Source organism: Pezoporus flaviventris, unplaced genomic scaffold, assembly GCF_033815535.1.
Source record: "Pezoporus flaviventris isolate CSIRO_AGI_PZ_B2104156 unplaced genomic scaffold, CSIRO_AGI_Pfla_v1 ptg000023l, whole genome shotgun sequence".
In the NCBI taxonomy this organism is placed as follows: Eukaryota; Metazoa; Chordata; class Aves; order Psittaciformes; family Psittacidae; genus Pezoporus; species Pezoporus flaviventris.
Genome location: NW_026892571.1, coordinates 7,404,883 through 7,549,061, shown reverse-complemented (window position 1 = coordinate 7,549,061; position 144,179 = coordinate 7,404,883). Strand labels below are relative to the sequence as shown.

Sequence of the window (144,179 nt, the reverse complement as noted above, 5' to 3'; positions counted from 1 at the left end):
ACCAACTTGAGAAAGTTTGTATGAGAATTCAACATGGTTTAAGCAGTCACTTCAGTGTCCTGCTAAACAAAAGGCTTGATCTACATATGTACATAAAACTACACACACCATAGAGCTATTAACTACCTTGTTTCTTATTTCTAATGTATTATGCACTTGAATTTTATACTTCTTTCAAGCACTAAAGCAGTTTCAGTTTGTTAACTGTGATGTTATTCTAATGAAAGGAATGCCTCTGGTCCTGTCATTTGTGACCTTTAGGAGCTATCAGATGGTAATGACTTCTGCCGGCTTGCCTTGGCTAAATTTGCTTTCAGTTGTGTAATAGGAAGTCAGAACTGCGATAATGCTTCATTATGCCACAGAGCATGTGCAATTTTTTTATGCTGTGCAAAACAGAAACTGATTTTGAAATGGAATTTGCCAAGAGAAATAACAAGAATTTAAAAGTCAACAGACAGCAGAAAAGGGCACTTGGTTTTTTGGCGGTGGGATGGAATATGACCTTTGAATTTATTCACATTTGAAAGCTCTCTTTCCTTTATTTTAATGGCAAATATGTAAAATATTCTAAGAAAAATGACAGTGGTACTTTCTCAAAGTTTCATTATTGTTAGCATAATTCCAGACTCTAGTATGATTTATGTTCCCATCCTGTAATAAGGCTATATATGAGTCTGAAGCTGAAAAATCCCTCTAAGAAATGGAGAGCAAACCCCATAGTTCCAACCACAGCAACCACCCAATTTTGATTATTAACTGCACTTTACAAGATTTACCTGATTAATTCATGTTTCTACAGAGGGTAAATCTAGACCTTACAAGAGACACTCTTTTCTGAAACCTTCCAGAACCAATATCACTGTTTTGAAAACCATCTCAGAATTTTTTTTTTGTTAGATGCTTTCAAGGATTCTTCAAAGTTCAGAAACTTCCCCAAACACGTGAATAAAGCCTGCAGTTCTTTCTTGGATTTCTGATAAGAGCATAACAATGAGAGTATACAGGATAAGTAATTTCCTACCTATTACAGCATTACTTTGTTCACTACTTTTTCGCTGCGTCAAGTGCTGCACAAGGCAAAAAGGAAAACGAGAAGCAGGATACCCTTGGAGAGTATCCAGCTAAGCTGCAATTCATCTTATGTACAGCTTTGAGAAACACCATCAATATGGATGTAGGTTCCTTTTACCTGCCCCTCCTCCTTTCAGTGAAAAAATCTCCACATGCACATTGTGGACCTCAGATTCTTACTCCAGAGGAAATACACATTCACCAATTCTAATAAATTACTTCACTTCTCTTTTGCTTAAAATATATTCCCCAAAGACTGTAATGAATATATTGAGAGTACCTGAGCATGACATGATATTTTCACCTGTTTTGAGAACTAAATCGAACCACTTTGGGGGGAGAGCAAAAAAGTAATTTAAAGTTTTGTTAATGATTTTGATCTAATTTGTAGATTCTGCAACAGCCTAACACACAAAACCTCTGTAAAGTACATGATCCCAAGAAAATGCAGATAAAAATTCATCTACGCTATATATCAGAAAATTTCCACCATGTTAATTAAAATTAACCTCATTTGACTTTTTTCTGTCTGCTGGATGCCTATTTTGAAGTTTGCTATACTGAAACATTCAGTTTCTTCCATCAGAGTAATTTATTCTTTATAGCTGGTAGTTTGAAGGTTGCCAGAAAGCTAACAATGACAGATGACATTCTTTAAAGATAAATTATTTTATGTTATAACAATAGATGTTAAACCTTCTAAATGAAAACTGACTTTCTGATGAATAAAAGAATTTAACCTTAACAACCTCCTGTATATCACCATGATTTGTAGAAAAGAAATGGGACTGGTCAGAGGTAATGGGCACGCATGAGCAAGGTATGGGTATGACTATAATAGAGGTATTGAAAGAGGTTACTATTTAGCAATGGCTTTATGACCCAGGTAATGAGTCCTGGTGTAATAAACGCAGTAAAATAAAGCAGTATATCAGCACAGACTTTTTTAAGACCATACAGCTGAATTCTCTTCTCTCTGGAAGAAAGCACAAAGGAAGAAAAATAGTGTCCCTTTACCAAAACCAGAACCAAAGAAACCCAGTGCTAATCATTTGTGTAACTGTGAGCAAACTGGGATCATTTTGTTCCATTTAGCCACAGTGGATCATTCATCATTTTCTCACTGAATCTTACTACGCTTCATATGCCAGAGTTTTCCAAGCTCCAAAACCAGTAGTGCAAATTGTGGTTTGTGGACAGCTTTCTTGTCCCAAAGATATGCGAGCTTAGTCTTTTCCCACTTTAGTTGTTAACCTTCTGTCATCTGAAACTGAAATTTTTAAAAACACCAGGTTTCCTATTGAAAGGAAGGCACTGAAGACATGTCTCAGATTTAACATATTTTCCTTCCCTAGTCAATGCCGCCAAATTGGTCAATTCGTTTCAAAACCATTACCGCATTCTGTGTTATTTTAACTATTAAATAGTGGAAAGCAGCACACATCCATTTTGCTCTTTGAAACTTCCGACTGAACATGCCCACATGTCTACTAACGTTAGCTGCTCTTTACAATAACCATTTGATGAAGTTCCTTTTTTCTTTACTCTTTTAACATAGAATGAAAGAGCACCAGCTCCTTCTCTTTAGTAAGAAAACTACCAAAACTTTAATTACAACAGTAATGCCTCACCACTGCTGTAGCCCTAGTCCCATCCAGCAATAGAACTAATACACTGGCATCCTCAAATCAACTAGTGTGTTAATGCCACTAGAACCTGCAAATATTTTGCATGCATAATCCTCAATTATAGGTTGTAACAATAAAACAGAAAGTCAACCTTTTTCTAAATCACATTTGCACATAAACCCCCATACACCCAGATGAAAAGAAAATGGTATCCAAATCAACCTTTTCAAGCAAAGGCATGTTTTCACAGTATAAGTAGTTTTGTTTATAATCAAATATTAAACCAAGTCCCCTTGGCTTAGTGAGGAATTCCAGCAGGATCTATGTGGGACAGTGGGGAAGCTGTACCAGACAGAACTCAATAGGCAGGAGATAAATTCAGGGTGCCATTGAATTAGTTACAATCAGCAGGGACAGGAGTTTGCACTAAAGAGAAACACAGCTAAGAACAAGGAATGTAAAAAGGATGCTTTCATCTCAAGTTTGTATCTATTTTGGAGACAACAAGCCTAAGATTGGGGCTTTAGAAATAAATGGATCCCAGCCCAGAAGAGCTTGTGAAGTATTTTTATAGTCTGCTTAATTTGACAATCTAGTAATGGAAGAGTACTGTGGAAATATCTTACAGTAAAAGCTACAAGCTGCCATAAAGCTGTAAGTATTCGCTTATTCCTCTGCATCACGGTCTCTAAACATAACTGCTTTAGTAAGTTTTTCACTGGAGTAAAATAAATTCATTTTTGCTTTTAAGGCTGTCTTGACTTAAATGTTATTCCTAGCAGTTAACTGTAGTCATTCTGTCCTCTAGAGAGCAATCCTAAGCAGAGGTATTGGCTCATCTTCAGGGGGTTTCAAACATCAGCTCCAGGACTGAGGATCTTGTGAGAAAGTCCCACATGGAATTACTTTGACTTTTTGAGGAACTGCTAATGTGGAGGACAGGTTTGAAGTACACATCACTCCATGGGCAGATTATGTTTGGTCTGTAGCATGACATTAGTAAGTTGTTCCTGAACCTCTGGAGACCCCTCAAAGTTGTCCCAGTTTATCTGAATTATTCAATTGTGAGACCATTCCATTGTCTCATTCTACACTATTACTGCATTACAATAAAATACAGTTGGGCTTGACATGGCACAGTTACACATCATCTTTTTAGACTGTTTAACCAGCAGCCTGTAACCAAGGAAAGGAGAAAAGCAACATTCATGTTGCAGAGAAAGGCAAAATTAAGAACTCATCTCCACACCCAGCCCATTGGCCAGACAAATTCTGTTAGATCATGCTTCATCTCTAAAATATGGATTATAATTTTCCTCCATTAATCTTTCTAAGGCTTGTTAATAAGTTATCAATCTCAACCTGAATCATGGTTTTGGTTAAGTTTGCTCTAAAGGATTTCAGTCCATTTCATAATTCTACCCAGTTAGGCTATTTTCTAAGCAAGGAGTGTTCTTTATTCTGTACTAAAATCCCCAGTGAATGTGAAGAGTGGCTTTTCATGCAGATGCTCCAACTTAATTGGCTAGTTTGAAAACCCTTTGCTTAACCTTCACACCCCACTAGTTACATTTTCATTTCTCATTCTAGTAAATTTAAATACAGAAGAGCAAAACCCAAATTAGAATTATTTGTATTCAATGGGCTTCAGTAAAATTTCTTTGCATTTTCCATGTGAGTTGTTCCCTAATCTCTATCAAACAGTACACAGAATAAATAGCAGACAGTAATGTGCCTTTTGCATATAATAAAATACATGGAGACTGAAATGTCTTTGGGAAATCAAGAATCAAAGTTACAAAAACCCTCCTAAACACTCTAGAAGAAAATTCAATAGGAATAACAGGCATTTATAGAGTTACAAAGGATATCACAATCATTTAGCCTAACCTCATTGAAAAATAGGCTGTTACAGTTTCCTGAAGTAATTTTTATGTAAACTAGAGGAACTTTAAGGGAACTAAGTCCTCAGCTGAACATATCTGTCAATGAATATCCACTATAACAATTCTTCCTTTGGCGAGTTTCATTTACTGTTAAAAATATACCTTTTTCTACTCCTAGTTTCATAGGATCAGGTTGGAAGAGATCTCGGGAGGTCTGTAGTCCAACTGCCTGCTCAAAGCAGAGGCAAGCTCTGAGGTCAGACTAGGTTGCCCAGCACTTTATCCAGTCCAATCTTGCAAAGATTGAGTGCGCAAAGCCTTGCACTCTGCAAGGCTGGAGCATGCAAAAGTCATCAACCTGTTCCATTACTTGACTGCCCTAATGAGGAAAAATTTCTTCCTTATATCCAGTCAGAACTTTGTCCCACACATCACTACATGGGGAAATTCCATTAGTGAAATTCAGATTCATTGAAAGACAACATCTCCACCCCACCAGCCCTAAAATTATCACTGCTTTAAACCCATTTTTTGGACTTCCACCACACTAAATATCCTGCTCTGTGGGTAAGATACTCTGAGCGTTTTGGCTTTAGAAGAACTTTAGTGGACAGAAAAGCAAACCAGTAGTGTGGAAAAACTACTAGTCCATAACCTAAATGCCTTGACATCTTAGCATCTTCCTGTAAAGCAGAACAAGCGCATGCTATGATCCATCAGTACTTTCACTGTATTTTATGCTCTCTCACTTTGCTTATGAATTTCACAAGTCTTAAATGTCTCCTGCCCTTGACCCAACCTCCCAGACCAAAACAGGCTTCCTCCCCCCAACTCTGCATTCTCTGTCCACCCCAGATAAACAAAATATTTGTTTCAATCTTTTCCTTTTCTCATGCTCATTTTCCTTATCTGGAAATATCTGGAGGGTTTCTGTTTGCAAACCCTCCAGTACCTGTTTCACAGGACTACCACAATTTCTTTTTTGATGACCATAAGAAGCTACTTTTGGTTATTTCCTAGATGTAGGCTACAAAATCATAAGGAGAGAGCTCAGGCCACTGTCAAGGGCCTATATAACAATTTGTAATAACTTGTCATTTCCCCAGTATGATAGCAATGCAGTCAGCACCACCTCATAGTGTCTGTAGCCAGAACTGACCCAGCTGAGGAACAAGAAGAAATCCTGTTTACTGTCAAATATCTCTCATTTTTCTCACATGAAATCTCAGTAGTCAGTCAAATACTGAATCACGTGGAGTGATACCACTTATCATTCCATTCAAGTGGGTTTTGACCACAATCTCCACCACTGTATTCATTATATGACTTTTCTAGCAGGTATTATGTGCATTTTTTTAAGATGCTTTCTAAAGCGTTTCAGGCACTGAGTAACTGTGCTTGTTCTATTACTTTGTCTATCCTTATCTTAGGTTACCAGTAAGTACAGAATAATCTCTCAGACTAATTTGCTGTAAATATTCTTGATATAGAAATTGCTGAAAGCACTTCAGTTGCATAAGGACACACCTTCCCCAGGGACACCTAAAGACCTTAAAGTCTAGCACTTCTTTTAATTATTTGCTTAAAGAATATTTTCTATTTTCTTAGATACTTAGCACAGGAATCCGTGGATCATGTTGTTTTCTTTCCATCAACATTGCTATATAATTGGAAACAAGAGATGTGCCTTCTGCGTTCTGTTCCTCTACTAACCAGTCAACAGGATCTAAAATGAGATTGGCCCTTCTCTAATCCTTTTCCACCTTAATAGAAGCAAGGTTTTCTTTGATACGTGACATGTAGCTTGCTATCTCAGCACATTTCTTACACAATTACTCAGATGCACTGGTTTATGTTCCCAGACTAAATACTGAAGTTAATACCAAACATGAATACCAAAACTGTGAGAGCATTTCCTTGAAAAAAATACCAATTCTGCTTCACTTCCCCAAACAGCTAAAACTTCCCAATTATCCAATTTGGTTTAGCGTATGGTCAAAGTATGGATACAGAGTGACTTAAACAGTCTACTGATCAGTAAATATATTCTAAGAAATGTCATTCAAATCTTCATGCCTTTCAAAGTCCCACACAAATAATTGTGATGGCACTTAATGCTGTGACATTATCTTCAACGGTACATTTATATACAGAATAAAACCATTCCTTTTATTTATTTGTATTGCTTAGGAGATTCAGCTATGGATCAAGATCCAATTGTTTAAGGGCTGACTAAATGAATACTCACAAGCAGCAAACTGCAAATACACGGTAGCAAATCTGTGGTCAGAAGACTTTTCACATGAAGCAAACAGTTAATGGAAGTTTCATAACCAAAAGGGAGTCAGTCACCTGTTAGGAAAAGCCTGTGAAAGATCTTTCCATACAAAATCCGTGTACTACAAACTCATACAATGAAACCACGGCTGGGAATTAGCGAGATGCAAGAGCTATCCACAAATTTAGAAACACGTTCACAGGAGTTAAGTCAGACTCTCTTTCATCCTACCTAAAATCCATTTAGGCTTTGATGTAGCCTTCTGGAAGACCATAAATTATTCTGAGGTTTTTGTTATCTAACCAATAATTTGAATTTTCCTACCATTCCCGAAGTACTCTAATGCTTAAAAGTGGACATTAAGCAGTGTAAAGAAGCATTTATTTGCATTTAGCCAGAGGTACTTATTAATGGCTTTCTTTTGACAGCCTGAATTGTTGAAGGAGGTGGTTGCAGAGGAGTAAACTAAACTATGTGGCCACTAATTGTAAGTCATAAAGGAAGAAATTAATGGATGTTCCAGGTACAAAGCCAACACATTATGAATTTAAGCATTTTTCTAAGTCTTTGTGTTCCCCTTTATCATTAAGGGCCATTACTTTTACTCACACTGTAACTTCACAACTTATCCATTAACTTTTCCGTGACATACCCACTATGAACAACATTTTTTGCCTTTCGGCAAATTCTTCACCTTTTAGAACAAAAGAAAAAGTGTTGGAACTAGATGACCTTTAAGGTCCCTTCCAACCCAAACCATTTTATGATTCTGCCGTCTAAACTGCAGTTTTCTATTATTAAAACTGTACATAACACCCTTTTCAAAAAATATTTTATGTAACTCCTTACACTCACTGTTTTGTTGGTGATGGTTTGTTTTCAAATCAAGGTAAATATGAACCTAAGAGGGATTTAAGATTCCTGGAGCAGACATATTAAATAATTGTTTCCAAAAGTATTGTAACAGTTTCATTGCCTATTACCTGAGGGCTTTTTTTTTTTTCCCATTCTAAAAGCTGCCTCAGCTGTATTTTTCTACCTTGTCAAAGTAATTTCCATAATTAATGAAAGATTTTCCAATCCTTTTCACAGACTGATTCACTTCATACATCAGGACCAAATGTACATCCCTTTTCAGTTTATTTTAGAGCAGAGCAAACCAGAATTTCACACCATACAGGATACAGCCATGGATCTTACTGGAATGCTAATCAGTTCTCATTTTTTCCATAGCTTTAAATTTCCATATTAGAACTTTTTCTAAACTCACACCGTATAATTTATAGTTGCCTATTTCATCGGGAAGTCTTGTGAATTCTTTTTATTTTAAGAGGCAATCTAAATGGAAAATATTCAAAAGCGTCAGAATTCTGTTTCCAAACATTTTTAAATGGCTCTGATCACTCCTGTGCAAGATTTAACATTTCCATCACTGGTGGTTTATCTGCAAACTTCAAAATTTAACTTGCAGGTGTTCCCATATCCCAATTTCCAGCTGAAATTTTTTATTAAATTAAAGCATGGAGAGAGCCTTTTTTTCCAAAGCTTTATCACAAATAAAACCTTTCCATAAAAAGATGGAATTCCAAGTTCCTTAAGTTTGATACCAGTTTGGGAGCTGTTCTGGTTTTGCTTTGGGTGGTTTTTTTGGGGTTGTTTGTTCTTCGGGTTTTGTTTGGGGTTTTTTTTGTGTATATGTGTTTGATTTTGGTAGTTTTTTGGGGGTTGGGGTTTTTTGTTTGGTTTGGTTTTGTGTGGGTTTTTTTGGGGGGTTACACTTTTTTATTATTGTGTTTTGGTTCTGTTTGGTTGTTTTTTGTTGTTGTTGGGGTTTGGGTTTGGTTTTGTTTTTTTGTTTGTTTTTTTTTTACCTTTAATGGCAATATTTCAACTGAATTATTTCTATTCTTCAGCTAGAAACAACATTACAAATGAAGATCAGCTTTAATTGAAAAATGTTCTAAACACAAAAGCAGATGAAAGAGGATGAACTTGATATCTACATGAAATTTCACATTTCTGAATTTATTTTCACATTTATAATTTATATTGGCCACTTGTGCCAAAGAGCAATTTATAAAAATTCCCAATAGTTCTTGTTTTCATGGAGAGTCTCAGCACTAAACAAAAGATCTGGTTTAATGTGCTAGTCAGGTGGTCTGTATTTTTCATATTACTTCCGGGGATTTATTTATGCACTAAATGCACCCTAACAGCTCAGTACAAACTCTGAGTTAGAATTGTTTATCTAGAACATACAAAGTAGCAAGACCAGTGGAAGTGCTGGAAGAGAAAGAGGTAAGTGGGCCTGTAGGTGTATTTAGGATACAAGTATTGACACGGCCACATGAAAGGAAGGAGAAAGGCTGACAGAAGCTGAATCATGAGGAAAACACAAGTTGACATCTTTTCAGCAAAGTGCTTGAGACCAGGAAGATCAGTCCTCCCAAACCTACTGAAGTTGTAGTCTACCCTTCACAAAATCAATACCTCTGAAGAGTACTTCAGTCATAGCAGTGCTAATTTGTCTTTATTTCAATATGTACCTGCACCTGAACAAATTATCGATATTTTATGCATGCTTCCTATCACAAACAACTTTCTTCAAAGTATGACAGATCTACGGTGTCTACTCCATCCTTAGTTGCTGATGATCTCAAACAATTGCACCACTGGATGAAAACATGCCATTGCTTAGAGTAAAGCCATCATATTCAGCTGCAAAGCAGATGGAACTTAAGTAGTCAGTACTTTACTCAATAAGATGGAAATTATCTCATTTAATCTTCTTTTATGGACCTATGACAGATGCATTCAACCTCTTAACCAAACTAGTGGTACAGGCTCCAAAGGAGCTAAAAGCCTGAGCAATGACACGACCAAAAACTAGTTTCAAGCTGTTCTCTGAAAACTCGCAAAGGACAGATGGAACGCCAGTGCACGTGAGCAGAGAACACCCATCACACAATTGACACATGAATAGTGGGTGTCTTTTCCAGGACTCATTTATCAAGGAACAAAGAAAATTGTGTGCATAAGGAGTCTCATGCATATTTTTCCCATCACATGGAACATGGAATAAAGTAGCTAGCTTCTAATAACAAGTAGGACAGCCTAAGTTAGCCGCCTTTGAGCAGCTGGGCTGCCTGACAGTGATCTCCCTTTGAGCTGGAACACCTCTCAAGGTTGCTCCTCAAGGCAGAAAGAACTTTATCAACAGCAGGTCTCTGGTAAGCAACCAGTATCACACATAACCTTGTAGTATGGTAACTGCAATTTTGGTTAAGTTTTGACTTGGTAATTTTCATTTGGGTCTTGACAGTTTTGGATTATTGTTCAAATGATTGTAACTAACAGAATGAACATTGCCATCCAGCTTTGTTATGCTGCACTTTTACAGTACCATATTAAAACCACTGTTGCTAATACCTTCAACAGAGTTTAAGTGATCTAAATTACCCATTCACAACAAAGTAGCACAGGTGGCAGGATCCTAAATCAGGGTTTGCAAAGGGAAGTTGCTTTCCTGTGAAGTGTTTTGCCAATAAATACAGTGCGAGTGTGTTAATGACATCTACTTTTCTACTCTACGCTGCTAAATGGAAAAAGACAAATGTTTTTATATCATATAGCAATCTAATGCATATATTTCAAACCATCTGTGGAGATAAGCAGTTCATTCATTATCTGGAACACTTTTGACAAATTCTATCACATTTTATGGATCAAAGTTGCCTTGACAGAGTAGAGCTTTCAGGGAATAAGGTGTTAATGTACTGCATCAGAGAATAGTCTATGATGAGGAAATACTCAGCAGCTTAACTCCAGACTGACACACAGTTTCACTTTCAGTATTTATTCATACAAAATACCAAATGCTGACACAGTATCAGTAAAAGGTTCAAATGATATTAGTTTTACTAACAAGAACAAACCATTACCTGTTACCTAATCCTATGCAGCTATACAGTATATACACAATACAAAATGATTTTCACAAAACACGGAAACAATTAGATGTATCTAATCAAATATAAACTGTTAACATGTATTTTTCTATTTTGATACAAAAAATGTTGTATCCTGAGCAGTATTGCATTTTTTTTTCCCAATCCAGAATGTAATCTGGTTCAAGCAGAACCTCTATGTCTCATAGGCAATCACACAGATGATTTTCATCTAAATGGCGACATCCTCCTCTCTAGCAAGCAACTAGTATAAATATATTGTAAAGGACTGCAGCTTAAGTTATATCCTTTCATCATCAAAAAACCAATCATTTTGGCACATGAAAGAAGACAGAAAAGATAGGGAAAACAAAAGATAATAAAAGGGAACATAGTCAGGATCTTCCAAGTCCATGAATCTAGGTTCTGTGGACTCATCATTTCCAGTTCCTCTGACAATCTGGTTACTGCATATAGCATTGCAGATGGAATTACACCATATGCACAAAGTGACTACTCATGACCTGAGAAAGCTGTGTTTTGCTTTGACAAGTCTTATAATTAGAAACCCGTTAACAAAAATTTCAAGATACTCTACTAAATTAGGTAGACACCATCAGCAGGAAATTTTAAGACTGACCCAAGAATGAGCCTCACAGATCAGCTGATCTCAATGACAGGCTTTGATTACTACATGAACTTCAAGACTCACTATGCCTTTGTTCCCGAGGTCTGCCCTCCTGCAGGAAGTCTTTACCTCTCCCTCAGTAAACCCCCTTTTTTTGTTTTTGTTCAGAAATGCAAATCAGATTCCAGTAATGACTCATGAAAGAGACTATGTATCTTTGCAGAAGGAGTAACCTTTAGAGCTTAGCTGCCATGCAGCTAGAAATGGCTTTACCCAAAGCTTCCTTTGTCTGTCACCTACATCACAATTTCTAAATATGCATGTTCATCATCTGTTCAAATGCATCCACCAGCATCTCCCCACATTTATTTTGAACCAAGTTATTTGCAATATGACTACCTGCAAGTACCACCTGGCTTAGCTTTGGAGTTAGTGATAATTACCAAACCAGCTACAGGAATAACTGTAATCTATCATTTTCCTTTCAGCTTTCACAGTGAAACTTAAGGATCAGGTTATCCAAAACCTAAACAACTGATACACAGAGTTAGGGGCACCATGAGTACCATGAAGAAAATGGAAATTCTTAAACAAAAAAAAAACAGTATTGAAGGATGAAGTAATAAAAATACAATTATATTCAATGAAAATATGATCTGAAATTTCTTCTACCAGTTAGAAACAGAGAAACTGATGACTAGGAACTATAGGCTAGCAGCTCAGTACAGCTCTTAAATGGAACCATGATAAGGGAAATGAAAAGCATGTGTAAAAGATAGAAGATCCTCCAAGATAAATGAAAAAGATTTGTTATGACAGCACTAGAAGTTTTCTAAGCAATCAAAAGAAAGTGGCATTTTGGAATACCCTTCACTGACAAAATAAGGATAAAACTCCATTCATATTACTATACAGGAACTGATAGAAATCAGCTAGGAGATCCTTTCTGCTCTAAAATGGATGAAATACATGGAGTAAAAACAGAAACTGCTGCCTACTACAGATTCAAGTTCAAGTGAAAAGGTACTGGCAAACTGTAATTTGCTACAATCAATAACTCTTCCTGGTTCTGATTAAGTAAAGTCAAATAGCTTTAACAATATTTGTTTTTATATCTTAGGACCCTGAATTTCTTACAGGTTCTTTAAATATATGCAAACTAAATTCAGTGCCTTTTTTCGCTTTTTTGGTTGTAAGCGGATTTGTGTATAGAAGCATTGCTGAGCTTCACAATCTCTTTTTGCCCAGCCAGAATCCAATATGCTGCTATTCCCTTTCCTGTTAAACAAACAGGATCTAAAACATTTTAATATTCAAAGTTCTTACTCTAGCCTTGAACTTTACAAGCATCTTCTAAAGCTTTGCCTTTCCTTAGGCCCTCAGCTCATAATAGTCTCTCTACAATATGGGGTTTGTTCACTTTCTGGGGGTGGGGATCACAGCAATAAATTTTTTTGTGGGTTTTTTGTTTTGTTTTTTTTTTGGTCTGTTTTTGTTTGTTTGGTTTGGGTTTTTTTGTGGGTTTTTTTTTGTTTGTTTGTTTTTATTCATACTAATTGACATCTGCTTTTATTTTCCATGTATCTCAGTGTGTCACACTATTCTTAGTCATAAACTTAGTCAAAAAAAGTTAACAAATTTGATTACAGAGAAAAAGCTTGAAGAACAGAAATTACATTAATGGAAAAACATAGTATTCATAATAAGGTCATAATACTTCAGATTAAATACTGAATCAAATCTGTTTCACTACGTAGTATTACAGAAGTGACAGAACAGTTTAGCTGAAGAAAGAATTAGACCAAAACTTCTGAACTGTTTTCAAATTTTTAGTTCAGTTTATATGAACTTGGAAAGGTTGAAATCAGATTTACATTTCTCAATCAGTGACTAATTAAAAAAATCAAATAAACCCAACTTATTTTTGTGCTTCCAACTGACTGTATATGATCTAGTCACTCTGAGCCACGTCATAATGGAACAAAAGAACAATGTTAGGATATCATCTTAGATTCTTTGCCATTAATCATTACGTCAATATTCTTATCTTGGTATAACTGATCAATCCTCCCACGTGATTATGACCTGCATGAGGGATCCTGCACTAAAAGCAAGTGGAGGTTTTACCACAATCTGATTATCACAAAGTAACTGTTTATTGGTGTTCCTGATTGTAGCCCTGATCACAGCTCTTCTAAATTTATGCTTTCTAAAGTTTACTCAACATACTGACATGAATATGACTGTTAATACTCCAGACTATTGCTATATGAAAGAAATGACAAAAAAATAAGGCTATGATTATTTTTCCAGACTAGAGCTCTTCTCAATAATTTGTGACGAGAAGATTTTGCAAGGCACCCGTAAGTTCAGGAAGTCCTTCACAAGGATATTAAAATAACCTCTCTTCTTGCTCAAGATTTTTCTTGCCCCATAAGGAGACAGTTTCAGACTTGTAAGAAAAAGCTATTCACTTAGGAACAGCTGACCTTACCAGCCCCACTAAAATTTTATTCTGGAGATTAAGCAGTCAATGTCAACCAAAATACAGAAATACAATAGCACAACTACTGCTGAGTCACGGGATCATAATACGATTAAGCAGAGTGAATTTCTTTGCCAATGGCAAAGGGGAAAACGTCTGTTCTCTAACAGGCGTGGATGAGAAAATCTGCAGAGGAGAAAATCCTTTCCACAGCCTTAGTATGAAAGTCTGCTTTGACCCCTAGTTTATACACAAAGCCTTTACTTTTACTTGGTAAACTGAAGAGTTTTGATATGTTCTGAATCAAAAACAGGCAGAAAGCAAGCTAGCATCTAAATTTGCCTTTAAGGATTTTTCTCTGCTGCTCTGCATACCTCTCACACGCAATGCAGCAAGGCCGCAGCAAGACTGGTTTGCGTTGCTGATGTGCATGTTAATCAAATAGCACTGTTCAACAGCAATTATCTTGGTCAAGCAGCCTGCATTTTATAGGGTTCAAAGGGACAAGGGTAGTAACAGGGGAATAACCTCATAATGAGGTGACTAGATTTGAAATGATTCTGTGTGTCGGAAACTTAATGTCTGCACTTGTAAATTGGTGGTTCATCACACTACTTTAAAGCAAGAGCTCAAGACAGTCAAATTTTGCATACTGAATACTAATTTTTAATGGTGGTGAAGAAGTCAGGCATTCAAATTTGGCAGCATGGCTAATTTGCCTGAAGCACGTTATGAATGTTAATCCTGACACATATAGAGGCTCTTCACAATTAAACAACAATCCATACAGTGTGCATAAAGGATAGATAAAACCAAACTCAGAGACAAGAGGTCTGGGCCATTGAGGTGGAACTTCATTTGTGTTATAACCATTGCTTGGCTGGAATGTGAGCACCTGTGTTCCCCACTGCCTGAATTTTATGGTAAAGCCCCATTGTTTGGCCTCAAACTATGACTAAACTAATCAGACTTGCTACTGTACGATGAGCTGAAGTTAGAGAAGTCTGTAACAGGCCCCAAAGCACATGAGAGAGAACTGATACAGTTTAACTTTCCTTGTTTCTACTTCTTGCTTTTTTTTTTTGCCCCTTTTTTTTTTCTTCCCTAATGTACTGTGGATCTTGATTTAAATTACGGCATTTGTCAAGTAAAACTGATGAATGACCCTGCACACACCTCCCCCAAATTCTCAGCCGCGTATGGAGCCCTGTTTCTACTAGCCACACCACCACAGCAAACCTATGAAAGTTAATTTTCACAATCTCTTTCTTAATCTGAATTTTTATAAGATAAGGAATGCTTAAAAGCTCCCTAACACAGGAATGTCTCTTCTGGCAACCCTGGGAGCCCAGCAGGCCTCTTTATAGGGGACTGACCTCGCCAAGGCACAGCACAACAGAGTGTATTACTTTTGGTATGTCCTGCTGCCACCTACTTGCCATTCCAGTGCAGTGTGACCAAGTCTGCTCCACATTGTCTTTTTTGGCCTAGTTTAATTTGACAAATTAATGAGTAACAGTCAGCCCATGCGCTGCTTTACTTGACTTCTAAGTACTCCTTCAAAGTCAGCTGCTAGTCCTGGAAATATCTGCAAAACAAATTCCCTATACCCAACGCTTAGAAAGTGCTGTTTCCAGCTGTGGCCCTTTCTGCACCCGGCATTTCAGCTCCCTCACTTCCTCTGCTTTGTCTGTTAAGGAGCCTGTTTTAGTGAGAAGCAGTAATCATAACAGGGCTGCTGCAGTTCCACCTGGAGACAGTACCAACCAGCATTAAGAACACTAAGAACCACTTTTTACTACAGTATTATCACATGAATCCTGCGTATTGCTCTGTCTTTCAGGCCGGTAACAGCCCAGCAGTACACCATTAGGCTCCTGTCCATGCAGCACACTTGCTGCCATCCCTCTCTGGGAGCAGGTCCTGCACACTGGGGTATAAAGGCACATCCTTCCCTACTCCACACCCCAATCACATCTCTGCTTATCGAGCACAGAGCACATCTGACATGCAGTGAACGTGTCTGGGGCTGTAAGTGTCGGGGCCTTGAGTCCCCAGCACGCTCCACAGCCAATCCCCCCAGTAAAACTCTGTGGCCCCCAGCTCAGGCTGGCTCCAGTATGGCTTCACCTGTAGCCTCAGCACAGGCTGCTGAGAGAAGAACAAAGAGGCCTCGGCGAGGGCATCTCCCGGTTTCTGCTCTGTACTGGCCCTGCCCTCAGCCCAGCACACAGCTCACTGCCAAGAGTCGAAGCTGTCCCCAGGGTATGCGAACAGGGCCGGACTCCGGATCGGAAGCACCCTGGTCCCTGGCAGGTGCAAGGCACAGAGCGCTGCTTGGCCGGGCTGCTTGGGTTTTTCGTGCGTGGCTGCAGCACCAGAGGCTCCAAGGAACACTCCGGCTTCTGTCGTTAAGAAACTGCAGCCTTCCCTGCTTCAGCTTCCTCGGCTACACAAGTGCCTTCCCCCCCACATTCTCGTATGTTGTGGAAAAGATAAAAATAGATGAAAATTAAATGTCAACACCTCTCTAGGGCAAGAGCATAAATAAAGAGTTCATTAATGGTGTCTCACAGGGGGTGAGATAAGAGGATATCTGAAGACCTAACTCAGACCTTAATTACGCCTACGTTGCTGTAGGAATGCATCTTCATTGCCTGAGGAAAAAAAAAAAAGTCACCCTTTTCCTGCTCTTCTAGAAAAGTCATTTGCTATTTATAAAGAGATAAAAAAATATATAAAAATGGAGATTAGAGTCCAAGCAGATACAGCAAAAATGCCTGTTACTTGTTCAGCATTAGGACACAATAATAATATGCGCCAACTCCTAAGGCTGCACTGAAAGACAAATTAAGAGATGGTGGTTGGGAAGCTGCAAGGCTGGACACAGTGCGATCAAAAGCTCTTCAGAAGCGGCAGGTTTATCTCAGCCCTGTAAGCACAATGCAGCCCTGCAGGAGCATCTCCCTGAAAGCCTTGTGCAGATTCACAGTGTTAATAACCAGACACCGCTGCCAGGGATGCCTCGTGCTGCAGTTTAATTTGACATGTACCTGTCAATGGTTCTACTGCAGAAAGATAAGGTTAATATTTAGTGTTTAATGCCAGCTGGAAGAAAAGGAAGCTTGCAAAAGCAGGCCTAACCTGTTAAATGCAGAAAATGCTAAAAACGTAAGTGCATTTTTTGACTGCCACTGCATCTCCCTCCAACTTCTACCCTAACACAAACACTTCTGTATTTGTTAGTCACAGCATTTTACAATAAATCAGCGCAACCACTCTGAATCTTTCAGTGAATGATAAATGCACCCACACATACCCTTATAAATGATATGCTGATTAGGAAACACATGTATGCAGGTTTACTGTTGTGGTAATCACTGCAGTATAGTGTTACCAGCAACATCAACCAGGGCAAATATTCACTTACTACAGCAGCATCTTTCCCTTCCCACAAGGAAGTTCACCTGTACCGCTTAACTTTGATCATCTTAGTTTGGAACATCAAGAGAGAGGTTATTTGTTAAAAGCCAAATAGAATTTGAGAGAAAAACATTATTCTTCTATCCTGGAAAGTAGGTGCTTTGTCAGATTTACAAAGCTTGCTAGGATTTTAGTTGCAATAATGCATCAAACCGGAGCATGCCAGATGAGCTGCTCTTATATCTCAGATAGAAGCAAATATGGGTATTTATATGTAAACACTGGGGGAAATAACAATTTCATTTCCCAGGCAGAAATAGCTATTTCATTTCCTCTGTAAGTTAGGATTGCTGGGTTTTTTAGTCTTCAGTTTAGCAAGTCCAAAGCATTCTCCATCTTAAATACATCTTTGTCTACAGACGACTCTAAGTATTACATCATAGACAGAATAAGGAAAAAGTTTATGTAATACTGCTAGGAGAACCAGTTTAAGAAGTGTTTACTAATTTCCTCATCAGTTAGTTCTTTGTGGTGGCTGTGGTGATGCATAGCTCACTTTCTTTCACCCTCAGTAACTATTTACCAGATTAAATTCAAGAATATAGCAGCCATTTCTAAATTATGGCAGCCAGTTCTCTGTAGTGAGGATGATCTGTAATCCCTCTAAGTCATTCAAAAGCTGGTTTGTACTTCCTGCAACCTAATTTTATAAAGCTTAAATACCATCCCTGATTTGCTGGCACACAAATGTTTATTTTCAGCGTTAAAAAGAAGCATGTCTGATAGCAGACATTTTATCACCTACTGAAAGAATGCATGTTGAACAGCAGTATGATCCAAAAAAAGGTGTTGGGGTTTAACTGGAATTCAAGAGTTACTGAGAGCTTGGGTGGTTCTCAAGCTTGAGGAAAGTGGCCTCTGAAGCTATAATAATCAGTTTAGCTGAAAATTACATTAAAAGGAGTTGTCTTCTCTCCCTATAAAACATGTTACCTGAAACCGTCTGTGTAATTTATTAATAGCATTTATGTAGGAGTAGGCACAGAGGAAGAAAGTATTTGGATTTATTTAGAAGTTTGGGAGGAAAATAGAAGGCTATTTACAGTCCTTTATAAATGCATTCGACAACCTCCTCATCCTTAACTGCACCAGTGTGATTTCCATAAGAACCACCTTCTTTTAGAAGTGGACATTGATAGTGAACTCTGTGCACTGGTAGGGTGCTCTAAAAGGTGTATTTGATGTAACTAGTAAAGGGCATAAACCACAGGGAATGTATTAGACTTCAGTAATAGTTTCTGCATAAAATTCCTAATGCAAAACTTACAGATCATCCTTTCCATCTTCTGAGTTACATAAAGCTCATGCTGTTACTTAAGCAATCACATATTCTACATCTAAGTTGTGCAGCACAAACATTACTAAAATCATCTTCTATATTCCATTTGATTTTATGATACAAGTTCCAGTAACTCAGCTGTGCAAAAGTTAAACTGAAAAGATGGAAAAAAACGCTTTGAATTTGTTCTAAATCTTCTACCTGCAAAGCACTTCAGGAAGGGGTATAAAAATGCCATGCTCAGACAGTCACTCATAGAAAAGCTATTGTCCCAAGCAGCTTGCAGAATTAAATACTTGATAAATAAAAAAGGAGAAGGCACATGTTTACAGATAAAACTTGGAGAATAGATGAGGAAAGGAGAGATAACAGGAAGCTATTCCATTATATAAAAGATAGCTCAGGCATGAAGTTCATATGGAAGAAATCAGAAACCACCAGATAGCAGGTTTACAAAATGTACTTGTTAAATTTGGAGATGCTTTGTCATATTTACATACAAGTTTATTCCTCTATAAGAGCAGATATATCCTTTCAAAAAGCAGAGCTTTGCTCGGAATTTAGCCAAGGGCCATGAATAGATGAAGTGAAAAGCAAAAGACCTGAGCAAGTACAGAGCTACACCTGGCCTAGTGTACCATTCCAGCTCCTGTAAACCAGTGCTTTAAGGACATCTAAAACCAGGAGTATCATTTTCCATCCTACCTTTAATAGCTGTTGAGAAATATATACTTCATGAACTTGCTACAACCTTTCCTAGAACATCTCAGAAGCCCAGTGTTCTCTAGCAAGGAATTTTACAGTGGTATTGTACTTTCTGTGAAATAATATCTCCTTGTTAATATAAGTCTTATGCTTGTTATTATTACTGTGTCATTTAGCTTTAATCATAAGAAATGGATAATAATTATTTTCTTTACATGATTTGTAACTTTTCAGAACTTCAGCATTTCTCTTTCAGTTCTTTCATCTTGCAAAAAAAAAAATAAATCATGATATAATGAATCTTATTTTAGAAGCTGATAAAAAGCTCTAGATAGAAAGACTTTGTCAGCTTTCTCTGTACCTTTTCCAGTTCCATTAGATCTTTTTCATATGAGAGGAAGAGCAGAGAAGGCAACAAGAACTGTATGAAGTATTCAGGATGGTTACTGTGGGTTTAACAGTGACATAAATAATCTTTACTTCTAACTACTTGGTTGGTAATTTCTAACATTCTTGTATCTTCAGTACTGGTCTAGCATGTTACAGACCCTGTGCCACAACAATCTTTGTTCCAAGTGGTAACCAGGAATTTATAGCACATCTTGATTCATACTGAAGGATTTTTCTGTTTACCACCCAACTACTGCTGACTAAAGCTTATTGTTCAGTGCCTGAAGGTCTCTCTGAAACTTTTTGCAATGTGTTTTTATTTCAACTTTGCTGAATAATTTAGGTAAAATACATAACTTTGTCATTCACTCTGTGTTCAAATGATTCAGGGATCTAATAAAACAGCACAGACTTTGCAGGGCTTCAGAAGTTTCTTCTCCCTCAAAACCTGACTATTCCTACTTATTTTTATTACTTTTAACTGGATATGAATCACTCTTTTCCTCATTCTGCCAAGAAATACTAGCTGGCACATGTAGCAGTAACATGTCTCCAGCAACTGGAGACATAAAGTTGACAAAATTCCTTCTCAGAAAGACTCTATGAACTGTCTTACAATCATAAGATGCAAATGCAGGTGGAATGCTGTCCAAAGGAACAAGTAATTTTGGACTAACAGCCAGGGGAAAGGAATGCAGTGCTAATAAAAAGCTTGGCATGAGCAATAGGTTATCATGACCCGTTTTATAAAGCCCTATACACATACTATAGCTGTCCTTGTTACAAGGAACTACCTTTGGAGATAATGGAAGTGAAGCAGTTTAGCCTGCGAAACAAGAAATGTGAGCACAGTCTCCTATATAGTCTTGTCTGATGTTAGTCAACTAACCTGTGACAAAAAAAGTTAATCTGTAAAATAAGATTTCAAGAGCCTACCCATTTTAAAAGAGAAAGAGTAAAGGATTGAGACACTCAGATGCAAGACAGCAATCTGTGGTTACGTATCACATCGTGACAATACTCTATCCCCAGCCAATCTGCAAACACTCCATATCTATAGCATGCAGTACAATGACATCACCAAGAACTCAGAATGTGTCTATGAAAATGATTTGTACATTACTCTACCAGTATATATTAAATCAGTTGAAGAAAGAAAGGGTTCATTTCATTTTCAGGCACTTGTTTTTACTACAACAAAATTGTAATTTTACAATTACAACTGGAGTAATTATGTGTACAGAATGATATATGCAAAGGAAAGCAGTATGGAGAATAACAGGAAAGCAATCTTCACTATATAAAAATTATTAAATACTACAACTATACTAAGATTAAAAAAAAAAAAACAGTTGGCAAGGCAGACATTTCCTTATTACTAATGATACAGTGCAATTCTTTATAGTACTTTTGCTTCAAAGAAAATATCTAGTCTGGTTTTAATTAGTCTCAGAAGGGCATTTTTATTGAATAGGAAATTCTCAAATTACAACAGAAAATAAGAGGACTCAGCATAAGTGAAGTGAACTAGAACCAGAGGAAGACAAGCTGAGTGTCTACTGGACAGGTTTGCCAATATCCCAGCAATTCAATGTCACTTAAAGCAGAAGCATGCAGCAAGTGTCTCATTATATTAAGGTGCCTGCCGCCTCTAGAAAACTTGCTGACATTGGATTTGTGTGTGAAGCAACAAAGTTTTAGCAATTGCTGAAGGGCTGTTGATTCACACCATGGTGGGTAAAGTTAAAATAGATATGACAATCCATTAAGGAAAGAATGGGAGCCAGCAGCAGTAGTTCCTTGAGCTTTTGGTATTTTAAAGCAAGGAGCAGGTGAAAGGTAACTGTAAAGGGAAATAGTTTTCCTAGTGCTTGAATCAATATAACTAGAGTGGTTCTGACCCTTGCAGATACGGTTTGTGACACTTTGAAACAAATACACAGGTCAACTAAGGTCTTTTACACAGAGGAAAAGCTAAAAGCAGTGCTTTCCATTTAGAGTTTTTTCTAGAGCTTTGCTGTTTCTGTTGTAAGATGCTCTTCATGTTCAGTGAGAATTTTTATAATAATTTACACAATCATATTTTGAAGTGAACACACCACCACAGCCCATTTCATATCACTTTCAGCAGATTAGCTATTTACTCCTTAGGTCCTCTAACCCAGGTGGCAGATCATACAGAAACAAAAGTGCTGGGCCAAAAGAGGGTCTAGCAGTTATTGTAATTCTGAACTATGACTCACACAGGCCCCAAAACTTTCAAAAACCTAAGCTAGCTCTGGAGTCTTTCTATCTGGAGGCTCAATAATGTCACCTGTAGGAAATCATAATTTTTAGTGCATTTCATGTTCTCTTGTCATAGGCTCTCAATGACAACCTGTGGTTTATTTAAAAGAAGCCACTGAAGAATTAAAAGCTAACTACACACTATTACCCTTGCAAAATTAAAAGGTAATACAGCAGAGCTGTAGTCAATAGAGTTTCATATATGTACACACAGGTTTAATACCATATTACTGAAATTTCACTACTGATCTTACTCAAAGAAGATTCCTACTATAATAACATAGGTTTGTCAGGCACTTCATCATCCAACATGACTTTTATTCTCTAATATTTGAGCTAAAATTAAAAGAATTAAATAAATTTATTAATCACATACCCAAGTCCATATAAGCAAAGAGACCATTATACTTGTTAATGCTGTATTGCGTACAGTGCTTCTTGAAAAACTGTCATATCTAGTTACAGCTTTGACAGGCACATTTGGGGGAAAAAAAGAAAGCAAACCATGAAATTTTATCTGCCAGTTAACTGTGAGATATTTTATTTTAAGCAGACAACCCCTATTTCCACAGAGAAACAGAAATACAGAGAAAGTGATAGCGTCAAGATTCAAAAGCTATCCACCCTTAATGAGCAGTTTTAAAATCATTTTAAACTTATTTTTTAAAGGGTCCAACTCAGTTTTGACTTGCCACAAGTACTTGACTTCACTCAGGTATCACTAGATTATGATACATGAAGAACCGCAAAAAATATTTTTGCGGTTTCAACTGGATACATCACACCTAATACAGACATACTGGGAGAATTAATATGAGGCACACCAGGAAAGTCATTCAGTTCTTGAGTTCCCATCCCTTCTTGTGTCCAAAGATTGCTCAACACTGTTAATGTTCTAGTTACACTGCAAATCTTAATTATCTTTCTTTCCTGCTTTTAAGAAAAACTGGGATTTGTAAATAAGGTTCACTTGCGTATATGTGCATTTTTTGGATAGCCACTAACCATGTCTTAGTCAGATGGAACTATATATATAGGAATAAACAAGCAAAATAAGCTTTAAATGTGTTGAAAAGCATATCCCCAAATCTGCCTTTATCAGGTGGATTGTTTATATTGACTCTGATGTCTAGAACATAAATAGGTAATAATGGTGACTAATAACAATTGGTAAAAAGAAGCTTTGTTTAAACATTAGGCTACTTTGTCAGATTTTGAATGAACTAAGGAACTTCTGTATAAAACAGATTAAAGACTAGGAAAAATAACTTTATCAAAAACAGACTAGCGCAAGAGACACACAAGGACAGATAGAAGACAGTTGTCTATGACTGTGGATTTTTCAGAGCCTTTTCCCCCACTAATACGAACAGCTGAACTGTCAAGTTTACCATCACAAAGAAATTACCGACTCCGTACCACGCAACCACCTATCACAGATGAATTGACACTGTCTGCGAGGCTCTGTAGCCATCAAAGAAGCTTACCTATTCAATCTTCATTTTCAGAAAATTCAACCCTTTTCTGAAAACCTCAACATGTTCATGCTACTACTGATAGCATAGCTCCTATTTTGCTTTACAATAAGCATAATTTCCTTGTCTTAAAAACCTTCTGCTTTTCCTTCTGGAATACCATGAGAAGGGCTTTGTGCAGCTAAAAGATTTTGAAAAATATCTGAAGAAACAGAGTATGCAAAAGCAGGAAGCCAGAAATTAATATCTGAACCTCAAAGCAGCAGTGACAAATACTGCCCCGAGTCAAACAGTTGCCACTGGTAATATTCAGGACAGAAAAGTGAGTATCTTTTATATGTGTGCTAAGACATCTTGCTATACACCACTGCAAGCCAGTCGAATTTATTAGTTCAGTATTAGAAAAAAAATTTGTTTCAGCCATTACTAGAAAGGGAGAACCAGTTCTTTTTACTTTTTTGTTCCTTAGGTCAGAGTCATTTGCATTTCTTACAATTTATACAATATATTAGTAAAACCAGTACTTCCTAAGCCACAGCACATTTTCAAAAGAAAACATCCACAACAGAAGAATAAGGTGACATGGGGATTTGAGAAAAGAGATAACTGGTTTTAACATCATTTTTTTGTTTGTAACAATCAAGAAACAGGTAACAACTTGCAATCCCAACAACAGTGCTTGCAGACAGATGTCCATTACTAGTTAGTAGTGTATGTCCTGTCTTCACCCATTTCTTTTCACTTTCCAGAGGCACAAAGGTCACTGTGGTCTATTCAACTGAATGACCCTGGACAATTTGATGCATTTTGTGGATATACTATATCAGTTGGCTTTGGGTTTTGACACAAAGGGAACTTTTGTGCCCATTGCGACACAAAAAGTTAACATTAGTTTCTTATTTTGGTCAAGAAACTACTTATCACCTAGAAACACTCAGCATTTGGACACTGCAAGGCACACTGTAGCAGTTATAGATTTGTGACATATGTCATTTTTTACAACACCATAAATCTTAACACATGCAAATCCACACTTGCTTTGCCAGTATTCAAACCTGTAAGCTTAGAATGTGCATATACTTATACACACTGACATAAATTATAGAAATAACCCAGCTGATCTAGCAGATGCTCAGCCTCTTCAGATTAGCTTATTATGAACAGATAGGCCAGTTCAAAACCAGGGTATACCTTTTTACCACCTAAAGCACTAAAAGTCTCTTTTTTGTTAAGTAAATTCTGGTTTTAAAAATCCCTATTAGACTTCTTTTTTAATTCATTGTACAATTTGGAGGTTAAAATGAGGTTTTCTTATAGTATGTAGGTCACTTGCATTTACTTTGAAGTACTTTATAAACACTGTAGCTAGCTGAAGCTTTTATAAGTGTTCTCATTCGTCCTTGTAAGATTACAGACCATTAGAGGCACTTTACAATCAATGCACTCATTTAAATTAAAGAAGAATGAAGTTTGATTTAGGCTGATAAAATATTCATACTGGCCATACCTTATAAATCTCCAGAAGCTAAAGACAGCATGGTTGCTAAGATAGGGTAACAACTGTATCCACCTATAAAATATTAAAAATAAAATCTAGAAGCAAGAGTATTTCAAATTATCAATCAGACCTATTACATTTGCCCCACTGGGGAAAAGCCTAGTTCAAAAATAAACATTCAATTCAAAAGTAAAATACCATTCAGATTGCCTATTGATTCCATGATTGCCATTCCATAAAGCATTGATTATTTTGACACTAGAAATAACAACAGCTGTCTTCAGTTATCTCATATGAAAAAGTGCAACTTTCAGCAGAAGTGGAATGTTTTTTTCCCAGATACTCTGTTAGTCTGAAGGGCCCCAGAAGTTTTGTATAAAAGTCAGAGACATTAATATATTTTTCATTTCTAGAGAGTAGTATTGATTTCTAAACGGTAACAGTATTCAAAATGCAAAAGCCATTAGATGCTTCCCCACATATTTCTTATGAACAGTAACCTCCAACTCTCAAAAATCCTGAGTCCATAGATCATTGCTGTAGCAAGAACAGACTCCAATGTAAAAGGCCTCTGTTGCTAAACAGGCTTCATTTTTCTCCTCAACCACCAGAGTATAACTGAGAAAAGCCTGCTGCTAGACCAAGGCAAATTTGGCCCATTAACCTTGATAACACACACTGAACAAAGAAAATTCTAAAACATTACATGATTAAACTGATTGAAAAAGACTTTGCTAGTTCCATTCTGATTCCCTAATTCAAGGGTTAAAACTCTTCAATCCAGTGCACACTATCAACAAATTAGGCTTATCTTCCTTTCTCTGTCTTCACACTTGGTATTTGGAACCCTGCACATTTGGCAATGCACTGTGCTTTTCAGAAAATAGTACCTAAGGTGTCTTTTATTTTTTTGGTATTGCTAATAAATTTATAAAGTAGAACAGCATTTTTGCCTGAAAGCAAATGAAACATCTACAAAGAAAAAGCTGAAATAGCAGACTTAGTAGATACTCTTCATTTATTTTCTGCTCTGTTACAAAGAAATAGCACTTACCTGCTGAATTCCACTCCTCTTTCAAACTAATCCTTACTCTAAGGACCTACAAACTACCTGCCACAAAAAGAATACTTTGCCACTCATTTCTTTTTTTCATAAATGAAAACAGTTGCTGGCCCAACTGCAGTTTGAACATAATTAGTTTAAATTTGTTATCTATCACACTTTCAGCTGTGCCACTTGACACACCCAGCACCTTCTACCTAGCTAAATTGTCATGTTCTCATTAGCCCTGGCTCTTACAGAGTCAGGGATCTAAGACAAAATATGGGCACTGAGTCTAACATTGCAGTATAAAGGGGCCCACAAAGCTGCTCCCCAGCACTGGAGCTGTTATGCTTCCAATTTATGACACTAAAGCTTCTTATCAGCCTTCTGCATCTTGAGCAGAGTATGGTCACTGTTTATTGTAACTGCTAGACATCTAGCTCACATGCCAGACTTCAGCAGGAAAGGGCACTCGCTTTTGGCAGCTCTCCTCTACCTCAGATGCTTGCAGTTGCATTCTAATATTAGTGTCCTAACCTAACTGTTGAATTTCCTGCTGAATGATGGCCCAAATTTAATGAAAACTTTCACCATGATTTAGGAACTTAACTGAGGTTGAGTGTTGAGTCTAACCTTCAAACCAAGCCTGTGGGCATAACTTTCTCTGCCCTACCTCTGACTTACCATAGCAGTAGAGAGAGAGAACATGACAAAAAGACTGGGAATTAACAGCCTCTGAAACGTCATGTTTCCATTTGATAAGAAAAGCAACTAACAGCTGAAGATGACTTTAATTGCAATATCATGTAGTAGCCAAGATGCTAGTCTTTCATATTCACAATTTAACACTGCAGTGCTGGTTTAACACAGAGGCCCACAGCATAGTTCATCTAATATAAATGACGGAATGTCTTAAGTCAGGAAGACAAGGAGATATTTTTACCAAGTAACCATCTTGAATTAGTGCTTTAATAAGAAACTAGCAAAAGTTTTTCTTCACACTTTAGGCACAATAAAATTCCTACAATGCCTGTAAAAAGAGTTTACGACGTGAAACCTACTAGAGAGGTATATACTCGATTTCAAAACCATGCTTGTTCTTTGTTTTGTCACAGTTATGAATATTAGACAGTCCTAATAAATAGCATAGGATAACAGTGGATTACCTGAGACTTGGATTTCACTCTCCTTCTGATACAGGCAACATCATCATATAGCCAGTTCTTAACTTTGTGAGATAATTCCTGTCAGTATGGATTGGGTGCCAGCAGTGGGGATCACAGGCAATCTCTGAGGCAAGGACAGGGCCGCCCTGTGCTGGACATGGCCGGTTCCAGCTGGAACAAAGAGCGGCACCGCAGGCAGGGCCAAGCCCATCAGCAGTGCTGGTGGTGGCACCGCTGTGAAAACCTCCTCAGAAAGAGCAAAATGCTGCTTAGGAGTGAGGAAGGAATGAGGAGGAGCCCTGCAAGCACCAGGTGAGAGGAGGAGGAAGAAGGTGGGTCTATCCTAGAGGAACTGCAGCCCATGAAGAGCCCACATGGGAGTAAGGAAACCTGTGAGGAGGGGGAGCACTGGAGAGAAGCTTTTATGGAGTGCTCGCAGCCCTCATTCCCGGTCCCTCTGTCCTGCTTTTGGAGGGGGGTATATGGGTTAGGAAAGGAATGAAGTTGAGCTGGGGAAAAAGATTAGGGAGATCTGCTGCTAACGTTTTATCTGGTTTTTGCCATCAAATTAATTTTCCCCAAATCAACTCAGTTCTCCTGTGATGGCAACAGACACATATCTCCGTCTCTGTCTCAACCCACAAGCTTTTTCATCTTCCCTTCTCCCCCCATCATGTTGAGAAGGGAGAGTGAGAGGGTGGCTGGGGGAGCATCTGGCAGGGGGCCAAAGTCACCCCACCATGGCCATTTGTTTGGCACCCAATACTGCACTCAACTGATAACCCTGTAATTAGTGAGAGTTTCATGCTCTGGAACTGAACTAGCTGGCATTCTTAGGGTGATTACAGCCATAGGGCAAGCTTAACCCACCATACAGTAAAAACGGAAGCTCTACTGAACCCATTGTTTTACTAGTAGGGGAAAATACTCATATTTTTAAATGACCATCCATTTGCCTGAGTTCCAGCCATTGATAAAGTGCTTTACTGAAGATGCACAATGTTGTATGACTGACTAGACCTGAATGCTGAAAAGGACAAATAAGCTAATCTAGTATTTACATGTACAGGATGAAAACTTACTTATCAAAGATGTCTGTATATATGGCATCTCATACAAAAAAGCATTCAGTCACCACTGTACATAGTGGTGTTAATCTAAGCTGGTATGTATATGCAACATTGGTTTTACACAGGTTTGAGCACAAGATTCGGCAAAATTTCATTGTTTTTTGGCAGCCAACTTGTAGGAGTAATACTATAAAAAAAACCTCGGATCATTTCTGGCACAGTGATCACACTAATGTAGTACATTTCAGGTAAGATAAACTTGCTTCTCTTATGCTTGGCCTAGGTACAACATGAAATAAAATTTTCAGTTACATGTGTAAAAATAAAAATGCTTCATACTCAATTTGGTGCTTCTCTGCTTTGCAAAGCTGTATGGTTCCATATATTCAGGTAAGAATAACTTCTGCCAAGCTGATCACATGTTGAGATCTTTGTATACGCACAGACACCTGCTGCTTGTGGAATTGGTTAAGCCTGCAAAAGATTTCCTGTGGGAAAAAGTTTAGAGAACAGGGCCAAGAAATTCCTTGCATTTGCTTTGTAAGCTCTGAAATCTTAACAACATTTTTCTGATCAAGAGTATCTTCAGTTCTTATCTCAGTCCCATCATCATTTCAGACTTTTGACACTGAATAATCTAAATGATGAAGAATACTGCAACCAAGATATCACTTACACCTATGCTGCATGTACAAAATGAAAAAAAAAACCACAAAACAACAAAAAAACAGAAAAACATTTGTCCATTTTTCCTCACTTACAGTGGTATTTTGGTGTTAGAATATTCTGGAGCTGTTAATGATCTCCATTTCGCTTACACTGCATCTCTTTTAAAATTTACACCTCAGTTCTAACTGGGGCAGATTAAAGGCAAAGACATTTCTTTGGCAGTCAACTGTAGCCATGACAGTGAATACAGAATACTTACAGTGTTGTTTTTCATTGTGGGTTTTTTTTTACCTTTTAATTGGAAATGACAGTATTTAAATGTGATCACTCAATAATCATTGTGTTGTATATGTGGTTACATTAAGGGTAATGATCTAGAAAAGCAGTGTTCATAACTGGGTTTTCCCGACAAGAAGCTTTCGCTGCAACATAGGCAATTGATCTTCAAATAGACCATGTAAAAACAGGTGTTCAATGACATACAGGTTGGTGGCAAGGTGATGAAACATCTTGTTTCATAGCATGTTTAGCATGTTGGTACCAGTATGGAGAAAATTGCATTTGCAGTTTTCCATCCAAAGCAGAGTAACATTTGTATAAATAACTTTTGTTTTTCAAGACATCTCTTCATGTATCATGAAGATTCAAACATTAGAATCTGTTAATCTGAATGGAAAATGCAGCCTAAAATTAGTAACAAACCATCTGCATCTCTGAGCAAAAGCGTACACAACTTCGAAATCCCTTTTCCTACATTTTGTGTCTGAAATAGAATAAAATAAAGGAAGAACATCTTTACATATGAAGTCTGGGTTAAATGGTTCAAGAAGTTAACTTGCTGCTTAAGCTATGTACTGCTGTCTAAAGACTATTATCTGTGGGTAGTTCTATTCTATACTTAATCACTTATTTTCACGTATGAAAAAAAATATGTTTCAGCCCAAAAAATAAGGTGTTGTGGTTTAAACCACGTTTAAACCACGACATAAGGTTATCACACTGATAAATCCATAACTACTGTTCTCAGAGACAGTTGGTATGTATATCAAAATAATTTCATTGGAAAGAAGTTTCAAAGTGGTCTTAGTCTAATTGTTTAACAATTTGACTAATATTAAGAAAAATGCAAAAATTGACAGTCAATTTCTACATCATTTAGCTTTACTCAGCATTCTCCTCAGTTTGGTTATTTCATGGATACAGAGACAAACCCTATTACAGTTCATAGGAAAAATAATCCAGATTTGCTGCTTTGGATTCTTTTAGGGAGGAAGTGCAGAAGTTGTCTCTTTTTAGAATAGTAAACTTGCCTACCTATATTATTTAATGCTCTATGTTCTTTTTTGTAACCTAAGTGCATTTTCTCTGTCAGAAGGGGTCAGCAGAAGTCAACACAGCAGGTACAGGGTCTGATGGCCTTTTTGCAAATTTCAGAATGTTATTAAAATTTATTTTTAAAAGGTTATGAATTTTCTTCTGCTTTTCCTGTCTAAATAATCAAATAAGCTGAAATGCCATTCTTTGCTAGAAATATTGCCAAGTTCATACCATTAGAAAACAAACTGTCCAAGCTTTGACACCTAATCAACATCACTAATATACTTAAATACAAAGAAGAAACAAGTGATTTTAAGAATTCAGCTCTCTTCTATGTGTATGTGCAGAGTACACTGTCAAATAAAGAATATCACTCTTAGAAGTTACCCTTGTGATAAAAAGGTCAAGCTCTAGTTCTTTATATGTTTGACACTGGCTGGAGGCTTTTATGCATATTCATCAGCAGTGCTGCTTTCTAAAATCACTTTAACAACTGGTCACTATTTAAAACAAGACCAGCTTGACAGAAATTAAATTCATGCCAATCCTTTAAATGATGGATGTTGAAACAGATTTGCACAGTGCAGTAACTGTGTTCAGACAAACTCCCTATCAGTTCAAGACTTCAGTGTGAGTGATTTCCAATGCAGTCTGTTCCAGGCCAAGGAGTTTAAAGGACAGAAACAAGCATCTATTAAATTTCAGCTGATTAATGTTTTTTTCCAAACTATTTGTCACCTGTACAGAAATATTCACATGCTGAACTTGTAGGCAAACTTTTTCTGCAGTGCTTTTGGAATGGATTAGGCAAATAAAGCTTTTTTCAATGCATGCTGTTAGACATTAATAAGTTTGCTATTTAGTAAACGTTCCTCTGAATTTCAATATCAAAATTCAGAACTAAGCTTAGGTCCAAATGAAGCTTCAAAACATCAGGGTATATATATTAGGTAAACTTTCCCAGCCAAAAGTTACATTTTTCATTCTAATGAGATATCAACAAGCTTTGCTTCCAAGAATGTTTACTGTATTTTTTCACAATCACTTTAAAGAGCTTAGAAGTGAATAAAAATTCTGTCCTTTATATTCAAAAACTGTAGCACAGAAATTTTTATAACAACCAGAAGCAAACTCATCCATCTACAGTTACATTTCCCCAAAACCTCTGATAAAAAATAGCTGATGTCACCAAAAGTATTTAAAGAATAAAGTAACAATACTTCTGAATACCACAAAACCCCCACAACTTCAACTGTTCCAACAGTTGCTTAGAAAGAACAACCAAACCTGCTAATGCAAAAAAAAAAAAAAAAAAAAAAATCACAAATGTACTTAAAAGAAATAGTAAGAGAAAGAGGGAATATTTGTGTATTATATACATACTAAATATATAACTACACTGACCTACATAAAATCACTATGGAAACTACCCACTGTTTTTCTCAGTAATAAATATTGTGCAATTATATCCTTTTGGATTCTGGATACTAAAACTTCAATTTATATTTCCTTATACAGGCATTTCTTTAACATTGCCTCACCTTAAAAAAATGGATCAGAGACATCCCACAAGGAAAAATAATTTTTTTAGCTAACCCATATCACTATCCCCTCAAGGGGTCATACATTGTCCAGAGAATATCCTGGCAAAAACAGTTGCCAGCAGAATGAGAACCAGGAAGTGCTATCTGCCATGAGATTCACAGATTCAGGACTAGGACTGAGAATATGCCTTTCCCAGGTATATTCCAGGTCTCTGAAGTCTCACTGTGTGCCCCTTTAAAAACCCAGACCAGCTCCAACAACCAAAATTTCAAGTAAATTAAATGGAAAGAGAATCAGTCTCTAAATAATCATAGACTTACAATTCTTTCAAGTGATTAGCATTGCCAGCTTCCATCTGGAAGGTGTACAGGTGATTTATAAAATGTGAGTATAGTGAGATACAGTAGAAGGCATCACCCCTCTAGAGGGACAGTATGGGATAGTGACTTCAGAGTCCTGAGCTCTGAGTACTGGAACATACTTCAGGCAGGACTTTCAGAAAAATCCCTCTTCACTGCAGATGTAAACTGGCTATACCTAGTGCCCTCAGGAATTAGATGTTGGGGTTTTTTGTCCTTCCATTTTTTAGCTGAAGAGTTTTTGATCATTGCAAGAGTCAGATTATCTTGTGCCTGTTACCCATGATAACCTGCATTAATTGCAGGGTCTAGCAATAAAACAGCATGGCGGACCTTGTTGAAAATGAACAAAACTCAAAGGATATATACTCACATTGCACAAATGTCTGAAGAAAATCAGTACATCTGCTATGCTTTTATAATATGTCAAATGTTTAGGGTTTGGTTGTTGGAGTCTGTCTCAGTACATGCCAACTCCAAGGGAATATTTTACATCAAAGCCTAACCCCAGAAGTTCTAAGCTAAATTTTATGCTGCTGCAAACTCCATCTCTTTATTCCTCTCTAGAACCAATAAAATATTCAGCCTAACTTCAGCACATGGTCCGGGGAGGGGAGCATTTGAACTGGGACAGTTGCCTCTGCACTCACGTTATAAAGAATCCCTGGAGGTCTCTAATCTCCTGCCTGAGGCAGATCCAGTTAGTTTGGGTTCTTCAGGGCCATGTCCAGTAGAGCTATGAATATATCCCAGGATGGAGATTCCACAACTGTTAGCTCCTCTTTTAATATTTGACCACCATTATGATAAAAAAAGATATTTTCTTACATTTGTTTGTGATCTAGAGTTTTCTAGTATGTGTCTATTAACCTTGTCTTATCCCTGCATACCCTGCATCCCTTTAAGAAAAGTCTGGCTCCATTATTTGTGTATCTCAAATGTCAGAACCAGAATTTTAGTAGTCATAATCTTTATAACAATATCACGGAAAACTCATTTCTGAAGTTAGTGGGTGACTGCAAAGTTTGGAAAGAATAGTGAATACAAAAGAACAGCTTTGGAATACCTTCCCATATCAGTCTGGATTTGGAGTGGGTGTCCTGCCACCTGTTTAACATTCTGCCAATGTCCAATCTGCTACTTGTTCCAAAAATACAGAATTCTGTCTTGGGTACCAGCCCCATGCCTACTGCTGGAAAATTAAAATACAGTCCCTCAGCCTGCCTTTGCAAGTGTCTCTTCCATACTCACTAGAACTTAAGGAATTTAGGAAAAGCTATCTTTCCATTTGTTCAAAAGATAAAGCAAAGCATAAGAAACACAAGAAACCTGGATATTAAAATGCAGGAAAAAAAGAGAGATACACTTGACTTTTTCAGCTAGAAAATGCCTGATTCCTTAAGGTTACCCAGATATGTAGTCAGTAAAAGGGCATGCAATGGCAGACTTGCTCTAGTACAAATAAAATCACTCCATTAGTTCTACTGTTTTATGTAATCACTTGATCCACTTCAGTGGTTGTAATGGTCTGATGGGACAACGCTTTGAAGTAGCTTAGCAATCCCTTTGTTTCGTCAAGTCATTCTGCAGCTAGCTGCTTGTATCACTTCACTCAAACATGCTCTAGTATCTAGTGAGAGAGTTGGAAGAATTCAAGACCCTTAAAGAAATGCCCTATTTCTTGAAACCAAGTATCTCAGTATAGAGTAAAATCTTTCCTCATTGCCTTTAATACTAAATTTAATGAAAAATAATATGTTGATAATACAAGTGCTGCTCTTCATTCATCTGCATTGATGCCTTTTGTATGTCTGCAGACTTGAGCGGAATTACACTTTTGGACTTTGTACTGAAAGTGTATAATCCTCATACAAGTCATAGAGTTTATTGCATGATAGTTCCAGTCCTCTAGCACAACAAAGTCATCTACTGACACTTCTTTTATCTATCTATGGAAAACAGACTGAAAGAAGTACAATGACTTGCAAAAAAAAAAAAAAAATTGTTGATTTTCTGTTTTCTGTTATCTTCTTAAACTGGAAGTAGAATTCTCAAGAGGATTCTCAGTATCTTACCAGGATATATACAAGAAGAGTACTGTTTTTTCTAAAAAAAAGCATAGAATCATAGCATAGCTAGGGTTGGAAAGGACCTTAAGATCATCCAGTTCCAACCAGCCACCTCACACTAAACCATCTCACCCAAGGCTTTGTCCAACCTGGCCTTGAAACACACCTGGTTTTCAACAAGATGAGATGACACTACTCTCCCTCTGGAAACCACACTTGCTCAAGACAAAAACCTCAAGGACCTAACTAGTAAATTCAATTCTGAAATATCTAATAGTTTTGACCGAAAAGCCAACACATTTCAGTTCAGCATTTCCGTTATGGAAGTCAGTTATGCTCTTCAGTAAAACTCCAGCAACACAGCTCTATGTACCTATTCTTTTTTGAGGAGAGTGTCATGAGTTCAAAAAGTGATTTATAGGAAGTGCTCTGCTTTCAAGGAGATAACATTGCATAGATATTCTAGTATACTGGATAATTAGCTACTATAATATCTGTCAGCCTGCAATGAAAGGAATGATGGTAAAACAACAATTAGGCTTAAAGTATCCTAAAGTAACTGGATAAAAGAACTAGAAGACTTGTGTTTTTCTCAAGTTTGTTTTTTTTTTTCTTAAAAGGTGATTTTAGTGTTCTCAGGAATAGTTCTGATGAGGGAGAATCAACAGGAAAAAAAAAGATTTCTAGGGAAAACAAAAGCTGTCATTTCAACACGGCCCCTCTCTGTTTTAAATTAATATTTTGTAATTACCAGCATATACTATAGGAATGTATGCATGTGCACATTCAGGGCTTCTTTAGTTTCTGTAAAATCATTTGAAAGAACAACAGACTCCAGGAATTGATGATGACAGCACTATCTCGGAAGAGATGGTCTACCCAGATCTTGCTCAGTGCCGCAAGAAGCAAACCTAACACTGTGAGAAGAAAGAGAACAATTTCAGTTGTTCAAATCTTGCAGAGTCTCATGCCTTTTGATCTTCTCTTTGTTCCCTCTTTGCGAAGCATAACCTGCACTGGCTGCAGTTTATTTACTTCATAGTTCACTCATCTCTGCTGAGCAATAACACAGCATAAAGTTTCCCTGCAACTATCAGACTATGATTTGTCTTGTTTCTAAAGATGATATCTGCATCTCTTTCTTTTGAATGTCTGAATGCCAAATCACCTGTTTGGTGTCATTTTAAATTCAACACATTAACCTCTAACTGCAGTGCTTTTTTAGTGACTACAACGTACTTTTCACCTAACCTCTGACTCATTTCTCCTCAGAATTTATTTTGAGCCTGTGAAAGACAGTTGCAGAGCATATGTTATGGCTTTTAATGTGGGTTGTCATATAGTTTACATACCAATTAATTAAGAACAGGGCAATTCACATAGAAACTTTTCATTACCACAGCTCCCAGTAGCATTTATTTTCTTATCAAAGCAGATATGTATTGTTGCACTGAGCGGTTTTATCATCTTTATAATTTAGTTTTCTGTTAAAAAGCTGCATATCTAAGAGGAATAACACTGTGCTTGGTGTTATATACAGCTATTGGCAAAGTAGATTCCTGTCTAAAGACACTTTTTCATTACTGTATATCTGGCTCCTGCCAAACTGGAGCATGCCACACTGGAGTGAGAAAAATGATTGTGATATATTACAGACCTGGTATTTTTCACATCCTTGATAAATACAAAATAAGATGGAGTACTTAATACCATTGTCAGTTTATACTGTCAGAAAAGGAGCAGAAACAGACAGAGGCCTCACCGGAAGCAATAAGAAAAGGATTGGCAGGACTAGAGTATTTGAAAAGTAACTGGGACAGAAGTTCCTTTCTTTGGAGGGCACACAAGACTGTGGAAAACAGTGGCGCCAGGTGGGGTGGTCTTGAGAGCTGAGGTGTTTTTTCACAGAATGGTTACAGAAAATATTTAGCCACCAGCTTAACATCTTAGAAATCTGCTTCAAGGATGGATACGATCAGTAACTAATAGAGCCCATTTGGTTAGGTGTGGCATGGAGAAAGGTGGACATAGCCATAATCCCCTTACAATACAGGGAGACTGATAGTAATGCTTTTGATTTTCTATGTCTACATCCAGTTTTCCAGGAAGCTTGTCTAAAGGCTTCAAAAGCTTCATATGCAGTTCTTGAAACCAGTCTTTTTCTGAGGAAATTGGGTACCCTTCATTAACGTATCAAATTATGTATTGGTTAATTTGAGCTCACAAAAACACAGTCAAAAGTGGCTAGCAGACAATTCTGTGGGTGGTCAAAATGCTCACTTGATTGGTATTGGCTGTAATAGGCTTACACCAGCCTTGGCTCAGTACAGAAATTGTTACTTAAAAAGTTTCAGAGATGTTATTTCACAACTGACCACAGAGAACATACTACAAAATGTTTTGAAAGCAACCTACTTGAGTTAGGCTACTCTAATCTGCACTAGAGCCAACACAGAGATCAGAGCATTCAGCTAGCCCAGACTATGTCAAATCCCCAGTTTCTGTGCCATGCAAAACTCATCAGAAGCACATTACTGAAATGGAAGCTGTATATAAATACATCTGTTGCTATGAAACATACTTAATCATCACTAAGTCTTTGAGACCATAATAATTAAAGTCAAAATCCAAACCTATGAATGGTAACCATTAGCTTGAAATGTAACATGCAAGCAAAAAGATTGTTGGATATACTCAAGTGCATCCTTGCAGGTCATATCTCCTAAAAATGGTCTCTCTGAAAGATATCCTCCATACACATTGCTTGCATGTTAAGTTTTTCAAAGTCAGCATAAAGGAGCCTCATTAAGATCAATACATCCAGACCTATAGTATAAACCTTAAGACAACCCAATACATTTGTCTTCATTGATGCATATACATGTTTAGAATTTTTGCTTTGAATTTTCTTGTTAAAATTCTCTTTGTACATTTGAGCTGAGAACACCTTTGCTATCTGACTAGATCCATTTTTGATCTTGTCACGGATTTGATGCTGGGAAAAGGTAGAATTATGCAGGGGACACATGGAGGTTAAGCAAAAAGAGAATCAGAACAGCAGAGTTAGCTTCTCACAATTCAGAGAATTATCCATCTGGGTTCTGGCAAGTACCAAAAGCCTTTGAAAATTCAACAGCAGTGATTAGAAGGACACCAGTGAAATCAAAATACATTCCTGCTGGTTCATAAAGTCTTCTAGTCATGTATCAAGGGTGAAAAGACTAATCCATTTTGTTAGTCATTCATTTAAAGGTAGGTAATAGGATAAGATCCTCAGGGACTAGCAGACATTTTCTAATAAGTGACTCGCTGCTCTTTAGTAGTTCAGTCCCATAGGACTCACATTTCTGAAATCTCAACACATTTTCCCAAGTGCCAAGAAATGTTATAACAGAAAAGATCTACATAATTCCTGTCCCCAAAGCTTAAAAATAGCAATTTAAATCCTTGCAGCCATGAAAGAACAAAACAGTAAAAAGGAAGTGTTTCTAACCAAAGTATAAAAGGTTAACGGCAGGTTTTATTTAAAGATACATTACATTTGAGAGGTCAGACTATGAAGAATAAGGTTTTATTATGTGAGAAGGCTAAAATTTGAGACATATGACCTTCTTCAGATTTGTCATTCTGCCTCTTTGTGGAGAAGGCATAATAACTAATAAATGAACACTTTGCAATATATGCTACTAGTCACCCAAGAATGTAGGATATTGTTTTTCATTTGTAGTGACTTATGGTTCTGTGGGAAGTTTTAAACTGAAGAAACCTTTGAATGTCATGTGGAGACCCATGAAAAGCTCCATTAGAGGTGATGACAAAGAATACAACAGAAAGACAAAGACTTCAGATCAGTGTTAGTTCAAATCCTAATATCAAATCCTTAATTTTAGGGACCTAAAGAAATGTCAGGGTCTATTCAAGTACTTCCTGGAACCAACTCTGGCTGAATTCTAGGTTTAGCCTTGAACCAGCTTTCTCTCAAAACTTCATTGACAATTAAAAAAAAAAACGAAAAACAAAAACAAACCAAAAACAAAACCAACACAAGCAATATTGTTTAATGCAAAAATTAAAGAAAAAAAAATAATAAAAGGAGCAAAAATACTTTCCATGTTTGTTCATTCCATTTAGATTTATAAAGATAATTTGACTTGATAATTTGAACATCAATTCAGTTGAAGATCTGAATGTATTCTTTTATTACCACTTTCTGTCAGAGCCAGCCTAACCTGAGGGCAATCTGTGTAACTTCCTAGGCTTTCTGTAAACCTGCATAATTGCCAGGGCTAAGTCTTTTTTTGAAAGACATTGTGAAATATTCCAAATTATTTTCTTACATTAAAGTCAATGTGACTATGTTGTATGAGATTTAAGTTGTCATTAATCATATTAGTCAGTGCTGCTGCTCTGGTCTCATCTAGAACTGCCTGCAAACTCTGTACTTCCCAAAGTTTTTATATTGAAATCCAGTGATCTGGTCATAAACAAAAGATAACAGACCTCAGAATTTTGTCAAATTAAGTACTTAACTAAGACAATTCCAGAATTTAAAATTTCAGCCAGCACATCCAGAAACAAAACGTATGGAAAAAGCAAAAGAGGATGAATGTTCATGAGTTGTTTTGTTTTTCTAGTAAATCCTTAATGAACTTGTAAAATCATCATCATCTATAATTCAGAGAATGATTTCTAACAAGTGCAGCTTTTCTCTTTCTATAAACCACATATTTACTATTCAACTTGAACCAGTTATTGGTACATTTATAGTGAATAACAGCTTTCCAGAATTACAGAAGATGCTTACTGTGCATAAAGGCTGCATCTTTCTACTATACCCAGCCCAGTGGTACCTCAGATTGTTAGCGTAAGAACCGACACATAACCACCGGAATGGTTATATGAGGTGCTTTATTGCAGCGCTGGGAAACCAGGGGCACGCGCCCAAATCTGGCTTCAAACCCATCACATCGCACTCGCAATTTATACACTAAGAATTTTGTAGCTAATACATATTCAACACAGATTACATCATTGACTAATACATATGCATCAAGGATTGCCACATCAGTCTATTACGACATCCGCCTCTTCAGCGCTTGCGCAGCCCCCCTCTGGTGGTCGTCCTGATGAAGTAAGGAGTCTTCCTCGGATGAAGTAAGAAGTCTTCCTCAGGTCATCCTGTTCACTTTTCTGTTCCTTGGACATGTCCCAATCATTATGTGGACGCCAGCATTCTCTTATTTTCACTTGACTACTCCTGGTACCTTTGTGAGTTCTGCTTCGGTAGAGTTTCACAATACTCCCCTGGATCCACCCGTATACCCTTCCCCATATATGGCTATGTTAATTGCTTATCATTATAGCTACCACTGTAATATTTAGTTATAAAGTAACTAAGATACACAAGAGCAGAATTTCAACTTGTTCTTAATACAAAAGAAACCCTCTACTGATTAACAGATTTTCAAATATAATACTTTTCTCTTTGTATTATTGTTTCAACACACAATTTCACCTATTACTAACAAGATTTCATCCAGCCTGATAGATCAGTGTTTCCTTTACAGAATTGCATTCTGGCAAGAAAAATGGAGAGATTTTTTTGACTTGTTTGTTGGCTTTTTATTCCTTTGTGGTACAAAGATATTTCTCAACTAGAATAAGTGAGTATCATACTGTGATTTCATGTCAATGTTTTATGCATGGTCAGAAAGTGCTGATAAAGTATTTCTGTGCATTCAGAGGGGAAGGCACTCAAAAATGTACTTCCATAGATCTTTGAAGATGTACCATAGTGGAATTCTGTGTATGTGTTTCAAATATAATATATAAGGGCATTGCATGTTAAGTTTGTCTTCCTTGAATCTAATTTACTCTTGAAACGCATGGAGCTTAATACTAATGAATCAGATAGATATATTCCTGTTTTAAGTCCAGGTAAAGAGCAGACAACTATCATCCAACTGTTCTTATTTCACAGCTTTTCCAGTTTGCTAGTAACATTCTGATTAATTTTTCCACATCCTTTCCCTGCATAAAAACTGCCAAACAATCAGTGCCATAGCTTTGTGAAGTACAAACCTTTGGACTCAACAATATTGCCTTATTCCTAAAGGACCTAATTTTCCATACATGTGTCTATAACAAATTAGACCTCATAAAAAGCAATGCAATAATTACATTTTCATGATGCCTTTTATGCATTATGGTTTTGATACTCTAATAAAATCAGATCCTTCCAAAAGACACAGCACTGTCAAATTCATATTTTCAAATGCTTATAATTTATAGCTTATACCCACATGCTCTGTTTTATTTATTAATGTGTTTTGATTGAAATAAGCAGCATGATAAAAGAGGATAACATAACAAGTATAAATATTCTTGAGTAACAATTTGATTTAGAGCCAGCTCTATCTTCCCCACACATAACACTTCTTAGATAGAAGTCTGAAAGACAGTAATTAGCCTACTGTTGGGAAGCCCAGTCTGAAGTAACCCATAAAGAGAGAACCAAAATCCCAATTGAGAGTAAAATGGTACTAAGTTACAGGTCTTCCTGTAGTTCCAAGTGAGATAGAAGCTTAAGCTGTCAAAGAGGAAGAGCTGTGTTGACTGATGTGATGAGCAACATCCATGCTAATTAAAGGTGTGAGACACAAACTAGATCTGTGCTCTTGATCTGAACATTTGTCTGTACACCTAGTTTGCAAAGCAAATTTAAAACAGGACTAAATTTAGTTAGGACGCATGCTAATTTCAGAGCCACCTTACACGGACTCCCTCTGCCGTCACTGGAGACAACTCACTCTAAGACCTAGAAGTGATTTTTGTTTTTCATAGACTGTCTAAGCAGTCATCTCTATCTGGCTAAACCTACTGTAAATGTAATACTCCACTTCCATCATTTATGCAAAATAATACTGAGTGCATAAAGGTCACAAGGCCATCCTGGCAAAAAAAAAAAAAAGTGCAAGAAGTGGGGAAAAAAGGAAAAAAAAATCAAACAAAAACTTGATGTTACTCTCGGAGTTACTACAGAGTAGACCGTTCTCTGGAGAAACATTACAGCAAATAAATATTCCATGAAAGATGCTAAAAGATAACGCACTATACTGCACTGAATGAATGCTGTGAATAATGCTATTGCTGTGCCTGCTCTGCCTGAACATCCCTGTATTGTTGTTCACCGGTTCAGTGTTTCCTTCTTCAGAGAGCAGCTTTGCAGCACCGTTTTTTCTACCAAAGCAAAGATTCAGAGATGCTTCCCAAAATAAGAGATTAGATATCACACTATGCATTGACCAGTCAATATCTTTATAGATATATAGACACCTCTAACTGGCGTATGATTACATCATTTAAGAATTTTCACCTTACTTGTATTTTTCAGACAGATAGTTAAAAAACCTGTTTGTTAAAAACAAATGTGCATGATCTCTCTGAAGCATGTTTCATGCACAAAAAGAGAGTACACATAATAAAAATCACTATATCAGTTTAGAAGGCTATTTATCTTTGTGTTCATAATGTAAGACTTCAAGAATTGAATTTTTAATTGAAATGTCGATAAATTTAACTGACGTGGTAATGTATTTTGAGTAAATTATTGGGATAATGCATTTTTCAGTGATTAGCCTCAAAAACAATGGCAAATTTCTACTTATTTATTCCATAATTTACATCATCGACAAAATCTATTGAAAAATGTAATTAAATTAATTCACCAAATATATACTGTACTCTTCTGTCTTTGGATTGCCTGTTCACAAAAGCTTGTAGGTAACTCACCAAGTGAATAATGTCTTTTCTTCTTATCTATTCTTAGTACTTGCATTTATTGTACATCTTTTACAGCTGGTGTAATGTCACTGAAAAGGCAAATATTGCTACATTGTGTACAACTGTAAAAAACGATTCCAGTATTTTTTACTTCCTCCAACATTTTTAAGGATTTATCTCAATTAGAAGCAAATTTTCAAGGGACGGTATTATTACAAACCTGTAAATACAAAATATGGAGGACTAACGGAGATGTAGGTCCCATTTCAACAAAGACTTAAACTAGTAAGAAAATTAGCTATCTGCTTCACTGGATCACCCATAAGGAATATTACTGATGCATTCCAAAAGGAATAAAGCTTCTTTAAGTACATCACAATAAAATGGTAGAGGTTTTGCATAAATGGTAATAACACTTTACAACTTTCGTCTGGCTACCAGGTGTATGTAACAAAAACATAAAACATTTGGCCACTAGAAGGTAAGAACTTCAGAAATTGCAGACTCTTAAGGGAAAAAAGAGATTACTAAATATTAACTAGTATTTGGGGGAAACACCTTGGAATTATACCATTAGAAAACCGAGCTTAGAAGAAAACTAAATGGGACAGTCATGATTAAATAGAAAATTTTTGGTTATATGAAGACTAATGCAGAAAGATTTAGGGCTAGAAGCATTGTAGATCTTTCTGTAGAGAAATCATTTTCTTATTTTATATATTTTTTTTTAAATAAGTAATAAAAAAACCCAGTTCTCTTGTAACTGCCATCTGTTCACATATATCAAAGCACTTTACAATAGAGATCTTGATCATTTTAAGTTTTTTACAAATGGGTGAGAAGAGGCACAAGAGGAAGATTATCTGCTGTCATAAAAATATTGTATTGATTCTGTCCAAAATCCTCTCCAACCCAGTATATCCCATGTCTGCAAGAAAAGAATAATCAATAGAAAGAGTAGAAGTGCATGTTTCTCTGGTTTCCAATAATTTCAATGAAAGTTGAAGGCTGGTGAAAGAGATGGAAGTAGAAAATAGGTTTCCTGAATTCAGGCCTAGCCTATTAAGACAATATACAGTTTATAAAAGAAGGAGCTAAAAGAGATTGGCTCTACTCTTAAAGAAGGAATACATGGATTCCATCTTGAAGTAGGATACCCAAACTATAAGCTCTTACTGTGGATGTTTTGACAACACTGTTTTAAAAGAAATCTGTAAAAATGCTCTTATACTTTTTTCTTCTTTTTTTCCAAAGCCCCGTCACACATTTGGCTATTCACTCTGATTAAGTGTTAGTAATCATTTAGCATTCTAACTGCCCAAGTTACTCCATCAAACAATATCCATTGTTAAATTTGGAAATGAGTGAGGTTTTTGTCAGTATTTCAACAGAATCCAAGAGCCGCTGCCTGCTGTGAATTAGGATGGAGTGATAAATGTAAGAGGACATGGAGGAGCTCAGCCTCAGTCTTTACAAGGATGGTAAAATTTGACATGAAGAATATTAAATAGGTACTATGTTAAACAGATTTTAAGCAAAGAATACATAATTTCTTCTTATATATAGAAAAGTGGGGATTTTTCCTTAAGTAATCAGACTGAAATAATATTTCCCAAATGGTTTCTTTAAGTTTAAAAAAGTCATAGTTCTCCTCAGGGTTCATTCTGACTCATGATACATTTGTAAATGATACCAAGCACTGCTGATCAAAATTTGAGACAATAATTACTTATAATAGCAGATCCAAACAACAGCCACAGCCACCCATGGGAAGCGGTCACCATGTCTCCATTTTGACAACATGTGTAAGCCCCATTGATCCTTGGGGCTGTTATGGTTCTGGGCGCAGCACTGCTGCTGAGACCCTGAATCACAGTTTGCTGTGAGGAGACTTGGTGACATGGCTGTGATTACTTTCAAGTCATTCCTTGCTGGGCATCTCTCCCCTGTGCTATAGCAGAAGCTTAAGAACCAGATTTAGGCTCAAAGCTAATTATTGCATTTCTCTACCTGACCTGGCAAGTCTTGACTCCCTGACGGAGTCCCTGGCACAAGTACAGCCCCCCACTAGTGCAGTTGCAGCAGCTGATTTTACTGAGTATGGATAACAGAATGAGTCCCCAAACAAAACTCATTTTTGGAAAAGCAACATATACAGTTTGTAGCATCCAATCATGGAACTGGAACAATAAAAGTGGAACAATGTGACTCAGGTGACCCATTACAACAGCTTGAGTATAAGGTCACACATAATGAATACGCTGAATTTGTGAGTACCTACCTGAGGCTTGCAGAATGTTTCATTGAAGAAATATAAACAGTATGAGAGCTTTTCATGTACAGAGCAAATAAAGCAAGCCAAGCATTGCCTAATAAATGACTGATTTTGAAATAGTTGGCTTTTTTACTGCTAAACCTTTGTAGCGAAGAAAAGTACTCAGTCATGAAAAAAATGTTCTGCACATGGTGGAAAATAAGTCAAAAAATAAAAGCCCTGAGACAAATACCCTACGTCTCCCCCCCCCTTCTTTAGATTCATAAAGAATTTTGAAAAGGCTTCCAAGAAAAGGCTTGAATGAAAACAGGGTTCTATGGTTCTAAACACACAGTAAGAAATTAGCAGTTATTGCAGTGACTGTCAAGACCATGATGAGCTTTGTACCTCTGAGAGCGCTGTGTTAAAGCTACAGATAGGAAATAAGCATCTGGCTGGTTTCTTCCTGCTCAGCCTTTCGTTCCAGAATCTTTCTGACTTCTCAAAATTACACTGCCTTTGGGTTCCACACACAAACTTAATATGAATGGTATCTACATAGCATACTAGATTCAGACTTGATACTCAAGATTTATGTTTCTGCCCCATAACTTCTAAGCTTTAGGTCTTCCAAAAATTTTTCACAAGAATTCTAATTGTCTATTCTTTGCCACACACTGGAAAGTTAATCTTAGAGATTCACATTTTCTGCCTCAGGCAATTCGCAGAAAGAGAGATACAATCAGGAAATAAAAATAAACATGCTAGCTAAAGGATTGTTTATCCTATTGATTTTCTATTTAATCCCATAAAATGCCTCCCTTCCAACACTAGCAGCCTCTCAAAGAAAGCTCAAAAGTGATATTATCTGGTTTAAGGATACTTTGGCATAGGGCAGCAATAACTCCAAAGGTTAAAATTTGAGGAAATGTTGCTGCCCATCACACCTGAAAGAATTAAAAAGAAAAGATCAACAAATCAGAGATGTATCAAATGGGCTGGGAGAAGACATGGGGAAAAGGAACACACAATTTCTTACATGAGTAGAATTGGTTGCAAAAGTCCAGTTAAGTGACAAAAAAAAATGCCATGGGTATATATTGATTTCAAATAAAAGTTTTCACAGGAGAAGATTGTCTAACATTCTCCAGCTTCACATTTATGGCATTAAAAACAAATTCAAAGACCTCCTCAGGACACAACTAGCATTTGCTAGTCATCTTCCCAACAATACTCAATAGACAAGACCTCTTCCAAGTTCTTTTCTTCCTACTTCATCCAGCTTGTCAATGATTTGTAATTCGGGGGGGGGGGGGGGGGGGGGGAGAAATGAAAGGAAACCTCTGAGCACAGAAGGTAAAATACTTGGAAAAGAAAAAAAAAAAGGCTGTATGATAACTAAAGGGAGTCTTGGATCTCCTCCAAGTTCACTGTTGTTTGGAGAACTAACTCTAGTATGATGAAACTGCCATGAGGACAGATGTACATTGCAATGCATGGCCTTATGAAGTGTATGGCCTACCCCTTTAATCAGCTCTAGGGGTACGAACAGTGATGTCTGCTGCCGTGTCATAGCAGTATACCTAACCCTGCGGGTTACTGTTCTCTATACTCACTTGGTGGGGTATCAACACCTAAGTTAAATAGGATTTGCACAGGAACAGACAAACATTTATTGTCTAAGCATTTGGATTCTGGAAATAACAGTGAAATTAGTGTTCTACTATTGAAGTATGAGGATACAGCAATGTTTTTTATAATGGTGTGTCTGTTACACAGTAAGTCCTAGAAATTTGTAAACCAGACAAAAGTTTTGCAACAGTTCTTCCTTTCTGATTTCAGTGAAGCTAGGCAGTGTTTTTAAGACCCTTCAAAGTCAGAGTTTGAAGAAGCATTACAGGAAGCAACTGCAATGTGGGAGCACTGCACGCAAAAGTAACCAAAGGAATAAGGTCTATCACATAAACAATGGATACAGGCTATAAATGAAGAAGTAAACTTCATGGTTTCAGGACAAAACCAATAAACATAAGAATTTAGTTACAAAACTTGTCTTCCTGAGAAGGTCTCTCTAGTATTCATAGTTTACACAAGTATAACAAACAGTTAGCTATAACAATTCTTCTACTATATTTGACCTAAAGTGTCTTAAATTGGTATCTTGACTCTTGCTGCACAAGCATTGACTTTTAGGAATTTTATCTGACAGATTAGGGAAAAAAAAAACTTGTTAAAGAATAAATATTTAGCTGCTCTGTCTTTATCTCTACTTAATAGTTAGTAGTGTAATCTCACAAGAATACACTTGTGAGCTGCTGATATTAATGGCACATATACGTGTACTAGATGAAATTGCCTTAGGAAAAATAAGGTTAGCTTTTCACCCAGAAGATGAAAAGGATCAGGTTCAGAGGTGATCAATACATTCAGGGATTTGGTATCAGGGAAATTGCAAAGCTCTCCTGAGTGGAAATGTACTGAGAGCAACTTTCCTGCTCTGCACAAATGGAATCTAAAATATGTATGCTTTTGATAACTAAGTTTTTGAAGGTGAGATCCAAAACTAATCTCCAAGCAGGGACAGAGTAAAGAGGAGAAAAGAAAATAATCACTTTCATTTCTCTTTTTTCATGTGCAGTCAGATTGTGTTCACCAGCAGTTCTCTCAGTCATGTCAGTGGGCACTGTGCACACCAGCTGGTATAACACAGCTTCAGAGATCTTTCTCTAGTGAAGGTGGGAAAGTATGTTCACACTGCAGCAGTGGTACTGACATATAATACACCAGAAAAGACATATTTCATTCCTGCAAGTGGAACCTGAAAACAACATACTGGGCCGAAGATCTAAGACAGCCATTTAGTAGCTGCTGCATTACTGAGCAGCTCACGATTGATGTTCTTCCTCTAATTTAGCAGTCCATAAGGTATATTTTTTCAAGCATGATGCAAATAAAAAAAAATCATATTTTGAGTGACAGATATACTAAAAATCCCTATGGTTAGAGAACTGAATATTACACTTTTCTGAGTGTCTGTTACTATTTTTCTTAGCCTATGTTAATTCCTAGATATCTCTCTGTTATCTCATGAAATACCAATCCAGGCTAAAAATGTTAACATTTCTGCATGTTAAAAGTATTAAATTCCTATAATTCCTGTATGTTTTTACCCCTTCAGCCAGTTCTCTAGATTTGCTCAGTACAGAGGATGTCAGGCAGTTTTCCTCATAACTGCTCATAATCATAAGAACAGGATCATCCCTCTTTGGGACTACAGAATAATCTTTCACCTTTTTGTGTTTTCTGCTTCTCCATGGTTAAAATATCAGTTTATTTTCCTGACTGACAAACACCAATACATAGGTAATAAATATGAATCAACTGAGAAACATAACCCCTTTGAACCTTAGGAGACTTTTAAAAGATTTCGTTTCTTAAAATCCAAAGTAATTTATTCTTTGGCCATAAACCAAATTTGAATTCAGAGGAAGTACAGAAACAACACCTTCGTGGCACAGTACATAATTAAAATACAGTTATCTACTCTAAACTGATATATGCCAAAATGTTTACCACAGACAGCAGCTGAGGAACAAGTCCTAAGATGAAAAAAGTAGGAGAGCATTGAGATCACTGAAAAATACATGAAATGAAGTAGAGAGACAAAGAATTCCAAGCCAAAGAGCACATGGTTTGAACTAATTGTAGTTAAAGGGACCATCAGCCAGATCTTGACAATTCTATTGATTGAAAATACTAAATTAAATGCTGCATGCAAATCTGTCTGGAAATTATTTGAGTCTCAGCAAGTCTGCCTGATTCCTGCCAGCAATACAGATGGAAAACAACCTCATCCTATGGGGTTTTAAAAAGAAATGAAAAGACATCTATTTCAGAATAAGAGAGGACTGAGTAATCTACAAATTAGTCCACATTTTGGTATTTTTCCCCCCTTAGGGCAATTCTTGGCATGTGTTTAACAGTATTCCCAATGAAATCAGGTTTTATTTCTATAGAGAGTGGAATGCCTTTCAGGCTACAGAGAATGCCAAGTTAACAGCAGCAGCAAATTCTGATCAATTATTTTTCCTGCATCAGATAAAATTTTATGACTTTTTTTTTTTTTAGAACAAGTGTTATTTCAAGACTTCTATTTGCTGGAAAGTTTCTGTAACATGAAGACCTATAGCAGCAACTTTCATTTAGTTTATGTGATCTGCATAGGCAGGTTGTTCATTTTGCTTTCCCAGACCAGCTGTTTACCGATGACATATGTGGGAGGTACAGAAATAACTGAATGTTGTTTCTGATGTGAACAGTAGAGTACAAGCAGATTTTCCTTTTAAAAACCCTCTTTTTATGAACCTTGGTAGCAGGCAATGTAGTTTTCAAAGTTTTAATGATTTCAGTAAGAACTACCCATCAGCTCACAAAACAGATGGCAGTATTACTGACCACCAGACTTAAAAATATCCCAAGAGAATTCAAAATCCACAGCAAGTCTTCTGTAGTTAATCCAGTAACTAGAGATTGTACTCTGAGTGTTAATTAACAGCTTCACTTTGAATTAGCTGTGAGACAGGGAGAGAGGAGAATATCTAAGTTTGTTATTTCTTTTTTATTCTGTTGTTAATAAGGAACTTAGTATGTGGAAAGTCTCAAAAGAAACCTGTGGAGTTCTTTTCACCTTCTTATCCTGCTAAGTATTTATAATTATTACTAAGCTCTATAAATCCTCACCATTGCTTTCTATTGTGACTTTTGTGGGCATTAAGCAAAGATTCAGGTCTAACATAGATATGGTAAGCTTATCAGAAACTGCTTTACAGACTTAAAGGTGTATTCGAACAAATGTATCCCCCCAAATACATAAGGAACAATTTTTCCTGGATTATTATATTGGCTTAACTGTATCCATTCCTAATTCATATGGAGTAAATGAGGTATGTGGCTCATTGGTTTTATTCAATTGCAAATTGATTAAATATAAATAGCATGGTATTCTTCTTTATCCTAGTAAATGCCTTCTACAATAGAGAATACTTTCTTGAAAACATTCTTATGGGCAGATAAAAATTGCTGTCCTCTTCTGATAAATTAATATCTAAGCATGTGTTGGAAAAGATAGTGCCAGCTCTATGGTGGTCCATGAATCTCTCAAAGACTTCAGTAAAGTCACTGTTCCCATGATCGGCTTAGAGTATTGGATCAGGCTTATGAAGCAACTCCAGGGCTTAAACATTATCATTATACTAAATTACTACATTAATTTCACTGTTTTTTAATCTAATGAAAAATTACTAAATCCCAGGCAGGTAAATAAATAAATAAATAAGTAGATTTGCTCAGAATGCTGTGTTTCTAAAATTAAGTATTTAAACTTCCACAAATGCATGCAGTGTTCATGGCTATCAGCAGTATAAGCAGATAGCATCCTGCTGAGAGTGTTCCCCATGCTACCCAATGGGTTTACAAAAACTGAGATAATGCAACATACAGAGGCTTACAGGCACAGTCAGATCTGACATGCTGTTGCAATTCTCTTTGGAATTTTGAATGCCTTTAACACGTTTGAGGAAACCTACAGAAGACAGTTCTTCATTTAGATTTGATATCTCAAGAAACTACAGGGTTCAGCACATTACATTGTTTGTCAGACTTTAATACCCAGGTTTATTTTACCAGGGTCTAGATGGACAGTATGAATTGTCATTCTTAGCTGCATAGCATTCCATTAAATTTAACATAAGATGCATTTATCTTTACCTAAAGAACCAGAAAAATCACAACTGTAAAATTAAGGGTGTAAAGTAAAAGGAATTTTGAGTATTAGCAAACTGAGCAGTAAAGAGATGTTACCGTTTGGTTTTGTGGGTTTTTTTGCCTTAGAATCATGCCCAGTATAAGTAAAATCAAAATACCTTGAAGGTTTTTGCAATGAGAACTTAACATCCAATGGTTCTAAGTACTGAACCTGAAAAAATCTTGAAATATACCTTACATTAACAGGTTCTTAACAACCTAATGTCAGAGCACTTAAGCCTGTTTATGATACCGTTTTAAAAGAGCTGAGCTGATAAGGAAAACAGCACCCAGAAGTACCCAAGAAGTGTCTATAACCTACAGAGACTGCATAAGAAGAATAGATGGAAAGGATGAAGATTTCCTGCTGTAGTACACTCTGGAATCTGAGAGATGTATTGGAAGCCTGTCCGTGTAAGTGGATGCAATATCTAGTGTAGTTGTCATAGCCAAGTCAGTGCTATCAAAAGATAAAACAAGCATAGGGTGTCACTATTGACAATCATGACACCATGAAGGATCCTATGAATGATATTAGAATAATTAGGTTATCTACTGCTTCAACATAAAAAGATACTGATAACAAAAGCCCTATCTTATATTTACAAATCCCCTTTTTCCTTCTTTAAAAAAAAAAATTCTCACAGTGCTGTACAGATCCAGATTCTTAAATTATGTTTTTCTAAATTCTAAAATTATTTTACTCTAACTATACATGCATTTGGGAAAAATCCCACATAAGTTCAAACATGTCTCCAAATTCTGAAAAATATGGCATAAAGTAACTTTCTACCTGGTTTTGTATGCTTCTAATCTTACAGAATTTAGAAATCTGGAAGATTTGGGTAAATATATAAGCATGTGGGAGGCTATGTGGAAATTTAATAGCTTTCTATAAAGCTTCATAAATCACAGTTTACTCAATTTGAAGGCAATCATAAAGAATTGGACTGGAAGGTACTTGAGGGAGCTGTCTCATCCACCCTCCCTCTGCAAAACTTGCTAACTCTGTTTTTTGCATCCCTCCAAGTTATTTCAGCAGATTGATTAATTTCAACCAATTTAAGTCTCTTAATCCTATTTTCCTTTCCCCAGGTATTAAAACTGTTAATGAAATACTCGGAATACTTTTTGCTTTCACATGCATAGCTCTGAAAATTTGTCCAGATTGAGAGAAGTCCTGACTTCTTGCCCCCTAAGCAGCTGCAAGATGAGACAGGTTATGGCATACCAGTTGTATGTGGGACAAGCAGAGGGCAAATTTAGCAATTTAAGTTGATTTAAACTTTTCAAGAATAAATCAGCATTGTAACCCAGACAGTTATACCTTGAGAGTTAAAGCACCAAATGCCTCCTAGGCCTTCTCCTAAGATATATGTGAGGGACAAAATTCTTTAAGGAAGGAAAGATAGATTGCCCCTGTACAGAACTTCACAGATTTTTGCATGGCTGTGAAATATGCATCTCCCTGTCTGATACCTTTTAAAGCTCTTAGTAAGAGTAAAATGTGCTTTTGTTCTTCTCAACTAATTCCTAATCCTTTTCTGGAAAGCAAAGATAATCAATCTACATTTCTCAGCCAGCAACAGGAGACAATGTTCTTTAGTCACAGCATGTGTCTTCTCCTCCAGAGACTATGAGCTGACTGTTTTAATTACTGGGGTCCACTGAAGTCAGTGAACTGGGATAATCTACATCAGTTGAGTATTGTCCTTTTATTTCATATTATAATACAGGAGTGAACCAGGGATCAGTCTAACTGTGCTGGGTCGATAAGTACCTAGAAGGAAACATGAGCTGAACAATGAACATCACAGCCTTGGCGTATGTGTTCTTGGTTAATGAAGAACCGTTTCATATTTAGCACAGAAATAGAGGACTATGTGAAAGGGAACAATATAATAGAAGGGAGAGGATGAGAACTTTTTACTGACTACTGCACAGTGAAATTCAGCTGTCTGCAAAACTTTTAGCTAACTATCCATTTATATACTTAACTCCAGGATACACACCATGAAGTCCAGCAATATCATTATTTCAGTATAAGGTCCAAGCATGTGCTTCTGAGAATTGTGTAACTTCACTCTGTAGGCTCCAGAAAGTCACCAAAACGGCATGAGCAGGTAATTATCCAAGACTGTGCATGAACAGAGTTCCTGGTGATGATTAACCAGTAGGAATGATAACCAGGGACATTCATATGACAGAGTACTGATCAGATCATTGCAGGCCTGCACAAAAGAAAAAAAATCACTGCTGATTGAACAGCAGAAGCAGCAGACAATAGAGATGATTAAATGGATGGTGGTAGACATGGGGCTGCTGGAATAGCAACTCACACATCAGAATCTTTGACAAGCAGAAGCTGTGAAAGTAAAAATAGATGCTAAAGAGCAGCTGATAAGAAATCAGAAAGGAAAGAGGAATTAGTTGGATAAATGGAATGTGATCAGGGCACACTTAAATTAAACATGAGAAAAGCAATGAAGTAGAGAGAGGAAGATATTCAGATATTTGGAACAATCTCGAAGTATTAACGAGGTGATATATGAAATGTATAATTACACAACTAGATCATCTGTGCAAAAGAAGTGATCCTACAGCTACTGACAACGGTATTAGACCATGGAAAGGCTAACTTTACAAAAACAGCTGATCAGACAGCTGGAACTTAGGAACAGAAGGCTATGCAGCTGTTTGCTTAGACAGTAAGGACTTAGAAAGCATAACTATGGGGCAGCTGCAGTACAATAAAACATCCAAATTAGGCAGCAAGGAATTATATGAGAGCCTCAGGACCAGACAACATGAATAGAAAATGGCATATCATGAACAGAATGGATAAGAAAGCAATTGATTATTAAAACAACACAATCTGACAGCAGCAGGGCTGGGTGGTGTGGGATCAGGCAGCAAAAGTATCTGACTGGCCAAGGCTGTGATCAGACAGCATATGCAGTCCATCAGGCAGGAAAAGTATCCAAAATTAGGAACAGTTCTTTGGCAAGAAGCGCAATAACCCAACAGAAACAATTCATCAGATTTGACAAGATGAGTGGGAGTCTTCTGCACTAAAAGTGGTCTGGAAATGCATGCCACCATGGAGCAGAGCATCTCATTTAGTGTTAAGTACCCCTGTCTGCAACCTGTTGTGCCTTCCTCTGTCATGGTACAGTCCCTTCCTCCTGCAGGGTAATGGGAATGTGAAGGAGCTGGATCTGTGGGAGCACACACCACAATGTGATGGCTATAATCCTTTACCAAGGGAAGGTCTCTGTCATTTTCTCTCACTTCTGTTTCGAGCTTCACTGGTTTGAGAGGATTATGAGTAATGATTAAATCCAGCAGCCTCTTTCTCTGTATAAAGCACCAGAAATTGTCTTTTGAATCTTTTTCCTGCAGTCGGCAAAGTTCTGTTTTAAGCTGCAGCATAGTCAAACCCTCAGTAAAATATCAGCAAAGCATTGAGGGAACAGAGCAGATTATAGATCAGTGTCTTTAGATATCATCTGGCCTACTGCACTGGCACAGCATGTGACATTGAAAATGAAATAGCACCAATACATCATTGATCCCCTGAGCATATATGACTGCTATTAATTTCATCTTTCATCGGCTTATTCTTCCTGTACTCTTGCCAATTTCTGATGACTGTTGCTGTTTCTATAAATCACTGGAATACCAGGAAACATTACAAAAATCACACAGAAGTGAAATCGCATTTTTCATTCTTTCTTCCACTCTCCCCTTTTCCCCCACAAAACCCATAATTATGCCTGTATGGAGGATTTCTCAAACCTTTTTATTTAATCTTTGAAGGTCTGTGACAACATCACCAATCTACTTCTGCAAGATAGTGGTTAGAAAAATTTACAGACCAGTTCTTTTGCCAGAAGCTGGTATAGCTAGCACTATTGCTACAGCTCAGTGTTCTTTATGTATTACAGACAAGAGCACAAAGATGTTAAAACCAGCGCTGATCTTATACTGCCTATATTGACCTTTGTCATTGCTGGAGCTCTGGGTGACAGTTTTCTTCGTGGTGAATTTGATGCATTTCTTGACCATCCCTCAGTGACTTGAAATCACCTTAACCCACCATTATCTGCTCACAATACCTTATCACTGGTTTTGTTTGCTCTTGTTTTGCTCTCCCATATCTCTTTAAAGACTTCCCCTCCAGAAATTCTCCTGAGCCAAACCAGCAGCTCAAAGCCTATGGGATCAACTGCATTAAATTTTTCATGAGGTTTTTTTACCCTTCTGACTCTTAGTCCTGCTGACAATGAAAGCACTAATTTGCATGGCAAACAGAGAGTCTTCCCTGGCCTCACCTCTTGCCCCATCAATAAGCAAAGAAGCAAGCCTGTGAGAAATTCAGCTTTTTTCAGGTTATGTTGACACCGTGAAGTCAGAGATAACCCAGGATCTCGTTTAGGTCCTGACACTCTCTCATCAGCTGTTCTCACCTCATACCTCTGATCTGAACACAATTTTTTGTTAAACTGGGCTACTGAAGGCTGCCTGAGGTTGCTCAGGAGCAGCCTTTAGTCATCCTGGCAACCTGCCCGTTTTGCTGTGTGACAGGAGAATAAATAACAGATGTACTGGTGGCTCTGAAATATCTTTCTATATCTGCCTCTGTGTATATGAATATTCGATCTCTGCCTTCTCCTGTTCTACACTGAAATCATTCTTCAGGATTTATCTGTGCTAATCAAATATACCTTGATCACATTTCCCATCTTCCCCTCAGAATTACACAGCACTTGACCAGATATCATGTAATCTGTGACATGGCTTTGCATAGGGTACGTAGACCAATCACTGTGGCAGAAGTTGGCTATGAACACTCTTGGTATTGGAAGAAGATGTAATTACAGCCTGAGGTAGAGGAATGGCTTTTGTCTTAACCACATGGTTCTATGCACCATAATAGGTCCTAGGGCACATAATGCAGATCTCTGAAGTTGTTTCTCCTTTGTCTGAAGACAAATTTTACACCTTGGATCAGATGTGTAGGAGGAATGTAAATTCTAGTGATGCTCCTTTAGTTAGAATTATGTCTGCTAAGTGGCAAGTCACCAGCTGCAGAATGTTATCACTTTTTCAACTCATGCACAGACCAGCCGGACCACATGGTCTGCAATGATGAATTTGGAGCATGAAAGCAGCCTTGGTACAGCTCCATATATGTGCGAAGGCACTGCTGTGAGCATGTGATGGAAGCTAGTGAATGGTGTCTGATTTGAGAGACTTATTGTCACATTTTTAAGGCCAGCCCTGCGGTATACAGATGTACAGAGTTTGGAAACACTCTGGGGAGAAAAAGAGCATATAGAATGTACTGGAGATATGTGGCACTAACACAATTTATTCTGTTGTTATTGCAAAAAAAGTAGGTGCCTCAATCCATCAAGTCTGTGTTCTTCCTAACCTCTATATCACTATACTCTCTGCTGCTTTAATAATGTCTGAAGTAAATTAAGGATAACTGTTACAGCCTGGACCTAGGATATTCTCTGAGGAAGACAGACTTGAATCTACATTCAACATAGATATGGAGGAAGGAAATGAATCCCAGTATTGCCTCCTGATGACTGCTGTGGGGAGAACCATCTCCCCAAAGCTCCCTTTTCAACAACAGTAGAGTTTGTTTTGTTTTGTTTTGAAAAAAAAAAGGTGAAGTTAATTGAAAGAGAACAGCCAACACTTACTATTTGCAAGGTCTTTTCACAGCCTTTCCCCAGTCACACTCACCAGCCCCCAAAATTCAGAATGACAGAGCAGTTCAAACCAAAATAGTAATTTCCCCCTGTAGCTCTGAGTGAATTATGCATGACAGGGTGAGGACTGGATCTGAGCTGTAGCTTGGAACCAGTCTTTTCCTGTGGCTGGCTGTGATGGAACTGAGAAGCCAGAGCCTTGATGCAAAGCTAACAAGACTTCCTTCTTGTAAGGAGCTCCCCACCACACTTTAAACTGTTCTCCATGCTGGTTTTAGGCAGTGCCCCAAAGAGTACTTTGGGGTTTGGGTTTAGCAGTCAGGGCACATATCCCATGTTTCCCACTCACTGTGACGGGAAATAGGAATTTGTACAACATGAAGCCAGGATTTAGCCCTGCCACAAAACTCTAGGGTCACAGTGTCCAGGGGCCCTTCTTTAGACTGGGGCTAAATTTCTCTTCAAATATAGTTCTTCTTCTTTGAGCTAGTGGGCTTTTTATACAGGTTTTTTATCTAGCTTTCACTTCTTACACATTTTAGCATGTACTATAGCTGATTATTTGTAATTTCTAAATATGCAAACAATCCATATAGAAAAATAGGTTTTTTCCCAGGTTTACAAAACATTTTGAGGTTAGCAAAAACACCTGCCAGTTGTGCAGCAACCTTAGGGTCAACATTTGGCTTCCCAAATGTTTAAAAGTACAAAATCAGTATTTGCTTCATGTGTGTTAGCGTCAGGGAGCTGAAGGGAGGGAGTGCTTCTGCAGCTAAGTCAAAAAGATGGGCCTGCAGGCTCTGCTAGGTGTGCTCCGGGATCAGGGCTCAGCCCTGCCACTCTCCCAGCAGCACCATCAGCAGGATTTGTGCCCACGCTACACTGTCACAGCTCACAGTCTGGCAGCTTAGCAGGGGCCCATCAGCAATGCATCGAATCAGCTCATCTGTGCACACAGGATCTTTGCTGTCATCTTTTTCTACAGCATAATTTGGCTACTTAAAAATCTTTAAAAAAAGCATCTTAAAACTTTTTTAAAAAAGAATGGAAAAAGCAATGGGGCTGGAGGGAATGTACTAACTGCTGATACTGCACAAAGTCCTTCTAAAATACCAGCACAATTTGGGAGCTTAGCAGCAATCCATTCCCATGACTTATGATAAGGCAAAATCTTAAATCCTCTTTAATTTTACTGCTACTAATGCAGCCTTCATATTGTGTTTAACAAATAAACTAATGTGTGTACATAAAGAAGAAAGCTATTTTCTGCTAAATAAGTAGATTTTGGTTTCCAAGTTAATGGGTAATTGTAAACAGCAGCTGCCTAAATATCATTCTTTAGAGCATGAATTTAACCATCAGCATAGTGAAACCAGGCAAAGAAAGAATACTTGTTTCAGCTCTGTACTGCCTTGTAGTTCTTTGCAGAAAAAAAAAAAAATCCTTTTGCTGTATGTAGCTACAAAGCAGCTATTTTAACAAAAAAGGTATAATTTTCTACAGCTGAAAAGAAAGGGGAGAAAAATAACAGCTACAATAATAGGACGTGATGTATTATAAATTCCAGGAAGCGCCAATCTCTCGAAGGAGAAAATGGTTGTGTTACAAAAGGTCTCAGTTAACAGAAAAAGTAAAGATGCCTTTGGAAATACCTAGACCATTACAGTTTTGTAAAAATAATATTCTCTTTGTTTTGAGTTTTGTTTTGAGAGGATACTTTCATTGTTCACAATATTCTAATCTTCAACAACAGCTTGCATTTTATTGATTGAGACCACAGGTCTTGCTTCTCATTCTGAATTTGTCAGAGTCAGGTACTGATGCAGCTACATGTGTGAAAACCCCAAGGAAAAGACATCATTTGTATTTGTGGAGCTGACACTCACACAAACCTGAGGGCAGTTCTATTGGTACAAACTCAAATAATTTCTCTCTATACTTTAATTAGTCCTAATATAGCTGCCTTTTGATAGGTCACAGTTCCTTAAATAGGGATAAAGGCACACTGTACATGTCCTAGGTTACTGTAGGAGAATCATGGGCATATGGTTATTGCCAAAGAGAAGAGTAAATTGGGTTGAATACCTGGAGTATAACAGAGCTATTAAATGCAAATTATTTTTTTTAATCTATGTACATCTCTATCAACAAACGTATGCAGGTAAAATAACTTCAGTTTTATCCTCACTAAACAACAAAACCTCCTGCAGTATTCTGTACATAAACAGTTCTGAAGTTACATAAAATTAAGTTCAGCCTCACTAACAGTAGAATGGCTATTCCTTATTTGCACTGCTGTAAATCAGATAACCACCAGTTCTAAGATTTTGCCAATTCCAAGGTTTTACCAGTTTTAAGCTATTGATTTTGTCTTTGTTGGTACTATAATCACTGGGAAGAAAAGCACATACTTTGAAAAGATGTTAGCAATCAAGTAACGCAGAAATGGAAAAGCTTCTTTTTCACAGTAGCCCTTTTCTTGAGGAGAACTTTTTAGGACAATTTTAAAGGACTTTCTTATTAACAACCCATGTCATTTGTATAATATATTGTTATTTTAAATGCCTATAGTATTCCTGTGATAAACATGTCTCTTCTATAAAGTCACTATTCATGCCATTAGTGTGAATTTAGCATTTCTGTATCAGTGGTTGAGACCTATTTAAAACTCAGTTTTACCTCTGTGGGATTATAAACTCACATATTCAGACCTTTATTTTATATTGTTGCTGAAATGTATTCATGACAGTCTTAGGTATATCCTTCATATGAAGAAAATACACTTAAGACTGTTTACACCCCTGGCATTCAGAGTGACTATACTTCTGATCTTAGTACTTATAAACATTTTCTCATTGACCTTAATAACCAAAAACACTTAGCCTAGGACAGGAGTAACATTTGTCTCTAATACTGACATTATTGCATTAGCTGTGCATGACACAGCAGATCAGAATATGTAAATGATTTGAATATGTTAGTAACTCATACCTTTGCTGATGGAATATTTGGAGTATTACAAAATAAAAGAGGCTTGCCCACACCACTTCCAGAAAAGGGTAAACTCATTTTCAAGCGGCTGTGTGCCCTCATTATACTTGTTAAAATAACATTTATCCTTTGAAATTTTTTCCTTCTAAAAGGAAAAGGATTTAATTAACTTGCATGAAGTAAAATATCTATAAATCAATTAAATGAAAGGAGAAATTAATTGAAGGGGAAAATAAATCAGGAACAAACTATTAAATACAGGAGAACCATTAATATTCATTTCACTGAAATGAATACAATTAGAAATGGCTAGAAAGCAAGATGGCAGGAAACTGTTCTCTCTACACAATGGACGAATTGTTCCATTATACTCTCTGCAAAATATGGCTTCATACATTTCATTGCGAATAGCCTCTGTGACAGCCAGTCCCCCAGAATAAAAGTTTTCTAATGTAAGTAAGGTAGGAGCAAGCAGAAACTGAATTCTGTGATAATATTCAATCTTCACTCCCGAATGTAACATCTCTGGAATAAATCTGTATGAAATGACTCAGCTATCTCTGCTACCATAAAGACAGTAGAACTTTCAGTAGAACGTAACAGCCATCACAGAAAACAAAAGCAAGATACAACCCAGAGGCCTACAATTTCACCTAATGAAAACATCATATGACTGACTGAAAGAGATCACTAGAGGCTTCTCTGAGGGTAGTTCACCTCCCTGGCTATGACCTGACATGTAATATATGGACAGTTTGAACATACCCAGTCTTGCAAGGAATGGGACATTGGGCTTCATGGTAGGACTGCTTCCTTAGCACATGGAAGCAGGGGTATAAACAGTTGCTCTTCAGTATTAACTACATAGTCCATGCATCAGTAGCTGTGGGATTTAGTCAAGTCCTCTGTTATGTTGCAGTGTGTATACTATAGTTTGAATATAGTTATTGTGATTCATTTGTTGATAGGCATTTGTTTGCATTTGCTTTCCTTTTTGGTCTATAAATTATGTCTTCAGTGGATGGTACTCTAGAAAGTACATTAATAAACACTAGGGATAAGGGATATAAGTAGGAAACATTTCCTTCCATTATTCCTTATATGCCATTCAGAATATCATTTGTCTGTATCTCCATCTCAGATTTTATAGCAATCAAGGCTGGCTCAGTGAATAATGTTTCCTGACTAAGATGAAAGGAGTCCCTTCTGCCTCCCCCTCTCTTCTGCTCACAGCTTCCACAGAGGTTTAGCAGACTAGTAGATCAAGCTGTAAGTGAAAATTACATAAATATAGCCTATAGTAAAGGCTGACAATGTTAAACAGATCCCACAAGTTCTCAAAGCCTTGCACTGGCCCTAGTGTAAGAGACTGTACTGATTTCTGTCACATTCAGAGAAAACAGAAGAAACACAACCAGTTATGCCCATTATGTCAGTTATAAAACACAGGTCTAAATTCTCTTTAGAAATACACCCGCAAAAGACTCTGTCTAATTATAGTAAATTATATATACTTAAATAGACTATTTGGTGAATCTATGCTTCCCTGAAACAGGCACACAGGGAACAGGATGGTAGTATTTAAAATCCTACTGCGGCTATGAGATCAATAAATTATGAGGTTTAACACAATTCTCCCATATATTTTACTGAATATAGAGATTATTAATCAAATAATGCTATTATATGCTATTTAACTTTGTATAGCATGACCTGCATAATATATTTCACATTACAGTGTTACAATTGACAAGAAAAGCCAGAATAAACAAGAGTATTGTGCAATGCTGCCAGACTACCACCATTATTGACACCTTGACTTGTTAACTTCCTGATTAGAGACATGTCACGATTGTCATAAACACAGAATCATAGAATAGTTAGGGTTGGAAAGGACCTTAAGATCGTCCAGTTCCAACCCCCCTGCCGTGGGCAGGGACACCTAACGCTAAATCATATCGCCCAAGGCCTTGTCCAACCTGGCCTTGAACACTGCCAGGGATGGAGCATTCACAGCCTCCCTGGGCAACCCATTCCAGTGCCTCACCACCCTAACAGGAAAGAATTTCCTCCTTATATCCAACCTAAACTTCCCCTGTTTAAGTTTTAACCCGTTACCCCTTGTCCTGTCACTACAGTCCCTAATGAAGAGTCCCTCCCCAGCATCCCTATAGGCCCCCTTCAGATACCGGAAGGCTGCTATGAGGTCTCCACGCAGCCTTCTCTTCTCCAGGCTGAACTGCCCCAACTTTCTCAGCCTGTCTTCATACAGGAGGTGCTCCAGTTCCCTGATCATCCTCGTGGCCTCCTCTGGACTTGTTCCAACAGTTCCATGTCCTTTTTATGTTGAGGACACCAGAACTGCACACAATACTCCAGGGGAGGTCTCACAACAGCAGAGTAGAGGGGCAGGATCACCTCCTTCGACCTGCTGGTCACGCTCCTTTTAATGCAGCCCAGGATACGGTTGGCTTTCTGGGCTGCAAGTGCACATAATCTTGACAATTATGAAACAAATTTTCTCTCATTGATGCTCTGCTTTCAAAAAAGAACAGAAATATTCTTTCCTTTAAAGTAAGTACCAAGAGTTTTCTGAAATGTGGATCCTATTAAAGCAAGCTTAGATACTAGAAGTCATGAACATTCAAATCACTGTGGCTATCCATGGTGAACTTACTGATAAAACACCTAAAATCCTTCAGAGTACAAAGCTTCAATGCAGTGTAAATTCTTCAGCAGAATACACATATATCAAGTTTTTGTGTGACCTAGGGCCAAATATTCAGCCAATCCAACACATAGTAGATTCATTATCTTCAGCAAAATGCTGCTGATCCACACTGAGCACTGACCTGTGATCTCTTAATACACCTTAGCTGATTAGTGCTGGTTCTGCTTTCTATAACTATTTTCATGGTATTATTCCATTTACTTTTCTGGAACTCATTTGCTCAAATGTGAAAGAGATCCAAATCTTGGCCTTAATACATCCTAAGCACTTAAGCCATCTTACAGTAGATACTGTGTAGTGGCTGTAAGATACATTACAGATACTGTAAGATACATACTTGAAAGCAAAGGGGCAAAAATCTCCAACCAAACAAAACAATGATAACTGCACAAAGGAATAAATCCCGGTGCTGTACCCGGCAAAGGAAAATCTACCAACACCACACATTTAATCCAGAAGACCTGAGTCTGACGTAAACTCACAATTACGTTCATACTCTCAACCACAGCTCCCTCTGATAGCTGTGAAAAAAAAGCTTGTTATGTGCATGGGCATCCCTTGTTCCACTGTGTTACAACCCACATGCAGCTCAGACCTCATTTGTCAAATAAATTAAGAACTTTATGTGGCACTGATTAGGCTGTATACCTCATCCAAGATCTCTCTCTACCACCTGCATGACCTAAGAGCCCTAAGGGGATGGGAGAAATTGCCTATATTGTTCTTGAAACTTATTCTTGATCACAATTGCTATACTGAAAAGCGTAGACTTAATATGTGCGCATGAAAAAGGGAAGTACAGCCTTGCAAACTCACATTTCAAAGACACTGGATGTTTTCAGAGGCCAAATTGCTTTCTTGGCAACATCCACACAGCATGTGTAGAGCCAACTACAAGTACTCACAGCTTTATCCAGACAACGGTTGGATCAGCTGTTCCATGGAAACTTAAGCTTTCAGAATTCATCCAAGTAAATGAGGAAGACTCTTCTAAAGAAAGAAAATATGATTTAACCCTCCTGGAACTCAAAAATAGCTAAAGAAGTTTGATGGAAGTGTTCCAAGAGATTCAACATCAAACTGAAAAAAAAACAGAAAAAATTCCTTTAGGCCAGAATAAATTTTGTGCTTGCTAAAAATATATGAAAACCAGAATTAAAGAAAAGTCTTCTGAAAACTGAATTGTAACAGTCTATGCAAAAATGTCTTAAAATATTAGACTGGAAAATACTTGTAAAAATTATCTTTAGTCTACATTTCTAAATTATTATTTTAGGTAAACAAAACAGTAATGATGAATGATGCTCTGAGTTCAGTTGTTCTCTTTACGGTATTGGTGACATATGTGCTCAGCTTATTTGTGGAAAGGAAAACTCATTTTCTTCACTTTTTGGCATTGCTGAGACAGTAAAATTCATAAAAAGTAGTCTGCCTTCCTAAACGCTTCATATATCAACCCCAAAATAGACTGTTTTGTTGCAGAAAACAAATTTGTAGAAAAAAATATGTCTGCTAGATGTCTGTTATGCTAAGGAGTCAGTGTTCAGTGGTTTTTATGTCTTGGAAATGCATAAACTACCAGAAAATGTATGCAAAATGCTTTGAGAAATCTCAAGATGTAGATGCTGTAGACAGCATGCAAACTCCTAATTGGAGAAGGCAGCCCTTAGAGATATATAAATGGCACTTTCTTATTTTAAATTTCTCATCATCAATATAATCTTTTCCCTCTGCCTTTTTGAGTTGTTCACAAACAATAGTTTGTAACAGAAGCTGTCGACCATAAGCTGCTCACAAACAGGGCAGGAAAAGCAGTAGTACATGCATGTCATGATGCCAACACATAACAAGGGATACTCACTAAACAACAGACCATTTGCAATTTATCAAATGTTTAACTAAACTAAAATTTTAAGTACAAAGGCTCATGTAAATCACAGAGGCTGAGCCTAGCACCTGCCTCAACTAGATGACACAGACTCCTCAGTAGTACTAGAACGTTTTAACCCCTTAAACTTTATCTTCCGGTACAGTGTAGCACGCAAGCGCACCACAGTGGTGCTCACAGACCTCAGAGATGTGACAGTGTTCTCATTACTCAACACGCAGGAGTCTTTTTTGAATAGTTCTTCTAATACTACTTTTGGCAATTTGGTTAGGTCTGAACATTTGTGGAACAAGGTCTTCTGCAGCAAATTTTGATGTGGCCAAAGACATACATGCCAGTATGTGTTAATCCATTTTGTAACAGAGTACTTTTTGATTTAGTTTACATATTTTATGCACGGATATAAAGCATTTTATATCTTATGTGCATTTTCAAAGAAAAAAAAAAGAGAGCAATGTGGGGTTTTTCCTACAAGCCCATTAATTCATAACATAAAAGATGCTTCATTTCTCTGATCACATAGTTAACTTGTAGTTGAAGAGAACAATGTAACTTGAATTTTAAGAGAGGAAACGAGTTTTTCAGCAATATGTGGCATGCAGGAACTGGCTATTTTTCTGCTGTTCTGAAGATCTCAAAAACACTTATCAGAACTTGAAAAGAAAACATTTCCATGGGTTTTTACTGCTTTTTTTCTGCCTATTTAATGGTAGAACTGACAAGATAGTATAGAGAACAGCCACTGAACACAGATACCCCCACCAGCGTCCTGGTTTTGAGTTGCTAGAAAAAGCTGGGATGAAGAAGCTCTGACCAAGCAAATGATTTTAAGTCAGAGTTCCACATTTGGAACATACTAATAAGGTATTGCAACAGGCTGGCAAGGCAGCACTGGGGGCCTCTGAGTGGCTTAAAAACCATGAAGAAAGAGTACAAAAATGGAAAGCAAACTCATGATTGATGGCAAATGTAAGAAACCAGAACCCAGATATATGGCAACATCAGTAACTTTAAGATGCAAAATAAGAACCAATTACCAAGGAACAGAAAATAGCAAGGCTAAACTCTACAACATACTATAAGGAAAGGTCAAAAGAAAGTAGAGATGTTACCTAACAGAGAAGTATAGGAAATCACGGATCACATAGGGAAAACTGATATACTCTCTGCCTTATTTACTTCAGTTGTCCCAAAAACATAGTTAGTGATCATAAATGCAACCTAATTTAAAAATCATTAACCTAAACCAGGGAAAGAACCAATTAAAGAATACTTATAAAATCTGGAAATATTTACCTCAGCAGCATGGCACAGATTTCTCTATAGACTACATAAGTGATTTACGGAACAGAACTTTATAACTCACAATGAGTTATAAAGCAGGTATGTTTATTGCGGCACCAGGTGCGAGGGGGGTCGCTCCTCCTAACTCGCACACCAAGAGCTCAACAAGCTGGTTATTTATTATACACAAACATACACATTCATTAGATTTCACAAGCATAGGAGGAGATTATTACAATTAGTTCCAAGAACTCATTAATACCATTCCCCTCCCCTCTACGCCTGCGCACTGCCATCTGGTGGTCTTGTACCAGGGTCGTCTGGATGAAGTAAGAGGTCTTCCTCACCATGCACTTTTCACCCTAGTCACAGTTTTCCCAGCTGGCAACCTCAAGTCTTACAGAGACTAGCTGAAACAGGTTCTTGTCAGACATTCATCTTCTTGAGGGAAAAGGGTCTCTGATTTTAAACAATACGTTTTGGCTACCTATTCTATTCTGAGTTTAACCACAAGACTAGCAAGAACAAGAACATACCTGTTCCCTGTACTAAGTTGAGACAATCAATACATAGTTTGAACGAAACTCTTAACCCTTTCCTTAGTCTGTTACTATTCCTCACATCATACGGGACTAGCAAAACAATATCTGTACCATCCAAGAGGATGTATATAGAATGTGGGAAGGCTCAGAAAGCCACAGGATCAGACATCATGTTTATCCTGAAAAGGAAAATAGAGGTCCCTGGAAATTAGTGATCAGTTACTCCAGCTGCAGTGTATGAAAGGTACTAACAAATATAATAATGTCTGAGGCTGAGAGAAATAATGAGGGATTAAAAAAATGCAGCTGACATAAACTTGACAAGGAAAAACTTCATCAAATAGATTTAATTGTCTCTGGAGTAACTGGTCTGCTGGAAAAAGGAAAAGTGTTGGACGTTTTGTATGTGTTTATAAGAGAATAAGCACAGTCTAATAAATCTATTAAACATATTAGTAAAAAAAAAAAAAAGGTTAGAAGAACTCACTATAACATGGATACTGAACTGGGCGCAAAGCAGCACTTACAGAACAGTTATCAGTGACTTGCTAGCAAACTGGATGTTTCAGGTAGAGTCCTATGGTGTCTGCCCCAGTACTGATTTTGTTCAACATTCCCTCTCAGACTTTGGTGGAGACACATGTACAAAAGAGCGCACACAAAAATTGTGCAGGTTGTATGTATCAGTGTGAGAGGGGTTGAAAGTACTTTGGAAGACAGGATCAGGTTTCAAAATTTTATCAATAAATAGTTCTAAATTAGCAAGATGAAATTCAATAGGGAAAAGTATGAAGTACATTTAGAGTGAAGACTTCAAACATACGCATTAAGGATCATTATAAAAGGTTCATTATACATTTTAGCACTGACTTGTGGAGATGTTAAAATTAGATTTCAAGTTATGATCTCAGTACTTCCACTCAAAGCAGAGCTCAGGACTGGGTGTTCTTCTTGAGAAGGCTACTCGACCTATACTTTTATAGTATTTTGGACAGAGGTCATGATTTAATACAAACAAGGTAATCACTTTAAATATTATGGCCACGAGTTATCAGAAAATATAGTTTTAAGACCACACAGCTACTATGCCCAGAAACAGCAGCAAAGAGATTCAACACATGTGCAATATGTTTTCAAAAGGCAGGTCAAAGTAAAACCTCTTCAGGGAGCATTTGCACCCTCACTGCAAACCCACAGTTCTCTGATTAAGATTTGGGGCTGCCTCTGCAGGGAGATGAAGTCAGTGTCCCCTCTGAATAACATCTCCTGTTGTGGAGTGAAAGGGCAAAGAAAATGGCATATATCTGTTACTAACAATGTTCTACCTGCTGGTAAAGCATTTTGAAAACCAGGAATATTTTATAAACAACACCTGTGTCTAACTCTTCTTTTTACAAAGGTCTTTAAATGGGCAAACATCTGGACTTCCACAAGGGCTGGGGTGCAAGGTACAATCAGTTAGTGGCAACATGCTTTAAAAAGTCACTGACATATTAAACTAAAATTCAGGGTCTAAACGTGGAGGTACATAGAAACAGTGGGTCATTTATAAGTCATTTTTAATGGAGTATTTTCCATTAATCAGTTTGCAGATGCTGCAACAGACAGGAAGACAAAGTGATTTCTTCAAACAGTTAAAGAAACCCATGAGGATTTGTTCTATGTTCAGCAAACACTCGAGTCTCCAAAGCAGCAGGTTACACTGCAGTTAACATCTAAGTCCAAGATCATCCAACAAGCTTCCATACCCAGGGCAAAACACAAGTTGGTGAATGATTTCTTTTTGCAAACGAAGGTTATCCAGAATCAGAACACTCACGTACTGTGAGCTCATTTTGTATTGTCAGACTCCATATAATCTCCCACAAATTAAATGCCACCAGAAACAAGAGCCATGCATACTCAGTTTTCTAAGGATTTCCTTGAACTAAATCAAACTTTGCCTGCACTGGAGTAGATGTGTATCATCATTGTAGGAATATGGTGTATAATGCCAGTCCTATGCTCCACTTTACCAAATTTTAGTGATACAGTAGCATGGCAGAAAAATTACTTGATGCTCCTCTTTGAGTCACCAGAATTCTGCCATCAGTAATTCTGACACCAGACTTCCTGCCATTAGTTTCTGTAGTTCTTTTGCAGCAGATACCCCTTTTGCTAATTTAACTTAGTCAGCTTGAAGAGTTACTCACTTTTCTTTTTGCAAGAACTTTTTGCCAATAGAGAACTGTAATTCTGCTAAGACAGTTTTCCAATATAATATGAATATAGTGTTACAACTCTTTTAAGTACTGTGATATTAAGTGTAAAATTTTACTACAGCATTTTTAGTAATCTCCCAGGTCTGGTCACCTATTACAGTGGAAGGTGCTAACAGTAGACATTACATAGCGTATTTGACAAAAGGCAAATATAAGTGGTGTTAAAGCGCAGGGTGTATCCCACCCACTCACCTTCAGGTGAAGGATTAAGTGAAATTGTTTATGTAGCCATGAGAGCAGTGAACAACAAAGCAACTGCTCAGGGCAAAGGGGAAATTAACACTGAGAGGTGGGCGAAGAGCTTTGCACATAGCAAAAGGATGCTGGACGCAGGAAGCAAACAGGAAGGCAGAAATATTTGTGACAAAATGTCTGCCACTGTTTTCAGCTGTTGCTTCAGTCCAAAGGCTGCAGTGCAGGAGAATTTTGTTGAGTCTAAGAGGGAGTCCTGGGACTTTGTTGGAGGCCACTTTAGCTAACCTGCAAAGGATACTGCAGCAACAGGCTCAGAGAGGTTGGGATTTTTTTACATAAATTTTAAAGAATTGGATTTTTTTTTAGGCTAAAACAGATTAAGCATGTATATCACTACTGAATTAAAACCACTGGTATTTTTGGCACTCACTAACTGCTTTGTAGCTGTATAGATTTTTCTGGGATTAAGAATAGATAGTAAAAGGAATTATGAATAATACATGTAGCCTACATTCTCCTACTATTATCAAGCAGCAGAAATTAATAAATTCATAAACTCAACAGGATTTTATAATTAAATTAATACTGCCACTAGTAAGCCCTTCATCAAACAGTGCAACCCAAATATCTGCTGGTCTATAAAATAATTCTGAGTCCTCTAACAGCTGAGAAGAAGCTCTTAAATGAAATCCTCTGTTACTAGGAGAATAATAAACTTCACACTTCACAGAGTCTGCTTCGACCATTAAATGTTCACTACCAACAAAACTCATATTTTCAGAGCTGACAAAGGAAATATAAGGCACTGTCTTTCATTTTATGTCTGCCATGTCAAATTCTTAACACACCATTCCCCCAGAAGGTCAAACTTCCAGTGTAATGAGAATTAAAAGCTGGGTAGTGGTTTTAGCCATTTTCTCCCTAAATGTCATACCCAAGATTTAAACTCTTTGATTACTTAATATATCTTGAGAATAGTGAGCATTTCTTTATATCAAACCTTCTCAAAACTAAACAGGTAGATCTTTTCTGTTACATTTCTCAGTGTATGAAAAATAATGAAACATTTGTATCATAATCTCTTAGAAAGTTTAGAAAGTTTCTTATTGGGAGGAAAAGCATCCTCCAGTTACATCTGACTGATGTTACTTTTCTAATCTATCTGGAGCTGGTAGCTAATGAGGCTTCAGGCATGGATGAAAAATATATGTGCAAAGGAATAAAGCTAAGAGAAAGTACAAAAACTAGCACTGCCACTATCCAATTTGAGGGAAAGAGCAACATCTACAGAATAATACATTATGTATAAGTCAAGTTTCTTATTTTGAGGATGAGTCTACGTTTATCTAAACAACTCTTTCTAAACAACCCCAGAAGTGATTTATCTTTCTCATACTTATTTTTTTCTTTTTTTTTTATATAGTTTTAAGACATGTTTTTGAAAGCAACTTTATGTTCTGGGTGACCTTTGCTGCCATCTCTTTATCTAGCTACAGAAATTCACTTCCATGCATGAGCTCCAAGCTTTGGTTTCCTTAACACCAATGTTCAATGGGCAAAGAAGCCACATCTGTCTCTGAGCATGCCAATGTGACAGTTATCCTTAAACCCAAGGTTTTCAGTGATATCAGCTGGACATTGGAAGAGTTGTAAAACAAAAATAAAGTTGTTCTATGGCTTAAAGATTAATGTTACAATACCTGGAAATCAACCTTAAAAGTAAGTACTATTAAATTCTCAGAACTTTAGAATTCTCCAGATCTTTTTTCAGGTACATTAATCCCATTAATGCTAAGCATTGATTTCCAGTAGTAAAAGTGGATGATCAAAATTCATTTTATAGTTAAAATCCACATAATGTGTATATTCTAACCTTTTATTCTAGTCTGTTTCTAAATGGGCTGTTCTCAAGTAGAAATTGCACAGTACTGAAATAATTTAGAAACCTTGCTAATGAATAAATGGCTTCTAAATTTCAAAGTATATACCAGAGAAAATGAAGCTAACCTAGTCAGACCCAAAACGGTACAGCAAATGAATATAAATAACCTCCACAGATATATTAAGGTATGGCAGACTGGCATTTTGATATAAAAAACAGCGTTAGTAAGTACAAGCACATACAGAAAGCATTATTGCTGGAAATTGAACTGAAGTCTGATAAGATTAGCTAAAATATGTGAGGTGAAGATAGAGGAATAACTATAAATTTGTTTCTCAGTTTTCAGCTCAATGGGCTATATTTTACGTTGGATGCTGCACAGGATACAGACTCTGTACTCTAAATCCTTGGTTAAGTCACATATTAAAATTGAACACACAGCCTCACAACTTCAACATGGGAAATATATTTGAGTTCTATATGTTTGAACGGAATGACAGATGGATCTGCTTCAAGTGGTATAAACTAGAGAAGAATGAACTGGGAAAGGAAAAAGAAAAAAGTGTCTAGTGCTAGAAAATTCAAGGAATCTGAAATTAACTAGGAGCTCCTAGGAGACTGACATCACCAGTACCCTTGTATCATTAACTTACTTCAGACATGAACATGTATTTATATTATCCATATGTACACTGGTGTGGAACCAGAATAAAGCCCCAGTTCTAAAACGGTATCACCAAGGGGTTTAAAATACAGAAAAGAAAATCTTAACTGGTTACTATATGCCATCTGATTATGCACACAGTGCAGACATTATTTCTTATTTCAGTCATTTCTGTTTAACTTAATTAGTCTCTTTCTCTTATTCTGCTTGACATTCTTTATCTCCTTCTCTTTTTTAATCTGGTTGATACCAAACTCTGAACTAAACAACACTAAATTAGTCTCTCGCATATGTCGACATAAAGCAAAAGCAGAAAGATGATAAATAAATTTCTATATCCATCAAAACTCACGGGATAGAGGATGAATGAAAACACACTCTGAATCTAGAGACATTTTTGAGGTGAACATTTTCATATTCATATTTAGATTTTTAACAACATAATTTTTCTGTCTCAGAAAAATATCCTTGCTGATAATGTTTTCCATTTTCCAGGATAAGCAACATATGAATATGGACACCAAACATTTTACAGTCATCTCTACCTTTTTACTCTAATTAATCTACCTTCTACTCTAATTACTCCTCCCTGATCGTTTTAAAGTATTGGAGGAACTGGTAGTTATATCGCATAGCTTAGTTTGTTGCAGGACTAACAAACCCCCCATTTAGTATGCAATTGAGTGATCAACCTTCCATTGCTGATCTCTGGTGGTGAAATGAGATAACGTGTTTCTACCTGACATCTAGTAAAGTAGGTGAAAGGCAGGCAGCGCTTGCTATGTGTGATATTCCAGGCAGGCCTGCCTCTTATGAGCTGGCAGCGTCTGATACGTGTTTGCCAGCACCAAACCAGGCGAACACTCCTCCTGCTTCTAGCACAGTTACAAATAGAAACATTACAAGATATATCCCACACTGATTCCTGAAGAGCTGCAGTAGCTCAGCCTGGGATTTTCCTTTTGACACAGTGTTTTGGCAAGCAAACTCTGCATCCATCTCACAAGTACTGCTGTTAATCTCCAAAGTCTCTGGTTAATCTAACGCAAGAGTCCAGCTAAATCTGATCTATTTTATTCTCTAGATAATTAATTCTGCGAAGAGACAAGTCTATAAGATTAATCTAGAATTATCTGTCAGAGTAGACACACACAGTACAGAAAAACTGAGTGAACTGAACGGCACACAGGAACTAATACTTGTTAATTAGTGGTTTGCTGTTAACATTCCTTTATCTTGCTACTTCAGTGTTATGCTTGATCCTGCCTGTCGCATGTTACCATTCCATAAAGTGTGACGGATCTTACAATTTAGTTCTATATTTTTTGGAAATACACTTCAGCATTACAGCTATATTGCATTACCCTTCCCAGCAGCTAGAACCATATCCATATGACTGCATGACTCCCTAATTTTCTGCAGCAAAAAGATTTGAGAATAAAAATATGTTTTCTCCAGTGAATTAGCATACAGTTGCTTCCAAGGTGAGACACGTAACAGCCACAAATCATAAATCAACAGCAAAAAGAAAGAGGTTGAGTTCTTTTCCAAGGATCTACTTCCACGTAGCATACATGCCTTGAGAAAGGACACTGTAAATCACATCAGTATTCATCACTCCAGCAATGCAGGATCCTTATCAAGTGGTTATCTCAACTGTTAATAACCTCAGTACACCACAACGACCCACTGGCTGTAATTAACTCCTGTAATGATGTAGAGAGAGGACCAGCAGGGTAATGAGTATGTTTATGTGTGGAAGGAAAAGGGAGCTAATGGGATGGACAGAGCTGTGTAAAGCTGCCTGAAGGTGAAAGTTTCCCTTATAGCTCTGAGCTGATGGATAGTCTCTAGCACGCTCATAAAAAAATTAGAGCTCTTCAGGAGCACATAACTTCGTTACACATTAGCATATGATAATTGACTTAAACCAAAAGTTATGTGATACTGCTCTTGAATGTTTTTCAGGGGGTTTGATTAACTTAGATATGAGAAAAGTCTAAGGTGGGTGGGTGAGGCCATTTGACAAATAGAAATCACCCCAGCATATATACATTCTCTGAATTTTCATACTATTTTATCATCATACAGTAGAGACAGCTCCTCTCAGGATTCACACTCCTGGTTTTCATGTCTGCTAGGAGAGAGCCTCACAGGGGTCTGGAGCCATTTTCAGTGCTAGCAATGTCTGCCCCAAACCCCATTTCAGGTGAATTATCTCTGGAACAGTAATGCTTGATTCTGGGCTGCTACAGGGACATATTATTGTCTTACAGTATTTTTTATAATTTGCTTTTCCACTGAGGATTTTTTAATAGGCTGAAAATAAAAGCCAACTCGCTCCCTCTGAGAACTTGAAAATTGAAAAGGAAATACATCTTGTCAAGAGGTTAACAGATGGTCAAAATAGGATGCTCAAATAAATGGAGAAAAAATGCAGTGAAAAAATCCAAACTGGTCTGGTTTACAATCTTAAAATGTTTACAAGTATATGCAGAAAGCAAGTTATGGAAGTCTTGAAAAAGACTAGTGTTAAACGCTACGATTATAGCTCTGCTAGAGAAGAAACTGCTAACTTCCTTTAACATTAACTAAATACAACCATGGGATTTTGTTTTTCAAGAAATTCTTTGTGCGTCCAGACAGCAAGATTCTAGATGCAAATTGTCACCCCGTAGTGTCTAGTACTATGATTACACATAACTCTGCAAACCCTGTAACATAAAATAATAGGTACTCCTAAGCAATTTCAAAGCACGGATGATGCTGTGACTATTTCTATTCATAACAAAGAGTGAATCAAACAAGCTGCCAAGTGTAATAGGTTTCTTGAGCAGAGATTGCTAAAAGCTGAGCACACATGTAATGGTAAATGTGAAAGATTTATGTCTGTTTTTTCTTCATGCTGACCCCTGCAATATGTCACCAGGCTGCAAAACAACAGACTACTAGGAACACAACTAAAATATGCCTACTGGCCAAATGGGAAGAGTTATTTCACTTGGCTGCAATGGTGCCTAACAGACATTGCTAGTGTTCTTAGCTAGAATTACTGGAGAAAAAGACAATCAGCAGTGGAGGTGCTGGCTAGAAAAGGTTACATCTCTGCCAGAGATCCTTGGAGGGATACAGTCATTGAGCTACATTTGAAAGTAAAAGAGGAAAACCCACTGAATTAGTCTCATTTGTGAATATTCAGCTGTGCACTATTTACAGAGTTAATCCATTACTGAGGACATGACAGACAGCTATCAAACCAGGGAGGGGGAAGCTCTTAGTCATGGAGTCAGTGGCCTGCTCTCTGAGGAGTAACCATGAAATTACAGCAAGCTTGACTCTGCTTTAGTTTAAGCTATAGTTCCGATTAGCCATAAGGAGCCAAACAGCTTATCCAAGTACTGCCTATTTCCCATCCCTGTTTCACATCTTCCTTTGGCTTCTACACTCTGCCCCCACCATTGCCTCTCTTTGGCCCTTTTGCAGTGGACTTTCCCAGGGCTACTGAGATCTTTAAACAGTGTGAAGCACCCCTTAACACAACAAAATTAACTATTCATTTTTACCTTTGTTATTTGCATGAAAATGGCTCTTCGAATGTTGTTGGGAAGCAATGTTGTTTTCACAGACCACACCAGCATTTTATAATTACTCATGAACTATTTAAAGACAGAAAAGTCCCTCGTGGATGCTTAGCTGAATTAAATCCAAAACACTTAAAAAACAAGTAAATTTAGGATTGTTCTAGGTCTTCAAAGGTATTAGCAAATGATTCTTTAGGCTTTTTATTAAAAAAAACCAAGCAACTGAAACAACACCACACACAACAGCTTATTAGCTGATGTCTTCATAGGCTTTTTGGACTGAATGAACAGAATATATTCTGTGTTGTGACTATTTGGTTCACAGGGCTGATCACACGGAAAAGCAGACTGTCTCCTGCTTTCATGCTGATACCATAATTGTTTTGTTGTTGTTCCCTCTGAAAAGTCCCTGACTTTCTAATAACTTGTCCTTCGCTTGTTCTTCCTCTAATAATTTGTCTTTTTCTTGTTCCTTAGGACATAACTGATTAATTGCTTTAGTGTTTGTAATGGTCTTAAAAGCCACTTCTGAAACTCAATACTACTACTGTAAGAAAATTTTAAATGCACTGTTAGTAGCATAAATTGGAGACAGTATTAATGATGAGAAAATAGACTAAGGAGCAAAAATGTACACAGATCATGCTTGCCCTGAAACATCTGTAATGACTGTTTTATCAAGAGATCTGTGTTCATGGTAAAGGGAGGCAATACATAATGGAAGTGTTTCTTAGGTCGGAAAAAGAACATGTTGTATATGAAAACTGCTACTCTAGAGAAGCATGGTAGTATTTTCACATAGAACATTTAGGATATTATTGAGGAAAAAAAATAGTTCGGGTTCTGTTACCATCAACTAATCTGTCTGATTTCAAACTAATAATTTCTAAAAGTCTTCAAATCACAGCAAAATTCTATTAGCAATTTATAACATGTGCCTGTTATAATTTGTTTTCTTACATTTAAGTACATATAATAGTCAGATATTGTATGGATAGTGTTAGCTACTGGAAAGGACATTAGACAAACGATATCATTAGACAAAGCAGATCTTACACCCAGCTCTGCTGTTTCACTGTGTAACTCAGATTTCTGCCTTTAAAATGCAAACAGTATTTATTCCACCTAAGAAAACTACCTGAAAGGAAAACATACAAGAAAAATCTTTTTAAAGCCAAATTTCTGTGCATCATTCCGTTGTGTTTTTTCCTCTGTCCTTCTTCTGTTGACCACATAATGGAAAGCAAAGGCTACTTCTCTGACATCCCCAAAGGCTTTTAAATATTTAAACCAGTATCCAGACCTTTTCTGAGCCCAAACTAAGTCCCAAAGCACTTCAGATGCACCCATTCCTCTTTCTATGCACAAACACTTGTACATAGCTCATATACTTTTCTCTCTTTAAAGCAATTCTTTTTTTCCTACAAGGCACTTTCAGATGTACTCATCTGTAAAAATCACTGCACTTTAAGACTCCTAAAAACTTAATCTCCTAGGATTTCTGTTCACAGACTTCTCTCGAGACTGAGTTCATCCACACAATCGATACAGCTCCAAAGAACTTCAAAATGTAAAATCATAGTTTTAAAGGTTTGCTGCCTCTTCTCAATGCCACATTTTAACATAATTCTATTTTCCCCTTTGGCTGGTATTAATAGATGTTATGGGTGGATAAATCCTAGGTTGATGGCTGAGAGACCAGCCATTACAAATTTTCCTCCCACTGAAAAGCACTTCATAGCTACTTTTCTAAGCCAACAAGGTTTATAACATCATATTGCCTCTGTGTGTCTCTATTAGATGTCCCCTTATGAACCTCTTAGCTGTTTTCAATTGAGTTTAGTCCTGAAGTTAGTAACTTCCTCATGATTTATTAAAACAGGTAGCCAGGTGGAGGAAAGGAAATGCTAATATTCTCTTTTCAAAGGCTGAAACTGAAGAGCACTCCTTCCTAAGCACTAGAGGATATGCACTGAAAATAGGCATGAGTGATACAGTTTAAATAGAAGCTTTAGTTCTATTAGACATCAGAGAATGTGACTTTAAAACACAACAGCTGAGTCACACAGGCATTGAAAAACAGGTTTCATTTCACAGAACAGCTTGTTTTTGACAAAGAATGTGAAAAATAAAAGAAGATTTTCCTTAAATGAGGTTGAAATAGTGTTTGTGCTTCTCCAAGGAAGTGTGTCATTCAATCAATCTGTTGTACAATACATTGAAATGAAACAGTGCTTGCATCATTCTAGTGAGTCAAGCTCCAGCAAAAACTCAGTTCAGCATGGAAGCAATACTGAAATGAAGCAACACAGCCACACAGAAAAGTGAAAATGAAGTAGCCACCGGGAACATGCATCAATAAAGTTCTGACACTTTACAGACATTAAAAACAGTGGTAGGTCAGCTCTCCCTGAAATTAAACAGAAATAGAGGAACACCAAACACCTCCAGGACCTCCTGGAGATGCCTTTGTATTTGCGACATTTCCATCCTACGCTCTCAGTGAATAATTGCTAAACATTTCCACACCCTTCAGTGAAAGGCTGCAAGTTTGCAAGTTTAAATTCTTAAGCAAAGTGCAAAAAAACTCAGCAAAGTTGAGATAAATTCTTCAGGTTTAAATGTGTCATTTTAGAGCAAGCTGACAGACTGAAAATGACAATCTTACAAAAGAGAACAGCTTCAGCCCGGCAGCCTGCTTTCCAAAAATTTCAGCACTGGAGCAACCTGTCACTTTTAGCATCTCAAGCTGCATTTTTCGTTAACTGCCTTCTGAAATGTAGCTATTAGCAAGGAAGAAATGGTTAGAAAAGAATACAAAGCCTGAAAGGCCAGAGAGTACCACATGGAGTATCTTTGATTATTTGGGTTAGAATTGAAATACATGTGAAGGATTAGATACAGCAATGCTTCTAATTACTTACTGTGCAAAAATGAGCAAAACAGGAAATTACTGGAATAACTGAAGCACCTGACTTTGCAGTATTCCATAACAGAGGTACAGTAGCAATCTTTTGGAAATCTACTTTTCAAAACAAAATAATCTCTATAATTTTCTTAGTGATGCATTCTCATATTGATAGCGACAAGCACTCCAGTACGCCACTGGCTTTCCTAGTAAACAGCACTGTTTCAATGTGCAGTTTTGATCTTTGTGGCCTTTGTCATCTATCTGAAAATTCATCCAAGTCCAGTTAGTTAGAAGACAACAGAATTTGTATAGTTTCTTACTAACCACAACTTCTACTTCAGAACATGTGCCAAGAGTTAGGCCACTGCAGCAAGAAGTTACCTACATGTATTCTCCCATTAGCATGACTTTGTGCATTATGTGAAGAGGTATGAAATTAAGAGATTGATAATTTTTCATTTACTTTAGCCTCTCATTCTCTGTAAGAATTTTGTGAACAAGAAGCTCTTACGGTGAGCTACAGGAAGCAGAAGCATGGGAAGAAAGAAGGGAGAAAAAACTAAAAGCTCCATCCTGTTGTGTCTGACTTAACGCTCTGGGATGCTACCAGAGTGAAAAGAACAGCAAAAACAGTGAAAAGAACAGGAAAAACACTGCAAAGAAGCATCTTCTACAAATAAACACTGGGATACTTGCAGTCATCTGAGCATGTGGCTAAGGCTCTTGTTCACAAAATACGTTATTTAGAAATAGACAGAAAAAAACAGAAGTATCGAGACTGAAGTAGAAATTGCTATTTTATAGTAACAAAGCCCACGGTATATCCCAGTGTGTTTTATCCTGAAATATTAAACATACTTACAAGTGACTATTACTCTTAGTTTCTATCAGGTGAATAATTTCCTTGGCTTATAAAATGCTACTTGAATAAGAAATAAGAAGTATGGCATCAACCATTTAACTAGTGTTGACATATTTTTAAATCAACAGGTTATATTTTCGATTTATGCTTTGAAGTGATAGATAAGCACTAGTTCTGTAAAAAAATCTAAATACACGTTATAAATAACGTCATAACATTTCATTCTCTATGGCCTTTCTTAAGAGCAAAGCTTGAACATTTTCCAGAAAACTTAGGACACCAGAAAATTACCCAAGAATGCTGTTTTTTCAGATGGGTTAGTTAAGGTAACACAACGAATTTCAGTAAATATAAGATTTTGCAAGAATTCTCTAACTCAGATCATCACCTTGAGTTCAAAGAGTATTTTATAAGGTGTGAGTACACTATCCAGCAAAAGAACTATGCATATCTGGGGAGATACACCACATTGTACTTGCCTGCTGACATTGTCAAAACTGGATTGACAGCAAAATCCAGGCTGTGGGGTGATTGCCTTTGCAGTGCAATGAGGAGCATCCTGCCCTTGCTCTTCATGAAGAGTGAACACACTCAGTGGGACATGAGGTGAGAAACAGCTGACACCAACCAAAGGCTGAAACACAGATACTCTGCTGTTGGTGATGGCACATGTTGCATGAGATGAGCCTTGAATCAAGGGAGCTGGAAACCACTTGTCAGGTATAACGACAGGAGAATAACTCTACAGGATAGAAGAAATAGAGAGTGGGGACCTACTTTAGAAAGAAAAAAGATGTTTCACCATCCAGAAGTATTGCAGAAAAAGGACAGATTTATACATCATGCTTCAAGAATGGTGTTATTTATCTAGAGCCCAAGCTTGCCTGTAGGGAAGCTGGATCCTGCTTATATGCAGAAACCTCTTTTTTTTGCACAGATGATGTTCTTGTAATCTGACCCCATTTTCCCTTCCTCTCCACAGAAGATAATCAAAATAAGAATGACAGAAAAATAAGGAAAGGTTTGTGTGCTAAGAAGATTGAGCTGATCCAACAAAAACCTTATAAAACTGACATAAGCAATAGATCTGTTATTAGAACAGGACAAACAATGAAAAAGTCAGTGCAACAGCTGTACTAAATTATTGGGGGGGACTGTATAAAAAATAAATGCTTAAACTGACTTCTGTTAGTGGCATAGAATATAAGAAAGGGAAGTATTTTGATGACTATAAAGAGAGTATGCTGGTAGCACCTATGAAAGAAGGAGCTTTTAATTTTATCTAGGTAGCAGCTAAATCCAAGTCTCTTAAAACACGACTGGAAATTGCTTGATGAGCAATGAAATCTGGTGATCCATTTATCTAGTTAAGTCTCCACTGAAGTCACTCAGTAGGACAGAAGATGGTGCAGTATTTTACTGCCAAACCTGAACAAATAACTTCAATACTTGTGAGCAAGCCTGGATTTTTGTCGTCCGTTTTATTTATGTTACTTGTACAGTCTTTTTTGCATGTCTGTACTGATATTCATAACCCTGCACACTCTTCAAAATCCCCATCCTTTGCTTTCTGGCTGCTCTGGCCAAATTTCCTCAATGTCTCCTTGCAACAGGAAGATTCCCAGGTTTAACAGGCTAAAGATGTTGCTTTGCGTAGTGACTCCTTGAGGGTTATATTCCCAGTGAGAACTGCACACACTGAAAAATTGGGTACAAAATGTAAACATGAGAATGTGAATTTGGAACTGCTGCACATTGTCTTTTTAACTGAAAAGCAAAAATAAGCTGTGTGGGAGAAATCCCTTGAGAATTCGCATGTTTTTTGTTTTTATTATGTGATTCCCATCCACTACCCCTTTTTTATGTGGACTACACTGTATCCCCCATAAATAAGCTTATTATCTTTGCTTTAATATTGTAAGATTGTAGTATGCTTTAGAAGATGCAGCAAGAACATATTTTCATAATGTTCCATCACTTACCTAAAAAGGATCTTGCCAGATATTTATTGATTCTTGCTTCAGTTTTATTCTGCCCTGCTACCTTTGATTGAAAACATCTTATGTCCCTTTTCCATACCCATATTCACCTATCTTTCGCCTTCCATTTTTTTTAGAATATGTGTGTGCATCAGTTAAACTTGTAAATGGTTTATGTGCTTATGCCTGAAGGCATTCTAGGATGTGGCTCATATATACAATATTGAAAACAATCTCAAGCAATGATGATAGCATACACAGAGATGTGTATTTCAGTGGGAACGCAGGCAAGCAAAGAGACATGTACACACAGAGACAAAAGGATGAGATTTAACATCTCCTTTTTAAAAAACAGCTACAGAGGCTTCTCTGCTTCTAGGAGGGGAAAGAAGGGCTGAGCTGGGGTTTTCCTGCGGCCTCCTTGTGCCTGCTGAGTTGCTCTGGGGATGCCCTGGGGTCGGGCAAACTCATTAGCACACACCTATGTACTAACACACAGTTACCACTGCAGAATTACAACAGAGCAGACAGGTTGTGCAAAAGTGGGAGCATCTGAAAAGGATTATTTTCTGTGTGTACTAGTAATCTAAAAAAGAAGGCAGTGAACAAACCAGAAGATGGAAACGCTGTCAGAAGTGTTTTCTTGGATTCTGCTCCCCAGGCCCTTGTACAATTGAGACTACAGGCATGGTGTTAATGTCCTTTCATTAGTTAAATCTGCAGCAGCACATACTGCACTTTAAAGATCACTTACTTGCCTAGGTTGCAAGAGGTATGGAATTTCCCTGTTTATTGCAAAATGGCAACCTAGAAAATACCTACATCTACTTACTCTGTTCAGAACCCCTTAAACATATATATACGATAGAAGGGTACTTGTTAATTTTTTTAGAAAGAGTACTGTAAATTCTTGTTCCATTAAAAAAATTATCGAATTCATAAATAATGCATAAATAATATATTCATAAATAAAACACCTTAGCCTTTCTCAATAATACTTAGTCATCTCTCATTCCTTTACACAACAATTACCACAAATAAGCAAATAAAGGAGTGATATGATCTTCAAATGAATGCCCAGTTGTCAGAGATTTTCTAGGAAACAGCATACCTCTCTTACACACCAAGGTGTAACGCTGTTTCTGTTAGTGCTAATACTAATATATCCTGAACAATTTAGTATCTATATTAACAGATGCTATCATTCCTGCTTATATTAACACCAATATGCTACTTCTTCAAAGCAAATATGGACTTTACTAATTGTTAACTCATAATGAAGTGCACTGGATTGGTTAAGTGGTAATGAATTTCCAAAGTTCATATTTAAGCTTTTGACCATCAGAGGTTCTCAACCTATAGTCTGAAAACCATTGGATCACTTAATATTTTCTCTCACAAAAGGGCTCTATACCATAAATGAGTTCTGCAGTTGGGTGGTACTGAATATAAAGATCTAAGGTTCACTGCAGTTGGGACTAAATAGCTCTAATGAGAAACCATGAACTTTAGCTTTTCTTACTTGGAAATGCTGGGGGAAGTTGATGCATAAAACCACATGCTATGGCTCTATATGCCATTTGTCCAGTATCTAAAATGCCATTTTCATTACTGCCTTGGCCAGCTGCAAATACTGCTTCTTGGGAAGTAATCTCTAAACAGACACCGGTATGCTTAAAACGAAACATTGCCAAAACATTTGCTACTCACATCATTCAAATATTCTTTCTCCCAAGTACATTATCTTTCATTAGAATGTGCATTCACATGGTCAGTACATCTTTCTTGCTGCATTTCTGGCTCGTGGAGGGAAAATGCCTTGGTGACTTGCCAAATAAAGGGGAAAAAAGAAAGGGGAAAAAAGTCAGGCAAGAGGATCAATGAAACCAAGTAAACCCCTGTTGGCGTTAGAAGTACAAGAATAGTCACTTTTATAAGAGTTCACTGTGTTTTCTGGAATAGGGCATGAGGCTTGAAACGGAAAGAATGGCATTTTCTGAAAGTGAACATTATCCTGGTGAATTATTAATTATTTTTTTTTAAAGACTGAGAGTCAAGAAAGCACAGACACAACATTTGGTGTAATCAGCTGCAATACTGGACCTTACAAAGCATAGGCTTTTAGTTTACACTGAATTCCACTTTGTTCAATGGATCCAAATGCAGGCCATATTCAGTATGTGCAAACATACACCAGTATTGAGGTTTTAGATTGTGACACTAGAGCAGAAGTGAACTTCCTAAGTACTGTGAGAAAAATAACTGATACACTCAATTACAAATGCCAAAAAGTAAATAACAACATATCCTTTCTTATACACTGAGATCGGAAGCTCTTCACAGTAGAGTCTTCTTGCAAGTCCGTATTTGTATGATTTTTAATGTAATGCCTGCCCTGAATCAGGCAAACCTTCTGGGCTGCAGTTTAGTAGCAGCGACATTTTGAATTCTCCTCTTTCTCTGCTTGAAAGTATTATTATGGAATGACAGATAAGAAAATTGGGAAAAGGTACTGACTGCAGTTGTCATACCTTGTCTAAACCATCTGAACGTGCCCAGCAGCATTCCCAATATATACGCCAAATTAAATATATAGAAGCACATTGTGAAATCTACATGATGGTGCTTGAACAGATTCAGTGGTGATTAGCTTAAGAGCTGCACTTGCTTTTCATGGAATCTATAGCATTAGCTCCAGAAACCAGTTGATATTTTGCAAGCCAGACTGAAGGATATTATGGGGTCCCATTTTAATGCCTGATTATAACCTTCAGTGAGAATAATTTCTTTCCACACATTTTGCAGCACTCCAGTATTTGCCCTGAAGTGTCCTTTGCCTTCACCATGAGATGAAGTTGATGCTCTAAGAAGTCCATATATTCAGTTATTATTTCAGCAGACTACAACACACAAATAAGAAAAGGAAAACAGTGATTACCAGTTCATAACTTAGAAAATCTGACCGAGATTTCATCTGTTATAAAAAAACAAGAGCCCTCTGTCTTCGAATATGGGTGGCTGAGGCTTATCCAGGAAAGGTCGTGAGGAATCCTGTTACAATGATCTATCATCTAGTACCAGGTCCCATAGAAAGGGACACGGGTTCATACTTCTTCACCGTTTCTAAATATAGAGTTTTGATTTCAATGTTCTTGAAAGCAAATCTCAGCTTCATATTTTTAAACCTATTTCACGTTTTCCTAGCATCTCTGTAACTGGTTTGTTACATTTTCTCTTCTGTTTTCATGAGGGAAACATATTAATCTTCCCCTTTCCTCTTTTTCTCAAGGAAAAGGCTCCCCTTACTTGCTAATTTTATAAAAAATTAATTTCCAGTGCCAAGAAATTCATCTTGCAAACATACTATAGACATTTCTGTACAATCACAAAGCTGCAAAACCAACCAACTAGAGAAAAATCGTTTTGCATCATCAAATATTGATTAAGTTAATGGAAATTTTGTCAAACAGACATATGATGGCATGAGATTAAATGCCGTGTATGTTTTCACTAGGTATTTTTCCTTTGTAATTAAAAATGAGTTTGTATGTCAAAGAAAATTATAGGAAGCAATGAAGTGGAATTAAAGTAATTTTACATTACAGTTGAAAATGCAAATGATTCCCTTTTAATATAAATGATACTCTTTTTCCAGGACCATCCTTGTTAATTCAGAAGCAAAATGGAGTTAGTATTTTACAGGGAATTCTAACAGACCCATTATTAGTGTTGTTTATTAAGACAGTGGCTTTAGTGCTAGACAAAAAATTGAGCCTCTTCTGTGCTTCAGAAAATCTTCCTTATATTCTATATATGTGCTACATCAAAGGGATTTTAGAAACATCCAAAACAATCAGGCACAAAACTGCATGACCTAATAATAAGAATACTATTGTAATAACGAGAACTGTGCTCAAACAATTTTTTTTCCCCTTTTTCTCAAAAGATACCCCTCTTTGAAGAAACTATGAAGAGTTACACACTGAATAAAAAGATAAATTCACAGGGTAAGATTCCAGCAAACAAAAAGACTCGGCCCTAACAGCTAGGAGGCAACTATTTACCAGGTACATACGCAAACCGAGGGGCTTAGAGCAGCCAAGGGTAAGTAGAGAAATGCACTTTTCATGGTCTAGTTTTAGGCATATTCCTGTGGGAAACCATAGCTTTCTACAACATTTTCAAATACTTCTTTGGCAACATATGGTTTGTGAGCATTCAGAAGAAAAGAGTATGACCTGTAAATAAATGCCATTTTAAGAAGGACCATGTGTGCAATTAGGAGATTCCCAAAAGAGCTAAGTGCGGTTTAAAAGCTACTCCAATGCCTTTGGGCTAGAAAGCCTGGCACAGATTGAACCAGAAAGAGATAATCTTGATTAACAATGCCTCAGAGACGGAGACAGAAAGTGCTGGTGCTGCACAGCAGAACGGCTGCAAGGCCTGCTGGCCAAAGCCCAGCAGGAGGGTAAGCGACACTCGTTTTTTAGGTGTGACAAGTTATTTCCACCAGAAACTCTCTTTTGGGATTATGTATAAAGACTTCAGTTCTTGCTGCCCTCAGTGAGACTCCCAGTGCCACTGGCAGATTACTCTGGGGACTGCACGGTCTATAGAAGACTTCATAACAACTTCCAGGGTTGAGGAGACTCCTGGTACCCATTCAATGCTCCCCACCATTCCCATGTCCAAAGCACAATACCATTACTTGGACTACTGGATGATTAAATAAGAGAGGGAGAGAAAGAACATTTACAGTTATTTTCCATAGAAATACAATGATATTAGTTAAAAGAACAATAAAACACTTCATAAATTACTCTAATTCAAAGTAATTCACTGATCTAGTATTTTTTATTGCAAGTCAGAAAACGCTCCAAATGTCGTAATGACTTGTTTCTATTCAACATAGCCTCTTACTTCTTTGCTGTAAGATTCAAATACCTCCCAGGAGTGCTTACACACCTGTGACTAACACTTCCATCTTATTCCTAAATTGAGAGAAAAAGTCTGGATTCAGACCAGATCTCAGTTTCGCTGTTTTACACAGTATCTTTGCCTCCTCCCAAGGCTGCCTCCTCAAGGAAAAGCCTCAACCTCAGCCTCCATCAGAATGGGGCATGTGGCACTGTTTGCTGTGTACTGTACCCCTTCCTCTCATGCAACATCTAACCTGTTTTTCAGAGTGAATTTGCAGTCCATGGGAACAGGTCTGCAAGCTATTTATCCTGATATTTCAGCATCCTCAGGTACGCTGTGTACTCACTGTATACTGTATCTATACAGTATAACCTGTAACTAACATCTTGTCAACTGAAAGAACATTTCAGTCTCCGTTTCTATTCATTTTTCCCTGTGCAGCAAAATTGCCTTATGACTAGCAATTACTCCTTACAGCCAATTATTTCTGTGATGGCTATTTGCCCACTGAAACCAGATTAATTCGCTTATTTACAAAGTATATCAGAGAGGCATCAGTATTCTAGTCAACACTGACTCAGGCTGGCCCTGAATCAGTGGCCAGACATGACAGCTCCATTCACCACAATGAACTTACTTTTATTATATCCCTCTTTTTGAATTTCTTCACATATCTCAGTGAATACTTTTGCCCAGGAAAATGAGATTCATACTTTCAAAAAGGCTTATTTCACTCCAAAACAGACTGTGAACACATCGCTGGAGACAGACATTTCTTCTGATTCCCCGATTCAGTAATCAAATTTACCCAAATGAGAGCTGAAATAAACACTTTCTGCCTTTTCCTCTAGATGCCAGTCAGGAGATGACAGATTGTACTCACCATTTTAATTACTTGTGAGTGCAATTTTCATAAAGTCTGCTGTTGTATGGGCAGTTACAGACCTGCTTTTGAAAAAAATCTCCTTTTTTAATGTATCAGAGTAGCACTGCAGCATATGTGTAATTTGAAAGCTATTCTCCTCCCTCCTTAATTGAGGTTTACGCATATGACTCAAATTAGCTCTCACTGAAGTGTCTTCTGATCTTCTTTACAGAAATATTTACAAATAAAAAACCTACTTATTGTTCTTCTAGAGCATGTTGAAATCTTACCTTTTATTACCACTTCTTTATTAAATTAATCAAATATTTCCATGGAGTTATACTGCAAATACTAAGGACCCTCCTCAACTTTAGACGAAGGTAAGAAGCAATCACCACATGAGTTTTCACATAAATCAAATTTAAAAACACCCCCCAAATTCTCAATGAATTTTCCCAAGGTGGTTTTCTCCATTTCCCCAACAATATGGTGTTGATTTTTTCACAACTCAGACAGGAACTATGCCCTAGATTAATCTGGCCAGTCTTCATTGAATAAACTTGTTTGTACTTTCTACAGCACTTCATTATCAGCGTTTTCTAGACAAAGAACTACCACTTCTGTTTCATCTTGCAGCTCCAGTGCATAAAGCCATTCCCTTAACACCATCCCCTACAACCACATAGTGCTCCCTGAAATCTCATCTCCTACCTTCTTGCAGCTGCTGAGTCACTGACAAATTGTATCACGGTAAATTGAGTTTATATCATATTTAATCCTGGAGTATTTTCTTTTGAAGCAAATATTTCTCATATCTTGATAAAGCATGCTTTCTGCAGAGCGGAACTCCTATATTGAAGTGCAAATTGAATGTATCAGAGAACACTGAACTTCTCCAGAACACCGTATTTAAAACACATAGCCTGATACTTTAGCAAATTTCATACTCTGTGTTACAACTGCCAATCTTACACAATGTAAGCCCATTATAGTACACCAAGAACACATACACTAGTTTCTAGTGTAATAAGAAATATGCATTGTTCTGAACAAAAACCATCAAAATGTCATAAAACTGCTCAATGCCTTTATTTGCCTTTCATAATTAGGAAGTCTTAGGCCTTAACAGAGTCCCACTCCTTCTTAGTGTGTAAAAATGCTTTTAGAAGGAAAACTACAGTTGAATGGCTCAGCATAAAAAAATGTCAGTGATCGTCTTGAGTCAAATAAAATGCAGGAAGATGGGAATATGCATGCAAAGCATTCATCTGCTTGAATGGTAAGGTGAAACAGTACCTTCTTATGCCTTAGGTGAGGCATCATGGCTTAGAAAACTGGTAAGGCTTTACAGAATTTGCCTAACTCATAGGACTGTTCTCTAAACTAGAATCCTGGTTTGCAAATTTGGGATTACTTCAAACAGCCATCTAACACTGGAGGAGGGTGGGGAGAACCATGTATGTTAACAAAGGAGATTCTAACATGCAGTTAAGAACCCTCCTGAAATTGGACTACTGGTGTTCAAATCCCCAACACAAAATATTCCAAGTAACTGAATCTAATGTTGCAAAAATATTTGTAGATATCTTATCCATGCAGCATGCAAAAAATTTCAGCAAGGTCTCACAACGACAGCTGGATATTGCATATGATCTAAGTTAAGGCTTTGAGAGGAACTCAAGCTGACCGAAATGTGATTAGAAAACAGAATTATAAAATGCAAAACCAGAGTTGTTTCCAGAGTGCTGACAGGGACAGATGACTCTGCTTTATTTCTGATACTCTCTACTAGCTCCTAAATTACTGTCATAGTGTGCTAAGGAAAATTATACATTTGACATTACTGAGCTGCCTGACAGGCAGGTCACTACCGAATTTATTCCTCAGACATTCAGGAGTGAGGCATATTTGCCAGTGGAGACACCTCTACTTCTCTTTGCTAAGACCATTAATGGGAAGGGTTAGTGTCCTGATTCACTGCTATGATACCACATCAGTTTTAAAAGTTAAATCAAATGCCACAGTACATTTCATCAGCTGAAATGGCATGTCCTGCTCATGCCTAAAAAAGTGTCTTATTCTGTAAAGCATGGCTCTACTGAGAAGTTACTTTATAAAACGGGTATCGGTTTCTACATGACATTGGGATGACTGAGTTGCTTCGTATTTTCTCAAGTTACAGATAACTCCTTTTCCCTCAACTTCCACCTTCATTTTAGCTGACAGGAAAGAAACTTTCTGCTGAAAGCTGACTTGGGCAGAGACCTGCCCAGCCCTGACATCACCACCAGCTGGTAGTAATGTGGGGCTGAACAGCAGCGACTTAACAGGAATTTAGAGACATAGTGAGGCTGTTATCTCCAGTCTTGCTTTGTAATCAATGAAGTGGCTCACTTCTCTATTGGTTTGATGCTGATTCAACCCTTTGAATTCTGAGTTGCATTGATTTGCACAGATCTGAGATTTGAGAAGGACATCATTAATTAAATTAAAGGCTTCTGCTCTGACTCATCACTCCACAGATTATTCCTCTTCTTTTGTCGGGTTTAGTGCAGTTAATTTCAGTATGGTTGGTTACTTATACTGTAGGGTTTTACTTTTCCTTTCTAAAGTACATACTTTGGATGTTTAATATGGTTGGTATTTATACTGTTGGATTGAATACTATTTTTTTAAATAAAGCTGGTCTTTGTACAAATAGTTTCTAATGCATTTTTTTCATTTTTAGTTTTTAGAAGGTTGGGGTTTTTAGACCATTGGGGGTTTGTATTTTTAATATGGTTGCCTTTTTAAACAGTTGAGGTTTTTAACAAGGTTGGGGCTTTAGATGGTTGGGTTTCAGACAGTTTGTTCTTCTGATACTGGTTTGGGGTTTTTTTAACTTTTTTATGTATACAGCTGGGTTTTCTTTACTCTTTTTTTAATGCAAGTGGTTTTTTTATCACTTGGTTCTTAATAGGTCTGGGTTTTCATACCTTTTTTTAACATGGTTGAAGCTTCAATTGCAGCAGCAACAGCTGAAAGAGTCCATTTCTATAGCGTGCATTTTGATAGCAAATGCCATGAGCGCCTCTAAAATCTATTCCCCTCATTTAGAAAGATAAAAATGAATTAATTAGGTAACATAACAGCTATGGTTATCTGCTGGGATAAAGCAATTTCCATAATACAGACATTTCATTAAACAAATTTACACCCACAGAGGCCCATCCAAAGTAACAGATGTATTATAAAAGACTGTGCTATTATCGAGAATACAGTGACTGGAAAAACATCAATATTGTCAGCAGTGGCATTATTAAATCTTTCAATGTCAGTGCTAAGGTGAGAGACCAGCCCTGTGTAATTCCAATACAGAAGGCTCTCCTTTTCCTTCTCTTTGTCTTTGGTGAGGGACTGTAGGGTACCTGGTACATCAACCAGCCCACTACTCATGCTCAGAAATGGGCAGTCTTCTTTAATCTTGAAAGTGTATTTTGACCCACCTAGTATCAATGATGGCTACTTTATGACCAAATTCAGGCAATTTAAACCTAGTTAGTGTTTCAGCCTTCAAGATTTAGTAAGAAACATAATGAGAGTACTCTGACCTTTCCATTTAAACTGTTCTTCTTCAAAGCTCACATGCATACTCAAAATTTCTTGTCAAAATAACAGACTACCTTCTAATTAAAAGTTGGGATAATTTAGGGATTAATTCATTTGGAACAAAAAAAAAAGAAATATTACATTTGCGGTAGAGCTTATTAATAATTTAAAAGGGAAAAAATATCACGCATTACGCTCATGGGAAGTGAGAAGAGCAGTGATTTTTAAAAAGTAGATTTTTGATTACTGAATTAAATGATCTAGAACTGAAAACTCATGTTTAAAGAACAAGAAACTTTGTTTTAAAATACAACCCTCATTTTAAATTATTTGCACATCTGAGACCCACTGAAAGCTGCTGCTATACACCTAATTAATGAGCCATACATATTTGAACATCTGTATTTCACTCTTCATTTATTTTCTTGCTCATCCACTTGGAGAAAAAACACTCAAAAACATTTAAATGAATATCCATTCAGTGGATAAAATAGCAGTTGTCTGGTAAAGGGTCATTTATTCTATGTATGGTTTGCAGCTGAACAACCTTCTGACAACACCTATTTTCTGTCCTCTACACCATCAGCTCATGAATATAGTATGTTGTACATTCTAAGATATGTAAATTCAATTCAACTGCCTCAGAGTGGAACGCCATTGACTTTGTTCACATGCTACACTAGGAGATGCTCTGGATAAACTCAAACTAAATATTGCTCATAGCTGGCTACTGCAAACTATACATCAGTTGAAAAAACTTATCACTCATTGCCCTCATTGTGATTAAATAGGAGATACCATATCAGGATCTTTCTTCTCTACCATTCTAGACCACAGACTCTTTAAGAAAGAGATATATGTTTAACTATAAGGCACATAGCAGCTTTTGCATTAGGCTTTGTTTTGTTTTTCCCTCTGAGTGCAGTCACTGCACCTTTTTCATAGTTACTGAGTACAGACAACTGTTTGCAGTCCTGGTGGAGATAGATCCTGCCACAATCACATTGCCATCCTCAGCAGGAGCCTCTTAGTGACCTGCCTTATTGACATTTTGACATTTAAAACGCAATAAACAATGATGTTTGGTAAATATCTCCCAGAAGTATTAGAAATGTTTACAAATAATAAAATCAGCCATGATAGTATCAGACAGGAAGACAAAATGGATTTACATACATCAAACAGAAGTTTAATACTCGCAGTGCCCAAAACAAAATTGAGAGAATGAATTTAACAAAATGAGTCATACTTTACAAGCATGTAACCCTGAGCTCTATGTTTAATAGTATGTATGACAGTCTGACTGTCATAAACTTGATGCCATACATGAATGTACTTAAGGACCTTTAAAGCAAACATCAAAACATGCTATTTCAGCTTGACTTGGTTCAATTTTCATACTTACTAAATTCAGTAGGCACACACATATTTTACACATTTCAATGAAAGCCTGGCATCTCTCATTTAATTTCTTCTGAGCCTACAGTAATGAAATGAGTCTACTGCCAGAATTTTTCCATCACCGAGTGACTGAATTGTAGTACCATAAAAGTTTGGAAAATATCTACCAAGAGAATTTACTCAGTTATCTAACAGCTAACAGGAAATAAACACAAGAATCAAATGGCTTCCTGCAAGGAGCAATCCAAGGGATAAGATTTCTGCTGGAAAAACAAAATGCTTCTGAACACTAGAGAAAGGGTTGAATACTCTGGGCATTGACTCCAAGTATGTTGTATCACTGCATCCCAGGTTGTCAGCTGTTTACTCTATATTCCTGTCTGAGAGGAATTACACGCATGTCAGCTTAGGGGAGTCAAGGATTTCAATCCTTGTCTACAAACCAAAGTACTCCATCCATTTTGAAATATTTACTCATACAAATTTATGTTTCAAGTTTTAGTTTGCTAATGGAGAGACACAAGTTAAAGAAAAGTCAGTCATTTTCAACCCAGAAAATGACTCCAAAAAAATACTCAGTACAAAACACAATCTTATATTCCTCTTCCACCCATGTTACTTCTAAATGTTTCTTTCATTCAATGAACACCAGTCAAAAATATGAAAAATCAATCATATTTAAAAAAAATTAATTATTTCCTAAGCATGTGTTCAAGAGACACAAAGGCTTTCATCAAAATACAAGCATTAAAAAACCAAGTTTAAGGACATGATTTAACACTCTGACCTAAACAGACTTAATCCATCTCATTTCTGTCTGCAGTGCAGTGACACATTAAATACCTGAGGCATGTACCACTGGGGGTACACTTTTGCAAGGATCAAGTTGACTAGGTTGAAATTAATTAAAAAATAATATTACATTCTAGTCCCCTTACGGGGTAATTTAAATGATTACATGTTTTGAGCTTAAAAGGTCAGAGAGTGGGCATACAGTGATATGACAGTCCTCTTACTGCATGTCTGCCTGATCTGAGCATCTTCCATGGTATGTGTAGAAAAACATAATTGCTTGACATGTTCTAAAACAGCGTTATGAAAGAAATGCTGACTTTATGAAAATAAATGTTTCACAGGAAAGTATGAACAGCAATTCTGTTGTTATTTTTACAAGAACAAAAGCCACAAAAACAAATATGTTCTGGTTGAAATGTTTTGCTTCAGCTTTACAATTCTGATAATAAATTGTAAGTATATTACTTGAGTTGTTACAATAAAATTCAAGACAACCACACAATAAGAATTCCCCTAATGGCTATATTCATACTTTTGAGGGTAGCCATTTTCATTCTCATTTAATGTGAAATTTTTGTTCTCTGTCTTTCACCAAGTGAAAAAAAAGGGGTAAAATGTACAGAGTATAAGTTATGATCAGGTCTAGAAAGAGTAAGTTGCTGCTTAGATCCATTACAGTCAGTTTATATGTTATTAGGAAGAATAGAAATAATTCAACCAGAAATTTACTGTGATACACTAACTGGTGAATTTTTTATGTATAAATAAAAATAAAAGTAAAGTTAAATAAGAATATATAAGTAGAAAATCAATATAAAAATAAATATAAATAAGAAAATTCTTATGTATAACAATAAAAATTATACATAAGAAAATAATAATTACATTTATTAATTACATACAATATATGTATATGTACATATATAACTACAATAATTCCAATAATACATAAAGAAATTTTACATTTAAAAAATATATATAATAAAATGTAATATTTATACTTATTCATATATATAAATAAGAATAAATAAATAGTAATTTGTACAAATAAACTTGTAGAAAATTGTAAGGTACACAGACAGGTATTGACAAGTTTCGTATTCTAGTTAAGTTAGTTGACCTGGGACCAAACCTCTGTCCAGTCCCTCACTTGTAACACATGGAAATGCTTTTGCGAAGGTGAGGCATTTTGTCTAACTTATTTACTTAATACTCGGGTGTTTATTTTAAAGCTTTTGTTTGGCTGGTTCAAAGATAAAGTTTTTGCTGGAACGTATTTTATTTCAATTAGCAAACAACACTAATATGCAAAAAAGCTACTATTAGTCAGTACTGACTAAATTAAACAATAAGTGGGTCTGAAGAATTCTGTGTCAGCCGGTATTTTACAAATCATGAAGGTACACTGCCACTAGCAAATCAGATGTCTGTTTTCTTAAGATCCCATGTTAATAATGTATTTCTTAACAAGTTAGGAAAAATATAGTTTAAGAATAATATAATCATCTGCAAAATCAGTAGATTATTTGCATAAATACACACATGCATACAGAAAATCACTCAGCCATTCTTCTGCCATATATTATTTCATAAACTTACAGCAAGCAAATTCTCAGTGCAAAGGCTTGCAACATGTGATATTTTAAAGATTATTATATATGGCCATTCATGATCAAAATGATACCTAATTCGGGGAAAAGTCATTAGTATTATAATTAGATTGTCAGTCACATAAGTGTCTAAAACAGTCCCTAGTGGCAACCTAGCTGAGCTGTACTGGTGCTTAATCAGCTCCCTTCCAAACCATTTTCCATATTGACCTTCAGTGAAGGATTGAGCAATCATTAAACCACCACATAATATATGTCAATCCATTCAGACCTATTCATACAACACTAGAGAACATTGGCTTTGGAAAGAGGATGCACTGATTTTTCAGTCTATGACCAAAAGAACACCAGTTTCTTCATCCTCCTTGGACTTTATAACCATCTGTGGACTTCTGGCAGACAAAGTGATGGAACGAAAGATAAACCACCTCAGAGTAATACAACAACACAATTCAAACCTTTGTCAGAAATAGACCTGAACTATAACTTCTCCCCACTTTCAATCATATGCTATAACACTGTCTTTGTTCCTTGACAGCTAAAAGCACAGGGAAGCAGCTTCCTTCTGCTACTGCTTTACATTCAAAAGATAGGCAGGCATAAAAATTTCTGTCTCTGTCCCTCAGCCTGTGGCATCAATCTGTTTGTGCACATTGAGATTGATTTTCCCCATAATTTTTGAATGGACACTTGGGCACATTAACAAAATGAATATGATCGTAAGCATGAAATAGTATTCTGATAACCATTTAGATTCCTGGAGTAAATGTTATCTTGCCACAAGATATACTCCACTTTTCAGGTTTTTATAATTCAACTGTAATATTCATGGTAGGCTGAACTTGACGTACAAATCTCTGATGGAAAATGTTTTATACGTTTTCATACACTATAGGAGTTTAAGAAACAAAAGAGCAGATGTGTTCTTTCAGTTGTTTCTTACTTACAAATACTTGTTTGAAATCCCTTGTATTTAGGGGCTTGCGAAAAAAGGCACCACAAGAACAGCAAAGTTTATTCTACTGCCCTTGCAAAGCTCAAGTGCAGCTGTTGAATTACAAAGCAAGAAGGAAATCCTGACCCATTAAGTCAATGCCAAAACTCTCACAAGAACTGCTCGTTTCCAAGTGGTCCAACTTATTACAAAATTCTGTAGCCTTGTCTGCTCATTTGCATCGCTCTTACCCAGCAGGTTTATACCACTCCAATCTGTATTTTGTATTGCACACTATTTTCCATAGAAATATAAAAAAATATAAAGTATTCCATTTCCCTGAAGTTCTCACTGGGAAAAAACACCTTTTCAAAACAACAATAAAAAGGAACAAAACTTTGTCTTACAATATTCCTTTTAAATGCAAGTGAATATAAGAAATTTTATTCCCTGAGCTGTGTTCCTTAGGAAGTAAAACAGTCCACAAATTTGTCATCTGCCTTGATTTTCAACTACATATCTGAGTCACATTTGTCTTTAAAAGGATAGTCAGGTATTTAATTCATTCCCAGTCTGCAGCAGTCCATCTCAAACAGCTACAGTTTGGAGAGTTGTGAAAGCATGCCGTAGAAAACCACAAACCTAACATGAAACCCCCATGGAGCTGAAGAAACAAAGGAGATTTAAGTATTAATAGACACTGCGAACAGTCCTGTTCTCTCAGTTGTTTCCATACATACAGGAAAACCATCCAGCTGCAAATTAGCAGAGCAAATTAACTTTTGAGGCATTGCTCAGCTGCAAATGTAGCTGCACACCATCGTCTATGTCAGTCCACACCCAATATGACCATTGCTCAAAAGCAAACAAGCGACATGAGCATGTCATAGGAAATGTTCTGCCATGTGCTGGGGAGCATGGATGATGGTATCTAGGCAACAAAGATTTTGAAAAAGAAAACATTATGGAGGTTCTTCAAAGGCTTTTACAATCTTTAGGGCTTTTAAAGTTCTGAGTTCATTTTACCATTAAGCAAGTCTGAAATAAAACAATCTTGGCTATCCGGTAAGGAAAGAGAAGAAAAAAATGATCAGTCACACAGTCTATGGAATACTTCTCATAGCTATCAAAACTGGAGACCTAATACAGGTTTTCCATGACCGAAAGTTGCTCTCAAAGTTAACTGTTACAAACTGCAGACTCTGTAAAAGCTTTTCACGAGAAAAGTTGTTACTGAACTTCTGCTCATTTTATAGAGATAATTTCACATCAGAAATAAATAATACAGGGGAGTCTGCTGGGAGTCTCCAACTCCTCAGCTATTTGACAATATGCCAGCAGGCTACCTACTGAAGACATCTTGAGTGATTTCCCCAGAATTAACCAGTATAGCCCCTACGTTCTACCCAAGTCACAGCACAATGTGACAGGGTAGGGATTCAGAAAAGCCATTAAAAAAGAACAAAAAAAACAAACACACAAACAAAACAAACAAAAAAAAAAAGTAAGCTGTCTGCATTTCAAACATTCTGAACTAAGTAAAGGTAAAAAATACAGAAGTAAATTCCTTGCTACTTGACTACTCTGGCTCTTCTGGTACTATTCAGGACCTCGGGTCTCAGAAAGCCCAGCACAGTGGCTAACATCTATTATATGCTGTTTTCTTGTTTTTCCTACAGGAGCAAATGGGTATGCCTTAGGAAAGGATTCTTTTCTTTTGTTAAGAAGTAGGATCTTGGGTTTGGATTGCCTTTTGTCTACCTTTTGTTTTACCTCTGGCCTTTGCTGGAGGCTGGCTATGCGTGTTGATGGAACACACTGCCAGTATTGTCAGGTAACTTCAGTACTACCTGAGACATGACAAATTTTCGATTTTTTTTCTTCATCTTCTGTTTCTAAAACTAAAAGACAGCTCATATTGTGCGTAGGTTCCTGCTTATGACAGTCCAGGCTGCTAACAGATTGCTAATCTGATAACTGGTCTATTAAAAGATCTTGATAAGACAATTTCCTCTTTCTTTCCAGCTACAACTTGGGAAACTTATTCCCTTATATTGAATCACTAATAGTATAAATTACTGCCACGGTACCTAAAAGGATAATGTTCCTTAACTCAGTTCCACACATTCAAAAAGTATTCAATCTGCCATCTCATAACCACTGCCAAGGATCATAACATAGTCTGTTAAAATACAATATCCTAGAGTGGGGAAGTTATCTATGTGAGAAGATAACAAAACACACCAACTTATGTTCAAAAAAAGTAAACACGAGCTGGGAAGTTGACAGATGAAAACAGTATGGCACCAGCAAATGTTCCTGTCTACCCGATGTATCTTTAATACCATATTTGCTAGGTGGACAGATATAGACAGAGGAGCCTATAAAGAAACAGCTGCTGGAGATAGAAAAAAACACTAAGAAATTAGTTGTTCTCTACTCATTTAATACTGCAGGGATATTATTCTTGAATTCGGATTGGATTACAAAATATCATTAGTCCTAACGAGGCAGAACTTCTAATAAGCCTTTCCATCAGAGTCATCTTTTTTATGCAAATGTAGAGAGAAGTTACTTCCCACAACAACATCAATTATTCCTCAGTGTCAAAAGAAGCTACCACCCACTTTTTTCTCACGCAGCCCATATGAGTCTGGTGATTAAGCCATCTCAGCAAGCCTGGAAAACAGATGTATTATTATATTCTTACTTGTACTAAGGTAATTCTTAGGGTCCCAGAAACACGGTAGTATCCTGCTGTACTAGGTACTGTAAAAAAAAACAAAACCAGAAGATGCTTCCCTTCCTTAAGTTGTACTGAATTGCCATCCTATCAGATAAATATAGGGTGATACGACACCTCTTAGAAAAAGACATTAAACTATCTCTCTTTCTATCAGCCATTATGAGACTGCTGGGTTCCCACAGATGGAGTCTGTGGCACCAAGTTCCCAAACTGTTAGTGCTCATTTGCCAATATCCTCAAAAGGGAAAACAGGCACAGACTGGCTAAGCCACTCAGTTGCAGCAATAGGTAAAGGCTTCTCCACTCCTCTAGCTTCTGCACCAGCCTGAAAATGGCATTTTTCTCTCTAGAAAACATACTACCCCATAACAGAGCAGCACACCTATGCAGCAGATGCTATGAGAGAAGCCACCTCTCCTCCAAAATTCCTGAGCCAGCACAGGCTGAGGATACAAGTAATCAGCCAAAGTGTTTCTACACATAGAGTTTATATTTAACCAAAAAATAGCCCCAAAAGAAAGAGCAATAATGATCTCAAATCCCACTTGCTTTGTTAAGTCCCTAAAATAAAACTAGTGAATCAAGAACTCCTAGCTTTCTGTCTAAACATATTTTAAGAAAGGTGAGCTTACAGACTGCTTAGAAAGTTAATTAATGTAATTAATGAGGATAACACAAAAAGCTTGAATAATAAGCCCTTGTTAGATAAGTATGTCAATTAAACAAAGTACAGACTTACATGTTAGTAACCCACTAACTCACCCAGTGTCAAAAAAGTAGTATTACATGATAAACGGTGCTAAACCCCAGTTCTTCATTATTGCAATTTCTCTATTGCTCCAGTTGGTTGACACAGCACTTCAGGCTTCTAGGTCTGTGGCCAAATGAGGGTTTTGAGCACCCAAGTAATTTTTAAGACATACTGAAGTAGAAAGAATTATGTTTACTCTAGCCAACATTTTGTATATTTTTTTTAACTATAAAAATATATTAATTGTCAAAATGCCAGCATTTTTCTATATGCTTTTGGCATTCTAAACCAAACTGCAGTAAGGAAGAGAAATATCTTTTTAATTATTAACTGCTTCTCTAAAGATGACAAATAGCAAGTAAAAGGATGTGAACCAGCAGTCCAACAAACGGTTTCATGAATAAGAAACAGAGACAAGAAAACTAGAAACTGATGGTTCCTCAAGCAACTGAATTATCAGCAATGCTTGGCTGATAAAAAGCAATTTGGGCAGGAGGAAACAACAATATTTGTGCTGGAATTCTATGTGAGGGACCATTAATCTAAGAATAAAAACTGTCTAATTCCTGTCAGAGCATACACAGACCAAAAAGATATCGTGTGAACTGCAGGACACTTTCTTCTGTAGGTTTTGAAACAAAAAGTTACTTTTCAGACAGCTGTCTGGAGGTGGAAGTACAAAATACTACACAACCAGGTAAGAAACAAGAAGAAAAGGTGCGATACAAGAAAAGCAACCAATTGCTACCAAGTCATTTTGCTGTCTCTAGTCAACTGATATTTTAGTTCAACTAGACTGATGAGATAGTATTAATGGGTCATAGAACATACATAGCAAGGTTATCAGAACATAGATAAGGTTTGCAGATCCTAAATACTTAACTTTTCTCAGAAACAGGGAAACTGGGGGTGGTTTGCAGAAAAGTCTGATTTCGTTAAAGGAGCATCTTTTTAAGTACAAGCTTCAGATTTAAACTGGCACAGGAGAATACAATTCAAAGAGCACAACAGAAAATAAAGATGACTGCCTAAAGCATGTAGCTTCTCACATCTGTTTGGGTTACCATCCTGTGACTGATGACACACATTGGACTGTAGGCAATGAACTGAATTTTGTCAAACAAAATCAGCCAACAGGAGAATTTGAGCAAAGACCTTTAGAACCAAGAGCATTAAGTATTATCTTCTCAGACAAAGCTGTATTGTTATGCAAGCAAAATAAAGCAGAAATGTTAGCACAAAGGTTAGCTTTACTGGAATAAAACCAACAACCATTTCAGAGCACAATCACCACTATATATTCACCAAATCCATTGCTACATCCACACTAGGATTTCAGTTTGGCTCATGAATGCACTGCTAAAGTAAAAACTCCTAGTTACTGCAACCTAGCATGCTTTGGTGTATGTTGCAGAGTCCTCTCCAAGTGTACAAACTGTATTTCTTTACAGAAAACTAAAGTGGAAGACAATACTTGAGGAACACACTCAGCTAATACACATTCAGTTCATGGCACAGACAAGAGCTAAGTCAAGGTAAGATCCCCAAACCTGTATAATGTTACATGAGTCCTCAACACCATTTCCTTTCTTACTCCAGTGCTATCAAACCATGCTACCTGTTAACAGCCTACATGTGTCATAAGTATGTATACAAATTGAATCTGGAGAATCCTCCCAACACGTATTAAGTGCATCAGGTTTGGATGCAGCAGGGTGAAGGAGAAGTGAGATATCTGTTGAACCAGTAGTAAGAAAACCCCAAACCTTCAACCTGAGTTTAACAGAAAGAATGCAAGTAGAAATGCACCTCTGTCCCTTTCATTTCTTCCTGCGACAGAGTTCAGTCACGGAAGACACCTATACTACAGTACGTGATTGCTGTTTAGAGACAGGGATTTGAAGCATTAACACTATGTTATAATACCCAGGCTTCACTTTTGCCTGAAAGCTGAAACAGGTATTATTTAAAGAAATTTGCTTGCTATTTGCTACTGATTCAAAAGAATTCAGGTCCCTATCCCATGGGAGAGACAATAAGGAGTTTAAAACTCCTTAGGCTTTCATACGAGATCTAAACAAAAAAAAAAAACAAAACAAAACATAAACAGCCCTAAAGCTAAGCCTAACATGAACTGTAATATTAATAAATAAACTCTCAATTTTAAACAATCAAAAGAGTTTGATTGCATGTAATATTTGAAAAAATTGAACACATATATCCAAGCTAGCCTATTCTTTCATTCTGTTTCTCAGTTTAGGAACTGGACAGTTAATTCCTAACACTAGTACAGGTGGTTTATAGCTAAAAGCATTTCCCTTGGCCTAGATTAAATGGTGTTTACTTGAAAAAGTCAATAAAGTATACCCAGGGAAAACTGAGGTATGAAACAGATTTCTTACAGTGGAAAACCACCAGATATCCTTGACAGTAATTTGCCTCCTTATTGACTGTTCCAGCCCGCAGGTCAAGGGATGAATGAGCCCTGACACACTTAACTATGGGATTTCTTTCAAACTCAGATACTCCCCAGATTTAGTCCTGTATTAGTCTATTGGAGTCTTCAACAGTATGTAAAAGAGAAAATGGTTCAGTTGCTCTAAGGTAAGGGGAAATAGTTAAGTTTTGCCTTTTGTTTCCTACTTAATTCCTACAGTAAACAAAAGCACACAAGTTAACACTATTTCAAGCCATACTTGCCTAAAACCAGTAGAAACTAACTCAGGTAAACAGACAATATAGGAAAAACATCAGAGAGTTCTAATAAATTTTCTTCCACAAAGACCAACATATGTTTCTATTTCATTGTGGTTAGACAAACTCAATACCATATTAAACGCTACAGATTAGACTCTCAGAAATATCATATTACTTGAACTCATTCCTCATTGTATGTATTGTAGTCTCAGTAGACATGATCCTTGGAAATAAAAGATCATTGTTGTTCAGACCTCTTGCTACATTTCGTATATTTTGCATATTTTTCTTGCCCTGACTAGGGATTGGAGCAACAGATTTTAAAATAAACCTACAAGAGGTCAAGAAGGTGCTGTAAATTATTTCTAGATGAATAGTTTGCAGATAACCACTGGCATTTGAAAGGACAGGTGATGAGAAGCGTGTCCAAATACAGCAATACCCCAGTACACTGCACATCTCTCAGAAGAAAAAGAGTATCTGAAATATTAATAGCTAGAGTCTATTATAGATCATCCGATGGTAAGGGGATGCCCTTGGACTATTTTTGTACCTCAAATTCAGCTGCAATATCACCATTCTTTAAAGAAAGAGATAAAGTAGCCCATGTTTCAGAACACCAGATTATGTCTTCTCTTTGAGATGGTTGGATATTGCATAACAGTGTTTAGAAATAATGACATGACATCTCTAAGTTTTGCTGTGTGGCAGCATGCCTAACAAGGAGTTTATGAGACGGGACACCAACTCTGCGGCAATCCATCAGGCTCAGTGCTGCAACCCCCAAAGCCCAAGAGCTTGCAATGGAAGTTTTGTTAGGCTTCTCCAAAAAGAATATTTTGAAAATGTCCTTTCTCTGAATAACTTCTCAATCATGACTATTTTCATTTGGGAGAGGGAGGGCTTCAGCTTTTTTTAAGTATTGCTATTAATCTTCTCTCATATAAAACATACACATAATATTTAACTGTTTGTGCTCCACACTATGGAGAAGGTATTCTTCTCCAAAAATTATGGAGAAAAGAGAGAAGCCTCTGGTACAACTTAATTTAACCAAATACCACAGCTACCTAGAATTTACCTTGTTGGACAATAAGGCAGATACATTTTTTTGTGAGTACATAAAATACTCTCTATACTTTTGAAAAAATTGAGGATAAATTCCCTGGCATATTTTGAGTAGGAAAATGATAACATATAACACTGAATATTGTTCACACTAGATAAGCTGCTCAGATACATTAACCTAGAGATGCCAGGAGTCACCTTGCTGCATATTGCAGATATGTTGCAATAGTGACCCTATTGTCTGATCACTGGTGTATTATAATGATAAACTTCTGAAGGGTGCTTGAGTTACTTCTGTCCTTCAAAACATTTTCTGGGAAACACTATGAAGATTTGCAGTTAGTCTATGCCAAAGGCATTATGAAACCTGTATGTAACTCTTTAGGGATGAGTGTTTAGATAACACTCTTAAGCTGGTTTGTACTTCTAGTCTACTTTATGTCCTGATGTTCTCTATAGAAACAATCTAGCTGATAGAATCAATGAAAAGAGGTACAAAATTGCTGATGAGACAGTGCTAAGCAGCAGTTCAAATAATTTAAGATGACACAGAAAGGATTATGAGGGACTTAGGTATTGAAAATTACCAAGTGTTTGTTGGCATTCAGGGTAGATGGCTACAAAATTAGCTGAGGCATTTGAAATAGCAGTTGAAGGACACAGAGGTTTTGGACAATGTCCAGTTAGAAAGCAAACTTTTAACAGTAATTAACTGTTACTGTGGAGCCATGTAGGTTATTACTTGTTTTCACTATGGAAAAAAAACATAAAAATTAAATGAGTAGTGATTTTTAGATGGTTTATCTTTATTTCAAGGGCATGGACAAAATAACTGAGTAAAAGTAAGAAACAAATCAATGATCGAAAATATATAATGATTTGAGGGTTTGTTCGGTTGTTTTTAATTAGAGCTGTGAGAAATGGTAAATCTAATGCATAGCGACATTCAGGGGGCACAACCTAACTGCCAGCCCAGTAAACTCTTTTTCTAGTGCTGTGATCATTTCAGAAAACATTAACTGTAGAAACTAAAATCTCTTCTACAGACAAAGGGCAATAAGCACAACAAATCTGTGCCTGTTTACTCAGTAGTGCCTAGATTAGAACTGAGATAATGAAACAATAAAATTCTTAAAATAGTTTTGATTCGTTGATTAGAATTAGAATTTACTTCTCTAGAACATAAGATTTAATGGGCTGATAACTGAAAAAAGCAAAATTTTGGCAACAGAAATCAAAAGCAGCCCTGGGGATTTCTGCCCAAGTATTTGCTTCCTTAGGAAATGAATCTTTTCCATTTATATACAGACTGACTTCTTGACAGCTATTGTGGAGAAGCTTCTTGTCCCAGCTAGCAAGTAACCACTAACAAGTTGTGTCTAAACACTGCTAGTCTCTGCAACATACACCACCAGTACAGCTATTCTTGAAGAATATCCTAAATCCTGAACTTTCAGTCAAACACACAATAGTACTTTCAACATCTATGCGGTGACCTATGATAGACAGCAATCAAAAAAATTTGGGAAGCTGATAAATATGCTGCTTTTTCTTCACCAAGAAAAAAAAATAGTATCATTTGAGATGCTATAAGTTACATTATACATTTCTGTCAAAATTTATATAATAGATTATGACTATGTGTCATTTTTAGCTGGATGGTTTCTGAGGAGTATATGCTTTAGGGAAAGTCAAACAGCAACATCCCCAAATCTCTGTCTTGAGGAATAGCTATGACGAAGTTAAAATCAACATTAAAGCCAAGAATATTTTGAGGGCTGATGAGCATGGACATCCATCAGATGTCCAAGTGACTCTTTTTAGCTCAGTGACTCATCTTGGCAAGTCTAAACACACTCTTAACCTGCTCGTAACCCTGTAGCATGAACATGCCATAAAAGCTCACTTAGGAGCTCATGGCCTAACCTCACACAAATCCTCCATTCTGAGGTGAGCCCACAGAGGTGCTGTTGATCACTTTGAAACGCCCTCTCTTCTGTTCCTGCCCAGCTTAAGCCTGGTCCTTCTGTGTGGCTGATACGAGATTTACTTTCTAAAACATTTATGTAAAATGTCATCAGTAAAATGTCACAAACAGTGAGTGCACATGGAAAATTCAGTGCTTCCAATAGCCCAGCATATTACATGGTAAGCACTTCATGCACTTAAGGTTCTTTTCATGACACAACACAATGTATCATGCCTTACTTAGGCTAACAGTATCAGCTTGTGAACACAAACATTTATTTGAAATTTAAACAAACTCAGCCATACACATTTCCAGTGGCAGGCATCTCAGAAAGAGAGATGGGGCAGAGGGGAAGTCAGTGAAGGAAGCCCTTACCAGTTCCCTTCCTTTGTAACTTGGCTTAAGGTCTTTTGGTATAAACACTGCAAAAGGCATCATCTCGGAAAACATCTGCTAGGTTAGATGCCTCAATCCTTCTTGAAAATGGGGGGTTATATTTTCCTTTTTCCAGTCATTGGTAACTTCACCTGACTGCCATGAGTTTTCAAATACGATGGACAGTGGCTTAGCAACTTCATTCGCCACCTCCTTCAGCAATCGCAGATGGATTTCATCAGGTCCCATGGACTTGTGCACATTCAGGTTCTTAAAATGATCTCAGACTTGCTCCTCTCCTACAGCGGGCCTAAGGTCTTCATTCTCACATCTCAGATGGAGATATTATAGATACCAGGATGGTTGAAGTACCGCATTAAGACAACGACCTGTGAGCATGAGGCTGCTCCTATCTGTCTATAGAGAGCTTCATCCACAGAGTCCTCCTGATCAGGCGGTCTGTAACAGACCCCCACAGTAATGTCCCCCATCGCTGTTCTCCCTTTGACCCTGATCTGCAAACTCTCTGTTGACTGAACACTGTCCCCAGACAGAATTCCACACCTTCCAGCCTTTCGCTGACATAAATAGCTACTCCACCTCCCTGTCTGCCTGGCCTGCCTTTTCTAAAGAGCCTATAACCTTCCACTGCAACACTCCATTCATAGGAGCCATCCCACCATGTTTCTGTGATGCCAACAATATCATATCCCTTTAGCCGTGTACACATCTCTAATTCCTCATGTTTATTCCCTATACTACAGGTGTTTGTATAGAGGCATCTGAGCCAAGCTACTTAGAAAATATTCTGGTTTCTTCATTCTTATAATAGGAGAAGAAGAAATACAGGAAAATGAAAATGCCAATACTGTCCATCTTAAAGTTCATATCATCCCAGACAAAAGCACTGTTTATCAAAGACAACAGCTTTGAATACATGCACTTTAAAACAGAAATGACCTAAAAGAATGTGTGCTTCTTAGCATGCTAATTGCTACAGTTCTGAGCAGTGATGTAGTTTTGCTTAACTGCTCTGCTTGTACAGTGCATACACTCCATAGTTAAAATCCCAAAAAAAATCAGAAAGAGAATTCTAATTACATGTTTCATTGACTTTCAGAAAAATAGTATGCACTACTGACGCTCAGGTGCCATAATAAATGTGGCTGGAGGCTGATTTTTCCCCCTGAACTAATTTACTCTCTTTAAATAAGTTCCCCTCTAGATGGAGGAAAAAAAGTTTAGGAAAAAGTGGAAGGCAGGTGTATTTAATTTAGACAACTGCTGGAGAATGGCAAACGGATAGCCCATACATTTGAGTTAAATGGCTCTACTCATCTAATATGAACAAACTTTATCTGAACATTAAAACATTCGCTGAAGAAGTTGTTCAAAACAGCTTGGGAAAGACAAAGAAAAACTTCAGGATTAGTATTTTTTAAGGACTCCTCACAGTTGGCAGTTTGTTCCTCAATTTCTGCCCCTTGATAATGCATTGACTCCTTTTTAATTCACATTTGAAATTCTTTCGAAGAGTTTTATATATATATATATATTACAAAACTTTAGTATATAAACAAGTGGAAAAGTAATTTACATTTTTCATCCACATAAACTCAGATAGTCCAAGCCAGATAATTTTGCTCCACACTCCCTCTACCTGAGAAGTATTAGACATTGAGAAAATTGAACAATTTCTGCAAGCATCCATTAAAGACAGTCTAAAATTCCCTCTTCAACACACCGCTGTCCCACACCTTTTCCCTTCCCCTAAATAAATTAACTTTATGATAATTTTGTTCCTGGCTCCTACTTTTTGACTTGATGAAGCTGACTTTCTAATCAGGAAAGGTAAACTTAAAAGCCAAGTGCAATCAGGGATTAGTAGGCAAGTGATGATCAAAAGTATTTAAAGACAACAACAAATGCTATACAAGTATAAAAAGCAAACACCCCTTAAACTTAAACCAAATGAATTTCACTATCTTTGTTTTGATTTATCACATAAATAACCTAAAAATGGATTTATTTGCTCCTATCTTAGCCTACTCTTACGAAATATTTTTGAGAAGGATATCTAACCACAGAAACTCTTCATGAAATCTGATATTCTAATTACAGCCTGCACAGAAAGCAAAGAGTGGACAGAACTAGGAACTTAACTCCCCCATAATTTGTCATGTTTAAAGTCAAGTGTGTAAGTACTTTGGTTGATAAAAACTGAAGAGCTCTTGATACTATACACGCATACTGCCCCCATTCTGTCAATACTGGCTGTCAGCTCTGCAACAGGACATATGCACCAGAACATGATGTTATGAACATCGGAGAGAAAGACTTTGCTTTTGTACTTGTAAGAAATTCCAATAAAGACTTACTCAGATAAGCTCACAAAATACTATGTGTATAATAGAATCCATCACATGTGGGAATGGAACAACAAAGGCAGATATAATTTCTTCTTCTACATCCAAATCTTTAAATTCTTTTAAAACCATTTGGGTTTTGATTGTTTTACTAAATGCGATCAGGAAGTTATGGAATATGAATCCGTGAGAATTAAGCTTTTGGTATCTTTAGCCCTATTTCACCCTGGAGACTGGACACTCTAACTGTAGTGCATTTTCCATTATATACTACAGGATTTTAGCCATAAGAGAATATAAACACAACATGGGATAGGTATTCTAAATGCAGAGATGGCTCCTCAAGAAAAAACTGGGCCTTACAAGACTTGGAAATGCAACTTTGTCAGATGCTTCCAGGAAGATTTCAGAAAGTAATGAAATGAAATTATTAGGAGTATTATAAGAATATGATTATATCCCCTAGTGAAATATAGAATTCCACTGAAATAGAGCCATTCCACACACATTCACCTGCAAAAAAAAAAGAAAAAGACTCATATAAGGACATTTCAATGGAGGAAGAGTCTTCATTGAAAAATTTTCGTATTAGAAATTGCTTAAAGCCCCTCTTTAAAAAGTGACAAAGAATGAGCTCCACCACTAGGACATAAGCAAAAGGTGAGAAAAATGTGTCTGTTGCAGGGCTCTGGGAACTGACATGGCTTTCAGACAAACTGCGTTAAGTTGTGCGACAGAGCTCAATTCCCATCTTCTCCATAGGCGCTGACTGCATATGAACTTGTGACAAACCAGAGTATTTAAAGAATGATTTGTATGCCCTTCCAGCATTCCATTTAGTAGCTCCAAGACCCAAGGCAAAGCACCTAGATTGCCCAGACACTGTACTATAACAGGTGACAGAAGTGGATTGTGTATGTGCTGCATGAACAATGTATATGATCTGACAACTGCAGAAAGGCCTGTTTAGATAAATGTTTATACCGCACAAATATGAATTTCAAGTCATCTTGTTCTTCCACTTCTCTTCCATGAAAACACTAGCAGCAAGGTCATGTGCACTGACGCCTTTTGCTGCCTGCCATGGCACTGCTGGCTCCAGCTCTGCACCTTGCTCCCCACATAATTCTCCCTAAAGCCCTGACCTTTGTCTTGTACTGCCAAGACTCTTGCTGCTGCCAGCAGCCCTGGGGCCCCAGCAAGCAGCTGGGGAACAGAAGAGCACCTGCTTGCAAAGAGCTGACCGAGAAGAGAGCAAGCAGGGGGATCTTTCATACATAGAGATGAAAGTTTGTGTTTGTGAAGGCAAGTGCAGATATACAGGGTTGCCCCCATGACCTTCCATCTGGAACTGATAAATTACATGATCCTGCATTTCTGCACTTACTTCTGATACATTTCCATTAAGTATACTTTTCATAAAAGATACATTAGTTTTTAGAATGAGTTATTTTAGAATGAGATAGAATTTGGTTTTAGAAGGAGTTATTACTCTAAGTGGTATCATACAGTAAAAAAAATAAAGATACCCAAGACTTATCAGTATATTACAGAGCTTGCTCATTGTTTTGTATCTTAGCAGCAATACCTATTTGCAACTCGAGCGATATAAACTCTGTAAAGAACTCCAAAAGTCTAAACTTTCCAACTGGAAAAAATAAAATAAAACAATTTCTTAAATGTCGTCTTTGCATACATAATAATTAAATCTGAAGTTTAAAGAATTTTCCTATTCTATTCGTGACTGAGTTTCCATGCCTCAGGATGATAAATATGTGTCATGCCTTTCCAAAACTTCAGGCTAAATCAAGGATCTTTCAAAATGATTTTTTTAATTGTCTTTTAAAGTTTCAGATGCTCATAATAAAATAGTTTATCTAGAGAAATTATAAAAAAATGAATGAAAGAATGCTTATAATTATTTGCAATAGTTATACTTTACACCTGCCTCATACTAGACAGATAGTTATCAACCAGTGTCATCTGAAGACAGTGCTAAAAATTTACATTAATGTTTAATTTTGGAACTGAGTAATTGCATTTGTTACGGGCTCTTAGAGGAATTAGCATGTGAAGTTCATCCTCCCCATTTCAATTACAGATATAACACAAGTAAATTAAGCCAAGTAAATATTCTCTGAAATCAACCTCATATATGCCAATGTCTGCTTGGATTTTTTCAAATAATAATCCATGCATAGCAAGGAACACCTGGGGCTTGGAGTTTGATTTGTTTGGTGGGGTTTGTGTGCGTGGTTTGGGGATTTTTTTGTTTTGTGTAGGTGTTGGGTGGTTTTTTTCAGTCTAGGATTTTGCCACACAAATTTACATGGGTAAGAATTTATTTAAAAGAATCTTACATTCTACTCTCCATGTCTGCATTTTTTTTTCAAAACTCTCTCTTTCCTATTCATTTGAATATGAGTGGTGCCTTTCACATTTTATGCCATTACTATGTATTGGTGATATTGGAATCTATGATGCTGCATTATGCTCAATGACTTCTTTCATATGTGGTCATAAGACAAATTAAACTAAAGGCAATTGCCATGGCTCCATGGCAAAAACAGAGACTCAAGGATTTAATTATACCAAGTCTGGATGTAAGCAGAAAAGATAAAACACTGCTCTTTGTGGTCTGCATCAATTTTAGCAGCACAAGGGGGTAAGGGTGAGATTCACATTTGATCTGTCTATTGTCTTGTAACGACCTCAGTGCTTTGGGCTTTTTTGGATGCCTGCTGAAGTCTAGCACAAAGAACATAGGAAAAAAAATCCTCCTCTCAGGTTTTGCAACTTTTCTTGCTCCGGTCCACTACAATTTAAACTCATAACCTTACTATCAAAGCTTTTCCTTGTATACGTCCTATCCTCAGAGGAGTTACTACCCGTGATTTTAATAGGGTCCCAGAAGCAGCCTGACACTGAAGCATCAAGATGCTGGCATTGCTGCCTTAGTGTCTACCATCGCCAGACAAATTCACAGCAACATCTCATAATGAACTGCCACATTTTAAGATTTCTGTGGCTGAGAGCCCTGAGTGCAAGCAATCAGTCTCGTCCAGCTCACCTTTACCCACTGGAAGGAATGAACAGCACTTTCCCTGCACTATAGCAATGCACTCTGTGCCACTGCCATCGTGGCCTTCTGTCCCTGGAGGATAAGGATCTCATTGTTATTGGCCTCTATAATTCTTATAATAATTCTTCTGGAAGAAGAATTAATGTATAAATATCTTGCTATGTCACCTCTCCTTTGATTTGGTAAGTATATACATAATCACATCAGACACTAATTCATCTCTTTGGGTCACTGTTACTATCAGCAGCATCACCTACATTAGACTCATCCATTTTTTATATTAATCACAGCCAAAATCTAATATATTGTGACCTAGAAAGTAATAGTTTTCACATCTTCCCAGAAGGGATAAATTAGCTACTTGTAAATCATTAATTTACAGCCCTCCGGTCATCAAGGTTGTCAGACTAATATGATTATAAACCAGTTAGGATTTGTTCGTTTGTTCATTCATATCAATAATAACCTCACCATATTAAGAACTGATATTAAAATATCAGCTTTCAACCGAACAGAATGTTTGCGGATTCTTTTGTTTCGCATACCATTTCCCAGCAGCTGCAGCATGGGTGTTAAGTTAAAAGAGTTAATTTTAAACACAATAGCCAAGCTGCTACTCATGCAGCTGCCTGCCAGTGAACTACACCTACAGCTACATCCTACTATTTTTTTTTAACTTGTCCATTCGATCGTTCTCTATTGGTTTGTTTCATTCCGCTGGCTGTGTGTCGTTTTCTGTATCATGCTTTCAGTCCAAAGTTGTCACTAATTGTATGTTCTACATTCTAGGCAAGAACACCTACAGACACATAATACAATAATGTAATAGATGAAGTATAGCCACGTATTTATGTTCACATTCACTTCTGGATTGGTTTGTGAATCCTTCAAGAGACATAGATAATGTGCTTGGTATTTTCCATAGCAGTTTCCACTATACATCTCCTTGGGCAATTTTATACAGGCACTGACTGAAGACCAAGTGAGCATAGTGATCTCTGTAAGGGATGAATGGAGTTTACATCCACAAGAACAGTGCATTTTTCTCTTTTTGTTGTTATATTTCAGTGCTGGTGGTTGCTTAGTTAATGCACCAAAAATACAACATCAAAAAGCCCCCAGGTACTGAGAATTCTGTCTTTTATGTTTTAAATACCAGCGGGTAGGCTGTAACTTTAGTGATTGTGGGGTAAATGAGATATAATTCAGGAGTAGAGATGAGTGATATTAGTGATGCCGTCTGCCCATTCATTATTTTTCTGGATATTGTTAGCGAGCACTACAAGCAAAGTACATTACATCCCATGCAAAGTGCACACACATGATCCAGGGAATTTCTACAACTGTGTATCATGATCCTATAACATAATATGCAGTATAGCCTCTCACTTTCTACATGCTACCTTCTTCAGAATGATAAATTTGATAAAATAAGTGAATATTTATTCACTTCCCTCCTCTTTTCAGTTTTAGAGCCTGTAGCAACCTTGAATTAACTTGAAAATTCACCTAACTTTTCCTTCCACTGCTTCTCCCCTCAAAGTGCTGCAGCCAAGTGAAATACTTAATTTGTTCTCAAAATTTAATGAGAAAAATTACTTTAAAAGTAGAAGTGACACTTCTTTTAAACACTATCATAACAAGCCAGATGACACATTCACCTGCTGCTCATGCATGGCAACAGTAAATTAGGATAAGAAACGGATTTGTTAATGAGCCTTTAATTGCCACGGGACTGAAGGTGTCTTGTTTTTTATGCTGTAATATTTCTAAGGCTGTACCCATTAAATGCAAATAAGAAAAAAGTCTTGATAAATAGAGCAGAAAAAACGATGCATGGCTTGTGTTCTTATTGAATTTCAATATTATTTGAGGCCTGACCCTTTCTCTGTCTGGTTCCATGGCCGAGATGCCATTTGACTGCTTAATTTTCAGCCTGTCTGCTGCGAACTGCTGTTCAGCAGCTTCTCCCACTTGCTGAGGAGTCATCCAGAGCCATCCACAGGCTCTCCACTCCACTTTGAGCCATTTTCTATGTGATTTTTCTTACACAGAAAGATACATAATTTCACATTAACAAAAAAAAAGGGGGGGGCACCCTCTTGAATAGTCAGGGCAAACCCATGGCCACTGGGAACATTTATGGCAATTTAATGATAATGCCTAATGAAGGATAAATGCCTGACCCCTATACTACAGTTTCAGAAGGGGAGTAACTGAGATTAAAGGTGTTAAATAGCTTGACAAAGGCACCTAGCAACTCATATGTCTTCCAGACAACTGCTCCAGGGCTCTCTAGGTACAGTCCTGCCCATCAATGGAAGCTAGTTTTCACCTTGAGTTCTGGAGAAAACAAACAAAAGCAGTTCTAATCCTGTTTTCATCCCATCTTTCTGAGGAAGGGAGATATGACTGAAAACAGAGCACTTGCCTGGCCAGCTGAGCTGCCACAATGAAGGTGGTGTTTTCAAAATCGTTCTTAATTAATAAGCATATGAATTGAGGGAAGACTTCCAAGACTGAAAGTCACAACTGAAACAGTGACTGATTATAAACCAATAGGACTAGTTCCACAGACGTTATAAAAATCACAGTAACACGATCTGGCACTAGTACATCCTTGTGGAATTGAATTACCTGGCTAAAAAAGGGGAAACTGCACTCTCCTGCCCACTACTCAATTGCTAAAACCTCAAGTTTCTCATAATAACCTTAAAAATATATATATTTTTATCTCCCATTCCCCAGCTGTCTTGAGAACATTTCTCTAAACTGTAAGTGTAGTGATATTTCTTAGTTGTTTACCCTTAAGACCATTTTCTTTTTCTCAGAAACACACTGAGACAAATACAGTGGAGAAAACCAATAATCTAACATCAGCCAAATCATGACAGCGGGAATCATAGATGGGAAATGCCTCAAGAGCATGAGATGAAAAAGCATTCATTTTTCTTTTCACATTAGCCAAAACCCCTTCCATGGTATCAAACGGGAATAAAATCTTAGAACACCTCACTGATGGATAGGCATGATGACCAGTGTTACAAATTCTTAAGAGTTCATCACAACAGATTCTAACTGCATCAGCCAAAGCTTTTGCAAGGATACTCTGTTCATATATTAGACTTCAGACAGTGACATTAAAATCATGGTCATGCAAGGAGCTAGTCACAGAATCAAATACTTTGTCCAGTTAGTCGCAACTATCATGACAGTTTCCTCTTAATCCTCTCTCTGCAGAAGAAACACAAGCATATTTGAGCACCTATTTTGAACAAGAACATAATTCCATTCTTTAGAATAGCCTTTTAAGGACCATTTTTCCTTGGTTATTTTCAAACTTATTTAGCCATTATCAATGCATGGTTATTAGAAGCTACTTGGTATTTCTGAAAGGCATTTTTTTCCTTTCCGAATTAATAAAGAATGAAGGTTGATAGCACACTTTTCTTAGACAAACTTTGAGATACAAGGCCCTGAAACTTAGGAAATAAGACTTAACATGCTATCAGGCATTAATGAAGGATAAATGCCTGACCCCTATCCTGCAGTTTTAGAAGGGGAGTAACTGAGATTAAAGGTGTTAAATAGCACCTAGCAACTCACATGTCTTCCAAGCACTGCTCCAGGGCTCTCTATGTACACAGTCCTGCCCATTAATTGAAGCTAGTTTTCACCTTGAGTTCTGGGGAAAACAAAAAGCAAAAGCAGTTTTAATCCTGTTAATAAAATAATATAAAATATAAATAATCCTGTTGATAAATTAATAAAGAATACATCATATCTGGAGTTGCATGACTTGCTCCATGAGTTGCTCCTTACTGTAGTAAAAATAAAATAAATCTTTTATTATTCTGTGTAAATGAAAAAGGCTATATGGTTTTACTTGTAATTAATAAATCCACTAACACTGATATCTTGAGGCAAAGGAATAATCACGCTCTAGATCATAATTTCTATTCTTAGGAAAGGCAGTTTCTATTTTACAGAAAGAAATACTGTATTGAAACTTAGCAGCCATATTTGCAGTATATTGTCTGTCACCCTTAAAGGTGACAGAATATGTATCTATATAAGATGTATCTTTTATATATATGTATATACAATATATACATGACGGAATGCATATATACATGTCTCTTGCAAGATTTCAGTTAGTTCACCCTTTCTCATTATTGCAGCTGGTTCAATGCTAGGTGAAATATAACCACACTTCCAACCGTATGCCTTAACATTTCATGCTTTTCCACCATGGCTTCTGCTCTCTCTAGTAGTTTCATTTTTGGAACTATTCTGTTACCTAAAGATCAGATGATGTCTGAATACAGACATCACTGAATTAAAGTGTTAACTTTTGCTCTGAGTGTTGAATTTTTCTAGTCTTTCACAGCATTAGATCCTTAGCTAATATTAACTCTCATCTGGAAACACTTGCTCAGTCTTCAGTTTACCTATCTGCCATATCCTAAATGGCCTTTCCTTTCGCTCAGCAACAGTTTGCTCTTGTCAAATATATTCTGACAAATATTCTCAGTGCCTTACAATGCAAATATAACCTGAAGGTCTGCCTTCTCTGAAAGCAAGACAGCCTTACACTGGCATAATCTTAGAAGCAGAGAGGAGAGATTCTCCCACAACACCATTATCATTCCAATCCTGACCAAAAAAAAAACCAAAACCAAAAGAAAGCATTTTTGCTCCTTAGGTCTTCACAGCCCCACTAGTAGAGGTACAGAAAGAAAGCTGCCAGGATCACATACTGAGACCAGGCTTTCAAATGCGCTCAGAGGAACAATAAAAACCTGCAAGATGCTGAGAACTTCAGAAAATCTGGACTCTAATCACTCTTATTGAAGCTTCAAATGGCACCAATCAGCAAGAAACATCAGGATAGCCAGCACAATGTAATGGAATCAATTGAGACACAGTCTGTAAGATGTCATCCTCAGTCAGGACAGGTATCGAACAAAAAGCAGTCCCTTAATTTGGGACACAGATATACCTAATTAAAATTAAATGTTATTTAAGCCATGTAGCCTTTTCTTCCAATTTTAAAGGGATTTCTATTAATTTGGTGCAAGGGGAGAAATTGTATTTAATAGCATATCATTGTCTTATGCTTCAGGCACAAAATTAAACACATTTATCTCTTCTGGGCAATAACTGACCCACAAGAGGAGCCTCTGTTTTTATCCCTGAATATTACTTCTTAATTGTTTCTGTGGACACAGTAAGAAGTTTCAGCTCAAAGCATCATGTCAGCACTGCCTGACTAAGTCTAGGGATACCATTTGAGAGCCTTGTAAGCAAGTAACCACCATTTGTCTTCGCAGGTCAGCACCTGTACACTTTATAACCTACATGCATAACAGCACTTCAGCTCTTCCTGCTATAAGACAATGGTCAAGAACAAAAGTTAACTGGGGCTGAGCAGGCAAGGAAAGAGGACAAATCACAAGAATATTGGTCCTATTGCTTGAGAGGAATCTATTTTAACCTATTTTCACTTCTTGCTTCACTTGGAGCACAAGAGCTTTGCCTATACATTGTTCTTGTATACACTTACGTATTTTAGCAAGATGAGGGAGGTCTTAAAACTGTTCTGAAGGACAGCTGTTTAAGCAGACATTATCCTCCTGTGATATGAAGAAATGCAATAAACAAAATTAGAATACATTTTGACTTTCAAATACCAAGAGATGATACCACCAGGTTTCTTTTACTTTTGCTCATTATGAAAAGTAAATTAGTCATGCTCCCTAGTCACACTTCTGCAAAGCATCCTCAACAGCTAAACAGGATGACTGAGTTTCCTCTGCCTTGTAGAGTGAAAACTTAAGTGACACCAAACCATGCTTGAACAGTGTATTTCATGCTTGAACTCTCATACTGTGGATAAACAGAAAAAGGAAAAGTTATTTGGTGTGCAAGGGTTTGCACAGCTCATAAAATTTTGTGTAGCTTCAGGCCGGGGAGCCACACTCACAATGAAGGGTAAGTGCCTTTGCCTTCCCCTCTGCCCACTGCAGTTCTCCTGTGCTGACCCACTAAATGTGATCCACCAAGTGATCTTACCCACTAAACACAAAAATCCACACCATGTGTGCATGAGCATCTGTACTTAAGTATGTCTGTACACAAAATCTTGGAAAAAGTCATAAAAAGACTTTACCTCTTTAACTAGCACTCCAGTAAGCAATTTAACTGAAAAAAATGTAAAGGAAAATCTAGAAATCAGTGTCCTTTTTTGAGCTCAAACCTAAGCTTTGTAGTTCATTTTAAACTCTTACTGCCATAGCCTAAATTCCTACTTGAGAGTCAGCAACTACCCTGGATACTATTCAAGAGCCTACAAAGGAAGATGAGGGAATAGTGATTTAGTTCAAATAAACCACAGATTGGCATTGGTTCAGAAACTAACACATGAAATTCAAATATGTCATAGAGAAAGGCAGACTAATTGATTCAAATCACTTTTGGTAGCTTACCAGCTGTGTGCAAAAGAAACACTGCCCCAATTACAGAAAGCCAGGAATCTTGTTCAGACAGGCTCAATACTTATGAATGAATGAGGTTTCTGGTCTCTGCCTTCAGATCCTCCTTTTTTAACTACTAGCTTTTAAACTTTAACAGACCTGTTGTCTTTATAGAATAATATAAATTCTTGATGAAATCTTGAAAAAAACTGGGAACTGCAAAAAAACACATAATTTCTTAAATTTTGTTTATACAGCCTGGCAGAGCACAGCACCTGTCTTAGATGGGCTTTCCAGGCATTAATGCCATACAAGTAATTTAAGTAATCATACATGTATGGTGTTCTCTTTGGTTAACATAACTCTTTTAAAAAGGTATTATTTCATGTAAAAAAATTGGAGTTGATGGCAAAAAATATCATTATATTATGGCTTCATTTTGTTCCTGTTCGCTTCCCCTGTGGCTCAACTATGACATTATTTATAGCCTTTTCAAAGTCTAATTATATTGCATTGGACATCCTGAGATATTTGTGGATGGGCATTTTCTACACAGAAACTTTGTGCTTATTCTTATTACCCTAACAGCTATGCAGTTCCAGAACACCAACCATGATTAATTAAGTAGGCACAATATTGCTGAAATCTCCTCTGATTTGCTGTATCGTCACTGCCATTCCTACAACCACGAAAAGACCTGCTAAAGCAGTATGTGACTAAAGCTGAAAAGATCCAGCCTAATGAGACCTCCTGGGAAAGCACCTCTCCTCATGTGATCAAAGGAGGAACTTTATTTCCTCCTGATCAGATGGGAATGGTGTATAAATGTATACAGCAGCTATATATGGTAATCTGATGAGTAGCCCAACAGCTTTAAATTATTTAATTTCACTTCACACAGAACTGTAAGTCTAGTCCATAAGGATACAACAGGCTGCATAAGGATACAACAGGCTCTGCATCTACAGAGCACAGTTCTGCTGTCATCTAGTAGAATATACTTCTTAATTGCTTGGCTAGTAAATCATCTTTATTCTTTATGACCTATTAAACCCTGGTAAGCTCAACAAGCCATATGAGACTTGGTAACTGCAATTTCTGTTTAGCAATCCTATGATTTCCTGTATGTTCACAATAATAAAATGGCATTAAAACTCATAGAGATGGCTCAGAAAAGCAAAGTGCTGATAGCTATGCTGAGATTAGACGAATTCTCCATGCTACCTAATTTCAGGCTCTGGGAGTCTTTATAGATTCCTTATATATGAGACAGAAAAAGGGGGAAAAAAATAAAGTTCTTGTTTTGAATTATCCTCTGGAAAAGTTTCTCTATTCATGGAATACTAAAGATGTGTAAGCAACTTTTTCTAAATTACATATTTCAATTGGCTGTCCATGATAAGGTTGCTTGTTATCCATCCTAAACTCTGCTCTCCTGGGAGATGAGGGTGATCAAATCAGTTCTTGCCCTAAGAAGTTAACCAGAGGAGCCCAAGTTCCATAAAAAATCCACTCTCTTTATGTCCTAATCTGCTCAACTCATACCATTTATATTATCTCCTGCTGCCCCCCTTCATTGTTCATCAATGTAGGTGCTGCAATCTTTGAAGGGCCCTTGCAAAACAGGTGTAGATATTTGTCTAAACTATAACCCAAAAGCATTTAAAATCTCCAAAGGGTAAGGGAAAGAAGCCACTGAAGAAAATCCAGAAAAATTTTTATGCAAGTCAGCCCTTGCATCACAAGTCAGAAAAGGAAAAGTTCATCAAAGGATCCTAACAGCAGCACACACTGTATTTGCTTATCTTCTCATTCTTATGGTTCTTGCCCGTTCCTCATTTTTTCCCAGTGGACTACAGATGTTCCATTTTTGCATCTTCCATATTGTCCTACTCTTAAATTTGTTTTTAAATTGTTATTACTGAGCAGAGAGCCTCCAAATTCAGCCAGTTTCGACCATGCTCCAATTCCATTTTGATTTAAAATATAAAAGAAAACTACTCCATACTGTACTCCATACATACATACTGATAATTTTTTAAGTGCATCTTTTACTGGAGAATTCATCCCCATTAGCATGCTGTACAACAAGGCTTCCCATTTAATATGACATCACAGGGAAAACTGAAAGAATCCTACTGTTTTTTATTAACATGTTTCAAGATTTTCAGTATTATTTAGATGTAAAAATCCTCAGATGTGAAAATAATGCATCACAGAGAAAAACATGCAGCAAATTTCACAGAAAACCAGAACTTAAATGGCTTAAGTTGAATATAGGGTGGAAAAGAATGAGTTCCTCAGAGCCATGTATTATTGTGAAGGAAAGAAAGCTGAATAAGTCAAACAGAGTGGGAGATATCTAGAGGCAAGCTAGAAGTTTTTAAATGCCAGGCTACAGCATGGAGTGACAGCCCTTGCAATTCTAAAATGGACGTGACTGGAATTGACAAGGACTTGTGGTACAGGAATGAATCTCCTGGGTGGGGGGGTGTGTCTGTATATATATATATTTATTTAATCTTTCCTTTCCCTGCATGGTAAAGATATGTTTAATCCTAGAGACTGGAAGTATCTAGGTTACAGACAGCCCAAAAACTAGACAGAAGACAAGAACAAAATAAAACCCAGTTGTGGAAGAGATAGTAAGATTTCATCAGGCATTTGTTTTCTCTGATCTAATATTAATTCTGGATTTGCTGATCATAATACATGCTGGGAAGAGATGGAAACCATCTAAGTATTCTAAACTCAGCCATCTTCAGAAGTAAGGACCGTTTCAGGATGTTTATGTTATTTCTTTCCCCTTTGTTTAAAAATACACACAGAGGTCAAGAGAGGGATAACTTATTTTGCTGCTGCTATTACCATTCTCATCTAGTGGAAACCTGAACCACCATCATGCCAATGAATTTTCACGGCTCTAATATGAAAAGCAGCTCCAAGGAAATTACTGTCTATTATTCTTCCTCTGTTGAATGACTGCACCCTTTTATGGTGATATTTTTCTGAAATCAAGTACTAAGCTGGCAAAGCTGCTAGGAAGCAGAGTGGAATGCAGGTTTAACCCGCCCACACCTCCTGCCCCAGGGGATTTAGTGCTGGTTCAAATAGAACAAGCGTGGAATAGCAAGAAGATGGGGAGATGGTGTGGAGCTGAAGACCTCAGAAAACCAGAATGGATGTAAGATCTGCTACAGCTTGTAGGTAAGGAACTGAACTCACTGCTTCTCAGGTTTACAGAAGAGGATACACTGACAGGTCTGTGTAGCTAGTATGGCCACTGTAGTAGCTCTCATTACTATGCATAAATTCACTGAAAAAATCCCAGACCCTGAAGTCTTCAACCATTGAATCGTCTAGATTGTACAGGACCCTTTTGAGTTCATCCAGATCAATTCCCAAACTTTTGTTATCATTTCCTGCTTAGAACCCTACCTTGTTAGCTTCAGGTATTCCCACATAATAGGAGGCTCTGACATCTCCAACCCATGTAAGCAGCCAGCAAACTGTGGCCACTGACAAGATTTGGACTGCTCTTCACCAGTGCCATGTGGCTTGAGAGCTTCCCTTTCACTGATCCCTCCTGTATTTAACATTATTGCCAATATGTTGTTTACAATCTTATTTTAGGTTTGAGTATTTTAATGTGCTATAAAATTTCATTCTTTAGCCTATAAAAAATATTTTAACTTTAGACTTCTTGGCTTTTAGATTATTACGTGCATTTACTGAGATGGTCTTCTGCAGTGTTTTCCCAAAAAGTTAGTATTATATTTCCTCAACCTTAATTCATCTTAACAAAGGTTCTTTTCTTCTTTTAAGTTTACTCATGCCATCATTTTCTATTCTAATAAATAAAGAAGGTCACTCTATGAATATGTACTATTTATATGGCAATCTAACCCAAAAATGTAGTTGCTTTTGTCCATTATCTCAGCTAACAAAAAAATTCATAAAATGTTTTATTACTTACTTGAATGTAAACTATTTTTATAAGAGTACAATCAAACCTGATTATTCTCATTAGTTGGGAATTTATAACTTGCAACCTTTTGTCTTCTGACTTGTTGAAAAGACTGATTATAAGGTGCTGAGGATTAATATGAATGCATATTTATATGGACTCTAATATCCATATATACTTTGGGTAGTGTTATACTTTTAATAGATGTTACTAATCCAAATAATAATTGTAATGCTTCCAACCTTCATTAAAAAAATATATACTGGTAATCAGGTATCTAGCAAAAAGCTATACAACAATACTTATTAACTTAATGTGCAGATATGAAGACATACTACTGTGGCACCATGATATAAGACTCAGAATCAGAAAAGGGACACACAAAACAAAGAATACATTAACATATGTAAAGAAGTCAGTGTAAAAAGAAAGGTATAGGCGTGGTGAAAGTACTTCATAAACAAATGCGATCAAGACATATTTATACTCACAGGAAGTCCAAAATACCCAAATTTATCTTTTCTTACAGAGACTTCAGGATGAAATTTTAACACTAGAGCTGAAGGAAAACAGGGTGGTGAATATCTTACACTGAACTATTACTGCCTTGAAAGACAAAAACAGATCCACAGCATGCTCAGCACACAGAAAGCCATCAGGTATGAGATCCATATTGGAAGAAATTATGCTGTCTCCAAAGTTCTGTTTGATAAGCTCAGATTTCTGCCCTTACTTTTTTCTTACCCCTCAAAATGCCACTTCATTATTGTTACTGGACATCAGTATGGTAAATGGACCACATCTGGCTCGAGGGAGAGGGCTCTGTGAAAACTTGGGTATTCTTTCTAGCAATTTTAAAATTACCTAGAACTATGGAATATATGAATAAAGGTTTGCAAAAAATTCAAACAAAATCAGATCTGTGTGAAAACGTCAGACTGATTATTCTCCATGGAGTGGAGATGACTGCTGATCAGAAAACACTTCATGTCTGCACTGCAGACAGAACAAGTCAAAATAAGAAGCAGTCAGTGCAGTGAAACAGGTTGGGTTCTGGAAGGTTCTGAGGAAACTTTCAGGTTTGCTCACTGCAATGAGAATACAAGTTATGTGGATTCTATTTTAACAGAAGGTCATGCCGTTGACATCAGTAGTCTGTCAGTGTTCTTTTTCATTGTAGTGAAAATAACTGACATTAACACTGATAACTTTGGGTCTAATTTTCCACCAACAGCCACAGTTTTTACAAACTTTCACTATGTCATAAATGAAAGCCAGTATTTATTTTTATTGTCATTGTTATTATTGACATTATTATTATTTCTATTTTACTATCTGCAGAGACATAGCCAGGACTTTAAATTTCCTAGTAGTTCTATCACCTTTACTGATCACGGCTGTTGGCTGTTTAATGCATCATCAATGACAAATGAATATATTACCCGAGATAACATGGTTAAATATGGCTTACGTGTACGCATAAGGAACTTGTTGTTGAATAACAAATAAAGCTTCAGGCGCAAACTCTAGTTTTATCTAGTACTGGAATTCACTTTGAATCAACAGGAGTTAAGCTGCCGCTGTGCTGTTTTCTTTTGACCTAAAATAATAAGTCTTAAAACTTCAAAACTGGATGGGAACATGGCAACGTTTCTTGCATGTGCAATCCAGAATAAGATGAAAAAATGACTGTCACTCCTGTGTATATCAACCCACTATAATGACTAGTTCCTGCTTGCACTCAGTTTCTTTCCATGTTGGAAAAGTGTAAAATTAAGTTTTGTTTCTCAGTAGGCAGAACTTTAAACCATAATAAGTGGTGTCCCTATGCCATCATAACAATGCTTTGTACCAGTATTACTGAAATCAGTATTTAGTTTTGCATCTGCGCTACCCAGGGCCACTGAGGCCCCTTTCTGAAGGCCTCATAGACTTGACGCCATGCTACACACCAGATGTAGGGCTTAGAGTGGGATCAAAGCCAGAGGATGTAGGAAGTGTCATGACCCAGACATAGCTTCTATTTTAAAGATGGTGCTCAGCTGTGCTGCCAGAGAGTTTTTTCAACAATCTTCCCTATGAAACTGAGCAAAACTGAATGGGTTCCTCACTGCCATTAGTCATTTTATCTTCGTACCTAAATAGCTCTGCTAATTTTTGAGGAATTATTCCAGGCTTAGAATTAATGAGATACATTATCGCTGCACTTTGCCAGCCAAGATAACTTAAAATGCACTAGGCTCAGTTTCCATAAGCAGTCAAACTGCGATCACACGAAACTCCACAGGGACTAATTTATCACGCTTCTTAACAGATTATAGCAACCCAAACAAACCACCATGCCTCCAGCATCTTGCTGGCTTCCAATACCCATTTCAAGCTGTTCAAGATAGCACTGCCTCAGCAGCTGCAGTGCAGAAGTAACCAGAGAGTGCCAGTCCTTACATTTTTCTTTTATAAATAGTGAGCAGATCTAATTACTACCTGAATTACAGATAAATGGCAGTATTTATTATAAGTTTATCATAAAGCCAACTTTTAAAAGGAAATTAAAACCCCTTGAAGTCTTCCACATTGAACTAGTTGGGTTTAAAAAATTTACTCCTCACTCAAAAGACAGTATGTATGAAAGATTAATACATACACATCAATGTATCGACCAGTGTCTGGTCATTAAATCATCCACAATAGATTGAAATACTGCATTGATTTATAAAGCTAGAAGGTTTATAGTTGTTTATAGCATTTGCTGAAGATAACCAGGAACTGTATAAAGGATTAAGGATGCTTCTGAAATTACCCAAGATAATTAAAATATTTAAAAGAGAAGATTAGAATGTAGCTTTCAATAAATATAGCAATCAAGGTTGATATTAATATGATATATCTAAGTATATGTGAGAAAAGGTCTGACAATGATAATTACTAACACTGAAGATTAAATGATGCTTAAGTAATTAAACATAATTATTTGAAACCTTTCCATTTCCAGTTTTATCATATTTGATTAAAATGTCACATAGAAATAACAAGGTCCTGTATTAAATAAACCATGATGTCACTATTAGAACCAAACCTTATTATTTTCCATCCCTGTGCTGTGAATTAATTAAAGCTAATTGTTTTCTTTGAATAAACTTTGAACATTCCACGCTACTCAGGGTACGAGTAGTCCTAAAGGCGAAGTGGCTTGTTTATGGCCACAGTTCTAGGGTGGACGATGAGAGCCCAAGCCCTAACCTCTCCTCTCCCTCTCTGTACTCCGGTTACCATTTTCCTGCTGGGGCTCCGTGCTTGCTGCATGTCCTTCTCACTGCCCTGAGGATCTCTGTAGCCAAGGCTGGCTTGGAGCGTCACATCCTCCACCAGCCCCTGCCTGTTGGTGAGCACCCTCTTGTCGTCTCTGACCCGGCTGCTCCCACCCTAACGCCTAACCATGCCCCACACTTCTTTTTATACACACTGAGGTGTACCTCCCACCTGCACATTGTGACATGGGCGCTGCCCAACTGGCGCTCTGTGACATAGCCACCCCTGTTATGGTGGTGCCTGCTGACCTGACGCCTGCTTACTGCTTTCCCTCCAGCCCTCTCTCCTCTCATCCTCTGTACTCCTTTCACCAAGTGCCTCCCAACCTAATGCCTAACCCTTTCCTTCTCACAGCGCTGAAGTGGTATTTGGAACAGCCAGGATAGAAGCCACTATCTGTATGGGTCAGCAGCAGATTGCTGCCTCTCTAGAGCAAAGGAGGGGTAGTCTGAAGATGTTGCAAGGCATTTTAATTGTTTTCCTACATTTAGAAATCTAAATTCAGTTGTGGGCATACCAAGAGGGATTCATGTGCTCGGTGCTCTAGTGCTCATGATTCATATGAAGTATTTGAGAACTCTTTTCTCAGGATGGGATGAATCCAGGACTAGAAATTCTGGTTTTCTTTTGTACTTTAGCATTACAGATTAGCCATTATTTTGACAAATAGAGCATTTCATCTTGTAACTTAAATTAAATGAATGAATGTTTAATTGCTTATTGCATTTTAGACATCCTGTAGATATCATGAAGGTAATGACTGCCAAATCACAGTCACTTGCAGAAACTTGTCACTGATAGGACAGACAGAAATAAAGCTGTTTGAAATTTATGGTCTAAATGTTTCAACATTTAAAAATGAACAAAGTAACCAAAAAACTAAAACAACAACAATATAACCAAAACACAAAAAAAAAAAAACACCTTTTTTTTTCATTGAATTTTCAGGTAAGAAATTTGTCAAAACCAGGTTTATTGGGCAAATTAATTCTTTTTCCCCTAGCTAGTCAACATTCCAAAGGCCCTTCTCTTTCTCTCTCTTATAGTCATCAAATTTTTCTGAGCAGATGCAAGGGACTAGGAAAGAGAATAGCAAAGTTTGGTTAGGTTTAATTTATACCTTAGAATATTAAAAGCTCCACTTTCAAAAAAAAACTAAGATTTCACTTGTAAAAGAACAAATTTGTCACCATATGGAAGGGCAAGCTGAAGTTTTACCAGTATATCCTAGAGAGTTTCATCTGGAGTAATTACACACCTGTAGTACCTATTTTAAAGGGAAAAAAATAGAAATGAATGCAGAGAGATAAGAATAATTTTTCTAATACTTGCAAATAGGGAAAAAATTAGAAGTGATAATTCAGGGTTTTCTTGGGGGATTGGTTTAGGGGAGTTTCAGGATTTGTGGGTGTCGTGGTTTAAACCCAGTCAGGTAATTCGTTCGCTCACTTCCCCCCCTTTCTTGCCCTCCCCCTGCTCTCGGAGGGACGGAGAGGAGAATCAAAAGAATGCAACTCCCACGGGTTGAGATAAGACCAGTTTAGTAACTAAGGTATAACACAAATCACTACTGCTACCACCAATGATAATAATGATAAAGGAAATAACAAGGGAACAGAATACAACACCTCACCACCCGCTGACCGATAACTCGCCCCCCAAGCCCGACCAAGCTCCGACCGATACCTCCTCCAACCCTGCAGTCTCCCAGCCCTTCCGGCTAACTCCCAGTTACATCCTGGGCATGACGTGCTGTGGTATGGAATAGCTCTTTGGTCAGTTTGGGTCAGGTGTCCTGTCTCTGCTTCCTCCCGGCTTCCCCTCCTCCCTGGCAGAGCATGAGGCTCGCAAAGTCCTTGGCCAAACCAAAACATCTCTATCAGCTCTGTTCCCGAGCTGAAAGTCAAAACACTGCACTGCACCAGCTACCAAGAAGGGGAAAAAATGACTGCTACTGCTGAACCCAGGACAGTGGGGTTTTTAGCTAAAAGTAATCTTTAAATCTTTAAAATTATATTAGGGTAGCATATAAAATACAGACATACATAAAGTAAGTTATAGGTAACACTGAAATGACAAACTTGGAGCCAAGACAACCACATAGAAGAATCTATGGTGATGTAATACTGAGGCTATGATGGTGCCGTTGCGAAAGTAAAACCACCCACATTTCCAGTTCATGACTATGACACGCCACAGTATTGAAAATTAAGAGAAAGTTGTGGTCACAACATCTGGAGTTCTTCCAGAGCAACCTTTAAGAGTTTTTGAAATGAGCACAATCACTTTTGTAAGTGCTTATTCATTTTTCATATGCCCATTCTTTCTTCCATTCCACAGTTTAACATATTACACTTGCACTTTTAATGGATATCTAAGACTTTAATGGAATTTCAGCGAACTGCACTTTATATTTCCCCCCAAAAGGAATGGTTCATTAGGAGTTAAAGCCAGTCTGCTTTTTTGTTCGGCTAGTAAGAAGACAGCCTGGAGGTATACTGTATTAATTCCTAATATAAATGAAGTTAGATCACTGCAGAGCAAAATATTTATTTATAATGAATAAGAAAACAGGCATAGCAGAGAAAACATGAAATGGAAGAGGAGAGAACAGAAAATATGTTTCTGCAAACTAGGGAATGAGATAGTAGGGTAGAAAGATTACATAAAGAAATGTACTCAAACTACAAGCACTATTTGCTTTCAGATACTGTAAAGCAGGAGAGGATTTCATACCACATTAATCAGAGCCTTCTAAATAAGAAAAAAAAAAACAAACATCCAGGTAAAATGATCACTTCAGTAGACTGACAAATGAAACAAGACTTTTTAGGTACTATCTTTAATTTGCTGACTCCAGTCACAGTCACTGCAGGAACTGCCTGCACGCTGATATCCCCACTTGGAATAAACATACTGATTTTTAATACATTTCAGAGTGGATTTCTTCAGCTTTTTGGTAGAGCAGTCTTAGTAACAGAGATGCATGCATGCCATGGTAGATCAGCATGCAGAACTTTAATTAAAGCTATGTCAATTTTAGGCCCTCAAATCTTGTTAAAGAACCATTATACTGGAAAAGCTTGACTGCATCAATTATTTTGCTATTCCTTTACATTTTGGAATGTGTTTGTTAAAGGTTACATCATCTATCTCAATTTTCCAGTTCATCAATATGCCCCAGATTTTTTTTTAATAACCTCAAATGTGTAGCATCATATCTTAAAATCCTAATTAAAGAGGTGTTTTGTGCCAGCAGAGATTAAAAAACATGAGTTTTCACATGTAATCATCAGGAAAGTGGGTAAAATTTCCATTACATGCTTGCATAGGTTTAGACTTCTAATGCAAAAAACACTTCTTGTGTCAACTTCAAGTTCTAAACATTTATAAACGAATAATTTTCATGTAAGAGGCTGCAGCTTTTGAAAGACACAGCTAGACCCCCATTCTAGTTGCAGCTTATTTCAAAACATCTCTAAAGGAGATGTTTCTTGGAGAAAAAATTGTAAAAAGCTGAAATGTACCCAGGAATAGAAATAAGATTTGTCTTTACCAAGCATGGGTTTCCAGGGTACAGAGCCAGATGAGTGGGCCAGCAGGTATTTGCCTGTGTAAAGAACGAAAGAAACAGAAGTTGCCCATTTAGTTAAGGAATAGTATTTTCCTAAACAATTTTACAATGTCAGTCATGACACGAAGACTATGGCTTCTACAAGAAGAACTGACTGCCTTCGAGTGACTAAGTGATAATGGAGAAAAAAGAGAAGGCAGAAGTTCAAGTTATTGAACAGTTACTTTAATATTCTAAGCTGAAAATTGGAAACATCTCCATTTTCAGTTTTGCTACAATGTAAGAAATAAGGACAAGACCTTTTTCTTGCCTGTCACTCAGCCAGACCAACAATTAGAAAAAACAGACAGATGGACTGATTTTCCAGAAAGTCTCACTCGGGGATGTGAGTTAATCATCTGGCCCATGAACATCAGGAAATTAAACTCATTTCATTTCTATGCCTGATTGAAGCTGCTGTTCAACGTAGGCAGGATTAGCCTGGGTACCTGGCCTACTCCTACAGGTAAACTGGGCAACACACAGGTCACTCAAATCACATGGAGAACACACAGAATTTATATAACATTCTCTGTGTCCTTTGACTAACACATCCTTTAGGCTGTGCCTGAGGCCAAATTTCCTTCCATCCACAATGTTTAATGTCTACGATGTCCTTACGGGATTATGGCGTATGTGCTAAGGGGAGTACCCATACCTGCTGTAAGGGTAGGCAGTCACAATCTGCTTGGCACAGCAACTCCTAAATATCCTATGAAAACTTCAAGAAAACATTGCTCACCTATTGTCAACCAGACAAAACGACCAAGCGGTAGGATACCTAATGCCAACTGTCATTAAGACAAATGGCATAGATGACTAGATCAAGCCCAGGCAGCCTTAAAGGAACAGGATGGATTGTCCTGCTCCATATGTCTGAAATGTTGGAGTTGCTCTGGTATTTCATTGTCATATTACATTTTGTTCTTTGTCAACTCATTGTCTTCCCTTTATAGTAGCCACTCTCCTTTTTCTTTACTAAATACCTACCTCTTCTGCAGAAACAGTTAAGAAACATACATTTTTGGTACACCACTAATTCTCTGTAAGTCTCGATCAGAGTCTTCTCACTGACTTCATCAGACCAAGCTGTACAAACAGATTTGAGGCTAACTCTTTGAGAGCAGATATTTTTACTTTGTAAGGGTCTGTCTCCTTTGCAAAACTGAACATTTCAATCTTGAAAATGTGTCCTTTCTTTCTGGATAAATTATTAAATCCGTACTCAAAATAGCTCTGAGAAAGTAATTGTTTTATATAATGCCCCTGATAACTGAACTGTGTTCTACCGATAACTACACTGGAAAAAAATTAGTTTCAGAACTTCCTTTTCTGTAGCAAATGGTTTGAAGGCTTTTGGATTTCAGATCATAACTGTGAAACTTCTCTCACCCACATACTTGTGGAGAGGAGTGACTCATTGAGAAAACAATTCTTTTCTACTGCTCAAGCACAAACATGTCTCATAGATATGAGTTTCCTGTTGGAAATTTTTGTTTTCACACTTCAATAATAATCCAAAGCAAATTTTTGCACATTTATGCAGTAGTCACCCTGCTTTTACCAGTCTGCTACATGTACCTGTTTACAGTGCATTTTTAGCGTATCTGTAGTCACAGAGAATTACAAAATAAAAAAATAAAGAAACCATTAAAAAATCACCAATTAAAAAATATAATTATAACTAAGACCTTTTAAAAAAGTATATTCGAATTCCTGTATAGCTTGCCATTGACAAGTAGCTACCTAACATGCTTATGCAAAAGGCACAGAGAACCTTTCAACCTACCCTCCCCAGCACCAGGATTATATCAGAAGCACCATTTAACACAGTGTTGTTGCCTAGTGAAGTGTTGTCTTGATTTTAGCTAAAACTACGTCATTCAAACAGATTAATTCCTGTTTAACTGTTCCCATTATGCTCTGCCTCGGTAACAGTTAATACACAAACCTGTTATCCATTCATATGGACAAGACCCAAGATTTTTTTCACTCCTCTGCACTTTGTCCAAGATACTGCTTTGTCTGTGGATTGGGGTTTTTTTCAGGACCTATACATACAAACTGTAATATTACTCACTCTGCATATTAATAACATTGATTTCTGCCACCCTTGAGCCACTGGCCTGGGAGAGATATATAGCAAGTGTTTGGTTGCCAGCCCATTCTTCAGTGATCAGGCAAGAAATCATGGACAGAAGGAATATACGGCAGGAGCTATAGTGACTTAAATAGGCAGAAGCAGTAGCGGATGAAATAAAGCACGAATATATTGGCATCAGTCATGGAGAATCTTCTTCCACCTGAGAAGCATGAACAAGTACATATTTTCAGATCAAAACGTTTTTAGAGCACTATTTTGGAGGCAGCCAATGTTCCACTAGCCTGGTGGTTCAAGAGGCAACCCATTCGACTGCTGCACAAATGAGAAACATCCTCACTGCCCACTGAATTAATTCATTCAAACCATGAATTATCCATGGCATTCCAAGAAACTAGCTCTCCTTGAAGGATCCATCTGCATAGGGTGTAATAATGCCTGCCTGTTCACCTCTATTTGTGTCCCAGATCTCATGCTGCAAAACGTCTGCTTCTGATTCTTCTCTGCAATCCTCTGTGACAGCTTTTATTTTTTGGATGCCTCAAAGAATGTCCTTGAGGGGACGGGAGCAACAAAAGAATAATCCCCTCAAAACAGCCAAATATGGAACTGTAGGGAGAAAATAGGTCTTTCCAGAGCAAATTTTATAGCTTTTTCACATAATTTGAGATTCATGGATAAATAAACAACAGTATTTGCCCATGTGCACACAGAATAATCGACTCATTTGCTGAGAAAATGATACTGCCTGCAGGTGTAGATTTAACTATGAAACTAGAAGAATTCAGACATTTCTTACCATGCCTAGAACTTCTCATCCCTAACACTAACTGCTAATAACCCCTCAGTTAATTGGCTTTATTTAGATTAGTTCCAAAATGAATAAATAATACTACATTAAATATAAAATACAGGAAGATATTACTGCAAAAAGGATGCTTTCATGAAAATAAAGCAACCTGGGATCTTGAGCTCTCTTTCAGTTTGTCTTGTCATTCATTTCCATAAAATGGGGCACTCCAAATCTGCTAATTCATCCAGGCACCTATGCCAATTTCAAAGAGTTAATCCTAATACACCTCACATCCTGAACTATTAATCTTACCATAGATTACTGCTCCACAATACTTTATCTCATACTTCATTTATATCAGTTAGATTCTTCGTGTGATCTACTTCAGAAGATGGGGTCTTAAGGAAAAACCTCTAATAACAGCCTCGGGTTTGGTTTGGTTTTGTGGGGGTTTTACCTGTTTTTTTTTCTGTAGATATTGCTTTAACATAGAAATCACTCCTTACACATCACCACCTAATATATCTAGTGCATTATACCTTCCCATTTCCAGGTACTTCAGAGATAGATCTCTGTTTTGTACTTGTGTTTATGGGGTTAGCTGCCTTCTGGAAAGATCTCCTCTCCCATTTCTTACCGTTATTTTGCTGGGTTGTTGTGGGGTTTTTTGTTTATTTATTTTGGGTTTTTTACTTAGTGGTTTGTCTCCTTGAATCATTTCTTGTCTTTTTCCTTCAAGCCACGGTAGCTATCTAGTGTTAGGCAAAAGTTGCTGCTACACTAGTTGTTCTCACTACCAGTTCACATTGTACTGCATATGAACGCCTGTAGCTCCAAATTCCCAGTCACAGAGAGCACTGAGACCAACATCACTGTGTCACCTCTGGGAGCCCAACCATGCCTCCAGCCAGGCCAGATCCTAGAAGCAGTAGAGGATGGCAGAGACAATGTTACTGTCCTGGGTTCAGCAGTAGCAGTCATTTTTTTCTCCTTCTTAGTAGCTGGTGCAGTGCTGTGGTTTTGACTTTCGGCCTGGGAACACCGCTGATAACACCGATGTTTTTAGTTACTGCTCAGAAATGTTTACTCTGACCAAGGACTTTGTGAGTCTCATGCTCTGCCAGGGAGGAGGGGAAGCTGGGAGGAAGCAGAGACAGGACACCTGACCCAAACTAGCCAAAGAGGTAATTCCATACCACAGCATGTCATGCCCAGGATGTAAACTGGGGGCACTTACCAGGAAGGGCGAGTACACTGCTCGGTCAGGCTGGGTATTGGTCGGTGGGTGGTGAGCGGTTGTATTCTCTTCCCTTGTTATTTCCCTTATCATTATTATTATTGGTGGTAGCAGTAGTGGTTTGTGTTATACCTTAGTTACTGGGCTGTTCTTATCTCAACCCGTGGGAGTTGCACTCTTTCGATTCTCCTCCCCATTCCTCCGGGAGCGGGCTGGGGGGAGGAAGTGGGGGAGTGAGTGAACGGGCTGCATGGGTCTGAGTTACTGACTACACTCAAACCACGACAGTTCTCTCTCCTGTGAACCATTCCCAGTAATAAGCTGCATTTTGGTATGCAGCTCACGTGGTCAGCAAAACTTCCCACATCAGGTTGCAGCCTATCTTTCTTCCCATTAAGTTGATTTCATTCATTTTGATATCTATTCTTTGTAAATGGGGTAGATACCATGCTGCTTTTACTGGCAAAATCAAAAGTAGGAACTAATTATTTTGGTTATTCACTATTCTGCTGAGACAAATGCTGTGAAGAACAAAAGGCAGAACTTAATAAATTAGCTGGCAATGCTAATTTGGTGTTAGTTTAGAGCATTACCCAGGAAATATAAGTACTATGAAAAGATATAGTGAAATCAGAAATGCCGTCTGGTGATAATAACAGGAGAAGGCACTTGTTCTCTAATTATCAGACATGAATTTGGGGAATTTGGCTTCCAAGGCACCGTGAATTTGCAGTTCATTACATTCTTAATGACTCATATTATGAATATGTCTTTTTAATTGCTCTTTATTGCCTTGACCCTTATAATAAGAGGATCGTTCATTGTTTTAAAATAGGCGCTACCCTTGTGTTCACAGAGTACTGCCTTAATCTAAGCAGACTTGTTGCATCCAAATTCTAGCAGATAATGAGAATCCAAGTGAAAAGTACAGCTGCAGAGACTACTAATCTAAAGTGGAAAAGAGAATCTTCTGAAAGTACAAAAGAGAGCTGGCAGAACAAGTTAAACAAAGATTTACATTGATCACTATAGGAGTAGACCTTTCAATTTCTCTATTACATTGATATCACAGGTTTATTATTGTACTGTGGGGTCCTCATAAACATACACCTGAAATAACTGCCCTGTGTTTCTCATGGGGAAGTATCAGAATTTGTAAACTGGACAGTCCTTTCCACTTCCCACCCTACCTACATATAGGACATCTACACGTCAATAAGTAATACATCTTCTAGAGACACTTAAGTCTCCTAAGTCTTAGGAAAGATTTCAGCATGTTTGGAAAATGTGCTGTGGCTGACTGAATGCATTCAAAATACTAAGCACTAAATACTCAGGATACACATTCAATTTTCATGTTCTCTGAGACTTCAAAAGTCCCACTCCAACTGATTTCCATACTCATAAATATATCAGTGTAAATTCAATCAGTCCCATTCTCTGTTTAAAAGCTACTACAAGCCACAGATTTATATAGGTACTTAGAATTTTCAGTATAATGGAAAATCATTTATGTACATACTGAACAGATCAAATTTTATTGACTTAAAAGCCTTCATAGTCTATATCGACATTGACTTAAAAGAGTCAATCAAAATTACATATAAAGCCCAAGTTACAAAGTTAGCTTACTGCTTTGTTCTGGTTTCCTTTAGAATTGACTAGTTCAGAAATGATTAAAAGGTCAAAAAGTAGCAAATACTAAGGAACTTTGAGAAAGCTTCTTAGTTTGTTAGTGGAAAAGATGTTGAAAGTTCAAAGCTAAAGAGAACATGAGCTTACAGAAGAGAAGGGACGAGCAAGCCTAGCAAATCTGAGTTAATCACAAAAGCAGAGAAAAGGAAGATTACTTTTTGTATTTCTTATAGGCATGTATTAAATCTTACCTAACAGGCATTATCCAAGAGTAAGAAAATAAGACTGTCTAGTCTTTTTGCTCAGCACCACTTTCCCTAAGAGAGTCCTTTTCACATGGACCTTGGAAAAGTCATAATGTATGCATTTAACCCTATAGTTTTTTTTAACATCGAAAGGATAAGTAGGCAGAAACCTTGCTAGTAGTTCATATCTCAGCTTCGGATAGCCTTCTAACTTATTAACACTAAACCGATAAAGTCCAGCACAAGTTTGAGTTCTCTGAATACAGTTTTCTCTGGCACAGAGGATGTAAGAGGAGCTTCACATGCTTCACTGTCAACTCTGTCATTGTAGAGAGACAAAAACAGCAAATTATGAAATACATACATTGTCTTATATTATGAAAGCTCAAAAGCTGTAATAACAAACCACAAGTACTGCACTTCAGGACTGAACTTTCTAATTTTTCCACAGGAATGACTGTCTCAGGTTACACATTACATGCACCTATGGTAACACCATGACAGTGGAGCAAACATGAAGATCACCAAGCACTGAACCAATAGTTTTAGGCAAAGCATGCTTACATACAATTTCTACTTTCATAAATTAAAATTATGCAAGCATACTAATGTTAACACTGAATCATCAACACTGCAGTAAGAAGATGTGCACAGATATATTTATGATCTTCTAGCATATTAGCCAGCAAAGTGTTTTTTCCAAAATGCAGTCTTGCACAACTTGGCAAACAAACACAAGGGTAATCTTGCTTGAGATTATATTGATTTTTAATTCTTTTCTGTTTAATGTTATTGAATTTTAAATTGCCTCTGTTAATTTTACTTTTTAATTATGGCACAATAAGAACTTACTGGAGCTGATTAAAAATTGATTCATTCATTTTTTAGTGAAAGAACTAGTTCTAAGTTCCAAACTAGAATGAGTTTATTTAAAGTGCATCTTAAACTTCAAAGAGAGGAAGTAAAGAGAATAATTTTCAATAGTTTTAAATTCTTAAGTAGTTCTTACTATTTTTCATATAATGGTGGATATAAGTAAAATAGAATGTCCTTTCACTAAAATTCCTGATTATATGTTTTCATTTTCGTATATGTGGCTACACCTTTCATAAACAAATTACCATGGTATTGCCAATGTAATCTTTCTTCAAGTATTAACATTTTCAAGCTTGGCTTCCAAGAAAAAGAGAAATCACCTATACAGAGTTTATTCCTAGTTATATATGTTAGTACTAAAACCGAGTGGTCAAATAGCACATAAAGGAAATTGACATTATAGGAAACACAGATTTTGGAATGTTTACCTCCAGTGAGAGAACAAAAAAAATGTAGCAACCACTGCTGTGAATTATTTTGAGATATATATATATAACCATGGAAGCAAGGAACAAGGAGAATGAGAGTTCATATCTGTAACAAGTCCACGCTGTGAATAATTTGTTAAAAATATTATCATTCTGCCAAGTAAAATATGAGCAAAAAAACAGGTGTTCAACTTGGTTTCAAGAGAATCCCGTATTTCAGCCTCTCTGAGGAAAGGCACCAGCAGCTACACATAAAAGCTTCATCACGCATCCACAAAAATAACTCAAAAATTTCTCACAGTGGGTAATGCTGCATCCTTTTATTAGGTAACTGATGCAAAAAAAATAGAAGGAGCAGGGTATAAAGCTTTAAAACACCTTGAAGACAGAAAAACGCATCCTTGGGGTAAGACTTGAACTGATTAACCCAGCACATGAGTCCAGGGACACGAGTTCATGTAACTGTGGTTCATCCACAGCTATTTCCTCAAACCACCTAGAGACGCTGGAGACTCCTGAAAAATTCTGTTTCAGAATTTCTGCTATGGATTGGGGTTCCATTTGAAAATAATGAGGCCGCTACTTCAGTCTTAATACCATAAAAAGCCAGGGTAGAAGGTAATACTGAAGCATAAGATATAAATGAACCAAGCAGTCCTTAGTTCTCTGCTTTTCCTCAGAGATTTGCACCAGAAAGTAAGAACTGTATAGGGGTTATTCCATCTTCAAGGACAATTTAATCCTAAATCATGCTTTGTGCACATTTCTTTGTATAATGTAGTATTTCAACTCTGGTGTCACAGCAGGGTGCTGCCGCACATTTCTTTGCACACTATTTTTTTTTCAGCTGTGGCCAAAATTCATCTTTGCCATTACTACTGTGCACTGTTCTCATATACACCTTAATGAAAAATACACATCTTAATGAAGACTCTCTCCTTGGGAACCTATCATTTCTCTAGGCCTGAGCTTCCTAAAGAAAACACCTTGGATACTCTTGAGGGTCCTCTCTCAACAGATATCAAATTAAATTATTTATATTTAAAATATACGGAGATTTCACAACACTGTTTTCCCTGTCCACGTAGAAGCCATCCCTCAGAACACCAGACATATGCTACCCCCTGGCAAAGAGCTGACACTGGCATCAGGACGAGACATTTATGCAAAAAAAACCCCAGAGAAAACAGTGTAACACCATGCGTTTCAACAGTAATGCTATATACCACGGCAGGGGGGTTGGAACTAGATGATCTTAAGGTCCTTTCCAACCCTAATGATTCTATGATTCTATATTACAACTGCTTCCAAGTGCCAGATTGTTTACCTTCATTAAATAAATTTTACTATCCATGAAAGCAGAGGAAATATATATACATATAGTGAGCTATGAGCAATTTTGCTGGTAGATGGTATAAGGGCATAAATCTAATTCAGTAGGTGTAGAATATATTTTGAATGTATATACATTTTATTTCAATTTCCAAAATACTGAATGTTTAAGAAATTGTCATACATCTCTGCAGTTCAAATTTCAGATAAGCAGTTATAGTTTCTGTTTATAATTTAGAGTTCCTTTGGTTTCTTATAGTGCATTTAACAGGAAGACAATTTGGTGGGGTTTCTATTTGCTGGCTACATATAATGCATGAGATACATGCTTTGGAAAAATTAGGTCTACTCATAAACACTACTCTACATATATTTTGTTTACTCTCATATATAGACCCTCATAAGTGGGATAGAGACACATGGATAGTCACTAGGATGCCTCCTGTTGTGCATTTTGTCTGTTTGCATTGGATAATATGCTTATATCAGGTCCAATAAATAACCAAGACTTTTACAGCTATGAGCACTTATTCATTAAATTTAAGCTTTTAGAGGGACTGTTCAAGATTTCCTAGAGCTGGCCAAAAATACTTTTTAAAAACCTGTTGTACAATTCTTGACTTCAGGAGTGTCTTCAAGTAATTGCATTACTGTATTTGCATGTCTGATAAATTCTGTGAGCTGCTATTTACAAATGGTCCATTTACAAAGGAGCCTCCTCCTTCTTCTTCATCAAGAAGAAATGTCTGTTTGGTGACTATGGAACAGCGAGGTGGGAGTTAACTATGTAGGCAAGTGGGTGTGTGCACATATATATTTGTATGCATATACATACCCAGATTCACACACATGTACTTTTGTATGCATTTCTATTCATATACGCATATACACTTGTATTTTATATAACAGTGTCTGGCAGAGTGGAATTTGAAAAGAGGAAGGAATCAATGTGAATACAGATCTGAGGACCCAATTAATTTTTCTTATTAATATGCTCAGATTTTTAGAATTTAGTCAGGAAACTGTCCAAAAAACATGTATCAAATTTATTTGTCCACTGTACTCATTCATTGGGGTACAGAGGATTAATTCTACTGAGCTCCATGGAGAAATCCCTCTGCTAGAATTCATAGAAGACTGTTGTAAAGAAATCCCAGCGGTGAGCTTAATAATGTCTTGGCCAAGGGGCAGATCTCTTCATAGCTCCACAACAGCTCATGCATTCCAAAAGAGACATAATAGAGACATGCATTCCAATAGATACAATAGCATGATATAGGGCCTGGTATTACTGATCAGTAAGGCTCCACAAAATGATTAATATATTGGACTGAGCTCTTCATATACCTTGGTATACTTTTTGTATAATGAAAAACAATCATAATAAACACCCACACATTTATTAATTATAGATATCAGAGGAAAAAAATATATTTTAATACTATGCCAATTTAAACCCAGTTAGGATTTAAAATCTTAAGAGATATAATGATACACTGGAACAATCTTGATTACAGAGTTAATTAGAGATCAAGTAGCTTTATTTTATTAAAAATTAATAATTCATGCACCTTAATTGTTGGATAATTATGGTTTTGTCTGCTATATGTAGTTAAAATTATAAAACGGGTTTACAGCTATGATTTAAAGTATTTTCATAAAATACATGTCAACGGGCTGCTGCTAAAGCAATTACTAAAAATCTACTACAAATAAAAATACTGCTCATTTAAAGGAAAAAAAAAAGAAACCAAAACCAATCCTAGTAAATCTGAGTTGACAGAGCTTCTGCTTTTTACTTTATCAGGGAAGTGAAAAGAGTTCTCTTGAGTTAATAGAATAAACTAGAACCATAAGCAGCCCAGAAATTCTGAGAGGTAGTCCTGTTATTAAAGTTGAAGGCTACAGACAGGAGCTTATGAGTGTTCCTTAACATTTAATTCTAGATCTCCTTTTCTTCCTGCACGCATGAATAAATGGGAAAATTATTTCTGTTAGCTAGATCTCCCATTTAAATAGAAATACAATCATCATGGAAACTAAATATTGTACGTACACTCTCTAACTCAATTTTCTCAGCATTATTTACATGAGCTCAGTGCTTAAACCTGATAGAAAAGCTTCCCACCCATACCAATTAACCTTACTCTGCAGTTTTGTTCTGCCTAGCTGTCCTTGACTATTTTCTTGTTCTCTTCTGTGTTGCTCATTTGAATTAGTTTGAATTTCTTCCTAGAAATTGTTTATAATATAAAACCTGTGTTAATCTGCCTCTATTTTTCTATTTCTAACTCCCCAAGAGACATAAATGGATTCCCAATTTAAGCATATGACAGCACTCCCTTTGGAGAGCGTTCTTTCCTTTTTTTCTGTCTTATTTCACTTATACCAGTCGCAGCAGTTACTACCTAGAAAGACAATTTTTGATGAATAACGGCCTGTCTACACTCGGGTGGAACTCCATGTGGCTCTAACAGTAGCTGCTGACTTTACAGTATGTATCAAGTCAAAAAACGTGTTAGGAAATTACCAGGGAATGTCATACTCTCCTGAGTGAGAATTAAACAACAGGAAAGAAAATATGGTGACAATTTACACCCATCATGATCATAACTAGGATTATTTTTAGCTATAGTGTTATATTGGTCATAGTATCCGCCATGCTGTCTAAACACGATCAGCCTGAGAACCAATGCAAAATTCACATAGTATCTACTGAGAAGTATTTAATGGAATTTTCCACAGGAATCAGGGAATCACAGAATGGTTTGGATTGGAAGGGACCTTTAAAGGTCATCTATTCCACCCCATACGCACCCTAGGCAGGGATATCATTCATTAGATCAGGAACAAAAGAGCATGTTCTCTGAACGTAACCAGATCTAGCAGCCAGAGCAGCAGAGCACACGGGTGTGCTCTCAAGCACTTTGGTACCAGGAGCGTTTCCCTAGCGAGCTTGTCACCTTCACTGTCTTCTCCATTTCAGAAAATCCAGAACCCAGTCAAAACAGCAGAGTATCCGTGCAGCTGGATTTTCCTTGATAGATCCAGTCTGAAAACATAGGTATGTGAAACTCACTGTACATATGTGGCTCCCTTTCTATTTATTACATGATAGAAAATTGGGATGAATGACTGATACACCACATGGGTGCACAGCCATTCAGAAGCATCTCTAAAGACTGAAGAAATAGGCCAACAGGAACCTCAACGAAGAAGAGAAGTGACAAGTCCTGCCCCTGGGGGGAAATAACCCCATGCCACTTATCTGTGCAGGCTGGGGTCAACCACCTGGAAAGCAGCTGTGTAGAAAAACACCTGGGGTCCTGGTGGGCAAGAAGTTGACAAAAAGCTAGCAATGTGCCCTTAGAGTAAAGCAGGCTAACAGCAACCTGGGCTGCACTACTGTTGCCAGTAGGTTGAAGGGGGTGGTGGTCCTCATCTGCTCGCCACTTGAGGCACATCTGGAGTGCTGGGTCCAGTGCTGAGCTCCCTGGTACAAGAGGGACATTGACTTACTGGAGCAAGTCCAGTGAAGGACCACTAAGACACTGAAGGGCTTGGAGCATCTTACATCCTGAGAGAGCTGGAGCTGTTCAGCTTGGGGAAGACAAGGCTCCGGGAGGGGGGGATTTTATTAGTGTAAATACCTAATGTAAGGCTGCAAAGGAGGAAGAGACAGGCTCTTCTCATCAGTATCCAGTGACAAAATGAGAAGACAAAATGGGCACAAATGGAAATACAACATATTCTCTTTAACGCTAAAGAAGTAATTCACTGTATGGTTGATCATGCACAGGCTGCCAGGGAGACTGCGGCTTTTCTGTCCTTGGAGATATTCACAACTCAACTGGACACTGTAGTGGCAACCTGTTTAATTGATCCAACTTTGAGCAGGGGTTTTAGACCAGATGATCTCCAGGGGTCCCTGTCAAACTCAGCCATTCTTTGATTCTATGTTTCTAAGTGTTTCTTCTCATCTCTGCAACTCCATCCAGCTTTTCACCTCTCATAACCTCATACCTCCTTGGAGTGTAAATACCCAAGGACACAGCGCAGTTTAAGTTTACGCCATGTCTTCAAAATTACAGAATTAGCCCACCGTTCATACTCTATCTATATTTTCAAAGTCACTCAGAGGCTGTTAAAGCCAAGCAGTACTGCATTTGTCACACTATGATACACTAAGTAACTATTTTAAATTGGTGATGTTCACTGAAGAAAAGTGCCAAGACAACTATTTTTCCTGGACTGGAACAGTAAAGAAAAGCACGTATTTGCAAGACAAAAAGCATCTTAATAGAGGCCTGTTTATGACATCACATAATATAAAGTGATGATTAACCAGGCTTGCACATATGGCAAATGAAAATTATATACAAAATCAAAATTCATGCATATATCTATAAAGATAAATGGAGCACTGGGTAATTCTAGGGACATGCTTTTCCTTTCTTTTGGAAAAGGTCTATTTCACTTTGAATGGTAACATAATGTAACTACAAATCAGCACTGAAAGTAATGCCTTTCTGAAAGTCCAAGGAGGCAGGCATGATTTTAAAGCAGTACACTAAAAAACATGACTAAAAGCTCCCTCTTCTCTCCCACCACCACCATTTACATTCAGTTAGTACAAGATGTAATCTCACATCGTGATACTTTTATGCATGAACAGTCCCTCTTTTATGTTTCAACAAAGACTGAACCATCTTGTGAACATCTTGACATTGCCCTTGTTAGTGAAGTCCAAAAGTCAAGACAGCAGAGAGGAGATTATGAAAACAGATTTTTATGCTGAGACCAAAAAATTCTTATAGAGATCTAGTTAGAAGTTTTCCAAATTCATCTTTGGTTACCATAGCCAGGATTGTAATAATGAAGACAAAACCATGTAGAAGCATAAAACCTAGCAGCTTGGACATGCTGTGTGAAGGGAAAGAGGCAAATGGTGGCTCAGTCTGCCCAACACTTTGGAAACCTATACATTAATGCAAGAAGTGTAGAGAAGAAATGAAGAGGAATTTTTTATAATAAGCACTTAATGACTAGCACTATGGAAGCTTAGTAAACTGGGCACTTCACTGCAATTGAAGAGACCAGCATGTTCACATATGACACTTGTCTTGAGATCCAAATTTGGGAAGTCATCCTTGCTGAAAGGCTGGGAAGGTGAACTCAGGTGTTAAATAGTTAGTGTCCTTTGTAGATGACTAAACCATTAAAAAGCAGTGGAAAGAACTTTGAGAAAAACACAGCTTACCAAGGCACAGTATAAACTAATGATGGAGATTTACATTAGGCAAACAACCTTTAAAAAGACAATGAATGCAGTACAACATAGATTAATTTAGAAGTTATAATGGTGATGAATATTACAGATGCAGATACACATACAGGAGGCAGAAAAAAGGCAGTAAGTGCTAAGACTGCTGTATATTTAATCAGTAGAGAGGAAATCACTGAGATCACAGTTAAATGCAGCTTGGATGACAATGATCAGAATTAATGAAAATTCAGAAAGGAAGGCAGCTGGATAGCAAAATAGAAATAAATAGACTTTAAGCAAACAGCTCCATAGATTCAGCAAATCACTAGGTAAGATCTCATGTACTGGGGAAAAAAAATGCAGAGTGGCAGTTCCGCAAACAATATTGATGGTACAAGAACAAGCACAAATTATCCAATACAGAAGTTGAAAATAAGTAAATCAGAAGCTCCTCACCAGAGTTAAGCAAAAGAAGGAAGCACAGAGAAAGCAGAAGGAGGTCAATTATAGTAAAAATATAGAAAGATCATGCAGAAAGTAAAATAGAAAGGTCAAAGCTTAAAATGGAAAGAAGCCAGCAAAGAAATCAATGGCAACAAGATATCATTGCAGATGTTAGCAGTAAGACAAGTTCAGCATCAGAACTGATTGGAGAAGGAAAGGTCAGGAATGCCAGGGCTGCTCGCAAGCTGCATGATATTTTTGTTTCAAAATATTAACTGCAAGCAGGTGGTTGGAACAATTAACACTATAGGAAAGAGAAAAATCTCAGCTTGGCATGAAGAAAAACAGGTTAAAGCAATACAGCTACACATACTAATTGATGAATTTACCAAACTAACTGCAACAATTCAGGCACATTAAAGCTCATTAGATACCTGTGAGGAATTGAAAACCTAAAAAGGATAAATGAAGTGTCTATCATTAAAGGGGAATACCAGAAACATAAGACAGTCAGCTATGGAATTAAAAATCAAATAACTATTTTCCCCCATCCCCAAAACTGATCACAAAATACCAATGTGGTTATGCCTAAGAGCTGACATGGACTGGTCCAGCTGATGCCAAATAGGAAAGACCTTATGTACATTGCAGGAGAAATATAGAAGTCACAGTGATCTTGAAAAACTGAAATTAAATACGTGGACTTTAGAAAGAGACTTTAATCTGCTCACAGGTTAAGCATGAGAAAGTAATGTCATGCCACCACAAACATACAACAAAATAAATACTGCAAATATTTGTGCCTGTCATATATAACATAAAAACATATAGATGTAACATATAAACATAAAACACAGCATGTAGACATACACTTACACACAGTAAAGAGTGTGAAAAACCCTTGTCATAGTGGTTATCCTTTAGCCACCATTTGCAAGGCTTCAGCAAGACCATTACTGCTATTACTGCTTCACTGAAGCAAATGAAGCTGTCGGCTGTGCTTTAGCAAAGACATGGACAAACGTGAGGTAGATAACCAGAGGTTTAAGAACCATAACAAAAGAAAGACTGAAAGAACAGGGAATGTTTCAACTTGACAGTTACAGTAGAGAAGGAAAAGAGTAATGGGCTTAAGCTACACTAACAAATGAGGTTAGAGATTGAGAAAAAAAATCCTGTAGTAATGAAGGAAGAGTGAAATTAATTGCTTGGGATAGTCATGGTATAGCTGTCACTGGAGGATTTTATAAACAGGTTACCCAAGCATCCATCAGGAGCTACACAGCTATAATTTATTCTGCCTTGAGGGTCTCCCAGACTTTTTTTCCCAAGATTCTGACATCCAGAATAGTTATTAACTTAACAGGTAAGGTACTCACACAAAATAAAGGGGTTCTGGTGTCAAGGTGCTGCTCTCACCTAGATAACTAAATAAATAACAAGCGCATAACTAGGCTGTAGTCTTGCATGCCGATCATTGCATCTTACAGAGATACCCTAGCTCCTAAATTGCCATCTCACTGGGAATCTGGGGTGTTCCTTCATATGCTCACCTGCGAGAAATTTCTGCACCTGAAAGACTTTACAGAAAACTTTTCATTTGAACTCACGTGAATTTGTGCATATTCTCGTAGTTAAGGAATTGACCCACAGTAAAAAGTATTCAGGCTGTGATTCTTCCACACCTGACTTGATTCATCAAACTTGCAGCTTGCTGTACCCATTTGAATCCCTTAGGGTGGGACAGACATCTCAGTCGGTATGTACAGAGTCTAGCCAAATTTCTTGGACTAAACAGACTGTCATCTAGCTTCACACGGGTGGGACGAATCCCCAAATTCAGAAACCGCTTACTCATTACTTTGCAAAATTAAGAAGGGCGTCACAGCCTGGCCTTTAAAAATTTTTAGCTTACATTTCAATTCTCATCCAACAGAGATGATAGCTTGGCACCCTGAAGTTATTTTATGCATATTCAGATTGTATTAACTATTTTTAGCTGTCCTTTTTACCTGAAGTGTATGAGTAAGCGTATTTTGCCAAACTGCAAAGTTCAGCAAAGCATTCAAAGGCAAAAGATGCTTTGAGGTTTAATGAAGTCTTTTTCCAAGTAGTATTTCAATCCAAACTCCAAAATATTACCATTTCACTTTGTGTTCTCAAGGCAGCAGAAAGGAAAAAAAAAACAACAAAACAAAACCCCAAACTCCCCATTACTTCAATTCTGACAAGCCTTCTCTATTATTCATGTGAAGTTAAATTTCTCCCTGATCACCATATCCTGAGCATACTTAGCAATGACATTCCACTCTTTAGCTAGGAGCAAGTACATGGTTTTGAATGGAAATAGCTCAGAGGTTTCCATTAGTTCAAGTTCTTTGTGAATGACAGCAGTGCGAGCTGTATAACACTTGCAGTATTCAGGCAAGGATAGAACAGGCCTTCTTGTTCTTCAGAAATGGCTTACAAAGTCTGGGCTATATCCTGAAGATAGATTTCCGAGTCCAAATGTTGTAATGCACAGAATATACTGTTCTTCTTCCCTGCTGTAAAGTGAACAGCATGAACATGCTTGTTGAGGAGCAGCACAGGGACGCTGACAGGGGGAGGAGAATGAGATTATACTGAAGTGATGAGGAAAGGCAAACCCAGCATATAAATTGACTGAAGCTAATGAAACCACTAAAATGTAATCACTGCCTAGGGAGGTTTTAGCAAAGTAAGGAAGGATGGGAGGAATTGGCTGTGCTAGATCAGTGGTAATATGGGAACCATAAATATGTCACCCACCAAAAAGCTTCTGAATCCTATACTATGAAAGCTTTCTATAGTAATTAGATATGGGAAAATAAGCAAGTAAATACATAGAAAACTTGACTACTTCTTTAAAACAGATTTTTTGAAAGAAGACTTTAGACAGATTCAAATATTAAAACAAACATCTAATTTTATCTTGAGATTCTCTGTTTGGCAATCTAATCAATAAAATCAGTAGGAGTTCATCAAGAATAGTCCTGCAGTTAAATCAGCCCTTTGATGATGTTATAATTATAACTGAGATATAAGACCACCTTCCTTTAAAATATTAATCAAAGAAATTCTTCTGTAGAACTATAAACATTGTTTAAAAATTGCAATATCTTATTTTCATATTTCATGTTTTCATTTAAAAGACCATAAAAAATTAAGGCAGCTTCAATTATACACTTCTAATACTATTCATAGCACCTTGTTTCTCTGGGTAATATTTCAAAGTAACTCCTTACTGATTTATTTTGCAACTTTATATATATATTTATGGATGCTGTTTTACAATATTTGTAACTCAAAGTAGCACCTTAATATGGTATCTCTTTCCACAATATATATGGATCAGAATTGTTCATTTTATGTTTTATGGTTTTATCTACTTTTTATAATAGTAAATCATATAATACAGGAAATAAAAAATGTTGCAGGCATGCAACACAAAGACAATTAGAAACACTCTAGCTTGATTTTGTAGAGCATAATTTTGCCTCCCTAGGCAGTGATTACATATCTGTGGTTTCAACAGCTTCATTCAAAAGAGTTCACTTTGATTTTTTAGGCTATTATTTTTAAAATAAATTTTCCTCAAACAGAAATCATTTTTGTAACTCTTTGAGATTTCTGTGTACTTAAACATTATATT

The 144,179-nt window shown here is 37.1% G+C and overlaps 1 long non-coding RNA gene across 1 annotated transcript; it reads right to left on the bottom strand.

Moving 5' to 3' along the window:
• Nucleotides 1–45,185: 45,185 nt before the first annotated feature.
• LOC133271288 (uncharacterized) lies at nucleotides 45,186–126,146 on the bottom strand. The gene is made up of 3 exons (XR_009744065.1): nucleotides 126,093–126,146; nucleotides 123,755–123,803; nucleotides 45,186–45,265 (listed from the first exon to the last, which is right to left on the bottom strand). It is a non-coding gene; the product is annotated as an uncharacterized LOC133271288 (long non-coding RNA).
• Nucleotides 126,147–144,179: the final 18,033 nt, after the last annotated feature.